Source organism: Phacochoerus africanus, chromosome 1 (genome assembly GCF_016906955.1).
Source record: "Phacochoerus africanus isolate WHEZ1 chromosome 1, ROS_Pafr_v1, whole genome shotgun sequence".
Classification (NCBI taxonomy): domain Eukaryota; kingdom Metazoa; phylum Chordata; class Mammalia; order Artiodactyla; family Suidae; genus Phacochoerus; species Phacochoerus africanus.
The window spans coordinates 285,222,621-285,364,793 of NC_062544.1; the positions used below are offsets into that span (position 1 = coordinate 285,222,621).

Genomic DNA, 142,173 nt, shown 5'->3' on the forward strand with positions numbered 1-142,173 from the left:
GGTATAAGTCTCTGTGTCACAAAGGGGTCTGTGGTATCTTGGGAGCTCTGGGACACAGGTTCGATTCCCCACGGGGCCCGGTGGGTTAAGGATCTAGCGTTGCTGCAGCTGTGGCTTAGGTTGCAGCTGTGGCTGGGATCCCTGGCCTGGGAACTCCATATGCCACAGGGTGGCCCCAAAAGAAAAATATGTAATAATAAAGTCAAAGAGAGGGAATGAACGGAGAGAAATGATTTAAAATGGATATTAGAAAGGGTTCCTCCTCTTGCTTGTGTAAAGCTCTTAAGAACCAACATGAAAAAGATGCAAAGCAGTTTCCACTGTGGGTTAAGAATCCACCTGCAGCAGCTCATTTTCTGGGGAGGCAGAGGTTCAATCCCCAGCCCCGTGCAGTGGGTTCAAGGATCTGGTGTTGCCACACCTGCCGAGTAGGTTGTAACTGTGGCTCCCTTGGCCCTGGAACTTGCATGTGCCGGGGGTGCAGCCAGCCATAAAAGAAAAGACAAATAACGCCGTAGAAAATGAACAGTCGATGGACAGTTCACAGACGAGAACGTGCAATGCCTTTTCAACAGAGAAGACGCTAATCACTGTACTGTAATAAGAGAAAAAGCAGAATTGCCACGAGATCATTTTTATCTACTGTTTATTTCGTCTTTTTAGGGCTGCACCCATGGCACACGGAGGTTCCCAGGCTAGGGGTTGAATTGGAGCTACAGCCGCCAGCCTCCACCACAGCCATGCCGGATGGTTAACCCGCTCAGCGAGGCCAGGGATGGAACCCGCGTCCTCATGGACACTAGTCAGATTCGTTTCTGCTGAGCCACAACGGGAACTCCTAGCAGCAGAGATTTTTTTAAAGTTTAAAAGAAACAAGTGGTTTCCCCTTTGCAGGTGGGAGGATTAATTAGCACTCCTGTATCCTGGCCATTGGTTAATATCCATAGACATTCCAGATGCACGTGACCTCTGGCTCAGCCGTCCCACCGGCAGGAATTTTTCGGGCAGCCAGACTCACATGTATGAATTGGTCTGTGAGCTTGGTCATAAGCACCAAGCACCCATCCACAGGGAAGGGCACAGGCAGTGGGCAGGAGGCTTGCCCAGTGTGTGGTGCTGCAGGTGCGATCCGGTGGGGCTCAGAGGTGGATCACCTTGCTGGCGCCCTCACCCGCGCCCTGCTGTGCCCCACCCCGCGGTGAAAGCCCCACCTTCTGTTCGGGAATGCAGTCTGGGATGGGCACTGCTTCCCTCAGCCTGGGACACATTCTCAGGTCCTCCGCCGGCACCTCCATCGCTTAGGTCACTGCCCTAATGCACGCCAACTCCCAGGAGCCCCAAACTGGCCACGACCATTGCTGGGCTCCCTTACCCGCACACCTGCCCCGCTAGTAGCAGGGGCAGGCAGTTCTCACGCTCAGAGGCAGGTCTCCGGTCTGTGCAGACTAAGCTGGTCATTTACAGAAAAGGGGGACAGGTCAGCGCCAGAGGGGACTGCATTCCCAAAGGTCTCTTCTCAGCCTGTTCAATATACTCATTCCATCTATGAGGGCCGGAAATAATTCCTGTTAAGACAGACCTACATCCAAAATTCTAACATTTAAGAAAAAAGTGGTTTTATTTTGGGTTTTTTTTTTTTTCTTAAAAGTGTCAAATTCTCACTGCCTCCTGAACTCCAGGCAGAAAACACACCCAAAACCCCCACCTACCAAGGATGTCGTGGAAGCAGCTGGGGACTGTGATACCGGATAATAGTGCTGCATCAGTGTTCAGTTTCCTAATTCAAATTGGGATAATGATAATTGGGGTGAAATATGACACAAAGATGCCTGAGTTCTTAGAAAAATGTCTTCTGAAGAATTTAGGGTGAAGCATGATGTCCTCAAACAATAATTGAGCCATCGATCCATCAGACATTAGATAGAGCAGAGGTGGCGAAATGGGCGACGCCAGGTGAAGGGTCTGTGGGACATTCTGTAGATGTGAAAATTTTGAAAATAAATTGGGAGACCTAAATAAACAGAGAATAGCTGCCATCACTGTCGGTGGATTTTCCTTCCTACTCAGAGACTGGCTGTGAGGTCAGGATGTAATCACTAGCCCTGTGGCCCCAGGCTGGGGGTGGTGCTCTCGGCCTTGACACTGGTCTGCCTGACACGTGCACTTCCCAGCACGTGCGGAGCTGACACATTTTCTCGGCTCTGGCTTTCTGTCCACTTAAATATAAAATGCCTTTGCTGGAGCTCCCGTGTGGCTCGGTGAGTTAAGAACCCAACTAGTATCCAAGAGGAGGCGGATTCAATCCCTGGCCTTGCCCCGTGGCTTAAGGACCTGGTGATGCCGTGAGCTGTGGTGTAGGTCGCAGATGCGGTCTGATTTGACCCCTAGCCTGGGAACTTCCATATGCCACGGGTGTGGCTGTAAAGAGATACATAAAGAAATAACTAATGCCTTTGCTAGAGGACACGGTGGGCTGCACGAATCCTAAGCCCCTGCTCTACCCCAGCCTAGCTTTTGCTTTCAGCCTGGCCAGCTGCCCCATCCAGATAAAGCAGAGAAGTCATCAGCAAAGAATTCCTACTGTGCGCCCAGCAGTGCCCCTCACGTTCTGTCCTCACCTGTAACAGGGAGCATGAGAGTTCAGGAAAGACTACACACAAAGCCTCTGTGTCTCCCCACTTGACACGAGGTGGATTCTCCAGCCAGACAGCTCAGGCTCCCATTCTGGTTCTGCCGCTCAGCAGCTGCGTGATCTTGGGCACGTTACGTAACCTCCCTGTGCCTGTGTCCTGGTCCGGAAAGCTGAGATAGAGCCTCACTTGTGGGCTTGCTTCAGGCAGTAGAGGAGTTACTCCGAGTTCAGTACTGCAGGATTCCTGGCACATCATACGTGCGCAGTTAGGACTCGCAAGCATCACTGTGGTCACAGGTCCCTCCCAATATTCCTCTGAAATACCTAGTGGTCCAAGGCAGCTGAGCGAACACCGCATTTGATAAATATTGGTGACATCACGGGAGTTCCCTCTGTGGCACAGCGGAAGTGAGTCCAACTAATAACCGTGAGGCTGTGGGTTTGATCCCTGGCCTTGCTCTATGGGTTAAGGATCCGGCCTTGCCCTGAGCTGTGGTGTAGGTCGCAGATGCAGCTGGGATCCTGAGTTGCTGTGGCTGTGGTTTAAGCTGGCAACTGCAGCTCTGATTTAACCCCTAGCCCAGGAAGTCCCATATGCTGCAGGTGCAGCCTTAAAAGGCAAAAAATAAAAATAAAAGCAAAATATTAATAATGGTAATGAAGTAAGTGAATATTGGTGACAGCACTCTAACCAAGAGTTTGGAATGCCTGGCATGGGCACAGCCCGGCTGGAGCTTGCATCATGGGCCATCCCGGCTCAGGGCTGGGAGAGCGGTGGGCAGCTGTGGAAGTCCATGCATCTGGCTCACCGTGGAAGAGGGTCTGGCCTGACAGCTTTCTTTTGAAGGCAGGCTCTGCGCCAGGTCATCCATCCTGGTGTCCAGCCCTCTGATGAGTGGGCTGTACACCAGCCCCTGAACGTGCAGGGAGTGGCCGAGGTCAAAAGCAGCTGGTTTTGACACATGCATCCGCATCCTCTCCACCTCTGGCGCTGTCCCCTGACCCTGGGCCGCGATGAGTCGGGTAAGGTGGGCATAAGCAGACTTCCCCCGTGAGCTTATTCAAAGCTGTCATCAGATGTCCACATGCTCTGAGCGGGCAGCATCCCAAACCCAGGTGATTCGGGCACCTACGTTCTTGGCGGGGTGCAAGTCTAGGAGAGAGGGAGGTGGGGTCAAGTGACAGGGCCTGAGGGCTGCCCACGGAAGTGCCCTGGGGCATCTTGGGCCACCGAGCACTTCATGGATGAGGCAGGGCTTGTGCGCGGTTCATCGTAGGAATAGGGAGGGGGTGTGTGCTGGGGGCCAGGGGTGTGCGTTCCAGAGTGACCGAGGTGGCTTTGGTGGATACCTGTCTGGTGTGTAGGCGGGATGGCAAGAACACAGCTGCTCCTGCAGGGACCAGCAGGAGATCGGCTTAGGAGAGCTGGCCCACCAGAGTGCCAGCCCAGAGTGGACGCCGGTCTCACAGGAAGCAGTTCGATCCCAGGCCCCGGACCCTTGAATCTCAAATCAGAGAAGGGGCCACCACCTGCCAGGTCCAGAGCAAAGAATCCGGAATCCAAGCCACGCTAACGTGGGGCTTTGCACAGGGTGACGCTGCCTCTGAAATGCAAAGCTGGTGTCAATCTTGGCCCCAGAGTGACCCCACCACACTCGAAAGGACAGGCAGGGTCAGGACAGCGGGGGGCTGGGGTGGGGGAGGGGAGGAGCTGGGCAGGTTCTGGTTTTCTATGTGCCCCAGAGCTTGGGCAGAGCAGGGGGGTGAAATGGAAGGAGACAGGAGGACGTGGTCCTGCAGGGCTGGTGCAGGACCGTCTGTGTGTCTCTGCAGACTCCTGCCCCTCTCCCGCCCAGGGTCCCAGGGCCAGCTCGGATGTCAGCCCTCCCGCGACCCCGCCTAGAATCTGCCCCTCTGACCGCGTGCGGAGGCCCACTGCGCACCCACCCTCGGGCAGTCCGCAATGGGCGGAGGCTTCACCCCCCCAGGTCACAAGGCCGCTGGTGGCCCCGGCCCAGCCGAGCCTGCCTGGGTAGCACCTCCCGTTCACCAGCACCCAAAAGGGACTGGACACGTGGACGTCCCAGTAAATGGTTTTAGTCCCGGGCCCAAAGCAGGTGCCGAGAGACTTAAAACAGCAGAAGGAGATGTAGCGGCGGCTCTTGCCTCCGCCAATGACCACGCGGCCGTGCCCAGTGCCCACCGGGGCACCTGACGAAGGAAGGCCATGGTTCCGAGACCCTCGGCAGGGCCCCGGGTTGTTGGGGACAGCACGGAACCCAGCAAAAACGACTCAGCGCTTAGTGTTGTGTGTGCATGTGTTTATTTCCTTCGGAGGCCTTGGTGGTCCAGCCACATCTTCCCCCGTGACCCCGTGGTGGCCCCAGGGGTGCAGTCACTGTCGTGGAAATTCATCACACTTGGTCATCAAGCCAGACCTCTCCAACCCCTTTTATTTTCTCCTTTAAAAAAAAAAAAACGTAGCTTTGATATGACATGTGGGGGAGAAAACTCTACACGCCCGAATTATAAATGGTTCATCACTGGCCAGTTGGGAGCTGGGTGAACTGGGCAGTTTATTGTATTTCAAGTGTCTCCTCATCCGGAAGGTAGAGATGCTAGAAAAAGGAGCCAGAGGTGTCACCTGAGTCTGCTTCACAGGAATGAGCAGCACGGCTGTCCCCGAGCTGCTAGCTTTGGTCGTCAGGCCCTGGCGGGTTTGGGGCGAGGGGGGCGGGGCCGGGCCTCAGGGTCCAGGCAGGTGCTGAGACCGGCTTTCCATCTGATCAGAGTTAGATGGTCTGATCCACGAACTTCCACCAACTTGGGCTCTTAGGTTTTAAGGCCGAGAGCCGTGAGACCGTTACTCAGAAAACATTCGAATTGAGTGACAGCAGCAAAAATGAATCTCGCCTTTTCCGCCCAAGAAGAAAATCTGCAACTTTCTTCTATAGATGTGGCCAGTAAAACCAGCCAAAAATCTGGACCGGCGCCCAACTTGTGACTGATTGACAGCGATGGGCCTGCTATGATCTATAGGAATCCAGGGCCCCCTTTTGAACTTGAACTTGAGACCGGGCTGAAATAAAGTGCTCCGTCTAAACCACCTTCTTCACGGCAGGTTTTCGGCGGGAACGATGAGATGCGTACTTCTGTTAATGCTCCGTGAAAACGCACACACACGTGTCAGTCTGTTTCATTCTCCGCAAAGAGCACAGGCTCCTCCTTAAACAAATCAATCGCCAGCTCATTAAAACCCGCGTGAGCAGCTGGCTCCAGACACACAGACACACACCAACATCAGCGTTCACGAAAACTCGCTTTGAAAAACACCACTCTGCAAAAATTTCATCAGGACCACCCACGCAAAAGGCGCGCAAACCACTCCAGCCTGTGGACCAGGTACACGGGAAAGGGAGGGGTTACAGGGTCGTGGGTTTGCATTTGGTGTTTAGCCTCCAGGGCATCTCCTTTAACCTGCGTATCCTACGCCAGGGAAAACCAAACCTGGAAAAGACACGTTCCCAGCATTGACAGAGCCCACGTCCTCAGGGTTTACCCTGCCCCTGCCCCTGCCCCTGTTCCATCCTATCCGCTGCCGCATTAGCGTCCTCTACCTTCAGAAAAAGCCGTTTGATGGAGACTGTGTGTGTGTCTAGAGGGTGAGGCCTCCATCCGCCAGATGCCAGGAACGGGGTCTCCCAGCAAACGCTCCCCTCCTGTGAATCCCCGTGCGACGCACACACGGCCCACCTGGCGCTTCCGGGGACCCTGAACAGCTTCCAAGGCACGAGGAGGCCGAGAAAGCTGAGCCTGGGAAGAAGGGACTGAACAGTGACCAGAACGCTCAGGGGGCCCATCAGGAATGGGAGTGGCTGAGACTTTTTGTAGGTCGAGAAAGTTGAATCCAAAACTGACACCTGGAGTTCCCACTGTGGCTCAGGGGTAAAGAGCCCAACTAGTACCCAGGAGGATGCAGGTTCGATCCCTGGCCTCGATCCGTGGGTTAAGGATCTGGCGTTGCCGTGAGCTGTGGTGTAGGTCACAGATGAGGCTTGGATCCTGTGTGGCTGTGGCTGTGGCTGCGGTGTAGGCCAGCAGCTGTAGCTCTGATTCCATCCCTAGCCTGGGAACCTCCATCTGCCACAGGTGTGGCTCTAAAAAGCAAAAAATAAAAAATAAAACTGACACCTTCACACTTGAATAAATCGAGTGCATGTGGATGTTCAAAATCAAGCAAAAAATTGCACCAACAGCTTCTGATCAGTGCCTGACATTCTGACACACCGTACCCTCTGAGAATTACTCCTGGAATGCCATAGGTTCTGCCAACCACGTGAGAGAGAACAGAACTCCTTTGAGTCAGACAGACCGTTAACAGGTCCACGGGTTCCACAAAGACGAGTGGTGATTACTAGCCTGTGGGGCCTACCCTGGTATGAACATGTTATATTTTGTCACACCAGATGCTGGCTTACAGAGAGTGCAATTGGAATACATGCTTTAAAAGCAAGTGTGGTGGAAAAGTCATTTTGCCGTCACTCGATAAATTGTGGGACACCTAAGAATTTTTCTTTCTTTTTCTTTTTTGCCTGCTCCCGCGGCATATGAAGGTCCCCGGGGCCAGGGACTGAATCCAAGCCAGAACTGACCTGTGCCACAGCCACAGCCACACCAGATCCTTAACCCACTGTGCCCACAGTGGGAACACCAAGAATTTTTAAGTGTGCATTTTAAAGTTTTTAATGTAGTTTTCTAATCTCTCAAAAAAAAAGGAAATGAAAAATCTCCATGATTTTGATTTTTAGGAAAGGTTTTTGCCCCACCTTGGCTCTGTTTCCCCTGAAATACATTTGTAAGGATTAACAAAAGCACCTACACAAAGGAACCCATCCAATTTCACATCCGTGACAGAAGCCAAATTTTCCTAACGGCCCTTCAGTCTTACTGGAGGAAAATGCCTCTAAAGCACGACCTCTCACCCCAATGACAAGGGCTCTTTAACAGGCATGTGTCTTAAAGCGGCTCCTGCAGAAGGAGGGGATGATGCAAAAAGCCCCGGCGGGCACACTGACAAGGAAAGGGGTTTGGAAGCTCCTGGGAACGCATGCCAGGCCCGCTGGTCTTCCTGCAGGACCTCAAGGGGCGGTGGGGGGGGGGGGGGTGCCGCCTACGAGGGGCTAGCCAGAGGACAGCAGAACTCAGGAGAGCCTGTAAAACGAACCTCTGATGCAGGTTTGGCTCATTTGTTACTAAACTGCCACCCGAAGACTCACACCTGAGACACACACAATGTCCTCTTGTGCCCTCTGCAGAGCACTTGGTCTGAGCCACCTACCGGCAACATTTGGCAAACCAAGCTTACACCAAAGACGAACCATGCATGTGTGGTTACAGGTCGGCACTAGCTGTGACTTATTGCTCCTAATGTCATCTGAGCGGCCTGGGCCACTCTGGTCAGCGAGGGTGCCCGACGGGGAGGAAGGCTTCCCACATGGTGACGGCCTGGTGGCCTTCTTAGCGCTTCAGACACCATAGAGACACATGTGAAAGCCACATAAGAATTGATATATCTCCCACTTGCAAAGAGGCTCAAAGGAAACCTGGAAAGGTGTCGGGCAGAGGATGTGCATAGGATATATTCAGCAGTTGCATAATTTTTCAAGTTATATGGCTACGATCAAAGGCCAATGTCTTCCTACATTGGTCGCAGTGTTTTCATTCCTATCTTGTCATTTCTCTGTTTACCAAATACCCTGCCTCTGTCCCGCCTCTCAGTCCTCAGGGCTGGCTGCACTTTCTATTCTGAGCGGCCAGTGAGGAGAGCTGACCCGTCCATTCCGTCCACAGTGACAGCACAGAGGGACCCTCCTCTTTGCGACGCGGTCCAGGCATGGACGCAAAGTGACACCTGTTGGAGCGTGCAGGACCTGCCGGTCCCCAGCCCCGATGTGAGCCTCTGGAGTTCACACTGTAAATATCCTTCACCTGTTTGACCTGGACCCTTAGATGTGAGCACAGCCCACGCCATGGAGCCCTCAGCTCTCGTGGCTCCTGGTGGCACACTGGGCTCTGTCGGTCTCCCTGGGGACAACCTCCCAGCTGGAGGCTCAGATTTTTTTTTTTTTTTCCCTTTAAAAGAGGGAAAATTGTTGGAAACTATCCAGCTAGACAGGGCGGCTGTCCGTCCGTCCGTCCGTCAGTCCGACAGCTGGCTGGCCCTCTGGCGGCATCCTGGCAGGTGCTCCTGGTGGGTCCTGTCTGCAGCATCGCAGGGAAGGGGGCGCTGCCGCCTACGGGCCGGGGTCCTCAGGCGCGCCGTTCACGGTGCTCTGGCCCCGGTGCCTGGAGAGCAGCTTCCTGTTCAGGATCCGGGCGAGCGTCGCCCCCTTCCTCCGCCCCCCCTCAGGCTGCTGCAGGAACACGAGGTCGTTGTGAGACTGGCTCAGGCCGGGGTCTTTCTGCTGATGCCGCCGGCGGAAGAAGAGCTTCGCGCCTTTCCTTAAAATCCCTCCTGCAAGAGCAAGGCACAGGGTCAGGGGCTGCAGAGGAAACGGCGAGTCCAGGGGGTGTGTGTGGCGGGGGAAGGCAGCTCCGAGGCCTGTCATACAAGGAAGAGGCTGAGTGCTGCAGCTGCAGTGCCCTGGCTGGTGGCTCGAGAAGGGCAGCAGGGTCTGTGCCCGGCCCTCGCGCTTCCAAGGTGCAGTGAGAAGCTTGGGGAAGCTGGGGCAGTGCGCTGGACTGAGGCTTGGAAGCCCTTCCCAGGGCAGGCATTGAGATGCCTGACTTTCGGGGTCCCCAGCCCCACCTACTCCCCGTCGTGAGGAGGGGTGCCAGCGCCCCACTCCCTGTCGTTAGGAGGGCTGAGAGCACCCCACTCCCCATCGTTAGGCGGGGTGAGAGTGCCCCACTCCCCATCCTTAGAAGGGTGTGAACAGCAGAGCCTTGCCGTGTTCCCTCAGAAGGATGTTCATACTACTACAACCAAAGTAAGGGCTCTGAGAGCCGTGGTGTTCACTTTCTTGGGAAAGTTAAGTAACATTCCTTCTGGGGGAGAAAGATTTTTTTTTTTTGGAGGAAGATTTTTTTTTGCCTGCTGCCCGGCCTATGGAGTTCCTGGGCCAGGGATCAGATCGGCTGCAGCAGCACTAGATTCTCAACTCCCTGTGCGGGGCCGGGGATTGAACCTGCATCCCAGGGCTCTAGAGACACCGCTGCCGATCGCACTGTGCCACAGCGGGAACTCCAGGAGGAAGAAGCACTTTTATAACTCCAGATCCCACACATGCACACGAGGCTAACCCACAGGCAAGGTCCGTTACTTGGTCATTTTTGACCTAAAACCTCAATTTTGTTTGCTTTGACCTACTTATGACGTCAGGTGGTGGAACATGAACTAGAAAAAAACGAGCAGCAGCAATCATTTCAGCAGCAATGGTCCCTTCGGGGTCAAATGCAAGCTAATGCGGCGATGGGCGAAAAGCCCACGAACCTACTTCCCCTTCCACAGACAGGGTAACGCAGGCCAGTGGGGTGCGGGGCCCTTCCTGCCGGGGGGGGAGAAACCCACGCTCGTTTGCATGTAGGTGTGGACGACGGAGAGAGGACAGGGATGACTGTCCCAAGAAGCAGCTCATCTGGCAATTCATTCTTTTCATGGCTAACCCCCCCCTCCCCGGGTTTACTCACACGGGAACCTGGAAGGCATCACGTCATTCTCTCAGCTGAAATGCACGCGCACCTGTGGAATCTGGTCCAGCCACCCGTGGACCTTCGCTAAATCACCACCTCCCGGGGGGAAAGCAGCATGCCCGTGACCTTGAGAGGCCACGCACAAGACCTGGTGTTCGGGACGCCTGTCCATGTCTTATTTAAGCAGCAGAACACGGGAGCTCAAGGAATGGGTCAGGTTGAATTCGGTTAAAACTGCCAAAAAACTTCCTTTTCACGTTCTCTTTGGACACAACCAATTACTGATTACCTAAGACTCATTACGACATTCTTTTTTTTTTTTTTTTTTTTCGTCTTTTAGGGCCGCACCTGCGGCATATGGAGGTTCCCAGGCTAGGGGTCCAACTGGAGCTACAGCTGCCAGCCGACACCACAGCCACAGCCATGCCAGATCCGAGCCACACCTTCGACCTACACCACAGCTCACAGCAACGCCGGATCCTTAACCTGCTGAGCGAGGCCAGGGATCAAACCCTTGTAGATGCTAGTCTGGTTCCTTAACCGCTGAGCCACGATGGGAACTCCGACCTAGGATGTTCTTTAAAATCAGCTAAAACTGGGGGGCCGCGTGCAGGGCGGTGAGGATGGCAGGGGCGGAACAAGGCAGAGGGCGACTGCAACAGTGCCAGTGGCCTTACTCTTTTCACTGGGCCCGACAGGCTGTGCCCTGGGCCATGACGTCTGTTCCCAGAGCCGAGTCAACCCCTGGGGTCCAGCCAGTGGGGCGGGTACACCGAGGCCCTGGGTTAATTACTCAGCAGATAGAGCGCCCTGGGGCTTCCCAGCCTGGCCAGTTACCTCAGGTTGGGGGCACCTAGGAGGAATTTCTGATCTAGAGGAAACTGCTTTCGTTTATGCTTGGAGCCCCCACATAGCATAGAAGTGTGGGGCTGTCACACTGTCACATCGGAATGGAGAGGCAGGAAAGTCCGCTGGGGACCTTGGCTCTGATGCCACGCCCCCCCATCCCCTGGTGAAGGGTGGGGAGGGGAGCAGACCAGTCCATCCCCCAGGCCAGCTGGAGACTAGAGCCGGGAAGCCCAGCTGTGAGAGCGGCTCTCCCGGGGGGAATCCACCTGCAAAGCCCCTTTCATCTGTGTTCCTGCGCTGAAACTCAGTCTGCAGGCTGGAGCTGGAGTCTGAGGTCTGAGCAGGGGCGGTGTCACGGGTTGGATCGTGTCCCTCCAAAATTGCTGTGTTGGGCTCCTGCCCTCATACGGGTCCTCATGCAGAGACATGGTCAGTACTGAGGGATTTACGTTACAGCGGAATCATGACCCGGCAGGACCGGCGCCCCTATACCAACGGGGAACCTGGACACTGACACGCAGGGAGGCCCCGTGGAGATGAGGGCGGAGCGTGGGCTGATGCTTCCACAAGCTGAGGGGTGACAAGGTTGTTAACGAACCCCCGGAGCTGGGGACAGCCTGGGACTAACCCCCCACCCCCCAGCCTCAGGAGGAACCAGCCCCGCCCGCGCCTTGACCTCAGACTCCCAGCCTCCAGCCCTGAGACAGGAGAGACCCTGCTGTTTCAACCACCCTGGCCCCGGTGCTTTGTCACGGCGGCCCCAGGAACCTGACACAGCCCGGCAGAGAGCTGGGGGGGATCTGACTGAAGACGAGGGTCCTGAAGCACCGGCCCCGTCCTCCTATTTGTCCTTGGACCCTGGGCGCCCCACAGACGATCGGGGCAGAGGGCGGACAGTGGAGCAGCGTGCTCAGCCCCAGGACACACTGGAGTCAGGCGGCACCTTTAAAACTACAGATGCCCAGGCCCAGCCCCGGGAATCGGATGTGATGGGCTCAGAGGAGATACCCCGATATCAGCACCTTTTAATTTGCTATTTCTTTTCTTCTTAGGGCCGCACCTGTGGCATACAGAAGTTCCCGGGCTAGGGGTCGAATCAGAGCCTACGCCACAGCAACACAGGACCTGAGCCACATCTGTGACCTGCACCGCAGCTCATGGCAACCCTGGATCCTTAACCCACTAGGTGTGGTCAGGGATCAAACCCACATCCTTATGGATACTAGTCGGGTTCGTTACCACTGAGCCACAACGGGAACTCCCTCAGCATGTTTTTAAAAAACCCCAGGTCTTTCTAATGCACAGCTGGGGCTAGAAACCGCCCACCAAGGTCAGGCCAAACCGCCACCAGCACCTGGAGTGCGGAGATCGCTTCGCTAAGGACAGGGGCTTCAGCACCGGGGACCAGACCAGAGGCTGGAAGGTGACAGCTTCCTGAGGCCCTGATGTCTCAGGGCTGTGGGGAACGGGGGACAAGGCAGCCTGCCCCACAGGGCACAGCACCAGGCTGCTGAGAGGTCGGGCTCTGCCCTGGATTAAGAGAGAAGCCAGAACCCGGGAATAGGTGAGGGGCGGCTGTGCTCAAGCACTCCAGGAAGGGAACCCGCACACTCACGAGCAATTACGTTAGCTCGTTTAAGTGCCATTGCACGTCCATCACCCTAGATTCTAGCCACATTAAGATGAAGCATCGACCTGCATCCCCTGAACAGCTGGTAGAGGGGCGATGCATTTGCCATCACCGTTTAAACGCCACGCACTGCTGGCTGCGATGTTTAAGCAGCATCTTGGCTCTGGCCAGCCCCGCACCAGCGTGCGTGTGCTGACCCAGCAGGCTTGCAAAGGGCTGTTTATTTCCTGTCCTCACCCACACCCTGTGGGACGGGTGTGCTGGTTGTGAACTTTGCCTGCCCAACGTCAATGCCACAACCAGATGCTGTCACGGGAACCCTGCTGCAAATCGTCCTAGAGACATTTGCTCTGCTCACCAAGCCTGCGTTTCCTCCACCTGGACCCAGCTTGTCACGACGTCTATGGGGACATCGGCTTCTTGGACAGAGGACAGGCCTCTGCGTGAGGGAAGGCCTGCAGGCTGGAGCCCTGGTTATGCCTCTGCACCCCTCTGACACTGACCTCATCCCTTGCTTACAAATGAGGAAGCAGACATGCGGAGAGGTGATGCACTGTCCTTCGAGCGAGGCCCAGGGCGCAAAGCCGTGTTCTCACGGCTGGCTCGTCTATGCTGCTAAGGGTAGCGTCTGGGCCAGGAGGGGCCAGCAGATGTCTGGAGGGCTCACCCATGGGCAGCCAAGGGGGAGGCCTCTGGAGGGCGGGCTGGATGTGGCTCCCAGAGGGGCTGCAGAGCAGAGCCCTGCTCTCTGGACAGGCTTTCCAGAATGATGTAAAGCTCCCGAGAGCCATGCTGGCCATGTGGGGAGGACAGGACATTCCAGCCACGCAAGCCCATCTCTGGGGCCCACAGTTCAACTCACCAAACCAGAAGAATCACCAGCATGAAAGAGGTTATGCCAACTTCGTTGCTAAATAAAACCCTGCAGTGACCTTTGGGATAAATGATGCCATGACAACACAGGCACACAGGTGTGCTCAGCAGATGCTGGGGCAGCCTGGCCACAGGGGCTGAGGGGTCACTGGCTCAGAAGGGCAGCATACCCCTCGTCTGCCAGGAGGCAGGACCACTCAGAGCCACCAGGACTAAGGGACACTGGGGCTCAGTTTCCTGTGTCAGTGTGTCTGGAGCACCTGGTGACAGCATCCAACACGAAATGAGGTGCTGGGAAGACGCCTGGCGGATGTGGTTAAGGTTGCCCATCAGCGCCTGAGCTAAAGGAGGCAGGCCTGGCAGTGTGGGTAGGCTTCATCCCATCAACTGGATGCCTGAGAACAAAAAGGAAGGTCCCCAGAGAAGAGGTGCTGCCTCAGGCCCGGGGCACCTGCTCCTGCTGCATCTCCTGCCTGCCGGCCCACCTGCAGGTCTCAGGCACACAGCCCCACAATCACATAAGCCAGTTCCCTGAACATGTAGAAGCTGCTGGTTGTGTTTCCCTGGCCGAGACGGTAACTACGGTTTGGTATGTCACATCTGACCCTGTCATCTTTGCTGATGGAGAAACTCCCGCCAGCAGACAAGGGAGCCCGAGCCGCCTGGGTTACACAAGCCAGCCTCCTTGACACCAGGCCGTCTCATCCACCCACCAGGCGAGAAGCAGGACTCACCCACAACCTTGAAGGTGCCTGGAGGTAAAATCTGGAAACAGGGTGTGTGAAATCTGAGGCACATAACCAGTCTTAGATGGGACAGGGAAGAGGAAAAAAAAAATCTTTCCCTGGTTCCAGCGAAGTTAACAAAAAAAAAAAAAAAAACAACCCTAAGGCTGAAGTATAAACAAATATATGTGGGATTTAAAAATAACTATTACACATTTTTTTTTTTTGTCTTTTTAGGGCTGCATCCAAGGCATATGGAAGTTCCCAGGCTAGGGGCTGAATCCAAGTCATACCCGCCGGCCTACACCACAGCCACAGCAACGCCAGATCCGAGCCACATCTGCGAGCTATGCCGCAGCTTGTGGCAACACCAGATCCTTAGCCCAGAGCGAGGCCAGGGATAGAACCTGCATCCCCACAGACACTATGTTCTTAACCCACTGAGCCACAACGGGAGCTCCTAAATGATAGCTTTAATGTTGCAACTATTCCCACATTTATTCCTGCTTGTCTCCACAGAGTCTAACAAACACAGGTTGAATAATGCATCTTTTTTTTTTTTTTTTGTCTTTTTGCCTTTGGCCACTCCCACGGCATGTGGAGGTTCCCAGGCTAGGGGGTCTAATCCGAGCTGTAGCTGCCGCCCTATGCCAGAGCCACAGCAACGTGGGATCCGAGCCGCGTCTGTGACCTACACCATGGCTCACGGCAACGCCGGATCCTTAACCCACTAAGCAAGGCCGGGGATCGAACCCACAGCTTCATGGTTCCCAGTCAGATTCGTTAACCACTGCACCGCGACGGGAACTCCTTGAAGAATGCATCTTAAAATCTGATAGGGAGAAAAACAGTGACCAGAAGCCCCCTTAAAACCTGGGGTTGACCACCCGAAGAACAATGCCTCTGATTTCACGAGGAACCGAGACGGCCCCTTTAGGGAAGGGATGACTTCTTAGACCCGAGAACAGCCAGGGGAGTTGGTCGGTCTGTGTTTCATGGTGAGGGTGTCACATGAGCTCACGCAGGGGTCCCACCCCCCACCCCCAACGGCCCAGCCGGCTGATGTACTGGTCCTCTAATACCTGAACCAGGGCACCAGGAAGGAGGAAGATGGGAGACCCAGCGTCCTGAGAAGCTCCAAGGAGACGGGAAAAGGAAGGGAGGGGGCTGGGCTTCGGCTCGGTCAGGGTAGGTGCTTTGCTCAGAGGGGGGCCGTGCGCAATGAAAAAGATAAATGAAACAAAAATAACTTACTGCGTAGGCAATTAATGCTGGTTGGCATAGCGATCCTCTTAAGGCAAAGGGGGTGAGCAGGAGATGGAGAGAAGGGAGAGATGAAAAGAAAATTGGCAAGAGCACAGTCCGCACGCGGCGGCCAGCAGCCGCGGCATCACACCACACGCGGCCTCGCAGTGCGGGACGCCGGGCGAGGCGGGCTGTGGTTCCCCCTTTTAACCGTTTTCCAAGTCTCCCCCAAGACTTCCGTGCTCCCTCGCGGGGAAGGGCACAGTAATGGACCATGTCGGCCACGTCGAGCATAGAATTCAGTCGTGTGCGGTGCGTTCCTGTTGCCAAGCAACCACTCCCATCATCTGTTAGGCTAAAAATAACCCCAAATTTGGGGACCGCATCTCCTGTATCGGCGGTATCATCACCATACATACATTTCCCACCGGCAGCATTTGGGGTGGGCTCTGAGGCGGCAAGGCGGCCTCAGAAACCAGTGCCAGCTCTTTGCTAGGACAAAAGAGACAGGTAGTTCTTAAACCGAAAAATAGGCTTTAGTTTAAAAATAAGAGAAATTGTCACAGAGCTGCCACCTGTAGCCCCAGTTTTGAAAATCTGCGGTGGAAAATGAACGTTATCTGCACCCCTAACACGTCCCCATGCAAGGGTCTGACCGTATCTCAGGGAGGTGCTGAGGACAGATCTCTCAGAAAACACTGGAATGAAAAGCAACGTTTAAAATGCTGCCAAATACGTCCCTTTGAGAAATCCCAGGTCTGGAGTTCCCGTTGTGGCGCAGAGGAAATGAATCTGACTGCTATTCATGAGGATGTGGGTTTGATCCCTGGCCTCGCTCAATGGGTTAAGGATCTGGCGTTGCTGTGAGCTGTGGTGTAGGTTGCAGACGCAGCTCGGATCCCGCATTGCCATGGCTGTGGTGTAGGCCAGCAGCTATAGCTCCAGTTCGACCCCTAGCCCAGAAGGTTCCATATGCTGCAGGTGCAAAGAAAGGAGAGAAAAAAAAAAAAAAAAAAAAGCAAAAACAAAACAAAACAAAAAAACCTCCCAAAACCAAAGCCAAAGCAATCCTGGGTCAGGGCAGCACAGAGAGAGGTGTGCAGAGGGCTCAGGGTCCCCCCAACCCCACACACCAGGCCTCAGGGTGTCACCCACCTGGCTGGTGACAGAAGAGGAGCAGGTAACCAGAACACAGCAAGGGCGGAAACCCAAGGGCAAGAACTCCCCGGAAGGAACCACATGGGGGCGGGGGGTGAAGGACAGTGGTCTCAGAGGGACCCGGGTGGCAAGGCCCAGGCTCTCAGAATGATGGGAGTGGGGCGGGAGGGAGGGCGGGCTCGGCAAGGAGAGGAGCCAGGTTGCTGGTCCACCAGGGTATCAGAGGGAGAGGCAGCGAGGCCCCTGCCCCACACCCCGCCTCCTGTGTTTCCACCTGCCCAGGCCCACCTGCCTCCCCCAGGTGCAGCTGAGGCCCCTTGGGCTGCTCTGGCCAGGCTGGGAGTACAGACCAGCAGCCAGGCCATCTCTTCCACAACAAAAGCAAGGGAGCTGCCTCTGGGGCCGGGGGTCACAGGTCACAGCTTCCCCTGCCCTGCCAGGGTCCTCAGGATAAGCCCCAAGCCCGGTGGGCAGCGGGCAGATAGACCAGTGCGCCGACCCCCATCACAGGGTCCGGAAGTCACACCCACGAATCCTTCCTCGCCTCCTCCTCTTCTAACCTCCGCCTCCCCCCTCATCCGGGCCCTCTGCTTTGGGCAGGAGTGGGCCATGATGGGGGTGGGGGTGGGGCTGGATGCAGCCCCTCCCCAGTGGGCTCTCCAGCCTGGCCCCGGGTCGCCTGGGCCACGTGACGCCGTGATGGGCCATCGTGCGCACGGCGGGGTATTGAGCGGCACCCTGGGCTCTACCAGCCCGAAGCCAGCAGCACCCCCACGCCCAGCTGTGAAACTGCCTCCAGACACTGCCAATGTCCCCGGAGAGGGGCCCCAATCGCCCCCAGGAGGAACCACTGGTCCCCCACACCAAGAACAAAGGAGCAAGACTGCTCCCCGCAGTCCCCAGCCCGATGCCCGCGATCCCCGACAGAGGAAGGGCGTGAACACAAACTGCCCCCCAGTGCCGAGGGGTGACCCGGCCACTCACACTGGGAAGGCTTCTGCCCCCTGCCCCCCACCCCTGCACACCGGCCTGAAATGGCTCAAATGCTCCGTGCAGGTGTTTCTGTGGATGTGGGGGCGCTGGGGGAAGCGCCTTCGGAGAAGAGAAGGGGAAGGAAGCCAAACGCGAGAACTGAGTTTTCGTTTGGAAACCAGCAGGAGAGCAAAGCCACGGGTGGGAGGGGACACTGGGGGGGCTCGGGGAGGAGGGAGGTGCTGGTACCTTTATGCTTCTTGGCAGCGCTCGGCTCCAGCTCCGACACGCTCAGGGAGCTCTCCGAGAGCTCGTCCCCATCAAGGTCCGGGGGGCCCTGGCCACCCCACGCCCCGGCCTGGGGCTCCTTCTCCAAGTCCCAGCAGTCCAGCTCGCTCTCCTGGGGCTCCAGGGCCGGGGGGGCCCCGGCCGAGGCCGCCGCCACTGCCGCCCCCTCCTCCTCCTCCGCGGGCGGGTCCGAGGCCGCAGCCGCCGCACCCGGCTGGTCCAGGGTGTCCTCCTGGCGGGCACTGTCCATGGAGGCCGCGTAGTCCAGCATCAGGGCGGCGTCATTGTCCTGAGATAGTGAGGTCTGCCCGGGGCGAGAGAGAAAGTCGCGGTGAGGGAAGAGGACAAGGATGTTTGGGCGGAGCAGCAGGGGAGGGAAAAAGCCGGAATAGCGCTGTCCAGACACCCCGACGGGTGACGTCAGCATCAGAAGGCACCCCGGTCCTCCAAGGAGGCAGCCAGGCAAACGCGGCTGAACAGCAGCGGATGCAGAGCCCCCAGGGCAGAGGGCCGAGGGCACAGGCTGCTGGGGGGCACTTCCGCCCTCCCCGCACAACCCGCCCAGCCGGAGGGGTCTGTGGGAAGAGCATCCCTTCTGAGTACTGGGGAGAACACACACGGGTCCCTTCCGAGTATTGGGGGGACACCTACACTGTGACACAGGAAGTGAGCTCTGGAGGTCCAGATTCTATCTCTTTTTCCTTTTCTTTCTATGGCCACATCTGCGGCACACGAAGTTCCGGGGCTAGGGGTCAAGTCAGAGCTGCAGCCGAGGCCTACCCCACAGCCACAGCAACACGGGATCCACGCTGCATCTGCGACCTATGCCCCAACTAGTAGCAATGCTGGGTCCTTAACCCGCTGAGTGAGACCAGGGATTGAACCCACATCCTCACAGAGACAACGTCTGGTTCTTAACCCTCTGAGCCACAATGGGAACTCCTCTGTTTGTCTTTTAACCCATTTCTATCGCATTTTTGTGTTTCCTGCAAGTAGAAATTAATCACTGTGCACTTAGTACCCTAAGAGTTACATTTACGTGTAAGGCGTATGTAGGTGCTAAACTAACCTATGGGCTTGCTGGTCGGAAAGTGGTTTGCTGGAGGGGAGGAAAGTGACGGCAGGGACACGGCGGGCTCCTGGGGGGCTGGGCTGGTGGTCCCGATCTATGTGGCACTTGCACGAGAGAGTCTACTTAGTGACAACTGACAACTGCCCTTTTCTGGCTCAAGGCAGAAGTGCCCACTGACCCAACTTGGGACAAATTGAGCATCAGTAAAAATGATCACTGCAGCCAGTTGGATAATTAAATGTTAAGATCCTAGTGATTCTTAAACAAACAAACAAACCTTAGGGAAAGCACAGAGGGGTTGGTCAGAGTCTACTTATTTGTCCTAAAGAAAACCCACCCATTGGGCCCGGCACTTCCTGAGATGCCATCGCCTCCTGCTGGCTGCTACTGGAAGTACAAGCAGGAAACCCAGAGGCTCCCCTGGCCCCTGGGAGAGGATGGTTGGTTGGTCAAGGCCACCCACGGCCCAGGGAAGATGGCAACATTGGTGACTCAGCTCTGACACCTCCCAGGACCTGCCCTGGCCCCTCTCCCGGCAGCCGAGGGGTGACTGTCCCACTCTCTTATGCTTTCAATGTACCAACCTGCCATCCCCGTCCAAATACCCGTCTTCCTCCTCATCCCCTCCCAACGCCAAGGCTCCTAACTGCCCCCACTGCTCACGTCCTCCCTGCTGGGTCCGAAAAGTCAGAGAAGAGGAAGGGGCTGCAATGTGGCCCTTTGCCCCAGGGGCTGCCCTGTCCAGCAGCCTGGCCCGCCCTGTATCTCCCAGGGACGGCCTCGCACCTGCCATGGGCTCTGGACGTCTGCTCTGGTCACAGAACAGAAAGAAGGAAGGGGGATTGGGACGGGGGGTGGGGTGGGGTTTGGTTGCTGTTTGTTTCTGTAACAGACTGTAAGCCGTATATTCATATTTTTTCCCTTTCCTTCCCACACTGCCCACTGAAGTTCCAATTTCATTAACTTTTTTCTTTTCTTTTTCTTTTTACGGCTACACCTGCAGCATATGGCATTTCCCAGGCTAGGAGTCGAATCAGAGCTGCAGCTGCCTGTCTACACCACAGCCACAGCCACACCAGATCCAAGCCTCATCTGCGACCTACACCACAGCTTGTGGCAACCGCTGGATCCTTAACCCACTGAACGAGGCCAGGGATCGAACCTGCATTCTGAAGGATATTAGTCAGGTTCTTAACCTGCCGAGGCACAATGGGAACCTCTGGAGCAGGATATGTTTTAAAACGAGCTTTACAAAAGGCATTAACTAACGTTCACTGCATAAGACGGAAATGGTTTGGAAATGGGTCACGAAGGGAAAGTTCCCACGATGGGGCAGCCACAGGGGGGCGGTTCTGTCCCAAAGGGTCGCGGACATCACACTGGTGTTTTTCTTTCAATACGTTTCCTCCGAGTGATTCACCAACCTCTCAGCCACCAAACCTCCCGGGTCAGACGTTCAAGTCTCCTTCCGGACCAGGATGAGCTGCGTAAACGAAATACCAGGAAGCGCCCCTCACGGGCGCGCGATGCCCTAGCGTCTGGGCGCGGAACCTTCCAGAGCGGGCGGAGCGCGGGCGGCTGCTGCGGGAGGGGCGGCGGGCTCACCTTGGAGACGCCGGATATGATGATCGTGCTCTTCTTCCGCGGGGACTTGCGCTTCAGCTTCGAGGACTCGCTGAGCTGGCGGATGGCGACTTCGGCCACCAGATCGGTGCCGTTCAGCACCAGCAGTTCTGCGGGAGAAGAGGGGCAGGGGGCGGGCAGTGAGGGCACGTTAGCAAATCTGAGTCCTTGATGGGACCATCCGGGGTGACACGTTTGGTCTGAAACACGGGTTGGCAAGTATTTTCCGTAAAGGGCGGGAGAATGAGTGGCTCAGGCTTTGGGGGGCGGCCAGCCGGTCACAAGGCCCCCCCCCCCCCCCCCCCGCTGCCTGGGAAGCGGGAAAGCAGAGACCGTGGGAGACAGTAGGGCCGGCTGGCGTCTGGGGAAACTTTCTGAGCAGGACAGGTGACAGCTGGGACCACAGTCAGCCCTAGGCTGGTGGTCGCTGCCGGGGGTCTGGGGTGGCTGCCCCTGTGGTCACTGAGGGACACACTCCAGGTCACGCCCTTGACTGTCCGAGGTTGTGCCCCCATTGAGGTGACAAGGGACTCGGGCAGGTAACCTGAGCTTCGGGGAGATGGTGAACTTTGAAGGGCCACACAGCTACCCCCTCCCATCCCGGGAGCAGGTGGACACCCAGGCTGGTGTTCAGACCAAGGAAGGACTGGCTCACAGAAGCAGCTCCTCCCCATGGTCGACCCCACAGCCGGGCAACACCCGGGAAAAGCTGAACGCCGACCCGCACCCAGCAAAGAGCTCCTCGGGATACAGTGGGGACTCCTGGAGAGAGAGCTGTGCACAAGGTACCAGGCCTCGGCACAGGGACGGGGGTGCCTGCTCCATACGCAGAGCCTGGGCACTTCTGTCTGGCTTCAGGGAGCCTGCCCCGGTGCCAGCTGTGCCCGAGGAAGTTTCTAGGGTCCTGGCTGCACAATAGGGACAGGTGTCACAGCCCACAGACCAGGTGGGAACCACAGCAGGACGCCAGCCCGGGGTGATGGTGCCCCTGCGATACGTGGCAGGAGCAGAGCTGAAGAAGCACCTCCAGGAGCAGCTGACAAGGGGCCTGGCCTCCCATGAGGAAGTTGCATTTGGGGGGAGGCCTGCAGCACCCCCCCCCAAAACAAGGGAAGTGCCCCCAGGGCAAGAGGCAGTTTTCAACTTGTGCCAGGCTCAGAGAACACAGGACCATCGAGATAGCACCTGTCAAATGAGAACTGCCTGCCTGCTGCGGGCTCCTCTGCATCCCAGCCTTGACCGTGGCAAGATCAGAAACAGGACTCGGTGAACGGGGGACAGGGGTGGGGTGGGTCGGGGGATGAGCCCGAGGGAGGGTGTCTGCCCACCCCTTCGCAGACCCCAGGTCACACCTGAGCCGAGGGAGAAAAGGCCTCCCCCAAACTTAGATCGTGCTTAGATTTCAAGGGACAGGTGTTGACACAAGGGACAATAAAAGGGGAAACTGCCACCCAGTGTTCTGGGGCAAACGTCCTATCACGCAGGTTTCAGGGGACAGCGGGAGACAAAAACTTAAGTCACTCTTATGCCTGTGTCACCCGGGTCCTGCTTGTCTTCCGACACCCACGGAACTGGCCCCTGAACGAGGGGAAGATCGGGTTGGGACACTGTATAAACTGAGGCGTAAGCTGGGTTTGGGGTGCCTTTGGAGGGTCCCTAAGGCTCAGAGCAGGGACATCCACGCGGCTCCTGGTCTTCCAGCCTCTGCCATTTCCCTGGGCTCCTCGCTCCTCACTTATTATGAAAAATAACTCCTCCCAAATTCCTGAAAGGTACCGCGCGCAGCCCAGTGGCCGAGAGGCCGCGGGGACGCGCATCTGCGTTACCTGTATCTGAGGAAGAGAAGGTCTTGCTGACGGGGGCGCCGTGGCAGGCGATGGCCTGGACAGAGATGTCCTTCTCAACGACCTTCACCTTGACGGGCGTCCTCAGGGGAGACTCTGCCCAGGAGAAATCCCGATTACAATGGCCCTCCGAGGAGTTCGTGGCTCAGCGGAAATGAGTCCGACTAGGAACCATGAGGTTGCAGGTTCGATCCCTGGCCTCGCGCCGAGGGGTAAGGATCCGGCGTTGCCGTGAGCCGTGGTGTAGGTCACAGACGCAGCTCGGATCTGGCGTTGCTGTGGCTCCGATGAGACCCCTGGCCTGGGAACCTCCATATGCTGCAGATGTGGCCGTAAAAAGACAAAAAAAAAAAAAAGCGGGGGAGGCCCTCTGAAAGCTGACTTGATGGCTGGCGGAAAGGCAAAATCACCCCTCCCTCCAACCCTACTTCATGCCGTTGGAAAAGGTAAGCACCAAGCCTTATGGTTTTCTTTTTTAATTTTTTTATTTTTCATGGCCACCTGCGGCATATGGGAGTTTCTGGGTCAGGGACTGAATCCAAGCTGCGGCTGCTGACCTACACTGCAGCTATGGCAACACTGGATCCTGTAACCTACTGTGCCAGCTGGGGAGCCAACCCACACCTCTGCAACAGGGTTCTTAACCCCCTGCACCACAGTGGGAACTCCCTATTTTTAACCGCCTTATTTTTTTTGGGGGGGGGGTGCCCAAAAGAAGAGCTGGAAGTTCAGGTTTAAATAAAATTTCGGAAACCTTTTAATTAAGCCAGAAGTTCACTCTCTGTTTTGCATTCAACAACTGTGCCAAGTGATCTGTTCTGGGAAGACAATACTTTTTGTATAGGCAGGAACACAGTATAAATTTAAAAAAATAATAGTAGGGAGTTCCCTGGTGGTCTAGTGGTTAGGATTTGTTGCTTTCACTGTGGAGGCCCAGGTTCAGTCCCTGGTCTGGGAACTGAGAACACACATCAAACCATTGCATGCCCTGGCCAAAAAAAAAAAAAAAAAAAATCACACACTTATACAGAAGTCGTCCCAAGACAGCGGCTGTGGGGACAGGTACAGAATTCTGCTGGATCTAAAATCAAGCCTTCGAATGATTTTGAACATGAGAAACTACACGGACCACTCACGTCTCATGTTTTGAGGACGGTATGCTGTCCCCATGGAAACACCACGGAGCACCGAATTTAACTATAGCTATTTCATCTAATGTCTAGTTTTTTGCCTCAAAATCTACTCCAGGGCTGAGCCTTGCCTTGGCTGCTCACATGTCTGACAAAACAGAAGGACAGCCGTCTACAACAGGAAAAGCTCTGCCGACGACCACTGCCAACCACCATGCCTCCTGTCCCCTGAGGTTTTCGTCCTGATAACACCGGGCAGCCGCAGGCTCTGCAGCGTAGAGGCAAGACATGCACAGGGGACGCGGGACTTCAGTTTCGACGGGGAAGCAACTCACCAGAGCTGGGCGGGGTCGCTCTCCCCGCATCAAAGCGAGGCTTGGTTTTCACAGCAGTGACAGTGGTGACCACGGTCCCGCACGGCATCACCGTGCGGTCTTTCTCTATCTTTGCAGCAGGAACAGGAGGGGGGATTTGCCAGGACTTGGCCTCGCTGGGTTCTACGTAAGAGAACTGCAGAGAAGCCTGGTCACGTGCTCTGCGGCCGATGGACCCCCCTGCCACAGGCCCTGCCCTCCTTTGCAAGGGCCCTGATTTCTTCAGCTGTCACCTAGTACCGTAATTAACTTAGAATTAACAGGATTCCGCCCCACCCCCCAGAACTGGGGTAAGGCGATGAGACAGGCTCAAATCTGAAAACGGAGCAGGACCTTTCTGGGTCCCCCAGTTCTTGTTTTTAGGGAATAAGCTTCAGCCACCTTGACCTTCCCCAAGTCCCAGAGGGCAGGTTCAAACAGTTGCTCATCAGGGAAGGGAGGGACGCAGACAAGGAACAGTCAAGAAGGAATAGTGGGGAGTTCCCATTGTGGCTTAGCAGAAACGAATGCGACGAGTATTATCCATGAGGACGCAGGTTCGAACCCTGGCCTCGCTCGGTGGGTGGGGGATGTGGCGTTGCCGTGTGCTGTGGTGTAGGTTGCAGACATGGCTTGGATCCCGAGTTGCTGTAGCTGCAGTGTAGGCCGGCAGCTGTAGCTTCGATTAGACCCCTAGCCTGGGAACCTCCATGTGCCCCAAGTGAGGCATTAAAAAAAAGAAAAAAACAGCAACAACAACAACAACAACAAATAGTGCAGCCTTGGGATCAGAGTCCTGGCTTCACTTCATGGAATATACTTAACAATATCTTTGAGCTGCTTCTGCAGAACGAAAACCCTCAACAAATGAAAACTAGAGGGGGGGGGCCCAGAACCCGTGCCAGGGCCACTAAACACCAGCTTAGAAGAAGAACGCAAGCTTGCCTTACCCTGGTCCTTCTCTGCGGCCCTATTTTCCACTCCCAAACTCTAAAACCACCTCTTAACCTCGCCCCAGGAGGGCGCAGTCTTTAGGGCACCTGCCTGCTGGGAGCCCCCCTTTGCCCGGCAAAGCATTAAAGATGTTTTTTTCTCCTTTGCCCAAAACTCTGTCTCTGTGGTATTTCTATTCAGCACCAGTGGATAGAGGCTGGGTTTCAGCCACAAACCCAGCCCCTCAACACATCATGATGGGAATAAAAGCTGGAAAACCAGGAGTTCCCGTCGTGGCGCAGTGGTTAACGAATCCGACGAGGAACCATGAGGTTGCGGGTTCGGTCCCTGCCCTTGCTCAGTGGGTTAATGATCCGGCGTTGCCGTGAGCTGCGGTGTAGGTTGCAGACTCGGCTTGGATCCCGTGTTGCTGTGGCTCTGGTGTAGGCCGGCAGCTACAGCTCCGATTGGACCCCTAGCCTGGGAACCTCCATATGCTGCGGGAGCAGCCCAAAGAAATAGCAAAAAGACAAAAAAAAAAAAAAAAAAAAGCTGGAAAACCAAACCAAATACATCTGCCCTTCCTGGCCTGGGAAAGGCCATCGTGGACTCACACCAGGCAGACACTGCAATGTGATCACAGGCAGGAAGCATCCCGCTGATGCCTAGAAATACCCGCTAAGCAACACCAGCGCTTCTTGGACGAGTGTTTCATTTCACGTGGAAGCAAGAACAGGACTCTCCTCGTCAATGACTCTGACCCTAACGGCCCCTTGTCCCCAAGTCCCAGGGAGCATTCGGTGGAATGGTCCCGGCTGATTGTCTGTTATTGAAGCTTGGTGGAACAGAGAGGATACATGAAGAAAGGGAAGAGTTTTCCAAGTGAGGAAAAAACAGATGTGGTTCTTTATGAGAAACAGCGGTAAATCCACAAGAGCTGTGGTCCATTTGGAAATGGTTCTCTTTCAACTACATCAGAGGTTGAATAATATGCTAAGAAATCACTAGGTACTACTCTGAGGGGTTTGGAAATAAATAAATGGAGATTCCTGGGAGGACGGGATTAAGATAGTGGGAGAGAAGGACTGGAGCTCAACTTCTCTCCTAAAAACTACAAAATGCACAACTAAAGACTGAGCACTCTTCACCCAAATGGACCGGAAACCTTAACAAAGCTATCCTACTCTAGAAGAAAAAGAGGAGGCCACATCAAGAGGTAGGAGGGGCGATTTCGTGATACAAACAACCCCATACCTCCTGGGTGGGAAGCTCCACAGACTGGAAACTAACTGGTTCACAGAGACTCACCTACAGGAGTGAGAGTTCTGAGCCACACATCAAACTCTCACGTGTGGGGATCACAGGGAGAAAGAGCCCCTCAGCATCTGGCACTGAAGGCCAGTGGGGCTTGTGCACAAGAGCTCCACGGGACTGGGGGAAACAGAGACCCCATTCTTAAAAGGCGCACATGGACTTTCATGTGCACTGGGTCCCAGGGCAAAGCAAAGTCTCCATGGGAATCTGGGTCAAACCTGACCGCAGTTCTTGAAGGACATCCTGGGAAAATAAGGGTGAACGTGGCTTGGTGTGAGGGAAGGACATTGAAAGCAAAGCTCTCGGGAATATTCAGCAGCTGGGCCTTTCTCTGGAGGTGGCCATTTTGGGAAAACCTGGCCCCACCCATCAGTCAGCTGAGCAGCCCCAGGGGAAACCACAACCCAGGTGGGATCACAGCCCCGCCCCTCAGTAAACAGGCTACCTAAAAGCCCCTCAGGCACACAGCCACCTCTAATCCCATCCAGAGACTAAGCCCCACCCACCAGAGGGATTAGAATCAGCTCCGCCTACCAGTGGGCAGGCATCAGCCCCTCCCATCAGGAAGCCTACAGCAAGCCCCCCCATACCAACTTCAGCCACAGGAGGGCAGATATCAGAAGTAAGAGAGGCTGCAACTCTATTATCTGTAAAAAGGTCACCACACCAAAAACCTATAAAAATGAAAAGACAGAGGACTATAACTCAGATGAGGGAGAAAGGAAAAACCCCAGAAAAACAGCTAAGTGATGAGGAGATTCTCAGCCTCCAGGAGAAAGAGTTTAGACTGTTGATGCTGAAGATGATGCAAGACATTGGAAATAAACTGGAGGCAAAGATGGATAACTTACAGGAAACACTGACCAAAGAGATACAAGATATCAAACTTAAACAAGAAGAGATGCAAAATACACAACTGAAATAAAAAATTCGCTAGAAGCAGCCAGCAGCAGAATACAGGAGGCAGAAGAACAAATAAGCGAGGTGGAGGACAGATTAGTGGAAACTATGGATGCAGAACAGAAAAGAGAAAAAAGATTGAGAACAAATGAAGAGAGTCTCAGAGAACTCTGGGACAACGTGAAACACACCAACATCTGTATTATAGGGGTGCCAGAAAGAGAAGAGAGAGAGAAGGGGACAGAAAAAATATTCCAAGAGATAATAGCCGAAAACTTCCCTAGCATGGGAAAGGAACCACTCACTCAAATCCAGGAAGCACAACGAGTACCATACAAAATAAACCCAAGGAGGAACACCCTGAGACACATATTTTTTTTTTTTTTGTCTTTTTGCTATTTCTTGGGCCGCTTCCGCAGCATATGGAGGTTCCCAGGCTAGGGGTCCAATCGGAGCTGTAGTCACCGGCCTACGCCAGAGCCACAGCAACGCGGGATCCGAGCCGCGTCTGCAAGCTACACCACAGCTCACGGCAACGCCGGATCCTTAACCCACTGAGCAAGGGCAGGGACCGAACCCGCAACCTCATGGTTCCTAGTCGGATTCGTTAACCACTGCGCCACGACGGGAACTCCCTGAGACACATATTAATCAAACTGACCAAAATGAAAGACAAAGAGAAAATCTTGAAAGCAGCTAGGGAAAAGAAACAAATAACATACAAGGGAACCCCAATAAGGTTATTGGCAGATTTCTCAACAGAAACTCTGCAGGCCAGAAGGGAATGGCATGATATACTTCACGTGATGAAAGGAAAAAACCTCCAACCAAGATTACTCTACCCAGCAAGGCTCTCATTCAGATTTGAAGGAGGAATCAAAACCTTCTCAGATAAGCAAAAGCTGAGAATTCAGCAACACTAAACCAGCCTTACAGCAAATACTAAAGGAACTTCTATAGGCAGAAAAGAACAAAAGAAGAAGGAAAGAAAAAAGAGCAGCAAAAACAAATCCAAAGTAATTAATAAAATGGCAATAAGAGCATACATATCAATAATTACCTTAAATGTGAATGGACTAAATGCCCCAACCAAAAGACATAGACTGGCTGAATGGATACAAAAACAAGACCCGTATATATGCTGTCTTCAAGAGACCCACTTCACTTCTAGGGACACATACAAGTTGAAAGTGAGAGGATGGAAGAAAATATTTCATGCAAATGGGGATCAAAAGAAAGCTGGAGTAGCAATACTCATATCAGACAAAATAGACTTTAAAATGAAGACTATTTTAAGGGACAAGGAAGGACATTACATAATGATCAAAGGATCAATCCAAGAAGAAGATACAACAATTTTAAATATCTACGCACCCAACACAGGTTCACCACAATATGTAAGGCATATTAAAGGAGAAATCGACAATAACACAATCATAGTGGGGGACTTTAACACCCCACTTACAGCAATGGAGAGATCAATCAGACAGAAAATCAATAAGGAAACACAGGCCCTGAATGAAGCATTAAACCAGATGGACTTAATAGATATTTATAGGGCATTTCATCCAAAAGCAACAGAATACACATTCTTCTCAAGTGCACATGGAACATTCTCTAAGATTGATCACATCCTGGACTACAAATCCAACCTTGGTAACTTTAAGAAAATTGAAATCATATCAAGCATCTTTTCCGACCACAACACTATATGACTGGAAATCAACAACAAGAAAAAAACTGCAATAAACACAAACACGTGGAGACTTAACAACATTCTACTAAACAACCAATGGATCACTGAAGAAATCAAAGAGGAAATTAAAAAATACCTGGTAGCAAATGACAACGAAGATACGACACTCCAAAACCTATGGGGTGCAGCAAAAGCTGTTCTAAGAGGAAAGTTTATAGCAATACAAGCCCACCTCAGGAAACAAGAAAAAGCTCAAGTAAGCAAGCTAACTTTACATCTAAAGCAGCTCAAGAGAGAACAACAGACAAGACCTAAAGTTAGTAGAAGGAAAGAAATCATAAAGATCAGAGCAGAAATCAATGAAATAGAAACAAAGAAAACCATAGAAAATATCAATGAAGCAAAAAGCTGGTTCTTTGAAAAGATCAACAAAATTGATAAACCCCTAGCCAGCATTCTCAAGCAAAAAAGAGAGAGGACTCAAATCCATAAAATTAGAAATGAAAATGAAGTAACAACGGACACCACAGAAATACAAAGGATCATAAGAGACTACTATAGGCAACTATATGCCAATAAAACGGAAAACCTAGAAGAAATGGACAAATTCTTAGAAAAGTACAATCTTCCAAGACTAAACCAAGATGAAAGAGAAAGGATGAATGGACCCATCACAAGAACTGAAACTGAAACTGTGATTAAAAAACTTCCGACGAACAAAAGTCCAGGACCAGATGGCTTCACAGGCAAATTCTATTAGAGAAGAGCTAACACCTCTCCTTCTGAAACTATTTCAAAAAATTGCAGAGGAAGGGATACTCCCAAACTCATTCTATGAGGCCACCATCACCCTGGTACCAAAACCAGACAAAGATACCACAAAAAAACACAACTACAGGCCAATTTCACTGATGAACATAGATGCAAAAATCCTCAACAAAATACTAGCAAACCACATTAAACAATACATTAAAAGGATTGTACATCATGATCAAGGGGGATTTATCCCAGGGATGCAAGGGTTCTTCAATATCCGCAAATCCATCAGTGTGATACACCACATTCACAAACTGAAGACCATATGATCCTCTCAATAGATGTGGAAAAAGCCTTTGACAAAATCCAACACCGATTTCTGATAAAAACCCTTCAGAAAGTGGGCATGCATAGAGGGAACCTACCTCAACATGATAAAGGCCATATATGACAAACCCACAGCAAACATCATTCTCAGTGGTGAAAAGCTGAAAGAATTCCCGGTGAGATCAGGAATAAGACAAGGATATCTGCTCTCACCACTACTCTTCAACATAGTTCTGGAAGTCCTAGCCACAGCAATCAGAGAAGTAAAAGAAATAAAAGGAATTCAAATTGGAAAGGAAGAAGTAAAACTATCCCTATTTGCAGATGACATGATACTATACCTAGAGAATCCTAAAGACTCTACCAGAAAACTGTTAGAGCTCATCCACGACTTTGGCAAAGTCACAGGATACAAAATCAATACACAGAAATCGAAGGCATTTCTATACACTAACAATGAAAGAGCAGAAAAACAAATTAGGGAAGCAATCCCGTTTACCATTACATCCAAAAGAATAAAATACCTAGGAGTAAACCTACCTAAAGAGATAAAAGACCTGTACTCTGAAAACTATAAGACACTGATGAAAGAAATCCAAGATAACACAAATAGATGGAAAGATATACCATGTTCGTGGACTGGAAGAGTTAATATTATCAAAATGACTATACTACCTAAGACAATCTACAGATTCAATGCAATCCCTATCAAACTACCAAGGACATTTTTCACAGAACTCGAACAAAATATTTTAAAATTTGTTTGGAAGCACAAAAGACCCAGAATAGCCAAAGACATCCTGAAAAAGAAAACCGGAGCTGGAGGAATCAGGCTCCTGGACTTCAGACTATACTACAAAGAAACAATCATCAAAACCTCATGGTACTGGCACAAAGACGGAAATATAGATCAGTGGAACAGGATAGAAAGCCCAGAATTAAACCCACGCACCTACAGCCAACTCATCTATGACAAAGGAGGCAAGACTATACAATGGAGAAAGGACAGCTTGTTCAATAAGTGGTGCTGGGAAAACTGGAAAGCCACATGGAAAAGAATGAAAGGAGAACACTCCCTAACACCATACACAAAAATAAACTCCAAATGGATCAAAGACCTAGATATAAGACCAGACACTATAAAACTCTTAGAGGAAAACGTAGGCCAAACACTCTCCAACATAAATGACAGCAACATCTTCTCAGATCCACCTCTCAGAGTATTGACAACAAAACCAAAAATAAACAAATGGGACCTACTCAAACTTCAAAGTGTCTGCACAGCAAAGGAAACCCTAAACAACACGAAAAGACAACCCACAGAATGGGAGAAAATCTTTGCCAGTGAATCCACTGACAAGGGATTAAGCTCCCAAATTTATAAACAACTTCTGCAGCTCCATACCAAAAAAACAAATAAGCCTATCAAAAAATGGGCAGAAGACCTAAACAGACAGTTCTCCAAAGAAGACATACAGATGGCCGAGAAACACATGAAAGGATGTTCAACACCACTCATTATTAGAGAAACGCAAATCAAAACCACCATAAGGTACCACCTTACACCAGCCAGTATGGCCATCATCCAAAAGTCTACAAACAAGAAGTGCCGGAGAGGGTGTGGAGAAAAAGGAGCCATATTACACCACTGGTGGGAGTGTACATTGGTGCAACCACTGTGGAAGGCAGTATGGCGATTCCTCAGAAAACTAAACATAGAGCTACCATTGGATGCAGCAATCCCACTCCTGGGCATCTACCCAGAGAAAACCATGACTCACAAAGACACATGTACTCCGATGGTCACTGCAGCACTATTTGCAATAGCCAAGACATGGAAACAACCTAAATGTCCACCGACAGAGGCGTGGATCAAGAAGATGTGGTACAGATACACAAGGGAATATTACTCGGCCATTACAAAGAAGGAAATATCTGCATTTTTAGCAACATGGATGGACCTAGAAACTATCATGCTAAGTGAAGTCAGCCATACAATGAGACACCAACATCAAATGCTTTCACTGACATGTGGAATCTGAAAAAAAGGACAGACGGAACTTCTTTGCAGAACAGATGCTGACTCACAGACACTGGAAAACTTATGGTCTCCGGAGGAGACAGTTTGGGGGGTGGGGGGATGTGCTTGGGCTGTGGGATGGAAATCCGGTGACATCAGATTGTTATGATCATTATACAACTACAGATGTGATCAATTCATTTGAGTAATGAAAAAAAAAAAAACCTAAAAAAAAAAAACAAAAAACCAAAAGAACAGGACTCTGACAAACCTAAGTGAAGACACTCTTTTGTCCCGAGCAGGTCGAGCTGAAGGTGGCCCCAGAGCGAATGACCTCTTACCTCTGCCGTGACCGAACCCAGGGCCGAGCTGCCCCAGGAGGACCCACTGGTCAGCGTAAAGCTTTGTGGCCCAGAAGGCTGCTTCTTAAATAAATCCAAGGGCACAGTCGTCATCGCCAACAGACCTAGAGAGACAGGGGACAGGCAGGGACACATTGGGTGTCTCCAAGGGGACCACAAGGTGGGACGGCCAGTGATCTGGTGCAACCGGAACCAGCTCCTGACTCGCATTGCTCTTGCTGGGAACATTTTAGAAACCAGGAGGTCAAAAGAGACACAGGGAGGCTGTGGAATGTTCCAGATCAACAGAGGCTACAGAGAGAGGATGATGAGAGGCAAGGTCTGACGTACACTGGCTAGAAACTACTGCTTTGAAGGACATCAGGGGTCAGGCGATGGAAACTGGAATCTAGAAGGGAGATTAAAAAGGCAGATCGGCTAAGCTGCAAACTGGCTGTGGGCAAGAAAGACAAGGTCCCTATTCTTAGGATCTGGGCACTCAAACATTCGGGGTGGTGCCCCCAGAACGGATGAGACAAAGTGCGGTCCCGCCCTGCATGCAGATCACACGCCTCTTGGAAGGTCAGCTCTCATCCCAGGAGCATCCACGTTACAGACCCAAGGAGGCCACCCCAGAATTCCTGCTCATAGCGGGGACTCTGAGTTGCTTCTTCCTGTGTCTTTGTAACTTCGGGAGATACCCTGACAGCTTGGTTTCACAGCTGAATAAGCCAGGCAAGGGTCACCACTCCCAACTTTGGTATGTACTCAGAGATTCTAAAAAAACGAATAAAGATCGAAATTATTAATTTACACCCACGCACACCCAGGCCCATGAGCTGTCTTTTACATCTAATCGTTGCTTTCTTGTATCTACAGTGTGGCTCCATGTTAAGCTGCTGTGGCTTTAGTTTATAATGAAAAGTCAGGTGTGATTCATGGAGACAGAAAGCAGAAGTTGGGGGGGGCAGGGGGGGGTGTTTAATGGGGCCAGAGTTTCAGTTCTGTGAGATGAGAAGGATCCTGGAGATGTCACAGACGCAGCCTAGACCCCACGTTGCTGCGGCTCTGGCGTAGGCTGGCGGCAATAGCTCCGATTCGACCCCTAACCTGGGAATCTCCATATGCCGCGGGTGTGGCCCTAGAAAAGACAAAAAGCCAAAAAAAAAAAAAAAATCTAAGAAACAAACAAAAAATCCACAACAAGGTCTAGAAGGCTAAGAGAGATGAGAACTGCTTCTCAAAGCCAAGAACTGTTGAATAAAAGATTTGGATTTTTTTTTTTAAGAAAAAAGGAACCAGTTGAATACATGCATGACCTTGCAAAACGTATGGCCTTGCTATGACCAGAGAGGACATTCAACCAAACATTCCCTTGGGAAGACCGGGGTGGCTTCAGGGGAGGGGCTGACCCCTCAACTGGGTCTCCTGCCCTCCCTGCCCTGAGGCCCTGGTCAGGGCCGCTGGGTGACCCTCGCAGAGGGCAGGGCCTACCTGTTGAACACCTGCCTTCTGAGGACGGCCCATCCTCTGAAATCTGCAGGTGCAATTCCCTCGACTTGGCGTTCAATTCACTGTGGGAAGAAAGAAAGGCTATGAAGCCTTAAAAACACTTGACTATTTTTTTTTTTTTGAAATAGTGTTGGTTTTCTGATTATTGAAAGGAATGCAAATCACTGCCAATATTTAAGAAGTGGCAGCGACACATATAACCAAAATACAAAGTCATCTGCAACTTGACTACCCAGAAATAGTAACTGTGATTATTTGGTGATTAGTCTCCAAGGATTATGTGATGGAACTTCCTGGATGACAACGGAAAGGCTCTGGAGAGCTGCTACCAAATTCGGGGGCCACTGGCCACATAGAGCCGTTGACAATTTGAAATGTGGCCAGTACGAACTGAGGAACGGAGTTTAATTTTAATTTCACTTCATTGAAATTTTAAGAGCTCCATGTGGCTGACAGTTACTGTGTTGAAAGATATTGCCATATAAGGTATAATTATATATTTGAAAACAAATTTAGAACATAATATACCTCCTGCCTCCTTCATAACCTAGTTTTTTCACTTACGATATCATGGACATCTTTCCATGTCAATAACCACAGAGCAACATCCTTTTCAACAGGTGTCTAGTATTCCACTCCCCGGCCTGATGAGATTTTATTCAGGCGATTCCTTCATAACCAACCCTCTATAATGGTTTTTTTCCAATATTTCATATTTATAAACAAGCTGAGATAAACATCCTCATATGTACACATTATGTGATTGTTTCTTTAGGAAAAAAAGCAGTTGCCAGTCAAAAAGCATATGCATGTTAGAGGTTTGCTTTTCTTCATATATATTGATGACTTTTGGAATGATCATTCCAACATGTACTTCCACTGATCAGTCTCACTTTAACAAGCTATAAGGTGAAAAACAAGCTCTTTTGTTTACGTTTGCATTACTTTATTTCTGAGATGGAACCTCCCTTAAGACATTTCTAGCTATCTATAGCTCCTACTTTTGTAATTCTAGTTCAGCGATTTTGCCCAGTTTTCTAAGAGACTGCTCATGTTTTCATTAATAATTTATAAAAGCTCTTCATATTACACATGGAATTCTGTTGCTTTTCTAATTACTTTTTTTTTTTTTTTTGGTCTTTTGTCCTTTTAGGGCCACACTCGCAGCATATGGAGGTTCCCAGGCTAGGGGGCCAGTCAGAACCGTTGCCACCAGCCTATACCACAGCCACAGCAACGTGGGATCCGAGCCACATCTGCGACCTACATCATAGCTCACAGCAATGCCGGATCCTTAACCCACTGAGCAAGGCCAGGGATCGAACCCGCAACCTCATGGTTCCTAGTCAGATTCATTTCCATTGCACCACGACAGGAACTCCCTCTAATTACTTAAGTACCAGAAACTGATTGATTTCTACATTTTTGTAGCCACCTACTTTACTGAAATATTATTTATATTAGTTTTTAGATATTATTTCTATTCTATATCCATTATTTCTAATAGTTTTAATTGATTGTCTTAAGCAGTCTAGATATGCAATAATATCATCTCTAAGTAACGATTAGTTTTGCCTCTTCCTTTCCAGTACTTACGTATTATTTCTCTTTCTTATCTAATTGCATTAACCAGTACTTCTGGAACAAAACAGTGGGTATCCTTCTCTTGACTTTAATGGGAATGATTCTAGTATTTATCATTTTCAGTGATTTTTTAAAACAAATCTTATTAAAGAAATGACCATAAATCTTGTTCTAATTAAGTTTTTAAAATTAGAAATGGGGAGTTCCTGTCATGGCTCAGCAGGTTAAGAACCCAACTAGTAGCCATGAAGATGCAGGTTTGATCCCTGGCCTTGCTCAATGGGTTAAGAATCTGGCGTCACAGTGAGCTGTGGTGTAGGTCACAGATGTAGCTCAGATCTGGCGTTGCTGTGGCTGTGGTGTAGGCCAGTGGCTACAGCTCCGATTTGACCCCTAGCTTGGGAACATCCATATGTCACAAGTGCAGCCCTAAAAAAAAAAAAAAGAAAGAAAAGAAATGGGCATTTATGTCACTGAATATCTTCTGGGCATATATAGAGATAATACATTTGTTTTCTCCTTTAATCTAGTGACACGGATTTCTTTAATAGATCTCCTCATATTAAACCATCCTTGCATTCTTGGCATGAACTCAGTCAGTCTCGGTGTATTGTTTTTTAATGTGCCACTGGATTCTATGTGATAATACCTCAGTCAGAATTCCTACATCATAATTTATAAGTGGTCTCTACCCTTCCCTTTTCCCATTCTCTTGATCAGATTTTAGTATCAATCAGACATCGTCAGAATTGGAGTTCCTGTTAGGGCTCAGCAGTAACCAACCCGACTAGTATCCATGAGGACTTGGGTTTGATTCCTGGCCTTGCTTTGTGGGTTAAGGATCCAGCGTCGCCATGAGCTATGGTGTAGGTTGCAGATGCAGCTTGAATCCTGCATTGTTGTGGTGTGGCGTAGGCCGGCAGCTGCAGCTCCAATGCAACCCTTAGCCTGAGCCCTTCCATACAATGTGGGTGCAGCCCTAAAAAGACAAAAAAGAAAAAGAAAGAAAGAAAGAAAGAAATTTCCTTCTGTTCTGCTCCAGATGGTGTTTCTAGAGCAAGCAGGAGGCCCAACAACAGCTCTCTCTTGCCAGAGCAGGGCATGGGGACTTAGGGGAGGAGGGATCGAAGTTAAGGGGTGCCTTCGAAAAGAAACCCGCGTATGTAAGTTACTGCAGATGCTTAGCACACTTCTCTTCCTTCCTTCTTTCTTTCTCTCCTTCCCTCCCTCCCTTCTTTCACTGTGAACAACACTGCAAAATAGTTTTAGAACGTGGCAGCCCGGGGGGTGCGGCCGTGGAACCCCGAGCTCCCGGAAACCAACGGTACGCACAAGGCGAATTCTTCATCCCAGGTGAGGGTCGTGGTGGTTCTGCAGAGGGCGCTGGAGAACTTCTGAGCGGGGTCGTTCAGCTGAACTATGCACACCGGGCGAATGCTGCCTGTAATCACACAGAGTCGCACCATTTGGGCTTTAGTCTTGTTTTCTCGGTGCATCGAGACATTTTGCACAGAAAAGAAAGGCTGATTAACTGCCTGTGGTCTTGGCTCCCCCACTTCTGAGGGTCCAGTGGGCCTTTTTTTTTTTTTTTTTTGTCTTTTTGCCTTTTCTAGGACCACACCTTTGGCATATGGAGGTTCCCAGGCTAGGGGTCGAATTGGAGCTATAGCCGCCGGCCACAGCCACAGCCACAGCCACAGCCACAGCCACGTGGGATCCGAGCCGCATCTGCAACCTACACCACAGCTCACGGCAACGCTGGATCCTTAATCCCCTGAGCAAGGCCAGGGATTGAACCCACAACCTCACGGTTCCTAGTCAGATTTGTTAACCACTGCGCCACGACGGGAACTCCCAGTGTGCCTTGCATTTGCCATTTACAAACCCTCAAAGCACTTCACCTGGGGCTAGAGAATCTACTCACTGGATATCCACAGCCTGGGCTGACCCCAAGTGCCCCTGCTCCCTCCCCCACCCCGTGAGGGACCTTCCCTGGGGGTGACGCTCCAGCAGAGATGTGGGCCCCACTTCTGACAAGGCTTGCAAAAGGTGGAGGCCACCGCTAAATCTGGGGGTACCTCAGAGAACCCGTTTCCTTGCTTACAATGTGTGTTTTTATGTCTGACTGGCTCAGTCAAAACTCTTTGAGGTATTTGATCCAGATAACGGGACATTTCAATGAACGGGTGGGTTGTGTCTGCCTCGAGGCGATGCTTGCCCCACAGCATAAAGCCATGAACGAATATACTGTGTAGTCAACCATCAATGCAGGGGAGTTCCCGCTGGGGCTCAGCCTTAACAAACTTGATCCATAAGGACAGGAGTTCAATCCCTGGCCTCGCTGAGTGGGTTAAGGATCTGGCATTGCTGTGAGCTGTGGTGTACGTTGCAGATGCAGCTCCGAGTCACCCCCTAGCCTGGGAACTCCCACATGCTGAGGGTGCGGCCCTAAAAAGTTTGAAAAAAAAAAAAAGATGAGTGGTGCACTGGCCCTTTCCTGTGTACCAGGGGGTTGGTGTTTGCTGTTGTACACACATCATCTGACACACTTTCACAGTCACTCTCAAGGGGAGACTTGGACACAGAGGGGGAGCTGCAGACAGAGGCAAAGAAGGGGCACCCTGATCCTGGCCACATGGGTCCGGGAGTCCCTCCCGGCTGCTAAGCGGCGCGGCCACTTGGTGACGTCCAAGTGTCTGTACCGAACCGTCACCCACACCCAGCCTCATGGAGGGTGGCTGTTAAGTGCGGCCTGCCTGCGCTTCTGGAACTAGAAGAAACTCCCTGCAAATAAGAATAAGCGACCCTGAAGTTCTCAGACAGTAAAAAAGGACTCACTGCTCTTCTTTGCACAGCTGAACCCCAGTGGAAAGAGGTGTCCGGTCCTAAGCTACCAGGGATGGGGGGTCTCGGCTGTCATTTTATTTATTTATTTATTTATTTATTTATTTAGTCCTTTTGCCATTTCTTGGGCCGCGGCATATGGAGGTTCCCGGGCTAGGGGTCAAATCGGAACTGTAGCCACCGGCCTACGCCAGAGCCACAGCAACTCGGGATCCGAGCCGCGTCTGCAACCTACACCACAGCTCACGGCAACGCCGGATCCTTAACCCACTGAGCAAGGGCAGGGACCGAACCCACAACCTCATGGTTCCTAGTCGGATTCGTTAACCACTGCGCCACGACGGGAACGCCTTGGCTGTCATTTAAAATCACTGAAAAAGTCATCTGTTCTGCAGCGTTTCTGCTTCCCCTCGTGGCACCCCAGGGTCCCCACATGTGGCACCTCCCCTTCCAGGGCAGCAGAGGGTGCGTGTCAGTCAGAGGTGCTCGGCGTGCATTTACAAGGTCACCGGTGGAAAAAAAAAAATCACAAGAAAAGCGGCTTCTAGACTAAAGAAAAGGGCCAGCAACAGATGTCTTTCTTCTTCCTTCAGGCTTCCCGCGTGCAAAACTGGCGCGTGGCTTCACGGGCTCGCATCCCTACCACGGAGATGCTCTTGGCTGAGAGGCACCGATCACGCCACAGACCCGACCACGGGAAGCCACAAAAGAAGGCGGGGGGGGGCAGGCAGGACCCCCCCACAAGGCACCCCTCCCCTCTGCTCCCGCTGCGACGCCACGCCCACAGCTAGTTGGGCCCCCTGCCCTCCCCTGGGAGCCCCTGCGGCAGCATCACCCACCTGAAGCACCAGGACGGCTCAGCAGGGAGGCTCGGATGTTCCTGACCAAGAGTTTGAGCTCGTGAGCCCTTGGAGGTTTGGGAGGGCAGGATTCCTGAGTAGACGGGGTGCGCTGTGGATGCTGCAGAAAGTCACACAAAGGGCAGTGACCTGGGGGGAAGGGGCAGCGGCCGCCAGGCACCTGCCACACGGGAGGAACCCTCACGAAAACCTGCAGAGGGAGCCTGGCCCCACCCCCGCCCCCGGCCTGCTCTGTTAACCACTGTCTCCTCCAAGGGGGCAGAGGGTACCGCTTGCCCACCGCCGCTTCCCACAGGAAGCAGGTGAAGCAACAGAGCGTTCAGCCGGAGAAGGCTCCCGAGAATCTGGCTGTGGGTGGCGATGGGTCCACGCCTGACCCAGCAGGTGCTGAAGACAGAGCAGGACGCCCTCTCCAGGCTGCAGGCATGCACCACCCCCTAGCACCGAGCGGGACACCAGCCAGGATGCAGAGGGCGACTTCCCACCTCCAGGCAGCTCCTCCATTCAGGTGGGGAGGAAGCAGAGGCAGGTGCTGGGCCAGCCTCCTCACCACGTCCTCAAATCAGCATCAACACATCTCCACCAGAGAGCGCCCCAAGCGCAGAGGACCCCACCTCCAGAACAGCCTCTCCAAGCTAGCTCCCCCCTCCCACCCACGGCCCTGAGTGCTCTTTTAACGGGACTCCCGAGGTACAAACGTTTGAGATCCTGGAAAGGCTTTTCGGAGGCGTCACGGATCTCTGCACAGTGACAGCCTCCCACGGGGGGCTCCTAAGCACCCATTTGACCTCAGCTTTTGGGGGAGGGCTCGCTAATGTCTCAAACAACCGTCGTATTGTTTAGGTCACCATCTAGAAAAGGCTCTTCTGAGCCAGGGGGTTGCCAGCTGCGAGCTGCAGGTCTTGGGAGGCCAAGACATAATCACAGAAGCCCTTAAAAACCAGGTCTGAGGGCACTGGGCACAGAGCAACCCCCCTGTCTGGGATGGAGAGGCCATGCTTTATCAGTTGTATATGTGTGGTGGTTAATTTTATGTGTCAACTTGACTGGACCATGGCGCACCCAGGTATGTGGGCAAACAGAATTCTGGGTTTGCTTGAGAGGATGTTTCTAATGAGATTAACGTTTAGCTCAACAGACAGACTGAAGCAAATTGTGTCCCGAATGTGGTGGGCCTTGTCTAATCAGTTGAAGTCCTGAGTAGACCAGAGAGCTGATTCTCCCCCAGAGGGAATTCTTCAAGCCTAACTGCCTTAGAGCTGGGAGATCTGTTTTCTCCTGCTTTTGGACTTGAATGGAAGCATCAGCTCTCCCAGTCCTCTAGCCTCTGCATCCTCCTGTACTTGTCAGCATCTATAACCACATGAGCCAATTCCTTACAAGAAATATCCAAATGTGTGTATGAAAAAAATTGTATATATATATAACTAGCTTATGCAATTATGGAGGCTATTATTATAGAAGATATACACACACACACACACACACACACACACACACACACACCCTATAAGTTCTGTTTCTCTCAAAAACCCTGACCAATATAATATATAGGCTATTTTGATATATAAATTGCACAAATTTATTTAAAAGTATTATTGAATTTGCGGTAGGTCTTGGAGCCTTTATTGTCAGAATCAATGAATTCTAAAAATACAGTACTATTTTGTGAAGTGTCTTACATTTTGACGTTAAAAATTTAGTCATATTCAAAACAGCCGGGTACCTCTGATCTGAACTAAACCTCCAGGACAGAATCACTGAAGGAGAGCAGCCTAGACTCTGCTCTCGCCTCTGGGAAGCCAGGCCTGACCCCCAGTCTCTCGGCGGAGCCCCACCTACCGTCCGCCCCGGGGAATCCTGCACAAACACCCACACACACCGCACTCCGCTTGTCTGCTTACTCAGCTGTTCCTGCCGCTGCAAAGGGAGAAGGAGGCCTGTTTCTTACGTTCTGACAACCCCCAATGCCCAGAGCACATCACAAAACACCCTGATCCACTGATATTAGTCCAGTGAATTAAAGGCACGTTGTCTCCAGACTCTGCACACTCACAGCTGGGGATGCCTAACAAGAACCAGAGACCAGAGCCTGCGTCAAAAAAAAATCATACTAGGGAGTTCCCTGGTGGCCTGGTGGTTAAGGATCCAATGTCACTGCTATGGTGTGGGTTGCTGCGGTGGTGCAGGTTTGGCCCGGGAATTCCTGCATGCCCCTGGCACAGCCAAAAAGACATCATATTAAAAGTTCCATTTCTTTAGGAGTTCCCGCTGTGGTGCAATGGGATTGGCAGCATCTTGGGAGTGCTGGGACGCAGGTTCCATCCCCGGCCCAGCACAGTGCATTAAGGATCCAGCGTTGCTACAGCTGCAGCTTAGGTCACAACTGTGGCTCAGATCTGATCCCTGGCTTGGGAACTCCATAGGCCACGGGGCAGCCAAAAAAAAAAGGAATCTGACTACAGCTGCTCTAGTCACTGCAGGGCACAGGTTTGATCCCCGACCCAGCACAGTGGGTTAAAGAGTGCAGGCCACAGCTGCAGCCCTGATTCAATCCCTGACCCAGGACCCTCCACACGCTGTGGGTAGGGCCGTAAAATGAAAAAAAAAAAAAGTTCTATCTTCAAATTGATTTCATGATGAACTATATAACAACAATGGATAGTCCACCATGCCACATAAAAATACGGGAAATACGCATGAAAAATAACTTTCAGGAAGATAAAAGTATTTGTTGTCATAAAAAGATGGGCTCACCCTGCTGTATACCACAGGGAACCATTTATCTAATCACTTGTGATGGGACAGGATGGAGGATAATGTGAGAGAAAGAATGGATATATGTGAATGACTGGGTCGCTTTGCTGTACAACGGAAACTGACCAAACACTGTAAATCAATTGTAATAAAAAATTTTAAAAAATAAAAATAGGAGTTCCCATCATGGCACAGCAGAAATGAATCTTAGTATCCATGAGGATGCAGGTTCGATCCCTGGCCTCACTCAGTGGGTTAAGGATCCGGTGTGGCCGTGAGCTGTGGTGTAGGTCACAGACACGGCTTGAATCTGGCATTGCTGTGGCTGTGGTGTAGGCCGGCAGCTACAGCTCTGATTGGACCCCTAGCCTGGGAACTTCCATATGCTGCGGGTGCGGCCCTAAAAAGACAAAAAATTAAAAATAAAATAAAAAATAAAATAAAATCTTGATAGATATGACACACACACACACACACAAAGGATCGGCTCGTAACTGGGAGAATGAATTCACCTCAAGCAAAAGCTTTTAGAAGTTTCGCCCATAACGATGTGAGACCAAGCCCAGGGAGGCTGCCCTGGACAAATGTCCTGAACATGAACTTGGTCAGAGGAGCAGCAGCTAATCAGGTGGTGGCGGGGGCGGGGGGGGGAAGGAGAGGGGCAGGCAGCATGGGACTGGTCCATGCAGAAGAGACAGCTTCATGTGGCCGCACTGCCCAAGGGAGACAGCCCTCCAAGAGATGGTGCTACTGGAGGCAAGGCCTGGTCACCAGGCGTCCCCCAGCCTGGGTAAAAGTCTGTGCGTCCAGGGAGCTCGCTGTATATGCCTTGGGGCAAGTTCCACTGGACCTCAATCCCGGAAGGATAAGGGCTCAGGCAGCAGGCTCTGGGTGGACAGTGAAAGTCAAGTGTGGGTTCCTGAAGAGGAGAGGCTCTGGGCGAATCAGGGTTGGACGGGCTGAGGGGTCCAGACTCCTCTTCCTTCCTTCCCGTGGGGCTTTGGAACCCTGTGCCCAGAACTCAAAGCTTCGCCCCAGGCCAGGTCATTACCCCCCAGCAAGTGATCATGCAGTCTGGCTCGACGAGGTGGGCGGAGGGCGGGGAAGGCACAGACTGTCCAAGGGAGGCAGACTGTGGTCCCTTCTGGGTCACCAAGCACCCGCAGCCCGCGAAGCAGTTTACCTGAATTTCCCTCACATCCGCAGGCTTGGTGCTCAGAACCACCGACGGGGAGGCGGAACTAACCAGGTGCTTCAAAGCATCCTTGAGACTTTCTGATACTGCATCTGTCCCAACCGCCTGGTCCTGTTGAGAGAGAAGGACATCGCCAAGTCGTCTCATAGCCAGGCAGGAGGGCAGGAAGGCGGGCACATGCACGGCTCCCCTCTGTGCCTGAGATGAAACCAACTTGCTGTCGCCGGGGCTCTGGGAGGTCAGACCAAGACAGGGGAGACACTCACCGGGTCTTATCTGGACAGAGGACCCTCTGTCCTGATTGCGGAAGTAATTCATGGTCCTTATTTTAAAAAATGACTAAAAATAAGATGCGAAAAAAGACACACACACACACAAAGACATGTACAACATAGAAACATGCTGATATTTCTGGGTACATCCTTTCAGCTATTTCCCCCAAACATACAGACATGTGTAGACATGTGGGGTTTTTTTCCTTTCTTGCATGACATTTGTTTTTTTTTTTTTAATTAAGAAGGAGTCAAGAAAATGGAAAAGCCTGGAAAGAAAGAAACCTGTGGAAGAACAAGTCAGGATGACGTATGCCACATGACAAGCTCTATAGAGCTACTGAAATTAATATCCAACAGAAAGGCATTCTCAAGTTCTAGAATGTTCACTGCACCACTATGCATGATGGTGCCATGCTGGAAACAGCCTAAGTATCTATCAGGACCTGGGGAGATATATAAATTGCGGGGCAGCCACGCCGTGGGATTCTACCGGCCATGAGCCCACACAGGGACACAGATGAATCTCATGACGTCACATTACATGAAAGACACCAACCAGAGAAAAACACACACACCACACTGCACAATTCCTTTACCTAAAGTGCCCAAGCAGGCAGAGCTGAGTGATGCTGCTCGTGGGCAGAGTTCTAAGAAGACCCTCAAAGAGCCATGTCCTGCCTAAGCCCCTCACCCGGAGGGCAGGGGGCACCTGTGACTTGCTTCCAGCCAATGGAATACGGCAAAGGTGATACAACATCAACGGTTATGTTTATACGACTCCCTCGGAGCAGACTGGAGCAAGGGACTCTCCCACTGCCCGTGAAGAAGGGGCTTCCACACGGGAGGGAGCCACAGGGCTCTGAGGAGCCGAGAGCAGCCCAGCCCACAGCCAGCAAGGAACGTCAGTCCTACAGCCGCAAGGAGCTGAGTTTTGCCCACAACCACAGGAGCCGGGAAGTGGGTCCTGAGCTCTACAGTGGACACAGCTCAGTCCAGATCATGAGGACAACCTGGGAGCCCCTGAGCGGGGGACCCAGAGAACCTGGACTGACCAACAGAAACTGAGATTAATGGGTGTTGTGTGACGCCGCGGGGTTGTGGTCATCAGTTGCCAGCATGGATACCCTTGGTGGGGGCTGCAGGGGGTCAGTGGAAGGGGCAGGGGGGCTTTTCTGGGGAGCTGACCCTGCTCGCTTGTTGACCTGGATGCGGGGCACTCAGGAAGGGTCAGTGTGTGACAGCTTCAATCAATGGATGCTCCACCATCTGTGCGCCTTTCCGCACATCTCATCTCAACTACATTTTTTGAGTGGGAGGATCTATTTTTTAAGATCACAAGTAAAAGCCTTATTTAAATATGACTTTTTTTTTTTTTTTTGAACTCAAAAACTGGATCTGGGAGTTTCCTGGTGGCCTAGTAATTAAGGATTCGGTGTCGTCACTGCTGTGGCTCGGATATGATCCCTGGCTTTGGGGGCTCTGCCAAGACCAAAAACAAAACCAAGAACAAAACAAAACACACACACACACACCGGATCTGGGCGGATGCTTGTGAACCGAACACGTCAGACCCTGCCGGCCGTGCCGGCGTCCACACCGTCATCGTGCGGTTTCGGGCAGTACGTCCCGATGCTTGGTGGCCCTGATGACATTCCTGGCTCTGTCCTCGGTGTCCCTCGTCACCTCTGGTGTAAGTGTCCCTGTTGTGTGGTTCCAGCCCATCTCCCCGCCCACCGCTCAGGGGGACGGACGCCAGAGGGACTCGGTTTTCACCAGGGCCGTGGAAAATCTATTGAAAATCTTCCAACTTGGGGGCTGGACCTGATTTCAGAACTTGGTCTGCGGTGTCCCAAGGACAACCGGTGGCCAGGCCGTGTGACAGCAAACATACGCCAAATTTTACTGAAAATCTATCCTCTGCCAGGAATCTGCGACTAATAATAACCAAGACGGCTAATATCACTTTGGGGACGGGCCAGGCTCGAGTCTATGCATTTCCACGTATTAGCTGCTCCATCCTCGCAAGCACCTTGGATGGGGCCACCCCGGTTTTACAGACGGGGGGCCGGGGCCCCCCCGGAGGAAGTAATTAGCCACGATTAACAGGAGTGGGGCCGCGCTGATAAGGGGCAGAGCCGAGCCACACCCAGGCGCTAAGGCTCCGGAGTCTGCACTTCCATCCTCTCTGCTGTCACCTTTCTCTGGGGGCAATGGGTGCGTGACATAATTACCTCCTTTTTAAACTGAGGTGAAGCCGCATATGTTTAATCACCTTCAGGCATGCATTTCAGCGGCATTTAGTACATATACGGTATTGTGCAGCCTCACCTCTAATTCCAAAATATTTCCATCACCTCCAAAAGAAGCCCCTCGCTCATTAGCAGTCACTCCCCACCCCGCCCCCCACAGCCCCTGACAACCACTAGTCTGCCTCCGGCTTCATGGATTTGCATATTCTGGATATTTCGTAGATATGGGATCATATGATATATAGTCTTTTATGTCTAGCTTCTTTCACTGACATGATATTTTCAAGGTTCAGTCTTGTTCCAGCAGGTATTAGTACTCCATTCTTCTATTATGAGGGGAGTTTTGGGAGAGTTTTGGGGGGTGTGGTCTTTTTAGGGTCTCACTAGCAGCATATGGAGGTTCCCAGGCTAGGGGTCGAATTGGAGCTGCAGCTGCCAACCTACACCACAGCCACAGCCACGCCAGGTCCAAGCTGTGTCTGCAACCTACACCTCAGCTCACAGGAGCACTGGATCCTTAACCCACTGAGCAAGGCCAGGGATCAAACCTGCGTCCTCATGGATACTAGTCAGGTTCATTACCACTGAGCCACGATGGGAACTCCCTCCATTCTTTCTCCAGCTGAATAATATTCCACTGTAAGAATGTACTTCGCCTGGCTTATCTATTTTTATCTTTTTTAACCCCCACAATTTCTCCTCACTGTACAGAGGAGGGGACCCAGGGGAAAGCTGAGCTTTGGGGTCCTCAGAGGCCAGAGTCCCTCCCATCCCAGGTCTGCAGAGCAGCTGACCTGGGGACCTTCCTTTATAGCTACGCCCCTGCCCCCACGCCTTCTTCCCATCTGCGGTCAAGAGAGTGCGTTACCCCACGGGGCCGGCTTGCTTTTATCGAATTGCTCCACTGGGAAAATCGTGCTTGTCCCTGTATGAGGGGTACCTGATGCTCAGAGACACGCCCAGGGCGCTGTGGGAAGCAAGGCGTGACGAGAATGCTCCCTATTAGATAAGAACGGGGAAGAAGAGCCACTTTACCAAAAGAAGCCCAGGATGGATAAGCAGTAACTAGAGAAACACATGAGCAGAGAGCAGGGGGCGGATAGGGCGGGAGGCAGAGGATGGAGACGAGGCTTCTGAGCACAATATTTCATGGAATTTTGAGGTGTCAGCTATGTTAATAATTTTGCACATTCAAAAAATATGGAACTCCATAAAGACGGCAGACAAGGAGTTCCCGTCATGGCGCAGTGGTTAACGAATCCGACTAGGAACCATGAGGTTGCGGGTTCGATCCCTGCCCTTGCTCAGTGGGTTAACGATCTGGCGTTGCCGTGAGCTGTGGTGTGGGTTGCAGACGCGGCTCGGATCCCGCGTTGCTGTGGCTCTGGCGTAGGCCAGTGGCCACAGCTCCGATTGGACCCCTAGCCTGGGAACCTCCATATGCCACGGGAGCAGCCCAAGAAATGGCAAAAAGACAAAAAAAAAAAAAAAAAGACGGCAGGCAAGGCCTAGAATGCCACTAACAGAAGCGAATGCTTAGATCTGCTTGCATGAACGTACATCAAGTTGGTGGCACATCCACCCAGAGGGAAACACTTAATTGGAGTAGTTTTGGAAGACAGACTCAGGGCCCCCTCGGTGGGATACCCTCTGCTATGAAGACGGGGGAAGCGACCTTGCACTTTGGTGGGTTTGATGTCGGGGTGGGGGAGCAGTTTACAAAACATTGTGTGTCTACTGTAGGCCTGAAATAGCAATGCCATGTGGGGGAAGGCGCTACAAACACGGGAGAGCAGGAGAAGATAAACCAGCGGCCAGGGAAACACTTAATGCAATTACTTCACAGAACCAGCTGGTCAGGCAAAGCGTATTCCAATTCGGAAACACTTTCCACGTATTCACGTGAAGAGAATTATAGACTTCTTAGTCTGTTTTAAAAACCTGCCTACGTCTCTCTCAAGGCATGCACAGTTGAAGTCTTTATGACAAGTTGTCACATTCACACACTTCCACTGCGGTGATGGCGCTGCAGCTGAACAAGAGCCCGAAGTGGGGTAACATTTCAAGGAACGATCAGAAAAGCCACTGCAAAGGAGTAACCGTAATCTCTGCCTTTGGTGCAGCTGCTTCTCACCATTCTTCTAGCAACGGAAAGTGACGGCTGCCAGGTGACTTCGCACACCTCCTCCTGTTCCCAGATTCACTTCTTCAAACACCCAAAGCCACCTTCAGATCCGAAACAGCTTTGCAAAAGGAGGCGGTGCCTTTGCACCTGTGGCCCCTGGGCGCCAGCCTTTGGACTCAGCTGGAGCCACAGGTGAGGCGCCCTCAGGGTGAAGGGGAGGGTCTGATGGTCATGGGTGATTGACCGTCCAAGAAAACCTAGGTTCCATCACACGATGGTTCTCAGCCTCAGCTGCCCACAAGCGCTTTAAAAAAGGCCAATTAGGAGTTCCCGTTGTGGCGCAGTGGAAATGAATCCGACTAGGAACCATGAGGTTGCGGGTTTGATCCCTGGGCTCGCTCAGTGGATTAAGGATCTGGCGTTGCCCTGAGCTGTGGTGTAGATTGCAGATGCGGCTCGGATCCGGCGTTGCTGTGGCTGTGGTGTAGGCCAGCGGCTGTAGCTCCGATTGGACCCCTAGCCTGGGAACTTCCATATGCTGCGGGTGTGGCCCTTAAAAAAAAAAAAAAAGTCCAATTAAACCCATACAGGGCGGGGAGCAGGCAGGGTTCAGGACGTTTAAAAGCTGCTCCACAATTGCAGGTGCAGCCCAAGGGAGAGCCTGGGATTAAATCCGTGGAAGCCCCGCCCCCATTCTGCCCCGCCCATTTCCTAGGCTCCCTCATCAGAGATGCACCAATCAGAGGCTCTGTTACCAGAGCAGGGGTTCCCGACGTGCCCACGTTTGCACACCACAGGGAGGAGGAACCTGAGAAGCCCAGGGACTGACCTCCCCCGGGGCTTTGGGCTGGATGCTGACGGCCATCTCTGGGGCGCTGATGAAGGACCACTTGATCTGAATGTCCTCTCGCTTCTCCTTCATGTGGAGCTCCAGCTGTTTAAAAAAAAAAAAAAAATCATTGGAGGGCTGCTCTCTCCATCAGGTGCACCTACGTGTTCATTTCTTTTCCTAGACCGTTACTGATCCCCGCTTGGCAGACCGTGTGCTTCCCAGACCGAGAGGAGAGCCGCGATCGGCCTCCCCCTCACTGTCCCGCACCTGCCTGGCTGGCGGCCTCCTCTGCCTCGGCCTCCCACCTGGAGAGGACCCCTCAGGGTGGAGGCGGAAGGCCGGATGCCACAGAACCCTGTGGCCTCTGGAACGTCGACGCCTCTGCTTTGCAGCTCTTTTCTGAGCGGACCACCCAGGCATAAAGGACGTGGAGGGACAAAGAGAAGGGAGCCGGGCGCCCCCTCCAGCCCCACCTGCTCACAGTCCCCTGGGTGGTGTGCCGACCAGGTCGGCATCTTATCCTCTCTGGCCTGGGCCGCTGCATGACCTCCACCTGGCCCCTGACCTCTCCCAGTGCCCCATCCAACCCTACCCATCCCTCGTGGCAGCATAACGCTGTCCCCCCAACAGACGTCCACGCTCCAACCTTCGTGGGACGACATTACCTCCCGCAGCAAATGGGACTCGGCAGGTGTAACTAGGGTAAGGGCTTGAGGCCGAGAGACAATCCTGGGTTGTCCCAGGAGCCGCGGGGAGCCCGTGAAAAGGAGGGGAGGCAGAAGGGCATGCCATCTCCATGTGAAGAGGGAGGAGGATGCCAGGAGCCCGGAATAAGCCGCCTCCAGAAGCTGGGACCCGCCCACAGCCAGCGGGATCGGACCCTCAGTCCCACGGCCCTCAGGAGCTGAGTTCAACAATGGGTGAGCAAGGAAACGGAGGCTCCCCCAGAGCATCCAGGCTTTTCACCTGGGTGGGACATCGGCCCTCCAGAAAGAGAACCTGCGAAGTATGTGCTGTTTGGGGCTAAGTGTGCGGCCGTTTGTTTCAGCAGCCACAGCGAACGCAGCCAGCAGCCCGACTTCGTCAGCGGGAAGCTCCTTCCAAAGCCCAAATCTGGACCCCTCCCGTCTCCATGCCGCCCCGCAGTCCCAGGGAAGGGATGGACATAACAGCTTCAGGTTCCTTTTCTGAATAGGCAGGATGCTCACTCATGCTGGCAACCCCATCTGAGAAAAGGTACGTCCCTTGCCCTGTAGCTTTGGGTGACTCGTGTGAAAGTGCCCTTTAATTTCACTGCCACGGTCCCCGAGTGGCACCCACCAGGTGGAGGTGAGGGGGGCAGCTGCTGGCCTCTCTGCGCCTTTTATCTGAGAAAAAGCAGAGGAAGACAATGCCTCCTGCCTTGAGCATGAATAATTGACCGACCTCTAGCAGCTGCCTCTGCTCTGAGAGGTAGGTACCCACAGGCTGCTTTTAGACTGGGTTAAGAGATCAAAGACACAACTCTGCTACTTGTGTCTGAGCCGCGTCAAATGCACACAAGCCGCATGTCAGAAACTACATTTTCTTGGTGGATGTTTGTCGTCTTTGCTGGAGTCACCCCATCCCGAAACCTGGGTCATGTTGGGTATGCACGTCCCAGACTTTAAAATTATCTTCTCGAGTTCCCATTGTGGCGCAGCGGAATCAAGTCTGACTAGGAAGCATTGAGGTTGCAGGTTCGATCCCTGGCCTTGCTCAGTGGGTTAAGGATCTGGCATTGCCATGAGGTGTGGTGCAGGTCGCAGATGTGGCTCGGATCTGGTGTTGCTGTGGCTGTGGTGTAAGCTGGCAGCTGTAGCTCCAATTCGACCCCTAGCCTAGGAACCTCCATATGCCATGGGTGCGGCCCTAAAAAGCAAAAAAAGAAAAATAAATAAAATTATCTTCCAATCATGTTCTCCAAAAAATTGAAAAGCACAGGAGGGCTTTAACATCTAATGAGCTCATGAGGTCCACTGACACTCCCCGATTCCCTCCTCTCGGAAAGGGTTTTGAGAAAAAGCCATTTAGGCAGCCAGAAATTTCTGTTTATTTAAAACCATGGCTTTTTAAGAAAAGCATACAGAATATCATCTTCCCTTGCAACTGAGAATACTTATGACTTGGGTTCATCCCCAAATTAGCAGCCAAGCAGAAGGACAGAGGAGAGAAAACACAGCGTTGAAGGGGCAGCAACCCCGACGACAGCCCCAGAAATTCAGAGTCTTTACACACCAACGAAACAAGAGTTCAGTGAACTTTTTTTTTCCTTTTTATGGCCACACCTGCAGCATATGGAAGTTCCCAGGCTAGGGGTCGAATTGGAGTTGCAGCTGCCAGCCTACCCCACAGGCACTGCAACACCCGATCCGAGCCGCATCTGCAACCTATGCTGCAGCTTGTGGCAACACCAGATCCTCAACCCACTGAGCGAGGCCAGGTGTGGAAGTCTCATCCTCATGGGCACTATGTGGGGTTCTTAACCCAGTGAGCCACAACAGCCACTCTAGTGAACTGCTGCTTTATGTGCAAGATGCAGAGTTACCTGACGATTTAGGCATCTAGAAATTTCACTCATAAGCCTGTAATTATTACATATGCCTCTCTTTATAATTGTTTTCTATATAATTATTAATATTATATATAAAGTACATAAATATACCAATTATAAAAGTTAGCTATTATGTCTGTCCATTATAACTATTCTAATAGTGTCTATTATCCAAAAATAATGGTAACACTCATCTTTTAATTTATACGAATAACAAAGAATCTCTCTCTCTTTATTTTTATTTTTTGGCCATGCTCATGGCATGCAAAAGTTCCTGGGCCAGGGATCAAACCAATGCCACAGCAGCAACAAAGCCAAAGAACGGACCCTTAACCCACGGAGCCACCAGGGAACTCCAACAAAGGGTCTTTTAAAGTTGACTTTTTCGAAAGCTGAAAAAAAGGCCAGCTCCAGCCCCTAAGTGTTTTCCAGGCTGCAGGAGACTTCTGAGGTCTAGTATCGGATCCTGAAACAGAACCACTCTCCTCATCTCAGGTGCCACCTATCCGAAATCTAACAGCGGACGACACCCTTGAAAAACACTGAATCTCCTGTATTTGATAGATGGAAACTCTGAATTCACATGTACACAGATACACGAATGTATGGACATAGAGGTGTGTGTATACACGCACGCCTGTATATACATACCCCTGTAACACGCATGCTTTCTTATTTCCGACAGAGACAATGTGACATGGAAGGTGACAGTGAAACTTACAAAGTGAGCAGTAATACAGGAGAACGGGGTCCCCTCGGTGATGGCTCCGCACTCCCACTACAGGCTCATGAGAGCTGCTTCCCTAGGACCCGCACCATCTCCCCAGCGGTACCTGCAGATGAAGCGGGGAGAGCCACACGCCGTACACTGGGCGCCCCGCGTCCCCAGCCGAGGCTGGCCCCGCACTGACCAGGAACTGGATGGAATCGCCCACCACGTGACAAAACACCACCTGCAGGAGGGACCAGATAACAACAGCACTTTATTTTTTTTCTTTTTAGGGCCCCCACCCGCAGCACATGGAGGTTCGATTCAGAGCTACAGCTGCCAGCCTACACCACAGCTCACCGCAACGCCACATCCGTAACCCACGGAGCGAGGCCAGGGATCGAACCCGCATTCCTCATGGATACTACTCAGGTTTTTAACCCTCTGAGCCACAGTGAGAACTCCAGATGACAAGAGAACTTTCGAGGAGAGCTCACGTCTTATCCCTCTTCAGTTCACTGCACAAAGTAATCCAGGCTCTACACATCAGCAAGAACAAGAATTCAGGGTTTCAAACGAGGGTAAATATTCAGATTCACATCTCTTCTATTTGGCAGTAGTTCGAAAACTAGAAAGAATATTTCAAGTCTCTTCATCCTGATGGGTTTCTCAGGAGCTAAACTCTGTCTTGTCCAAATCCAGCCATGATCTTTTCACACATAAGGATTCTTTTCTTTAAACACTGCCCGGTTCTATTTCTCCACACAGCTGACTTCACATTCCCCAGATGTTTCCACATTCACACGAGTGAAAACCACCAGCCATCCTCTCTCACTGAAAATAGGGCTCAACAAGAACATTAGCTATGGGTGTTAACATGTAACAAATAAAAGACTCACCCAGAACACAATAAACTGTTTCTATCTAAATAACTGTTAGCCCAGTGTGGTTTCCAAAGATGTGGGGATAATTCAAAGACCACATGAAATAGTAAAACAGTCACAACATGATACAGGCTGAACAAAAACAGGATTATAAAAGGAGCTCATTTAAAGACCTACGATTCAAATTGCATCAGGAATATACCAGACTATACTCCTGACATAAATCACAAAGCCTTTTCCAGGGACAACGATGACAGCTCTTACTGCACAGAGAAGCAGCGAGTCTCTGCCACCGAATCCCTCTGCAGGGGCAGACCTTCGAGAATGAGGGGTCGGCCACCCTCCTGGCAGAACGCCAAGCAAGCCCAGTGTGAAATGACCACAGCGCCAGGTGCCAGGTGTACCGGGCTGGGAGGAGGGGGACAGGGAGGGCGGAGGGGGTCCGGCAGGTGGCGGGGAGTCACCAGGAGGCTGGGAGTGAGGCAGAGTGAGCCCCCCAGGGGATGGTGTTACTTGGGAAAGGAAGGAAGAATTCTTTAATTCTCTGGTGGATTGAGAATCTAAAATACCAAGTCGAAGATTTTCCAAATAGTTCCTTTGTCGGGGTAACTGCTATTTCACAAAGTTCAGGCTGAAAACATCCTCCTTCCCACTTCTGATCGCTGGCTAACCCCCCTCCCTCCTCCACCGCCGCCGGTACTTTTCCATTCCAGACACATCTGCCCCTCAACAAAAACCGGACCTGTACTGCATTAGGGCAACACGGGGCCTGTCTGTAGCATCTGCCATAAAACACCTTGATGGGACAGGGTTAGAAAAAGAAACTCGGAGTTCCCATTGTGGTGCAGCAGAAACGAATCCGACTAGGAACCATCAGGTTGTGGGTTCGATCCCTGGCCTCGCTCAGTGGGTTGAGGATCAGACATTGCTGTGAGCTGTGGTGTGGGTCGCAGACCTGGCTCGGGTCTGGCGTTGCTGTGGCTGTGGTGTAGGCCAGCAGCTACAGCTCCAATTAGACCCGTAACCTTGGAACCTCCATATGCCACGGGTGCAGCCCTAAAAAGACAAACAAAAAAAAAAAAAAGAAAAGAAAGAAAGAAAGAAAAAGAAACTCTTAGGGAGTTCCCTGGTGGTCTAGTGGTTAGGATTTGGCATGTGCATCACTGTGGCCCAGGTTTGATTCTTGGTCTGAGAACTGAGATTCCCACATCAAGCCACTGTACACTGCCACCCCCTCCTCCCCCCCCAAAAAGAAGAAAACACTGCCTCTTCCAAATATGCAGAAAAACTGCACAACCCTTACTTTCATCCGTTCTTGCAAGGTTGCTGTCGGAGGACGGATTTATGTGGATTCGTTACATATCTTCATGTTTTTGCATCTCCAGGGTCCATCAAAGGTTGGAACAAAAAAATGTTTGTACAAGAAATGTCGTCTCTTCATTTTAAAAATAAATGCTCTATAAACAATCCTTTCTGGAGGAACGCGTTTTGATGCCAGACAAGTGACATGGAGAAAGTTCAATCCTTTGTCTCAATAGCTCAGGCCATTTTATGGTGTAAACTGAAAAACCAGACAGTGACGGGCTGACTTCTGTTATTTCTTTGGCACCGTCTATACGTAGCTAATTAGAATGTGACAAAGAACACTGAGTGTCATTAGTGTCTTGACTCAAGAAAGAGTTGGTGGAGTTCCCTGGCAGCCTAGCAGTTAAAGGACCTGGTGTTGCCACAGGTGTGGCTCGGGTTCAGTCCCTGGCCTGGGAACTTCCGCACATGCCGTGGGTACAGCGAAGAAAGAAGAAAAGAAGAAGAGGAGGAGGAGGAAGAGGAGGAGGAAGAAGAGTTTGGTTTCCGTCTTGCATCCAGTTCTACAAAAGGCTACCCCACGGCTCTATTCCTTGGCACAGAGATAGCCCAAAAACCTGGTTAAAAGCAAAGAAACAGTCAAAGGTTTTTAAAGACTTTAAAACTCCTAGAACGCAAGCCTCCAAAGGTCACAATTACCATCACATCAAGTCAGGAAAGCAAATGCAATCACTAAAAATGGGACATTAAAAGGGCTGGAAGTCTTTTTTTTTTTTTTTTTTTGTCTTTTTAGGGCCGCACCTGCAGCATATGGAGGTCCCCAGGCTACGGGTGTAATTGGAGCTATAGCTTCTGGCCTACACCACAGCCACAGCAACGCAGGATCCGAGCCGAGTCTGCAACCTATGCTGTAGCTCACGGTTACGCGGGATCTTTAACCCATTGAGCCAAGCCAGGGATCGAACCCGCATCCTCACGGATACTAGTCAGGCTCTGAACCTGCTGAGCCACAATTGGAACTCCTTTACATCCTTTCATAGAGACCTCCCTGCAGGGTCTCCCCCAGTCCTACTGCTTCCTGACCCTCTAAACACCACCTGTCATATAGTCCAACCACACCTTGGCCTCTCTTCAGTATCCAGCTGGAAAAACTCTTCCAGCAACAATCTGGTCCTGCCTTGGTGTTCCAGTTTGACCAAACAAAATGCCACCACCATCCCCTCGTGTCCAGCTGCAGGGACAGACCAGGGCCAGAGCCTCCTCCAGGGCCAGCCTCTGGCCCCCCGAGAGTACGAGGGGCCCATTTGCCAAATGGACGAGGCCAAAATGCAAAGGAGGTTTTAAAAGTAATTAATCTGCTTTGAGTGCATTAAGGTGTTATCTGCCATTGGGATTAAATTCTCTCAACCCAGGCAAGTTGTGGCAGGGCTGTCAGTGTCCCCAAGGGTCCCCTTTCAGAACAGGGTCACCTGACGCAAGGTTAGGGAGACCCTTCCGGCTAGTGCCAGGGTGGCCTTCTTCCTAAACGTGGATGAACAGGTGGAACCCTGATCTTGACCTTCCAGTCTCCCAGCTCAAATGCAAGCTTGTTTACAAGCCTCCCTCCTGAAGACGCCAAGTTGATGCCATCCTCAGGGCACCCCAACCCCACAGAGCTGTTTCAACAGGGCAGTGAAATCCTTACCGCCTGGGCCTCCCTCCGAGGCGGTCTGGCATCGATACTGGAGGTTCTAAGGTAAATGGCAACTAGATCTGGTTTCGGTGGGGGGACCGAGGCCTCTTCTCCCAGAAGGGAAGCTGTGTGGGCCCCTCTACAAAGTCAAGGTCTGGGAGCAGGGAAGGGAGCTGCCTTGAAAACAGCCAGCCACGAACCTGCCTGTGTTACTCCGGAGACCTTTTCCCCTAAAGCAAGTCTAGAAGTCCTGGGTGACACACCCCACCCCAAACATCAAGAAACAAGACTCTATTCAGAGTCTTCCTGTCTGCAAAGGAGGCCTTTTCCTGGGGAAGGGGCTCCACACGGGGAGGGGCCCAGAGGCGCAGGAGCACCTGGCTGGCAGGTGAAGGTCTCCCCCAAGGATCGGGGGCGGGGGGGCGGGGGGGGGAGGCAGCTGAGGGGAGCATCACTAGGGGGTGCAGATGCGCACATTTTTGCTGTGACCTGAGCAGAAGGAAGAGAGTGGGCAGCCGCCTGGGTTTCTGTTCTCTCCCAGCTTCCTGGACTTACACACAGTTGCACACCTATGCGAATGGGTCTTATCTTCCAACTGTGTTCCTTTGTTTAGACAGAGTGGGGCAGGGAAGAATTCCAGGCCCAAGTACTCTCCCAAAGTCCTGCTCTCCCTTTGCCGATAAGACAGTCCTCTGACTTCTTCAAATCTCACTGCACTTTCCACCTTCCTTTTTTTTTTTTCCCCCTTCTTTTTTTTTTAATTGCCACACTCATGGTATATGGAAGTTTCTGGGTCAGGGACTGAACGGGAGCTGCAGCTGCAACCTACAGCTGGAGCAATGCTGGATCCTTTAACCCACTGTGCCAGGCCGGGGATGGAAATTGAACCCACACCTCTGCAGAAACCCGAGCTGCCACAGTCTGATTCTTTTTCTTTCACTCATTCTTTCTTTTCTGGCCACCGCACAGCATACAGAGTTCCTGGCCAGGGATCAGATCCGACCTCAGCTGTGACCTAAGCTGCAGCTGCAGAAACACCAGATCCTTAATGCACTGTGCCGGACCCAGAATTAAACCTGCATCCCAGGGCCCCCAAAATGCCACCGGAAACCCTGCAGTTGGATTCTTACTCCCTGAACCGTGGCAGGAACTCCTCCACTTTCCTTTTCAATTAAGCTTCGCTTCCGACTACCTCAGCTCCTCCTCTGAGAACCCTCTAGAGAGCTGGAAATAATTTAATCCCTTCTGTGGCCAAAAGAACTGGGGACATGGCTGACAAAGTGGACCTAAGAGTTTGATGTCGATGAATATTTTTCACTTTTTTTTTTTTTTTGCTTTTTAGGGATGCACCTGTGGCACATGGAGGTTCCCAGGCTACGGGTCTACTCAGAGCCACAGTTGCAACCTCTGCTGCAGCCTTGGCAATGCTGCATCCATAACCCACTGTGTCAGGCCAGATAGCAAAGCTGCATCCCAGTGCTCCCAAGATGCTGCCAGCCCTGTGTGCCTCAGTGGGATCTCTGGCACAGGATTTTTAAGCTAAGGAATGCCACATTAAACCATGTTATATAGGAGTTCCCACTGTGGTGCAGTGGAAACAAATCCAAAGAGTATTCATGGGGTTGCAGGTTCAATCCCTGGCCTCGATTATTGGGTTAAGGATCCAGTGTTGCTGTGGCTGTGATGTAGGTCACAGATTCGGCTCAGATCTGATCCCTGGCCTGGGAACTCCATATGCCTCGGGATGGCCAAACACAAAAAAAAAGAAGAAAGAAAAAAATCCTGTGCGATACAGTACATCTCTCTTTTTTTTTTTAAAGTGTTCACTTGAAATTTATTAGCACTGTTACTGTTGAGAAGTGGTTAGCCAGGGTTGAGGGAAGGTGTGTTCTGGAAGAAGCAGCTGCAGTGTGTGGGGACAGTAGGTCTCTTTTACCTAAACAACCATACGGAAAAGAATCTTCAAAGGAACGGATATATGTCTATGTATAAATGATTTACTACGCCGTACCTTCTAAAACCAATACAACTTTCTAAGTCAACTCTACTGCAATAAAATTTATTAAAAAAAAAAATCCATGGGTGTTCTCATCATGGCGCAGTGGAAACGGATCCAACTAAGAACCATGAGGTTGCGGGTTCGATCCCTGGCCTCGCTCAGTGGGTTAAGGATCCGGCGTCACAGACATGGGTCAGATCCCGAGTTGCTGTGGCTGTGCTGTAGGCCGGCAGCTGTAGCTCAGATTCGACCCCTAGCCTGGGAACCTCCATATGCTGTGGGTGTGGCCCTAAAAAGAAAAAAACAAAAAATAAAAAAACAAAAAACATGTGCTGTTCTCTCCCTTGAACGCCAGGCATTAAAAGGCCTACACAAGACACTTCTTTTAAGATGACAGGTAGGAGGGAACTGAGTCTTTTCCAGGCCTCTGTTAGTGCCCGGGTCTGGGCCAGGTCACTCAGTCACAACTACACCTACTGCCACTGCCCTGGGTCCCAGCACACAAACAAAGCCCCAGGGAGCCCAGGGCCTTCTCAAGGCTGAGTGCCTGAGAGCTGACTCAGCCCCAAATTCCGTTTGCTGTCGTTTAAAGGGTGGCCTGCCCCCATCCCCACCCCCTCCTCCAGGAGGTGGTGCTTAAAGGGCGGAGCCTCCAGGGAGGAATCTCACACCTGCCCTTGGAAAGACACCCCCACCCCCAACCCAACCCCCTTCAAACAATTTCGCAATCTACAGTGTTTTAGCATAAATACCAGGCTAATGCTGCAGTACCTGGAATTAAAATAAGGTCAACCAGGAGTTCCCGTCATGGCTCAGTGGTTATTGAATCCGACTGGGAACCACGAGGGTGCAGGTTCGATCCCTGGCCTTGCTCAGTGGGTTAAGGATCAGGTGTTTGCCATGAGCTGTGGTGTAGGTCACAGACGCAGCATTGCTGTGGCTGTGGTATATAGGCAGGCAGCTATAGCTCTGATTCGACCCCTAGCCTGGAAACCTCCATATGCCAAAGGTGTGGCCCTGGAAAAAGACAAAAAAAAAAAAAAAGTCAACCAAACTCCTATTTGCAACCACAGGAAGAAATCGAGACGACATTGCATCTCACTGCCCGTTCAAACCAAAGAGCGAGGAGACCCACCTCAGATCTCAGAGTGTATTTTTGTATATAAATATGTTACAGATACACTTAGATAGGAAAAAACAAACAAACAAACAAACAAACAAACAAACAAAAACCCGTGTGGGGCGTGCCCACTGTGGCTCAGCAGTTATGCACCTGACTAGCATCCAAGAGGATGCGGGTTTGATCCCCGGCCTCACGCAGTGGGTTAAGGATCCAGCATTGCCAAGAGCGGTGGCTCGGATCCCAAGTTGCTGTGGCTGTGGTGTAGGCCTGCAGCTGCAGCTCTGATTCAGTCCCTAGCCTGAGAACTTCCCCTGTGCTGCACGTGAGGTCCCAAAAAGAAAAAAAAAAAAAGAAAAAAAAAGAAAAAAAAAAAAAAAACCCATGTGCTCACAATACACAATTCATAGCCAGTGAGGCTGTGGGGTTCCCCACACACCACTCGGAATAAGCTTCTGGGGGAAATTCCGATCCTGTGCCCAGGTCTGTTGGTTGCCATGGTTTCACACAAACAAAGGTGGGTTGGTGCCTCTCAGTTCCCTCTGCCCAGCCGCACGGTCTCTGTAGTGGGGGGGCCGGGGGGAGCTTAAGTAAAAGGATAAACACAGGAAGAAAGAGAGGAACAGCCCTGTTTGTGGTCAGAGCTCAGTGCTCGGATGCAAGGCTGACCCGGGTTCGCTTCCGGCCTCTGCTTGTAGTAGTTCTCGAACCGTTTGCCCTCGGTGTCCTCCTCTGTACAGTGGGCACGATGCTCCCTTGGGCCGAGGAGGGCTGGGGGCACGAGTGAGAACAGACATGGCCCTTATAGGCCGAGGGCACCAGGATCTGTGGCAGGGGCCCTGCAGGTGGGCAGGCTGGGCTCTCACTCCCCCGCTAGCCCTGCTGGGGAGGGATTCAGCCTTCGCAGGTACAAAGCCCGGGTTCAGAGAGAGAAAGTCATTCCCAAGGTAAGCTCAGACCCAACCTGGCTTCAAAGCCTTTCTCAAGTCTGGGTGGATTATTATGTTTATTTATCTATCTATCTATGTATTTATTTTTCCTTTTTTTTTTTTTAGAGCCACACCTATGGCATATGGAAGTTCCCAGGCTAGAGGTTGAATCGGAGCTGCAGCTACTGGCTACACCACAGCCACCGCAACTTGGGATCCTACGTATCTGTGACCTATGCCTCAGCTCATGGCAACACTGGATCATTAACCCACCGAGTGAGGCAGGGATAGAACCCCCATCCTCATGGATACATGTCAGATTCTTAACTTGCTGAGCCACAACAGGAACTTCTATTATGGTTAAAACTTGAGCCTAAAGTCAGTCATTGTACCATTCGAGGTTTCTATTTATTTACAAATGACACTGAAAATAAGGATAATTAAAACTTTTCACGGAGGGGACCACACACCAAGAAGGCCAACATCACTGCCGTCCCCCAGCACCAGGCATGACCTTGATCTCCCTGGAAAGCTTCCCACATAGGCATCCTGTCCATGGGGACCCACCACAAAATGTGTGGTCTCTCGGTGGAGTGCCTCTCGCAGCACAACCCTCCAAACCCTGATTCACACTGGGAGAACATCCACGCTGCCCTTGGGCCCCTCATACCTCCACAGAACTTCTGAGCCCACAGACATGCCAGGGAAGGGCTATTGCTGCACCCTGAGGTGGAAGCACTGCTCTCAGGCCTCTCTCAGAATTTAGAAACAAAGTTTCCATCTTCTGGGTCCAACATTCTGGAGCAAACTGCTCCCAGGATGTGAGGAAAGAGGATGTAGGCAGACACCAGTTGCCCTTGCATAAGAGCGTAATTACAGTCTGGGAGGAAGAAATGCACTGGGGCATGTTGAGACTGGAGGGAGGGCGGAGACGGCCCCCGGAGCAGGCCTAAGGGTGACATCCTCCCCGCAAGAATGCCTCGCTATATGACCAAGCCATCAAGCCATCGCTGGGTCCTGCCACCCAGCCAAGCTGAGCGTGTGTCTGCAGAAGAACCTGGAGTGCTTCAGCTGCCACCTGAAAAGCTGCGAGATGCCTAGGCTCCCTGCAGGGAGGAGCTCCCTTAGGAAAAGGCTGTGGCCCCTGCTTGGCCTGTGTCTTTGTCCTCTGTTCCTGAACACAGCTCCTAAAACCCTGGAATCTCTGGAGTGATTAGAATGTCCTTTGTGTGCACGTGTCAGAACTGCATTCCTTTATGAAGCCAAATAACACTCCACAATGTGGACATGCCACATCCGACTTATCCATTCATCAGTTGATGGACCAGATTCTTTTTTTTTTTTTTTTTTTTTTCAGCCTCACCTGCAGCACATGGAAGTTCCTAGGCCAAGGACTGAATCTGAGCTGTAGCTGTGGCAAGACCGGATTTAACCCACTGTGCCAGACCAGGGATTGAACCCGAGCCTCCTCAGAGACCTGAGCTGCTGTAGTTGAATTCATAACCCATGGTGCCACAGTGGGAACACCTAGCTCTTTTTTTTTCTTTGATATAAGGTGTCTGCCTTTTCAATAGTTCTAAGACAGACGAGATTCTCCCAACCCCAGGTTTAAATTGGTTTCCACACCCAGCTCACCTTCTCCTGGGCCGACCTGGCCACGCTGGAGACTTCCTGCACCGCCAGCTCCAGGGGCTGCTGCAGCGGGTCTGCCTGGAAGCTGAGGTTCAGTGGCCCCTGGAACAAACAGGAAAGGACAGTGAGGGGATGGGTGCACAGGGGCAGGGGGCTACTTTCTAAAGGAAACAACACCCTTTGCTACCATGCGCTGCAGGTGCACAAATACAGAACACAACTTCTGTCGGTTCAACCTGTGCTTCTACAGAGCAGCGATGGGCAAATGGGCATAAGAAATGCATGAAGGAAACCAGAGATGCTGTAGTGAAGGTGGCAAAGGATGTTTTGAGGGAAGAAGCCCAGCTCCAGGGGTGGGGACAGGGGCTCTGTGCTGTGCATGGGTCTGCAGGTCCAGCACAGTATCTGGCCAAGCCCAGCAGGTTCAAGGGCTGCGCCCTCCCCTTCTGGGAAAGCTCTCTCTGGTTTCAGGGTCCCCTCTCCCTGCTCCACGTGGGAGCTCCCCTCCCCCTGTCCCACTGCAGCTGGGGGGAGGGACCCCCCCCCCCATCCAGGGCCAGCTGCTTCCCCCTGGAACTGGGACTCCTTGGCTGGAGATGAGCCAGCCAATGGCTTTCCCCAGGATCAGATTCCAGAGCCACTGTTTCTCGGATCTTCGAACCTGCCCCTCAGGGTCTCCTGGCTCAACTCTGCCTTCAGCTCCAGGCATCCTCTCCTACCATTCCAGAAAAGGGTGGTTGGTGACCCTATGTCCATTTTGGTTCTTGCAATTGAACTCTCCAAGTGAAAGGTGTGACCACAAGGCAACAAGATTGATGACTCACAAGAGAAGAAATCTGGGGAGTTTCCATTGTGACTCAGCGGGTTATGAACCCGACTTGTATCCCTGAGGATGTGGGTTTGATGCCTGGCCTCCCTGAGTGAGTGAAGGATCCAGTGCTGCCATGAGCTGTGGTGTAGGTCGCAGATGCGGCTCGGATCTGGCATTACTGTGGCTGTGGCGTAGGCCGGGGGCTCCACCGCCAATTTGACCCCTAGCCTAGGAATTTCCATATGCCTTGGGCACAGATCTCAAAAAAAAAAAAAATAAAAAATAAAAAAAGAACACATCAGGACTTGGGGAGCCAACCAAGTCTTGGCCTTTAAAAGTAAGTTCTCTGAGAGGCTGAGCACTTGCGCCAATAACACGAGTCCAAAACAAAACTCTTCTTCATCTCTTCTCTTTTTTCTATTCTTTTTGGTCTTTTTTCTTTCTAGGGCTGCACCCGCAGCATGTGGAGATTCTCAGGCTAGGGATCAATTGGGTGCAGCTGCCAGCCTGCACCACAGCCACAGCAACTCGGGATCGGCGCCGTGTCTGGGACCTAGACCACAGCTCATGGCAACGCCAGATCCTTAACCCCCTGAGCGAAGCCAGAGATCGAACCCGCATCCTTACAGATATGAGTTGGGTTTGTTAACCTCTGAGCCATGATGGGAGCACCTTCCTGATCTTTTCCTGACATGCTCCAGGAAGTCCAGCACAGTCCAGTGAGTTCTGATCAAGGGGTTAAAAAAGAAATTCGGCCCCACAACTTCCCACCGTATCTCATCTACTTCCAAGACTCAGCTGCGACGAGCCAGCTCCACCTACAAAGGCATGATCGGGGTGGGGATAAAAATGCTGCAAAACGGCACCAAAGCCCTTCTGGCAAGTGCAGTGCAGATGGGTCAGAGTGAAGTCATCGCGGGGCTGTTTCTTAGGAATTGCTGGGGATCAAGAATCAATGCACAAAGCCCATTGGCAGTGACAGGCTTCTAACCCCACCCTGTCTTAGCAACATCTATCTCACCCCCTAAACATCAGAGGAGAATTAAATCTCCCTCTCAAGGGTGATGAAGCCATGGTTTGGGCGGCTCTGCTGGCCTTCTCTGTAGCCAGAATAGGTTGATTTTTTATTTTTTTATTTTTTTAGGTTTTCTTGAAGTACAGCTGATTGGCAAGGTTGTGGTCATTTCTGCTGTACAGCAAAGTGACTCAGTTACACATGGACACACATCCATTCTCTTTCAGATTCTTTTCCCACATAGATGGTCACAGACTATTGGGGAGAGGTCTCTGTGCTGGACAGCAGGTCCCCACTGACCATCGTTCCACAGACAATAATGTGCCCCTGCCCAGCCCAAACCTGGGCTGGAGCTTGTTTGGTGGGGACCTGCTAGCCAGTGGCTTGGGGATGACATCACTGAGCCACGGGGGCTGAAAGAAATGCCCCCAGCACAGAGCCCAGTGCCACGCAGGGAACCGCCCATCCCAGGAGTCATTGCAGTTGCTGGGACTGCGTGTGAAAGCAGCCACATTCGGCATCAGCCTGGAGACAGGACGTCACCTCCAGCAGCCCAGAGGCTGCCACCTGCCCCGCCCATCTGAAGATGCAGGCGGTGCCCTCTTATCTATGATGCCTTCTGCGTGAAAACTCTGAAAATATTCTGCTAGTAAAGTGAATGTCAAGGGGCAGCCTCACAAAGGGAACCCAGGAGTAAGTGAAAATAAGGACCCCAAGGTTCCCTTCCTTCTTTTTTTTTTTTTTTATGTTTTGCTTTTTTCATTTTTTAAAAGTTTTATTGAAGCAGAGTTGATGTACACGGCTGTGAAAACTCCTGCTGTAGCACAAAGTGACTCTGTGAGCCATGTCCACACATCCGTTCTCTTTCAGATTCTTTTCCACGCGGATGATTCCAGAACACTGGGTAGAGCTCCCTGTGCTTGGCAGCAGGTCCCCATTGGCCAGTCATTCCTTATAGCTCCATGTGCTTAGGCTCCCTTCCTCTTTCTGGCTGCCGAATCCTTGAGTTGCAGGCAGCTGAGCATGTGTACAGCATAACTGCAAACTCGGACCCTGTCCAAGGGCAGGCCTCTGCCCCGCTGGACTAAAGCAAGACCTCACATCCTCAGGGGAAAGCAAGTGGCAGGAACTGGCAGGAATATACACCGAGAGAGTAAAACAGCAGTGGAAGCAGTGCGTGACCAAGGTGGCACCCCGAATTACTGGCTAAAGATGGATTAAAAAAAAAAAAGGTTGGATGTGGGATGAACCCCAGATAGAACACAAACCTATATGCACCACAAAACACAGAACCAACCAAAGGCCAGGAAACAGATCTATCCCAGACACTGTGGAAAACAGGATCCTGGCTGCTCGAAAATGCTAACAGTGAATCAGCAAATGTGTTTCCCACATGGGTGCCACTTAGCAATTCAGAAAGTACTTTATGTGGGGAGTTCCTGTGTGGCAAAGTGGAAATGAATCCAACTAGTATCCATGAGGATGCAGGTACGATCCCTGGCCTTGTTCAGTGGGTTGGGGATCCTGCATGGCTGTGGCTGTGGTGTAGGCGGGCAGCTGTAGCTCCAATTCGACCCCTAGCCTGGGAACTTCCATATGCCACAGGTACAGCCCTAAAAAGAAGAAGAAGAAGGAGAAGAAGAAGGAGGAGGAGGAGGAGGAGGAGGAGAAGGAGAAGAAGGAGAAGAAGAAGGAGGAGAAGAAGGAGGGGAAGAGGAAGAAGAGGAAGAAGAGGAAGAAGAGGAAGAAGAGGAAGAAGGAGAAGGAGAAGGAGAAGGAGAAGGAGAAGGAGAAGGAGAAGGAGAAGGAGAAGGAGAAGGAGAAGGAGAAGGAGAAGGAGAAGGAGAAGGAGAAGGAGAAGGAGAAGAAGAAGAAGAAGAAGAAGAAGAAGAAGAAGAAGAAGAAGAAGAAGAAGAAGAAGAAGAAGAAAAGGCACTTTATGCTTTATGTGTGTACTAGAATTGACCAGATAAATATGTTACAGGTAATCAGTCCCAGATGCTTCACTCGTGGAAGAGGAAGTTAAAGATAAGGAAAGGGGAAGATGAAAATGACAATGAACTCTGTGCCACTGACCTGGAACCCAGGGTGTCAGCACAGTCGTGGGTTTGAATATATAGACAGACAGACGCGTGTAGACAGATGGTCTGCATCCACCCGTGTCCATCCTAGGTCTGCCCACTAAGAGATCTGGAAGCAATGAGGTCCCAGCAGTGCTGAGCACTCCTGATGCCCAGATCTTGGCTTCTAAACACATCTCCAGTAAAAGGAATCAGGGCTGCCTGAAGAAGTGGCTGAATCCAGGGCCAGGGGAGAGGAAGATAAAAGACATGTCTAGAGCAAACATCTTGTGGAAACAGAAAGTAAGGAAGTGCTTTAAAAAAAAGGAAAAAAAAAACTATATATAAACACATATGTGTGTATATATACTACATGTAAATATACACGGAATAACACCAGGGGCTACTTCTACTGAAAGAGCTTCTAATGGCCAAAACAAGAAAGGTTTAAGCAACAAAATAAATAGCCAGAGGACTGGATTATAACCCATAAAATAAAATAAATATCCATGAGTCCACATGGACATAAACAATCAAGTAAATATACAGATGGAGGAGAAGGGGTGGCTCTTTCTTGCAGTAGAATTCCAATGAATAAATGTAGAAGGAGAGAGGGAAACAGAATCATTATTAGGCAAACTCCACCGAAGTCAACGGTTGCGGACTAGATACAGATGTTCGATGCCAAAACCAGTGAGCAAAAGCATGAGGAGTAACCGGACTTGGACAATCTCAATGTATCTCCCCAAGTTACTTGTTAGCTACGGGGAAGAGTATGAGAGGAGACTTAAGATGAAAAGAGAGAAACTGGCAGAAATGACCTCAACCAAGGGATCCAGGCCACTGTCCCCAGCGGTAAGCCACACTGACATCACAAACCCTGAGATGCAGGACACTGAAAGGGGCATATCGCTTCTGTGGTTTGCATAACTGCAGTGCAATTGTGTGAAAACACCCAACTGAGGGATATTGGGCAAAACAACAATCAATACTCTTGAGAGCTGTCAAGGTCATGAAAAACAAGAAAGACTGGGAAACTGTTACAGACTGTAGGAGACAACTGCGAGGGGACAAGTCAACCTGCATAGGACCTCAACGGGATCCTGGGATGATAAAAGGATTAAAACGATACTGGTGCGGAGTTCCCTTTGCAGCTCAGCAGTAATGAACCCAAATAGTATCCATGAGGATGTGGGTTCGATACCTGGCCTCCCTCAGTGGGTTAAGGATCCAGTGTTGCCGTGAGCTGTGATGTAGGTCACTGATGCGGGTTGGATCTGGCATTGCTATGGCTATGGCCAGCAGGTGCAGCTCCAAATTGACCCCTAGTCTGGGAACTTCCATATACCACAGGCAGGGCCCTAAAAAGCAAAAAAAAAAAAAAAAAAATTCTGGTGGTAAGCTGGTGAAATTCAAGTAGAGGCATTCAAGTAGGGGCTCCAGTTTTAGTTAAAAATTTCCTTAATGTCTTGTACTGTTACAATGTTAATATCATTGTACTATGAAATATAGTAACATTGTGTCAGTGTTAATATCCTATCCTATACTATTACAATGTTAATATCACTGTGCTATAATTACAGTAACATTGTACCAATGTTAATATCCTATACAGTTCAATGTTAATATCATTGTACTGTGAATTATAGTAACATTGTGTCAGTGTTAATATCCTGTTCTGTTCTATGTTAATGTCATCATACTATGAATTATAGTAACACTGTATCAATGTTAATACCCTGTCCTATACTGTTACAATGTTAATATTGCTACTATAATTATATTAACATTGTATCAATGTTAATATCCTATCCTGTTCAATGTTAAAATCATTGTACTATGAATTACAGTAACATTGCACCAGTGTTAATTTTTGGTTCTGATCATTGTGCTATCCTTAGGAAAGCCTGGGTGAGGAGAAAACGGACACAGAATTGTTTTTTTTTTTTTTTGCAACTCTTCTTTAAATCTAAAAGCAGTAAAAAAAATAATTTTTTTTTTAAAGGAAGGCATTATAAGAAAGCAGCCCACCTTTACTGACTCTGTTGGTGAAAGGTCTCATATAGATCTCATCTCATCCTCATCTCATCCAGAGTGGATACTGTTTTCCACATTGAACCCAAAGCTTTCACAGATGAAGCATAGAGAGGTCAGGGCTTGCCCAAGGTCACACAGAGCCCCAGAGCTGTCTTCCAGCCTAAGCAGTGAACACACAGCCCTTCCAAGCGGCTCAAGACGTCGCCTCCCTCCTCAGCAACCCACGAGGGGCCGACGGGCGTGGAAGGGAGCTTTGGCTGCATTTTAGTTGATATTAACATTACACCCACTCTTCCTTCCCCTCAATTCCGGGCTCGCTGAGAGAATGGCTGCGTGCAAAGAACAACCTGAACTGGCATCTACGCCTGGTTTCTATTGACAATTTGCAAAGTCATCAGTGAGCCTCCTTTAACGTTGATTCTTTAGAAGTGAAAAACAAAGCACATTAAACAGCTTGTCTGGCCCAGGCTTGGCCCGATCCCAAGCAGGGAAAGCCTGTGTCCACACAGGGTGAGGCACACCACCAGTTTCCCTCCTCCAGTGACAAGTTTCTAACAGAGCCTGTTATTGAGGCTCCGACCACTGCCTGGCCTGAGCCAGCTGTCCTCTGGGCACCAGGTGGGCTGTGCCTGAGCAGACAGGGCTCTGGCCTCCCTGACAATCCCAGGGGCTGATGAGGGCACCAGTGACCACATGGTACTTCTGGGCTGGGGCTGGGGCAGCATCTTCTGCAGAAGGGGAAGTTCAAGAACCTTGGAACTGAGCCCTGAGATACTGACAGAGGTTAAATAAGGAAGAGGCTTAAATAAGTGTTGGAATGCCCAGTGGGAAGGCCCCACGCAGGAAAGAACACTGAATGTCTGAGCAACGGAGAGAAGCCCGTTTGGGGGTCAGGGTGGAGGGCGCAGGGAGGGGCAGGTCCATGGCCTTGACCCAAGGGTGCCGCCCCATGCCTGCCTGCTGATTTCTTACACTGTGACCGCCATCAGTGGTCTAGGAGCTTGAATTTTTGTAAGTACCACATGCCGGAAGCTCATGACAGAGTAAGAAAACTTCCAGGTCTTGTCACTTTATTTACTTTTCAAATTGGCGAATGCATATACAAGTAAGAGCTATTAATAACATGTTCTAAGTTCACACGGCATCTTTTTTTTTTTTTTTCTTTTCCCCCCACGAAGACCACAAACTGTCCTATAGTCTTGGTTACTTGCATTTGGAACATTCCTCCAAAAAAATCCTGGGACAAAGGACCAAAGAAACAAACAGCTTCAGTGACCCTCCCCCTCCCACCCAGGGCCTGGGCCTGCTGGAGAGGCCCATTCCCAGACAAGCCCAGACAGAATATGGCCCTTGCTTCTGGACCACACATGGCCTGGCCATGGCATCCTTGGGAGGGAGGTGCTGTCCAGCCCACAGGCAGGGGTCATGAGGCCACGAGAGCTGATAATGACCTGCAGTGGAAATAGCAGCCCTGGAGCTGCCAGCTGGGTGACAAGGGCATGGACCACTGCTGAGGTGGCTGTCACCCCAAAACCACTTTGTAAAGGTTGATTACATGCAGGAGAACCAAAGGGAAAACCTCAGCTATTGCCTTTGGATGATAAGGTATCAGTTCCCAGCGTGGTGACTGATACTCATTCCTAGTCAAGAGATTGAGCCAGTTCTGGGATCTTCCTGTTCTCCGGAACCAAACTGGAATCAGATCAGCTGGAACAGGGTGTTTGCAAGGCCAGAGTGGAGAGGCAGTGGGGGAGGGGATGCTGATGGTTGACTGGTGGTTGGATAACAGACACTGTGTGTGTCCAGCAGCTTCTCAGTAGTGAGGAGCTGGCTTGGGGAACTCGTGAGCCATACAGCAAGCTCCCTGCATCCCCACCAACCTATTAAGGCTGAAGTGGGAGGTGGGGCAGGCCTGTGTATTTTCTCAAGGCTCACCAGGCAATCTGCCAGTGTTCCCCAAACACCTGGCACCTGCCCGACCAGCTGGAAGACCAGCCATGGTTTCCTCCCCTGGCTCCCCAGCTCACCATACTGTCTAATCATTCAGTGTGAGGGTCAGGTCGAAATCCTATGAGCCCCTGGGACACAGGGAACCTGCACGGCGGCCACAGTCACTGGTCATCCAGGGTCAAAGGAGATCCACGAGTTACTGACCTATCCTCAGACCCCGGGAGCCAGGGGCCCCATTGTTAGGGATGATCCTTGAAGCAATCCTACCCTTTTAGCCTTTCCTGCTGGACCTCACCCAAAAGGAACATTTGGGTCTCAAAGTCAAAAGGTGATCCAATTTGGACCCCACAGGGGACCGTGACGTCAGATGCGGATGGCCCATGAAGACCCCTGGCCAGGGTCTGGGTTGGCTCAGCAGGTTTCTTGGTCTGCCCTTCTGGAGAAGGGAGAGGCTCTGCCAGGAAGGTCTAGGGTTCCTTTCAGCCTGAAAATACAAGCTGGGGTAAAACAGAACAGGAGGAGAGACGCTCACTGAAGATGCTGGGGATGGCTGAGTTACTGCTTTGTGTCCCCAGCTGCCCCAGTGATAGCCAGAGGAGGGGTCTCCTTTCTCCAGGCAGAGAGATAGGCCAGGTGGGGGCAGGAGGGGGCCACTAAGCTGGGGCTCTCTGGGCCAAGTTCGGGCTTGGAGTGTCAACCCTAATCGGGGATTAGCAGGGATCCAGCTGGAGGGAGGGCAGAGGGAGGCTCCCACGGGGCGGGCTCCCGGGTCAGGACACCCACTAATGCAACACTAGAGCCTGCGCACCCACGCTGCCATCCATGCCGCAATGGTGACAGCCCAGGGCGGGGAGAGGAGGGAGGGGGGTGCCAAGGCAGTAGGAGGAGTTACCCAGAGCCTAGCAGCCTGCAGAACCCTCATGTGAATTCAAATCAAGCCCCACTTCCAGGCACCAGGGAGGGCAGAGCAACACATGCCACCCTACCCTCAACACACACACACACACACACACACACACACACACCCCTGCCACCACAACCACACCCAATCTACTGTCAGAGAGGACTCAGGGCTGCTTTGAGCTTAAATCCGGTCCATCATTACCCCTTCCAGGCAGGGGTTCTGGAAAAGCTGGTGTCTGAGCCTCTGCAGGATACAGAGGAGAGCAGAGGGCACGGAAGATCCAAACAAGCCCGACCTCGCTCCCCGCCCTCCCTCCTCCCACACACAGATTCAAGTGTGTGGGGCAAAAGGTTTCCTCTGAAACCTTCAGGTGTTTTCCCGTGTTCTCAGCGTTACCCAACTGGCTGCAGACAGATTCTGGAGCAGGGATCTCCTCTGTTCTCGCCGGCGTGCCAGGCACACGGGCAATGTGCGAGCAATCACAGGTTCTAAGCCAGTCAGGAAATGTCAGGGAACAAAGCATGACTGTCCCAAACTCCCAGGAAGGCGGGCCATGCCTCTGGCGGACTCGGGGGTCCCAGGGCGAGACCACCAGGACCCTCCAGATCACTCACCAACAGGCCTGTGTGTTACAGCCCCCGGAAGGGTGAGAAGCAGCCTCAGTGGCCCACACCACGTCCCCTGCCTCATCCAGCTGGGACAGGCTCTTCGTCAGCTCCTAACTCCACCCTGCAGTGTACCCGGCCCCAGGACTGCGGCCGGGGACGCTGGGTCAGCCAGGGGTCAATGCCAGCAGCTTCGTGGGGAAACAAATCTGTGTTTGCTCACGTAGCTGAAGCCACACTGCTCTCATGCCTACGAGATGATGGGTGGCTCCTGTGAAGAGCTAGCTGTCCAGTGCTGGTGGCTGGGGCACCAATCCCAGGCACCATGGCAGCCAGCAGACAAATGACCTTGAAGGATTTTTTTTTTTTGTCTTTTTGTCTTTTCTAGGGCCGCACTCAGGGCACAGGGAGGTTAGGGGCTAATCGGAGCTGCAGCTGCCGGCCTACACCACAACCACAGCAACTCAGGATCCGAGCCTCATCCGCGACCTACACCACAGCTCACGGCAATGCCAGATCCTTAACCCACTGAGCGAAACCAGGGGTAGAACCTGCAACCTCATGGTTCCTAGTTGGATTCATTTCCTCTGCACCACAATGGGAACTCCGAAGGCTCTTGTTCATCTAAAAGGTACGGTTATTTTTCCCAGAGTCCAGAACACAGTCTTCAGTTGGGCTGAGGCTCATTCACGCTCAAAACACTTTTGCTTCTTAAATCCACGGCTATGTGGGCCATGGCCGTGGCACCAAGGCTGAGCGCCCAGCGTGGGACATTGCGAAGGCAGATGGCCCAGACACAGAGCACTCGCTATGTCCAAAGCAAAAGGCCACAGGCTTCTCCATGGAGCTCTCAAGCAGGGGCAGACCATATGCACCTGGGGGCAGGGAGGACCAGCAAAGGCTGGGAGGTACTGCCCCAAACCCATCAGGTCCAAAGTCCTCCTATGCAAAGCTTGGAAATAGCAGGTGCCAGGAGCTTGCCGTTAAAGCAAGATGTCTTGAAAGTAAAAATAAGGCACCAAGTGATTAACCAGACAAGGAACAACCACAGGAGCCTGAGGCGGCAGAGTCCTGTCATCAGCGCCTGAGGTTCGAGGTAGGAGGTAGCTGGGCTCACATCCTCGCTCTCCCACCCACAGGCTGGGTGACCTTGGGCAGGTTACCTAACTTTTCCAGGCCTCAGTTGCCCCCACGGCAAAATGTTTGACATTGCCTTTGTCCCAGGAGTTGGGACGATTCAGAGACGATATGCGTACCTAAAGGCCCCAGTGCGTGTGTGGCAAGTGGCTGGCCCGCGAGTCACTAATTTTAAACTCGTAGGAATGCAGACCTTTTGGAAATACATTCTGGGTGAAATTCAGCTCCATAGACGGAAGTGGATTAGGTTCACAGTTATTCGCATATCTGATGCAAAAGCAGTTAAGTGCCCAACTGAATACTGGACTCCACCTGGGGCTTCAGGAAGGGCAGGTATGAGCTACGAGGGGACGAAGTCCGCCTGACGAGTCTCTCCAACAGCCAGTCTATCCCTCGGGCGAATTTTAGGGCTCCCCACACCTCCTATTTGGGGGATAAAATCGGATCCTGTTGTCTTGATTCCTCGTCACGCGGCTTCAACTCTGCAAGGTCTTTCTCCTAACTTTCAAGGATGCCCTGCTGCTTGAATCAATCAAGAGCTTGTGGTGAGGCTTCAGGGAAGACGAGCTTGCCCTGAGCCGGCACCCCGAGATCACCGCACCCTACCCCACCGCACGACGGGCCCTCACAGAAACTCACCCCTTTCCGTTTGGCCTCATCGTTCAGGGCGGTCACCCAGGCGGCCTGCCACTGGCTCCTCCAGCTGTTCAGCGTCAGGATCCAGGCGAGCAGCGCATCCGACTCGGGGCGCTGGCCCTCGCCAGGCTCCGCCGCCCGCCTCGGAGAGCGGGGTCGCGCGCTGGCCAGCGCCCATTGCGCCAGGTACAGGCCCACCGTGCCCAGCGCCACGACGAAGAGCCCCACCAAGACCAGCCACTGGACCTCTCCGAGCCACGAGCCCAGGCTGGACATGGTGATGGCGCATACCCGGCGCGCCTCGCCCCAACTTCCCGGGCAGCCCCCGGCCGGGCGCAGAGCCCGCGGGCGGCGAGCTCAGGACATCAGCTCACGGCCGGCCGGGGAGGGGGCGCGGCGAGCCGGAGCCGGGCGGCTGGCGGAGCGGCCCCGGGCGCCGGGAAGCCGGGCGGGGTGAGCGGGAGGAAAAGCCCGGCCGGCGCACGGCAGCCGCGGCCCGGGACTGCGTCTCCAACCCCGCACACCTGGCAAATGGGGACGCGGCGGCTCGCGTTCCCGACTCGGGCGTCTGGGCAGTTCCCGGGGCCGCGGCCAGGCGCGCTTCCTCCTGCGCGCGCCGCCCCGGGCGTCCCGCCGGCGGCCCCACAGCGGCCAGAGGAGGCTCCGGCCGCGGGGCGGGGGAGGGGGCGTGGCCTGCGGGGCGGGGGCGGGGCCCGGGCCGCGGTGGGAGCCGGGGCGGGGCCTTGGGCGGGGCCTGGGCCTCCCCGGCGCCCGGGTCGGCCCCGCGCTTCCCCGACCGCGGCCCGCCCCGCCCGTCCCCTTAAAGGCCCAGCGGCCCGCTCCCCTGGCGGCCCCGCCCCCGTCGCGGCCTCGGCCCGGGCCTGCCACGTGCGCGCGTCTGCTGGGTGTGGCGGCGCGGCGGCGGGGGCGGGCGCCGCGCTCTGCATCCTCCTGAGCTGGCAGGTTCCCGGCTTGGCGACGCGGAAGCGCGGGACTTTCCTATTCGCCAGCCCGACCCCGGGGTTACAGCGGGGCAGGCTGGCTGGGCTTCCGTGAGCGCGTGTGCACGCGTATGTGTGCATGTGTGTGTGCGCGTGTACGTGTGGAAGGGTGACTTCTGGGATCGCCGTGTGCTCATCAGCAAGACAGTGTCTGGTTTCTGCTCCTAACATACTTGGAAAGTCCCTAGAAACCCACCCCTCGCACTTGAAAAAAGAGCTGCTAAGATCACCCCATGGAGGGGCTCCGCAAAATACGCATTAAGAAGTTTGTGTGTGTGCACGTGTGTGGCACGTTCCCTGTGCCCCTCTCCTTGAAGAGTCAGCCCCATCATTAGGAAATGCCTGGAACATTAGCCCGAGATTTCTAAGGCCTAATGAAAAGCCTAAATCATAAGCTAGTGGTTTGCTTGTACTTCTGCAGCTGTGTGAAGGGGACTTGACCTTGAGTTGCGCTGGCTAAGCTGGGCACTTGGCCTTCCCTTACCTAGCCAGAGTCTGCCCATCAGTGGGGATTCTGGCCCTGCCCTTGCAGCAGAGGGTCCTCAGTCATTCCTCCCCAGCTCCTCCTTGGCCCCTGCCCAGCACTAGGTAAAGAGAAGCTTTTGAACCGGCTCAGAGGAGAGATTGCTGAGAAGACAGACCAGTTTGGCAGATGGAGGTTAGGATCTAGATCTGGCTCAAGCCTACTGGCATTTATTGACACCTATTATGCAAAAAACTCTGGGAGCAGTAGAGCAGAGAACCACAGATGCTGTGATGATCTGCCCTGGATACCAAGGATTAAAGCTGAGGGAGAGGTGCCACGCTGGAAAGGGGGGAGATCGGGGTAATGGCATATTGAAGAAGTCTGTGCATGTGCAAAGGCCCTGGGGCCTGCGTGTGGGTCAGTATCCTGAGGCTTAGCGTGGCAGGGGGTGGTGTGGGGTTGGGGATGGCCAGGAGGTGGGGGGTGGAGTCTGCACCTGGGGCACCTAAATTATGGACAGTAGACTGTGCCACAGAAAAGGAGAGGCAACAATCCATCATGAGCACAGAACGAAAAGACGGCATTTTCCAAAGCCCGCTCCCAGCAGCAAGTGGAGGCTGGATTGGAGGGAAGTGGGATCGGGCAGTGACCAGCTAGAAGGTGGTCCTAAGAGTCCACGAGAAGGGTTTAAAGTAGGTCTAGGGCTTGGCTGGGGGAGAAAATCGTTCCTTGCAGGAGAGGATGTTTCTGGCTTAGAGGCTAGAGGCCAGGAGAGGAGGGTGGACCAGTTTGATGCTGGGGGTGGGGGGGGGGGGCAGTGGGAGTTTACTCCCAAGGGCTGATTTTCTTTGAGAAGGAGGAAAGAATTGGGAGGTGGGTGGACCCAGAGCCCTCATGGGGAACAGCACGGGAATCTGGCAGGGAGGTCAATCCATTGGTTTGCCCAGCTGGGCTGGGGCCGGGGAGACTCAGCCCTTACTAGGCAGGGAAAGAGAGTGACCCCGCCACCTTCCTGAGAGTTACCTGTCCCTCCAGCCTACAGGCTGTGAAGGGTTGGGAGGAATTCCCCCTTCACTCAGAAACCTCAGCTTGTTTGGGGGAAAGATCTAATTCTCCTCTGGTCTGTAGCCGGATCTATGCAGTAAATAACCCAAGTCAGCTTGGCCCCCTTGGCAGCCGAGCCAGGATACCTGGACCTCTGGGGCTCCCCTGGTCCAGCGTGAGGGCCTGTGTGCACATGCGCACTGGCTGGGCAGCAGGAAGGAGGCAGCCACCCCCCGCCCGGGGACAGGTGGAACCAGTTTCATTCCTCTTCAGCCTTGTCCCCAAGGCCTGCTCACCCCACCGGCTCATTTAGAGGCTTTAGATAAACTAACAACCACCCCTGCTGTGGAATTCATCATACTGCTGTTAAGTTTTTTCAAAGGGAAGGTAAACATATAAATATCGAATTACTTCTGTGTAGAAGCGAGTTGAGGGAATATGAGGAATGCCTTGGGCTTACAGGAAAATGCAGGTGGCCAAGACATGCAGGGTCAACGAAAAACACCTTGTAAACCTCTGGGAAGGAGCAGGCTCCCCTACTTCTGCTCCCTGCTCCACGTCACCCGCCCCAGGTTCCTTCCATCCAGGGTATGAAGGATACTGCACGGTCTGTCTCCAGGAATGGCAGCCTTTCCCCAGCACATGGCACGTTCTCTGTTCCCTGCGTGCTGTCTTCTCCATCCTGTGTCCCTTCAACTTGAGGTAGAAGATGGATGGGCCCCTGGGCTGACAACAGCTGGGGCTTGGGGGTTCCCATTGTGGCACAGCAGAAACAACCCAACTAGTGACCATGAAGACTTGGGTTCGATCCCCGGTCTTGCTCAGTGGGTTGCAGATCTGGCGTCGCTGTGGCTGTGGTGGAGGCCGGCAGCTGCAGCTCCGATTCGACCCCTAGCCTGGGAACCTCCATATGCCGCAGGTGCAGCCCTAAAAAGCAGGAGGGGGGAGAAGAAACCAGCTGGGACTTGTTAGGCGGAGTAAATTGGGCCTTGTTTCTCCTTGACACGTCGAGGAGAAAGTTAATGATGGGAGCTGAGCTCTGTTGGAATAAAAAGATAAGATGACCCTTCAATCACCCCTGCGTCCAGGAGCCCTCCCCAACTCCACGTGCACAGAAAGACCCCCTCAGGGTCAAAGAGGGAGGGGGCGTCAGGCCATAAGAAGTCCTGACACCGTCCCAGAACCCTTTGCTCTGGAATCCATCTTGGCCAAAAGATGCACACGCAGACTGGGGAGGGGCCTGGGTCCAGTAGGTGTGAGAAATAAAACAGGATCCTTGGCCGAAGGAAAACAAAGACCCGGAAGAACTGTCCCATCTAAGTGATTTAAGTCCAGCTCTCTGGCTCGCTTCAGGGGGACGCCCGCACCCTCACTCCTCCTTTGGGTGTGCATTTCTGCTTTGCTTCTGCTTTAGATAAATAAACGACTCCTCTGCGTGCTCTCCCACATGTTGTAGTGTTTATAGCAATAAACTTTATACCTGTTTTCACAGTCTTTGTCTCTCCAAGGAGACATTCTTGCTTTCAACAGGGAACACGAATCAGGCCATTCTGCTTTGGGCCTCTAGCCAGTCTCATGGCCAGGATTCCTGGTTTTCACCCAGGCTGCCCAGGTTCAATTCCTAAGCAGAGAATTAAGATCTCGATTCAGGAGTTCCCTGTTGTGGCGCAGCGGAAGTGAATCCGACTAGGAACCACGAGGTTGCAGGTTCGATCCCTGGCCTTGCCCAGTGGGTTGGGGATCCGGCATTGCCATGAGCTGTGGTGTAGGGTGCAGATGCAGCTTGGATCCCCCGTTGCTGTGGCTGTGGGGTGGGCCGGTGGCTACAGCTCCGATTTGACCCCTAGCCTGGGAACCTCCATGTGCTGCAGGTGCAGCCCTAAAAATACAAGACAAAAAAAAAAAAAATCTCGATTCAAGCCATCACTCACTGCTGTCTCCCTGGGATCAAACCCAAGGAGCCAGACTACATCTCTGCCCAAGGACTCTTATTGTCGCCTACCAAACCTTTGGATGGGCTGGCGTCCATCACACTCTATAGCAGCAGTTTGCTTCCTGTAACAGCTCCTAACAGGAAACTACTGTGTTTTGAATCCTCTAAGCCCTTACGTTAGGCTCCTGTGAGCAGGTGGGGTGGGGGTCTAGGGGCCTGGGTGCAGGGGAAGGGCCCAAGCGTGCTGGCAATGTTCCCAAGGCCACCGTCTTCACACCCACCTACAGGACCCAGAGGCAGCCACCTGCCTGGAATCCTCTGGAAGGCGTGACCCTGAACCTTGGACCAGGTGGGTCCCCTGGCCACAGGGAGGATAGAGCAGAAACCATGTTTCCAAATACCTCTTCAGAACATTCTGCAGTAACTGGTTGTGAGCCTGCGCATAGGGTGCTCCATTCAGTGCCTCTGTGGAAGCGTTTGAATGTCTCCCTCCACCAAGCCCCAAAGTTTCTGTGATGACGTTACATTTTTTTAATTAATAAATGTCTGGGGAGTTCCCGTTGTGGCTCAGCAGGTAAAGAACCCAACTAGTATCCATGAGGATGCAGGTTCAATCCCTGGCCTCCCTCGGTGGGTTAAGGATCCGGTGTTACCATGGCTGTGGCGCAGGCGAGCAGCTCCGATTCGACGTCTAGCCTGGAATGTCCATATGCTGCAGGTGCAGCCATCGAAAGAAAAAAGCCATGTCTAGTGTCATACACATTTTATATCCTTAAGCAAAGGTATGCTGACGAATCCTAGATAGTCTTGTTATCAAGATCTTCTCCTGGTTTTGTAAAATAACAAAAAATTGGGATATATACTTAAAGACTTTAAAAAGTTTCATGAAGTTTCCAATTAATGACCTTACATTTCTAGAAGAGGAAAGAGGGAGCTGCAGGGAGTTTCTGTTGGTGGGGACGCGTCTCCCTCTCTCCAGAGCAATTTGCCTCCACATGATGATGGGGTGGCTTGAACTATCAACAGGTGTCCCCCTCCCCCTTGGACCGGGGTCTGGGCCCCCGCGGGGCTGTGCTGGGCGACCTGGGAGTCCAAACGTGCAGCTTCCTCGCGGGGCACTTGCCGGAAGTCATTCCGAGAATTCCTTCTCAGTAGAATGCTTTTAAGATTTGGCTCCGCCGTGGGGTCCGCGGGGACATTTGACCTGATGGCCTTGGCTGCTGGGACAGGGCTTAGTCATTTCCACCGTCGGAGGCTGGGGGCTGGGGACGGTTTCCTGCAGGGCCTTCGGGGGTGTGGGGGAAGGTGGGGGTGGGGGAACCAGGGCCACTGTTTCGGGCCTGGGTCCTCCTGCTGGGAAGTTTCCCAGCTCGGTGGCACCTTCCGTGGGCACTGTTCATAGTGCAGCATCACAAGGGCTGTGAGACGGTTTCTGAGCCTGAAGATCAGACCGCACGCATGCCGCCCTGGCTGCGGGACTGTGATACAGATGGAGTTACTGTCTGTCCTGCGAGCCGTCGCTGTGTGTCCCCGGGGCGGGTTTCCCACACATGCACCAGCTGCGTGGCTGGGTGGCTGCGGGCGCTCAGCGCAGGCACAGAAGTGCGCCAGCGACCCCGAGGAGCTGCTCTGCTCCAGGGGCTCACTTAATTTTCATGGCAGCCCATGAAGGGTGGTGCCCCCCGCCTCCGTTAAAGGTGAAGAAACCGAGTTCAGAGATGCTGAGTGGGAGCTCCTGGCCCAGCGCAACAGAAACGAATCTGACTAGTATCCATGAGGATGCAGGTTCCATCCCTGGCCTTGATCAGTGGGTCCAAGATCCAGGGTTACTGTGAGTTGTGGTGTAGGTCGCAGATGAGGCTCGGATCCCACTTTGCTGTGGCTGTGGTGGAAGCCAGCAGCTGCAGCTCTGATTCACCCTTAGCCTGGGAACTTCCATGTGCCACTGATGCCATCCTAAAAAGCAAAAGCAAAGCAAAACAAAACAAAACAAAAAACAAACAACTCAGAGAGGCTGAGTCACTTGCCCAAGGCCACGCAGCAGGAAAATGGCAGAGCCAGTGTTGGCCCCCAGGTGGTGACGGCCCCAAAGCCCATGTTCTTACCATGGGCTTTTATAAAGCAAACACCTTCTGCTAAAAATAGGAAAATGTTAAAACCTGGAAATGAAGGGGTCCCATGCCACCTGCACTGCATCTGTGGTTACACCACTGCACCGGGCCAGGAATTGAACCTGGACCTCTTGCAGTGACCTGAGCTGCTGCTGCGGTCGGATACTTTACCCACCAGGCCACAGCAGAAACTCCAGGGGTCCCATTTCTCATGTGCTCAGGCAAAGGTCTGCCTAAGGAAGATGAATTGCCATTTGTGTTCTGAAGTCCAGGAGACATAGATTCAAACCCAGAGGGGAAGGAAGTTCATTCAGGGTTCACTCACACAAGAGGGACTTGGGTGGAGCTTCTGCTGGGTCCCAAGCCCTTTCTGGGGACAACACAGACAAGTCTTGACCCAGCGCCTGCCGTGGAGATGGCTGGGCAGTGAGCCAGCAGTCCTGTCCTGCAGGTGCCCACCGAGGTGGGTCCGATCCCCCCACCCCCACCCCTGCGGGGCCTTCCAGGCTGCCCACCTCTCACCCAAAGAGTGAACAGTCAACAGGATGCGCCTGCATCCCCCTGGCGACGGCCACTGCTGAGCCTGAGTCACGCGGTGATGCTTGGAGGCAGCCGCCGGGGTCAGAGGCAGGGCCTGGCAGCCTGCTGTGGGCCAGCCTGCCAAGAGCCTACCTTGGGCCACCCTGATGACACAGTCCCTGTGACTCTGCACCCACACTGGGTGGATGGAGGAATGTGACCGGATGACAGCTCTGGCCCAGCCAGGTGGCCCAGCTGAGCCCGTGGGACTGCCCAAGAGCAAGGCGACTTGGCAAGCTTGCTTGGACCCGAGGCCAGGACCTACTTCATGAACGGAAATGTGTGACCCTCTATTTCTGTATGTGCTGAAGGCGCCTTTCTGAGCAGGCGGCGGCCTATGCTCTGTTTCCCGCAATTCAAAAAGTGCCGACTCGCGCCTGTCCACTGACACCTGAAGTCACACCGTGGGGAGGGATAGATGTGTCTGCCGTAGGGAGGTCAAGTTCATAGGGTGGGGGCGGGCAGCCTTGGGAGGGGGGATATTGAGGAAGAGAGAGTGGAAGGCACGAAGACAGACTCCCCCCCCCCCACCCCTCGTTGGGGCTTTGCTGTGTGGCCTGTTTCAAAGGCTCCTACTGGGGGTGGCCTCTGTGGGGCCTTCTTGCTGGGGACAGACTCCTGGGCACAAAGCGGCCCCGCTCCCAGCTTCTTGGGATCTGCCCTTGGCGTCCCAGTGGTCCAGCCATTCCCAGTGTGGACTTCAGAACAACTTGGACTTGATGCATGGGGTGGCGTGGCCGCGGAAGGGCGCGTTCATGGCTCATGGCTGGTCCCGAGCCCTGGAGGCTGGAGAGACGGCCACGGCTCAGCCGGCCCACGAGGGACCCTGGAAAACTTCTCCCATCCCCGTCAAGTCACATTCCCTATAATTGATATTTTGCCTTCTTTCTGGCCCCAAATTTTCCTTTGGGGCCATTGTAGTTTTTTATTTTATTTATTTTTGGAAGAGACTTGGGGCACAAAGATAGAATCAACTAAATATCTGAAGGAACATTTAACCTCTTTGAGCGTTATAGGAAACTACTATTAATGGGCTTTCAAAACAACCCAAGGGCAGCTATTGACCTCAAAGCATTGACGCGCTGATCACAAGAGGTAATCGTGTTCCCGTGTGTCACTAACACTCCGAGGAGACAAAGGGAACACGTTTCTGGTCTGGAGACAATTGCTGTAGGGATTAAGAGAGGACAAGGTGAACGCCCGGGGGCCGCCTAGACGCTGCCACGATTACAGTAACTCAGGGGGACAAGGTGGCTTGAGGGCGGCGGAGCTGGCCTTGGAGTCCAGGAGCCCCTTGCGTGACCCCCCCATGACGCCCGTGGAACATCCCTGGGGAACTAAAGCTTCTGCGCACAAATTTATTGCACTGTCTCTTGTCACCAGTTCTGATGGAGTCGTGCTCCCCCGACGCCACTCGGTGAGAGGCGTGGCTGCACCTGTGAACACCTGAGGTCATCACATGCGTCTCCAGGTGTGTCATTTCCGGCAGAGTCACCTTCTGGAAGCGGGGACCGCTCCTCTCAGGGAGCCCCGCTGAGCCCGGGAACACCCCCGTGCGACCCCTCCTCCCCTCCACATCCAGTCCGATTGGCCTGACCCTCCCTGAGCTAAGGGGGGCCACAAAAATGAAGCAGGGACACTAGGGAGGGAGCAACTTTGCCTTCCAGGCTCTTCCCCAGGCGACAGGAAGAGGGAGCTGAAGGGTCCCAGTGGGAGAGAAAGGTCCCCCTTCAGCCCCACCCTTTCTGTGCAAACACACTAACCCTGCCTTGAGTGTGTTCTAGGGGCTTCAGGGACTTTTGTTGGTTTGTTTTTTTAGGGCCACACCTGCAGCACATGGAGGTTCCCAGGCTCGGGGTCGAATTGGAGCTGCAGCCTCTGACCTACACCACAGCCACAGCAATGCAGGATCTGAGCTGCATCTACAACCTACACCACAGCTCGAGGCAACCAGCCTTAACCCACGGAGCAAGGCCAGGGATTGAACCCGTGTCCTCATGGCTGCTAGTCAGATTCGTTTCCACTGAGCCACAACAGGAACTCCTGCAGTTCTTGATTATTTATATATATATTGATATTTTTCAATATTTCTTTTTTAAAATTGAAGTATAGTTGATTTACAAGGTTGTGTTAGTTTGAGGGGTACAGCACAGTGATTCAGTTCTAGATAGACAGACAGATAGACAGACAGAGATATTCTTTTTCAGATTCTTTTTCATTACAGGTTTTTACAAGCTATTGAATAGAATTTCCTATGCTATGCAGTAGGTCCTTGTTGTATATTTTACATATACTGGTATTTATCTATTAATTTCAAATTCCTAATGTATTCCTCCCTCCCCTTTGGTAACCAAAAGTTTCTTTTCTATGTCTGTGAGTATATTTCTGTTTTACAAATAAGTTCATTTGTGTTATTTTTTAAATTCCACATATAAGTGATATCATATGATATTTGTCTTCGTTTCTCTGACTTACTTAGTATTAGAGGTCTAGGTCATCTATGTTGCGGCAAATGGCACTATTGCATATATATATTTTTTTTTTTGGTCTTTTGTCTTTTTAGGGCCACACCCATGGCATATGGAGGTTCCCAGGCTAGGGGTCTAATCAGAGCTGTAGCCGCCAGCCTACACCACAGCCGCATCAACGGGCGATCTAGCTGCATCTGTGACCCACACCGCAGCTTGCAGCAACGCTTGATCCTTAACCCACGGAGCGAGGCCAGGGATCAAACCCACGTCCTCATGGTTCCTAGTCGGATTCGTTTCCGCTGTGCCGCGACAGGAACGCCTGCATTCTTTTTTATGACTGAGTAATATTCCATTGCGGGGGTACGCCACATCTTTCTTATCCGTTCCTCTGCCGATAGATGCGTTCTGGTGGCTTCCATGTCTTGACTATTGTAAACAGCGTTGTTATGAACACTGGGGTGCATGTGTCTTTTTGAGTTAGACTTTTTGTCTTTTCCGGATAGATGCCCAGGAGTGGGATCCTGCTATCATGTGTTAGATCTATTTTTAGTTTTATAAGAAACACCCATACTGTTCTCCATAGTGGCTGCACCAACTTACATGCCCACCAACAGTGCAGGAGGGTTCCCTTTTCTCCACACCCTCTGCAGCATTTGCTATCTGTTGGCTTATTAATGATGGCCATTCTGACTGCTGTGGGGTGGTACCTCGCTGGAGTTTTGATTCTCATTTCTCTAATAATGAACGATGTTGAGCCCCTTTTCATACATATATTGTTTTAACTCCATGCTTCTGTGTCCAGCAAGACGGGGGCAAGAGACCAGGATGGGACCGTCCTGGCCCCACATGTGGAAGAACACCCAGGGAGGGACACCAGCGGCCTTTCAAATGCACAGCTGAGCTTGCCTGGAAAACAGCCCCAGTCCACGGCTTCCACGAAGGAGCAGGAAGTAGGCCAGGGTGATTTCCGGGGCAGGCGCCCAGCTGCTCTGGGCCAGGCCAGGGCAGGGTAGGCTAGGCGGTCTTTGTCACCAGGGACCTGGGGATTTAAGGACACAGGGAGCAGATAAATAGGAGCATCTGGGAATGACCCCTGTGCACACATGCTGAACAGATCCCTTCTAAGGAAAACCAGAGAAAGAATGTTCCAGGAGTCAAACATGATGTCGAGAAAGATGGTTTGCATTTGCGTTAACTTGGGGATCTCAGAAATCCGTGCCACATTTCATGAAGGGAGGCGTCTCCTGGGATCGCCCAGGGCACCTGCAGAAGCCCCTCTGCAGGGCCACATGGCTCCTCATGACCCGCAAGGCCCTCGGCTAAACTGTTTCAAGGAACACAGAGTCCAAGGCACAGAATCTTTGAGGAAAGTCTGCAGCTGCAACCACCCAGAATCTTGGCCAGTACAAATACGTGGAGACTAACCAAGAGGGAAAACGACCGAAGACCTTCAAGGGAACTGAAAGCCAGAACAGAGCACAGGACGCGTTTAGATTTCAGCCCCCCCGGGCGGCGCTGTGCAGTGATTATCCCCGTTGGGGGAGGCGCTTGAGTCCGGAGGGCTGGAGGGGTCCCTGGGTGCTGTGCTCACTGAGAACAGCCTCAGGGAAGGGAACCTACCTAGCAGGGAACCTCACTTCCGACACATCAGTCCCCTTGGACGTGACCTTGGGTCTTTAGCCCAAGCTGTTGTCAAGGGCTGGTTGTCATTATTTGCTTCAAGAATAACCCCTCCCGTGTTCGTTCCAAACATAGCATCAAAGCTGCCCTCCACTGACAAATAAAAAGTGTGCCCACCTCACTGGGCGGCTCCCCCTGGTGGAACCGTTTGCGCAGCACTGTTCAAATGCAGTAACCCGGAGTTCCCATCGTGGCACAGCAGAAACAAATCTATCTAGCATCCATGAGGACACGGTTCGATCCCTGGCCTCGCTCACTGGGTTAAGGATCCGGCGTTGCCGTGAGCTGTGGTGTAGGTGGCAGACGGGGCTTGGATCCCACATTGCTGTGGCTGTGATGTAGGCTGGCGGCTGCAGCTCTGATTGGACCCCTAGCCTGGGAACCTCCACATGCCGCAGGTGTGGCCCTAAAAAGACAAAAGACAAAAAAAAAAAAAAAAAAAAGGTTGACCTACGAAGTTAGGTGAAGTTGAAGGAACAGGGAAAAGACGTGTCTCCATGAAGTTCTGTCTCCGAAGAGGTGTTTCGTGTGGAAGTAGGCCCCTGGGAGGGACAGACGGATGGGGGGCCATCTGCTCTGTGACCCGCCCTGAGGTCCAGAAGGTTTGGGCCAGGGAGGCCCGCATACCATCTCCTCGCCCAGGTTTCTCCCCCTCCCTGAACGCGGCAGGGAATAAACGGGAGATGCTTCCTTGACGGATGATAGCATGAGAGAAAGAGTATGTATATACATATATGTGTGACTGGGTCACTTGGCTGTACAGCAGAAGTTGACAGAACACTATAAATCAACTGCAATGGAAAAAAATTTAAAAAAATAAGGTTGCACCTGATAAAACAGGAGATGCTTTCGATGGGGGTTGGGGGGTGGTGTGGGGTAGGAAGCGGAGAGCTGGTGACAAAGGAACATCCCTTATTGGAGGGGAGAGCTAGGCTGACCAGTCCTGGATGTGGCGGGAGACCTTCCAAGGAGACCATTAAAGCAATTGTCCCGGTGCAGGTGCCAAGTGGCAGAACTGGTCCATCCACTGTATTTAATGAGCCCTGTCTTGAGAAGACCACGGGAAGAGGGAGCCAGGCAGGAGCAAGGATGCCAGATGAGCCTGGGAGGCCACTTGCCCCCATCCTGTTGCTCTGGGACCAGCCACAAGAAGGCAAGGACCGAGTCTGCTGAAACGAAAAGGGAGATTCAAGTGTTTCTCAAGAGATGGAGGCATAAGCACAACGTGCTCCACACATCGAGTGGAATAGTATTCAGCCATGAAAAGGAATGAAGTAGTGACACAGGCTACAGCGTGGAAGAACCCTGCCTCATTACCCTGAGTAAAAGAAGCCAGGCACCCAAGGCCACCTATAGTGTGGTTGCCTTCCTATGAAGTGCCCAGGACAGGCAAATGCACAGAAGCAGATTTCAGTGGGTGCCAGAGGCTGGGGGTTGAGGAAGAGAGACTGACCCCCTAATGGTGACGAGTTTCCCTTTGGAACCATCAATATATTCTGAAATTAGGAGTTTTATTGTGTCCAGTGTTGTCACTGCACGCAGCTTGGGTTGCTGTTGTGGCCAGGGTTCAAGCCCTAGCTGGAGAACTTCCACATGCCACGAGCATGGCCAAAAAAAAAAGCAAAAGTTCTGAAATTAGTTGGACTGATGGTTGCATAACTTTGCGAATGCGCCCAAGGCCGCCACATTGTCCATTGTAAAGTGGTGACTTTCATGTTACGTGAAATTTTCCTTTGTTAAAGAAAAACCCTGATGAATGGCATCGGAGGGGGACATCGGAACCGAGCACGGCCCGCGAGGCTTCTCTTACACACAGTTGAAGGAGGCTCAGAGAGGAGAGTCGCCCCTTCGCTCCTTCACTCCCGGAGCTCGTGCTTTCTGAGCACTTTGTTGGCAAGGCAACCAGCAAACACAGCGTTCAATGCATCCAACGACCCAAGTATCCCTGCCTTGTCTCTTTGTGCCCTAGAGGCACCACCTTCTCTCGAAAACACACCGGAAGCATCTCGCTCGCCTCATTTTTCCAGCCCTGACCGGACGCTGTCCGAAGGCTCAGGACCCACGTCCCATCCTTTTCAGTCTAAACGCAGCGTCCTGCTTCTGTCCTCCCGCCCCACCCGAGGGCTCTCCAGCTGGTCCTCTGGCGGCTGTGCCACTTTCTCCCCCGTGCCACCCCTCCCACCTCCCAACCACCTCCTGGGGCTGGCCCTACCCCAGCCCCTGCGCTCCTCCCAGGCTGGGTGACCTTGGCGCCTTACCTGGCCTTTCTCTAGCTCGCCTCCCCTTGCAAAACAGGCACGTGGATGCCTAGCGCCTGGGGCACATGTGAGAGGGCTGGGTGTTGTCCATGGCTCCCATCGCCCCAGGATTAGGTCCTGGCATTGAGCCGCCCCCTTCCCCGTTCCCTCCTTGCACACGCTGGGTCCCCCTCCACTGCCCACCCCCCTGACTCGTGCTCCCGTTAGGGCCCTCGGGTGGTGCTCCCCGCCTGGCCTCGACCTCTCTTCTGCCTGCTGCATCCTGCCCTGCCTGCCCTGGACTGAGCCCGTGTGCCCTCCGCTGCCACACCTCCTGGGCTGTGCTGGGCGGTTGCAGGGGTTTTCGGGGTCATTTCTCTGTGTGTGCGTGTCTGTGTGTGTGTGAACGTGTGTGTGCCTGTGTACGGCCCCCGCTAGACTCTGAGTTCTTTCAGGACTGAGACCACATCTTACAGACCTTCGAGGTCTCTCTTGCAAGACGCTGCAGGTTTTCCAGAAACATCCCTTCATTCACATTAGAGGCTGGAAGCTCGAGCCCCAGAGCCAGGTGGGGTTGGGGGCTGCGGTCTGCACCTGAACCCAGGTGCGCCCGGGTCCTTCTCCAGCCGAGCCCTCCAGGGTGGGGCTGGATCTGCTCCCCCAGGCTTGGTCCGACCCTCTGTGGCCGGGTTGTCTTTCTGGGATGACGAAGGGCCGCAGGACTGCATCTGCTCGGCCTGGAAGCCATGCCAAACCGTCCCTTCTGGGGATCCCTCTGGGCCCCTCCCCAGCCACGGCGAGCCTCCCGAGGGGCTCTGCAGACCCCGGATCAGCCCGAAGGTCGGTGTCACCCCCACTGCCCTCTGCCTGCAGCACCTCTCCCCTCTCCACCTGCAAATGCTTCTCCTTCCAGGATCAGATCCAAGTCACCCCCTGAAAAGGAAGTGTCACACAGGGGTTAGGACCGCAGGCTCAGGCCAGACCACCTGGGTTCAAATTTGGGCTCCTGTGATTTTAGGCAAGTTGTTTCATCTCTCTGAGCCTCAGTTCCCCCGTCTGTAAAATGGGGCTACTATGCTCATCTCCCTGGGACTGGACGAGCCATCTTCCCAACTGGACGACAACGTGGGAAAGCAGAGTTCCGTCAGCGGCCCAGACCCGGGGCCCTCGATGGTGGCCTCAGCTCCGCCCAGCCCTCAGCCTCTCCTGTGACGGCAGAAGGGGGTCACCGGTCCTCTGTGCCTCCTTCCCTCACTGGGCTGGGCACCCCATCCTCTGCAGTGTGGCAGGATCCCAGCACGGAACAGGAGACAGGTCAGAGGGTGAGGGTCCAGCAGGTGCTTGTTGGATGATGGAATGAATGAATGGAAGTGACGCAGATCAACAAGCCAGCTTCCAAGTGAAACTGTGGTTGCTGGCCCAAAATGTAAAGCATCCCTGTTGGTGCAAGACAGGGACGACCCCTGTGTCTCCCTCTGGGAGGCCCACTGGGCAGCAGGCACGGCAGGGCGGCGGGAGGAGAGACCCCTCTGTGTCTGGCAGGGCCTTGGGTGAAGAGCAGCTTCCAGAATATTCAAACAGAACCAAAGTCAAGGTCCAGTGAGGCTGACCATGCACAAGGGCCCACAGCACCCAGCTGCTCCCCCCACGTGGACGGTGGCCCGGCCTCTCGTTCCTTCCCGTCACCACAGGCGACTCCGTATCCGCATCCTTGCCTTATGAGGGTTCTTGAAACATCCTGAGCAGGGACTCAAAAGCAAAGCCGCCTTAGTGAGCCTTTTACGGCCCCGAGTTCCTCGACTGCCCCTGAGTTGGGATGCTAGAGCACCTTCCCTGATTCGAAAAGCTTCCACTTAAAGGAAGTGTGATCTTGGGGTCAAGACTGGGGGTTATGCTGCCATCCTAACTGCTCACCACGGGAAGTTTGAGGCTACCCTCTGGATATAGCACAGATAATAAGCACTTTTGAAAAGGGGTGACTGGGGCCACTGTGCATCCATGCCACATTTATTTTATTTTTATTTTTTTGTCTTTTTGCCATTTTCTTGGGCCGCTCTCGTGGCATATGGAGGTTCCCAGGCTAGGGGTCGAATCGTAGCTGTAGCCGCCAGCCTACGCCAGAGCCACAGCAACACTGGATCCGAGTCGCGTCTGCAATCTACACCACAGCTCACGGCAACGCCGGATTCTTAACCCACTGAGCGAGGCCAGGGATCGAACCCGCAACCTCATGGTTCCTAGTCGGGTTCGTTAACCACTGTGCCACGATGGGAACTCCTCATTTTAAATCTCTGAGAGATTAAGCCTGAAAACTGGGTGAAGGAGCCAGTCCAAGCTCCCTCTGCTGCGTCCAGATGGTCCTCTGTTGCTGACTCACCCATTTCTTCTCTGAGTCCCCTGGGGGCTGCAGGGGCTGCCGCACTGGACACCTCTTCATGCCACTTTTCATGGCACAGAGAAGAAGGTGAGACCCCTTGGTGGGTTCTTGTGACTACTCTCCATTCCCGATCCAGTTGCCCAGGCTGCTCACTGCACAAGGACATCGGGCTGAGGGGTGACTGGTGCTGCCGTGCATCTGCCTGGAGGCAGGGCTCCTTTTCTCTAACACCCACATGGAGGGCCCTGGCTGCCCTGTCCTCCCTGGGGTGCAGGGACGCCGACCCAGGAAGTAGGGACCTGCAGCCAAGCCCAAGAAACAAGGCTGTGCAGCCTGTGAGCAGCCTCAGGGCGGGGAGCGTGTTCTTATTTCAAGGAAAGCCGTGCTCTGGTTCCCACTGGGGACGCGGGAGAAAGCTGGCCGGGCTCCAGAGGCGGGGCGGTGAGACAGAGGAGGGTGGGGCCGGGGGCTGCCGGCTTTGCCTGGGGCACCGCGGGGGGCCTCAGCTTCTAGGTTCTCCCCGACTTCAGATGCAGGAGGTGGAAACAGGTGCCTGCGTGGGGGCCTGGAGATGTGGCCCCACATCTCCCACAGCCTTGCCCACGTTGCCCACAGCTCAGCCACAAACACAGGGGACACGGCTCACTTGCAGGCGAGACAGGGGGTCTGTTCGGAAAAGGAGGTGATTTTGGTTTCTCTTCCCGCTCCAGGCGTCGGGCTGAGATGCTCTCTGCACCCTCTGCTCCCAGCAACCTTGAGGTTTCTACGTCGTTCCCCCAGGAGGCCTCCTTCTGGCACCGGCCTGGCTGGGTCCGCTGGGGTTCGGTCCTTGGTTGGCCTCCCTCCGCAGTCCCCTGCCCGTCCCTTCGGAAATCGTCTCCACGCTTGGAATTTGCACGGGTGTCTTTCCCGGTGAAGGGCCCCTGAGCAGCATCTGGGCCTGAGCCGTGACCCGCCCATCGGGGGAGCCCGGGCCCCACTGCGGGCCTATAAAGAACTGTGGACTCTATAGAGACGTGCTTCAAGGTGCCACGGCTGTCCCCTCTCTGGGGACACAGATGGGCTTTGGTCTGCGTGAGAACACAAGTCAGGGCCTTGAACGGCCACAGCAAAGCGTTGGTAGCAAATGCCACACAGATCTTGGTCCCACAGGCCCTGGTGGATGAAGGTCACCAGGAAAATGGAGACAGCCGGGTTCCGGGGCCACCCTGACACCCAGCATCGGAAACGACTCACGGAGAATCGGGCCCTTGCCGACACCTTGGGCAGCCTCTCCTCCGGCTCTGAAGCTCTGTCCTGAGAGACTGCGGGGAAAAAACGACCTCGCTTCCGCCCCCCGTGGGAAGGGTTCCCTGAATTACTATTAATGATATACCTTCAGCATTTAATAAGCTCCAATATAACGACCGTTTGTTTGAAGAACAGATCTGATCTTTTTTTTTTTTAATTTTTTTTTTGCTTTTTAGGGCTGCACCTGTGACATATGCAAGTTCCCAGTCTAGGGGGCAAATCAGAGCCACAGCTGCTGGTCTACACCGCAGCCACAGCAACGCCCGATCCAAGCTGCGTCTGCGACTGACACCACAGCTCACAGCAACGCTGGATCCCTAACCCACTGAGGGAGGCCAGGGATCCAACCTGCATCCTCATGGATACTCGCCGGATTCGTTTCCTCTGCATCACAACAGAAACTGCCAGTTCTGGTCTTTTAAAAACACAAAACACAGAAAACTTGGGTTATTTCCCCAAGGAGCCTGCAGCTAAGTATTGAATTCCGCCTTTACTGCCAGCCTGAGGTCATCCCCCAGTTGACCCCAAGATGTGACGGTAACAGGCGAATCCCCAGCTGCCTCTTGACTGGGAGGGAAATTCAGCAGCGGCCCCGTTTCATGGGTTTGCTTCCCGAGGGCTCCAGATCGGGTCTTGGGTGTTTCACTGTTCTGCTTTGTGTTCAGATTACTTTGCTGAGGTCCCTCATGAGAAGGGAACCGCATCGAGAGGCGCAGAAAGAGAAGCAAACCTGCGAACCAGTGCATTTTGAGTGTTTTGGAAAATGGGCGACCGGGAGCGGGCACTTGCTGACACAGGCAGCGCCAGGACCCCCAGCTTTGATGGGGTCACAGGGGGAGCTCGGCCTTCTCCTGTCCCAGGAGAGACAGGAGTCCCAGGGAGGCCGGCAGGGGTTAGAGGGTGATGCTGTGACAACACGCATGGAGGCGATTCTTATTTTTCATTTCGCGTATTCACACTTCTGGTTAAAGAGGAGTCAGAATTCGCTCTCCTGCCTCGACCGGTGAATGTCTGCGCGCCAGCAGGCCGGCCAAGCCCCTGCTTCCTTCTCGTTCCCTCCCAGCTCTGCTTCTGCAGACTCCTTGATTTTTCCTGCCCCCGTCAAGTCATCTTTTTCTTTCCCTTTAGCTTTGCCCATGATCTATTTGATATTTTTCCAGTTTTTATTTTCTCTGTAAATTTGATCACTGTCAGTCCAACTTCAAAGTCTCTGAAACAGGACTTCCCTGGTGGCCTCGTGGGTTAAGGATCCGGCCTCGTCACTGCTATGGCTCAGGTTCGATCCCTGACCCAGGAACTTCTGTATGCCACGGGTACGGCCAATAAATAAATAAATAGATTTAAAAAGTCTTGGACTGAGAACTGAAGGTCAGCCCTGGCCAAGGCCTGGGGAGGATGGAGCAGGAGGGTTGGCCAGGAAGGGCCTGGTCCTCAGCCTGGGTTCTTGGAGGCTGGTCTCCCGGTGGCTGTGGGTTCGGGCCGTAGGCTCGGGACAGGCTTCACATCCTTCCCGCAAGCTCTTCCGGATGTTGACTAGTTCCTGGCTGTCAGCCTGCCCCCCGGGTCCTTAACGAAAACAAGGCTCTTCTTCAATCCTTTCCTCGTCTTGCGGTCACAGCCCTGCACCCGGGGCGGTGGTCCCTGTTCTGGGCCCTGCCTGAGGGGAGCTGCACCCCCTTCCCCTCCATGTCAGGGACTTGGGCCGCCTCCCACCCTCCTGATCGACCTGTCCCCTTGGCCCTGTCTGGGACTCAGCCTGGCAGCCCTTTGCCTGGTGACACCAGGGATCTCTGCCCAGCTTCCTCTGGCGCCTCCGTGTGGACGGCACAGTCATTCTGCAACACGCATAAATCTTGAAATGACAGGACTTCAGAACGCTGGGGCCAAGCCCTGGCAGGTGGTGACAGGAGATGCAGGGCCAGCGGGACCAGCACTCCCTTCTCGGTATCTTCCTTCTCAGAGGCAACCCCCCCACACTCCGCCTGTCCTCAGACGGGCCCTAGCAGGAGGGGGTCCCTGAGCCAAGACACGGAGAGCTTAATCCCATCCCTTCTGGGGGTGGCCTCCCTCCCAGCCCCCACCTGCTCCCTAGAATCACTTCCAGGAGTGAACCACTAGGGGGCAGGCTCTTGCCCTTGGGGAGACGGGAAAGCCTGCGCAAGAGCTCCTGGTCCAGAGGGAGTGACCACGGTACCCCCAAACCATTAGCTGCGGAACAAGGTGGCACGTGTGGGGGGCGGGGCATGAATGAAGGAGAGCCTGCTTCCGTCCGGGTGCCCGTGAGTCCGGGGACAGTTTGAACCAGGTCTTGAGTGTCAGCAGAAATAGACACGCCTGAACAGGACGTGGGGGCGGGAGGCCAGGCAGAGAGAGGAGAGAAGGTGCAGGGCATTCAAAGGCCAGGAAGTGAGAGCGGCCGCCCGGGGCGGGGCTGGCTCCTGGCGGCTGATGGGAACCGTGTTTGGTTGGACCCGATGGAGGTGAGTTTGGAGATGAAGGCAGGCCTTGCTGAGAGGTGGCCTGGCCAGAGGGGGCCTTGCTGGAAGGGGGCCTTGCTGAGAGGGGACCTTGCTGAGAAGTGGCCTTGCTGAGAGGCGGGTCTTATCCCTAAGGGCTGGGGAACTGGCCCAGGACTGAGGGAGGAAGACTGTATATTCTGCTGCCCAGAGCCTCGCTGTGCAGAGCATGGCCTGGGACCGGCTGGAAACTTGTAGGAAATGCAGATCCTCAGGCCCCGCCCCAGACCGTGGGATCCAAGCCTGCCCTGAAAGAGCCCAGGGGAATTTCAAGGCGCATGGAAAACATGAGACGGCCCAACTAGGGCACTTGGTGGGGCACGTTTCCATGGGGGTGGGTGGGTGAGGCTCTGGGGGAGAGATGAGGAGGGGAGGCCAGAGGGCAAGTGCACCTGCTGGGGGACCTGGGAAGGGGAGCGGGGAAGGGGCAGGTGGCCGGGTCTCCACGGGTAGGGTGAAGCCCTTCCTGAGCAGAAGGCCCGAAGGCAGGTTGGAGGGAGAGGGAGATGGGGGATGGGTCCGCCCGGGGTCGGGGGCTGGTGTGGGGCGGATGCTACATCTTGGGTGACCGGAGCCACAGGTCTAGAACCCGGAAGCCAGAGATGTGCCCCGGGAACGGATTTCCGTGCTGGAGTCTCTGCTGTTTTCTAAATCTTTGCAAACCATCTGCCTAATGATCTGACTGACATGCTGTCAGGGATCCATGCCAACATCACCAGATTGAAATTTCTGGCGCCACCTTGGAAAAAATAGGGACTTTCCACTCCCTTTTCGCTGTGCCTTCTATTAGAATCTCTGCGCCCTGCCCCCCCAAAGCACCCCTCTTCCTCGCCGTGGTGCTGGGGAAGCTGGGACTGAGGTGGTCAGTGAACAAGGAGGCAGGCTGGCATCTTTAGCGCTGGGCAGCCAAGCAGACCACTCTCCGGGGTCTCAGAGCTGAGCCTCCAGATCAGGTAGGTCCAGGGGCCGAGCACAGGCGGGGCTCGCAGCAGACCTGTTTCCTGCAGGCAGCTCGGTCCGCTTCTTGCCCTAAAGGCCAAAGGAGGCCGGGGTCACAGGAAGGAGACCCCCTCCCACCTGCCAACTGGACGGCATCTTGGTGTTGACCCCCCAGGGCCTGAAGACCCAACCCCAATAAAGTCTCCTTCTTCGGCTGCCACGCGCCACCCAGTCCCGCTGCACGTGTTCATTTTGGGAACTGCTGTCATCCGTGAGGTGATCAGAACCGAATCAGAATCGAATGGGGGCCCCTCCAGGGGAGGGGCAGACTCTGGCCTACGCCACAGCCACAGCATCATGGGATCTGAGCCGCGTCTGCCGCCTACACCACAGCTCACAGCAACACCAGATCCTTAACCCACTGAGCGAGGCCAGGGATCAAACCTGTGTCCTCATGGATGCTAGTCGGGTTCACTAACCACTGAGCCACGACGGGAACTCCAAAAAAACCCCTACTTCCATGGGCCTGGTAATTCATCAGAAAGTGACTTATCCATGGGAACAAAAATGTCCATGGACAGAGGAATGGATTAAGAAGATGTGGTATGGAGTTCCCGTCGTGGCGCAGTGGTTAACGAATCCGACGAGGAACCATGAGGTTGTGGGTTCGATCCCTGGCCTCACTCAGTGGGTTAACGATCCGGCGTTGCCATGAGCTGTGGTGTAGGTCACAGATGTGGCTCGGATCCTACCTTGCTGTGGCTCTGGTGTAGGTGGGTGGCTACAGCTCTGATTAGACCCCTAGCCTGGGAACCTCCATATGCTGCAGGAGCGGCCCTAGAAAAGGCAAAAAACAAAAAACAAACAAACAAAAAGAAGATGTGGTATATATACACAATGGAACACTACTCCGCCACAAAAAAGAACAAAATCATGCCATTTGCAGCAGCCTGGATGCAATTAGAGATTTTCATACTAAGTGAAGTAGGTCAGAAAGAGAAAGACAAATGCCATTTATCACTTATGATATGTGATCACTTATATGCGGAATTTAAAATTTCGGCACAAATGAACCTATCTGCAAAACAGGAACAGACGCACAGACATAGAGAATAGGCTTGTGGTTGCCAAGGGGGAGGGGGAGGGAGTGAGATGGACGGGGAGTTTGGGGTTAGCAGGTGCAAACTCTTACCCTTCGAATGGTTCAGCACTGAGGTCCTGCTGTACAGCACCGGCACGAGATCCAGTCTCTTGGGGTGGAGCAGGATGGGCGATAACCTAGGAAAGGGAATACACGTACGCCTGGGCCACTTTGCGGTACCGCAGAAATTGGCCCCGCACTGAAAATCAACTATGCTTTAAAAAAAAAGAAAATGATTGTCTTATCAAGAATCCAGTGTCCCTAAGTAGGAAATCTCGGAGCACCTCATTCATTGTCAGTCAGAAATAAAGCTATTTTATATTTCTTTTTGAAAAGAATTAAAAAGCCCCAAGAAGAATCCCTAATCTCAGGCATCAGACTAGGAAGTCAGCCTAAATGTTGGGAGGTGGTCACGCATCGAGCAACTTCTCTCACAGGAAACCGGGAAACCCAAGTTCCCTCCCTCTGCCTGGGGACCCGGCTCTCTGGTGGCTTGCGTGTCACTGGCCTCATTCCTTCCTTCACTCGGGGTGATTTATCTACCAGACACAGTGTTTAGGGTCCATGGAACTTTTAGAGAACCGCAAAAGAGCTTTTTTTAGGGACCACAAAATATCTTAATTTCTTTGAAAATCAGAAGGAAAGAAAACAGAGCTTTTAGGGCTGAAGAAAATGTCTTAATTCTTAATTCAGCCTGGCTTTTAGTTTTCTTTTTCAATGAAAAAGATTCTTATATTTTAAATGTAAAATATAATTTTAAATATTTCTATGGAAGAAAGTTCCCCTGAACTGTCTAGAGACAATAAAATTATAATGTGGCCCTGCCCTTGATGTATTAAAAAATAATTATTGGGAGGCATAATATATTACTAGCATGGACACTGGAAATACGGCTATTAAAAAAAAAATCCAGGAGGGAGTTCCCGTCGTGGCTCAGCAGGTTACCAACCTGACTAGTATCCATGAGGATGCGAGTTCGATCCCTGGCGTTGCTCAGTGGGTTAAGGATCTGGTGTTGCCATGAGCTACGGTGTAGTTGGCAGATGCAGCTCAAATCTGGCTTTGCTGTGGCTGTGGTGTAGGCCAGCAACTGCAGCTCTGATTTGACCCCAAGCCTGGGAACCTCCATATGCTGCAGATGCGGCCCCCCCAAAAGCAAAAAAACCCACCACAACAGCAACAAATTCCAGGAGGTTCCTGGTGGTTCTGTGGATTAAGGATCTGGTACTGTCACTGCTGTGACTCTGGCTACAGCTGTGACGTCGGTTCAATCTCTGGCCTGGGAACTTTCATACGCTGCAGGTGTGGCCCAAAAAATGTATCCTGATTGTTATACACTATGAGACGGTTCTAGAGCTCTCATCATCCTTTCACCTGTGTTCTTTGGACCAATATAAGTTTCCGGGAAAGAACGTCAGTGCTGAATTGTGTAAAGATTTTTGCCAGGGGTCTGCTACAGTCGTTTCCAACTCTTCAATGCAACCCATTGGGAAAAGTTCCCCGGGTGTTTCTCAAATTGTACGGATGGCTCGAAGCAGTTCTCGACCTTTCTTAGAGGCCCACTAGCAAGGGGTGAGAATTGTCTTCCGTGAAACAGCTAGTACGGCATTTTACACTATTTATGTTCGTTTACTTAAAAAACCACATCAAATTTCATCGTTCAATAATCTGTCTCTGGTCTTCGATTCCGGGAAGAGACATTGCGTGTTGGTGAGCGCTACGACCTCAACTTGCAGAGCCAACGCTAGTGCCTGGGCAACCTCCTTTTCCTCCCTGAGATCGTGAGGACCGAGTCTCAGCGTCCTTACACGCCAGATTTGTCTCGAGTGCTACAGGTCAAGGTGTCATCCCGGTGTCTTTATCGCGTGTGGGAGAAAAACGGATCTGGTGCCCCTGACATTTTGCCTACCCTCATCTCTGCCACCAAACGCACGGAGGCCCAAAAGGGACAGCCCCCCCCCCCACCTCAGCCGGCACGCCCCCGGTCCCCCAGCCTCCTCCTGCAGAGGACACCCCAGCTGCCCTGTCATCTGAAGACTCGGGCGGAGCAAAGGGTCTGACGGCGGGTGGTGACCCATTAGCAGATCCTGAAATTCACAGACCAGGCTGTGACTGAGGTTTTCCACTAGAAGTGAGTAACAGAGAGGCAGATTCACTTTGAAGCTAATGAGGCCACACTCCAGGGCTCCTCACGTCCACACGTGGAGGCCACGGCACAAGCAATCCTCTTAAGGCAAATTTTGTACAAGTGTGGCCAGCCACACACAATGAACACAACAGAGGGGTCTGTCTGCTTCCGCCATGACACCCCCCCATCAGTTCTTTCCCAGTGGTGGGTGATGGGGTGAACACAGGCTTTTTGAAACCTGACCAAAAGTGAGCTGAGCACGGGGCAAGTTTAGTTTGCATTTGGGGAGACGTGTGTGTGACTTTTTGGTCAAGTTGGAGAAAATCCCTGTGGAATACTTTCATTTATGAGCTGCTTGGAATTTGGAAGAATTTTCCACAGACAAGTTTTCAGGGTAGCGTCCACAGACGTGTAGGGCTAGATGCTTTAGGGCATGTTCACTAATATACTGATAATAAAAGAACCAGTCTCAATCAACTATAGTAAAACACTTTTTAAAAAAGAAAAGAAAAAAATCAACTACAATTAAAAATTTCGGGGAGTTCCCATTGTGGCGCAGTGGAAATGAATCTGACTAGGAACCATGAGGTCGTGGGTTCGATCCCTGGCCTCGCTCAGTGGGTTAAGGATCCGGTGTTGCTGTGAGCTGTGGTGTAGCTCATAGATATGGCTGGGATCTGGCGTTGCTGTGGCTGTGGCTACAACTCTGATTGGACCCCTAGCCTGGGAACCTCCATATGCCGTGTGTGCAGCCCTAATAAGACAAAAGACAAAAGACAACAACAACAAAAATTAAAACATTTTTTTTTGAAAAAGAAAAGAAAAATAAATAAATAAAATAATGAGTCTCAGTTCCCCTTCCTACAATTCCAAGACACAGTAACAGGGTCTGCATTTACCATGCTGCTAGAAACAAATGGATTCTCGACAAAATATATGAATGAATGATTTTTCAAAAACATTGAACATTAGGCAACAAAGACCAGTGACCCCTGGAGAGGTGGTAAGGAAATGAGATGAACCACTACCTCCCTGACTGAGGAGCTGGAGCTGGGAGCCCAGGGAAGACATGGTGGCTGGGGTCTCCAGGGGAGAGCACCAGAGAGGAGAAAGCTCCACGGGGCAGTGCTGCCTGACTCCTCAGCCGAGTGCAGATCAGCACATACATGTGGGAAAACCTCTGAAGCCAGAAAAAGAGCCACATGAACAAATGAGAGGGAACCATCTCAGAACCCAGACTGTTTCAAATAACTCTTGGGACATTGGGTAGGAGGAATATGTTTGCCTTAGTAGTGGGAGAAAATTAGCTTTAGATTAAATGCTGCTCTGATTCCACTTAACATAGTTTTAAAAACAAAACCTCAAAGAATAGAGCTGTTTCCAAGTAAGTTAATTATGCCCCCCAAACAAAGCTCTAGAATATTTGTGGGAATGCAAAAACACCCAGAGCAAACAAGGTAAAATTCACAATATCTACCATCTAACAAAAAATTACCAGATATGCCAAGAGGCAAAAAACTGTTACCCAGAATGAGGAGAAAAAAGAAGTAAATTAAAACTAACCCAGAAATGGAACAGGTGATAGAATTAGTATACAAGGACATTAAAAAGTTGTTATAACTGTATTCCATATGTTCAAGAAGCTAGAGGAAATATCAAATATGTTAAGTAGAGACATACAAGATATAAATTAGATCCAAATCAAATTTCTAGAGATGAAGACTATACCAGATGGTTAATGGCAGATTCAATGTTGCAAAAAAAAACAACAACAAAAAACCAGAATTATTAAACTAGATGAATAGTAATAGAAACCATCTAAAATGAAACAGAAAAAAAGGGGGGGAATTTAATAAAGCAAAGTGATCTCTGGTGCAATTTCAAATGGCTTAATAAAAGTATAATTGGAGCCCTTGTAGGAGAGAAAAGAGGGAAGAGAAAAAAATATTTAAAGAAATAACAGTGGAAAAATTTCCAAATCTGAAAAGAACTATAAACGCAAACATCCAAGAAATTAAACTAGCCTAGGTGTTCATGTGCACACACACAAACACACACATAAAATTATTCTGTGGTACCATAAAATTAAAAAGAAAAAAACTTAAAAAGCAAAAATGATACAGTATGTATGGGGGAAAAGAGAAGGACAGCATATTTCTCACTGGAAATAATTCAGGGTAGAAACAGTGAAGCAACATCTTAAAAGTACTGGGAAAAAAACAAAAAAAACCCCCAAAAACCAACAACTCTCCCATTCTAGTATTCTATACCCAGCAAAGCTATCTTTCAAAATTGGCAAAATAAAGACTTTCCTAGCCTTACACAAGCTGAAATAATTCAGCACAACAAGAAATGTTAACGCTACCATCCTCCAGGCAGAAGGACAATGATACCATATGGAAACTTGGATTTGCAGGTGAAATTAGGAGCTTCTGGTGTGGAAACTTATATGGGTAAATATAATACTTTGTTCCTTATTGATTAAACTCCTTTAAAATGTAACTGACTATTTAAAACGCAAATAGTAACACAATTGTGGGGCTTATGCCATACACAGATGTGAAAAGTACGACAACCATAGTACAAAGACTGAGAAGGATATGCTGTCAATTTTTATACCATCCGTAAGGCAGCATGATATTATTGAGGGGAGACTATGATAAGGTAAAGGGGCATATTGCTAACCCTAAAGCAACTACTAAAACAATAAAGTTACAGCTAATATGCCAACAAAGAAGATAACTAAAAGCCTACAAACTCAGTTAATTCCAAAAAAAGAGAGAACACAGGGAACACAGGATGGGTGAAATAAATGGAAAGTGAATAATAAGATGGTAGATTTAGGAGTTCCCACTGTGGCTCAGGGGAAACAATTCTGACTAGTATCCATGAGGAGGCAGGTTCAATCCCCAGTGGGCTAAGGATCTGGTGTTGCCATGAGCTGTGGTGCAGTTCAAAGAGGTGGCTTGGATCCTGCACTGCTGTGGCTGTGGCCGGCAGCAGTAGGTCTGATTCGAACCCTGGCCTGGGAACGTCCATATGCTGTGGGTGCAGTCCTAAAAAAATAGAAAGAAAGAAAGAAAAAAGATATGCAACCATATCTGCCCAGGGAGAGGGTGGAGGAAGAAGGGACGGGGGGTTTGGAATTAGCAGATGCAAACTATTACATCCGGGATGGATAAACACCAAGGTCCTTCTGAATAGCACAGGGAATGCTACCCAATATCCTGTGATAAACCATAATGGAAAAGACTATGAAAAAGAATGTGTATATACGCACATATATATGTGTATATCACGGAATCACTTTGCTGTACAGCCGAAACTAACACAGCATTGTGAATAAGCTGTACATCCATAAAATTTAAAATAAATAAATGTATCCATATCAATAATCATATTAAATGTAAATGATACAAATATGCTGATTAAAAGACAGAGGATGTCAGATTGGATTTAAAAAACTAGTACCTAAGTGCATGCTGTCATACTAAAAAATTAGAGTAGAGCTGACTTACAATGTTGTGCCAATTTCTGCTGTGACTCAGTTATACATCAGTTATACATAATTATAAAAATTATCTCATTATTTTTTTACGTTCTTTTCCACCATGGTCTACCCCAGGAGATTGGATATAGTTCTCTGCACCAAACAGTAGGACTTTTTTTTTTTTAAAAAAACACACTTTATTTTTTTTTAATTTTTAAGTTTTGCTATTTTTTAGGGCCACACCTGTGTCATATGGCAGTTCCCAGGCTAGGGGGCCAATCAGAGCTACAGCTGCTGGCCTACACCACAGTCACAGCAATGTGGGATCGGAGCCACGGCTGCAACCTAAACCACAGCTCATGGCAAAGATGGATCCTTAACCTACTGAGCGAGGCCAGGGATTGAACCCCCAACCTCATGGTTCCTAGTTGGATTCATTTTCTGCTGCACCAGCATGGGAACTCCAAAAACACACTTTAAATATAATGGCACAAATAGGTTACAAGTAGAAGGATGGAAAAAGTATATACCAAGCTAAAATAAGTCAAAAGAAATTTGGAGTAGTTATATTAACACAAATGAAGTAGGTTTCAAAGCAGATGAAGAAGGTCATTTTAAAAATGCTAAAGGGTAGAGCTCCCGTGTGGTTCAGTGGGTTAAGAACCAGAATAGCATCCATGAGGAAGCAGGTTTGATCCCTGCCTCACTCAGTGGGTTAAGGATCCGGCGTGGTGTAGGCCGGCAGCTGTAGCTCTGATTCGACCCCTAGACTGGGAACCTCCATATGCCGCAGTTGCAGCCCTAAAAATGATAAAAAAAGGGGGGGGGAACGGGTGAAGTTCCTGTATGGTAGGCACATTAATGATGCGGCATTGCCACAGCTTGTGGCACAGGCTTCATCCTTCCCGTGGAACTCCCGCAGGCCCTGGTTGTGGCCAAAAGAAAAGAAAAGAAAAAAATGATAAAGGGGTTAATTAATCAACCCGTATATTTAATGCACTTAATATCTGAGTGTTAAACTACATGATAAAAAAGTTGACAGACCTGAAAGAAAAGAGACAAATCTACCAGAACAGCCCTCCTGCCATCCTTCCTTCCCTCCGCCTTCCCTCCCTCCTTCCTCCGTCCTTCTTTGTTAAAAGCCATTCGGTGGAGACACAAACCTGGAAAGAGGCTGCCACAGAACCATGTGGATGCGGAATTGAAGCCATGCTGTGAACTCATCGATTTCGGCATATGTTGGCAGGTCTAGAAGATTCAGAAGTAAATCCAGGAGTTCCTTGGTGGGTTAAGGACGCAGCATTGTCATTGCTGTGGCTCTGGTTCAGTCCTGGGCCCCGGAACTTCCCCAGGCCAAGGGCATGGCCGTGAAAAGGAAAACCCCCGTGTGTGTGTGTGTGTGTGTGTGTGTGTGTGTGTGTGTGTGTGTTTCCCCTTTCGGCCTATCTACAGAAGGGCCTGGGGCATGCACACGTTAGTATGAGTAAGCACACTCAATGCCAGACTCTGGGCTCCAAACACCATTCTCCACGAAAAGGAATCAGATTCCTTAGAGAAATGGCTTATCTCAGGGCTCGGGCAAGGAAGGAACGGGATGTGTCAGCAAGTAAGAAGCACCAGCAGAATAAAGGGGTCAGGCCAGAGATCAGAGAAGCCAGTGCGAAGCCCATGCATGAGCTAAACTAGGATAATCTGTGTATCGAAATGAAAAAAATAAAAATAAAAATGATGGCAACTGATTATACCCATTGTACAGACTAGGACCCATGAATCTGCCTACATACACGAATAAATTAATGGGAGAAAGAGAACAGTTTTTCTTGGAGTAGAAAGCCCACAAATGCAGGTTGAAGAAAAATCTCTGTTTGGCAACAACTATAAAAATAATTTGGGGTGTTCCTGTTGTGGCTCAGTGGAAACGATTCTTACTAGTATCCGTGAGGATGCAGGTTCGATCCCTGGCCTCGCTCAGTGGGTTAAAGAACTGGCGTTGCCCTGAGCTGTGGTGTAGGTCACAGACCCGGCTCCAATTTGGCCCCTGGCCTGGGAACTTCCATATTTGGAGAGTGTGACCCTAAAAAGACAAATAAAATAAAATAAAAATAATTAGTGGGTAAACCTGAGATGAAGAATGGGGGCTTACACAGTCTCAGGATGTCTCCCTGCAAAGCATTCATGAACTACAAAGGGGGGACGCTTAGTGAGGAAACCTGGCAGGAGCGAGCTCGGTCAAATGATCAAAATTAATACATCAGTAGCGGGAGGAACGGGCGTCGTGTGCCCCCCATAGGCCGCAAGGAGGAGCACGCAGCCCCTGGGATGGTCCAGGACAGAAGTGCGAAACGTTCCTGAGAAAACACCAGACAAACTCGGGCTGAAGGAACCCGCAGGATGAGGGGTCCGCAATCTTCAAAATCATCAAGGCTGAGAAAGCCGCAGGCGGACTGAGCAACAGTCCAGGAGGGGGACCCGAGAGCACTGGGCTCCCTGAGAAGGGGTGGGAGCGCAGGGGCAGGAAGGGAAAGTGAAAATAATACGGGAGGAGGGCACGCGTGAAGAGCACCAGCCTGGGCCACGTTGGCAGTACTAGTGGTCGCTACTAACTAGCTGCTGCCACGCCTAGGCGGACTGGTGAACTGAGCCAGGCAGCTCGTCAACACTGGTGTGATGCAACGGGCACCTTGTTTGGTTTGACTTGTTTTTTTCTTTTTTGGCCTCCCCGAGGCATTTGGAGCTCCCGGGCCAGGGATCAGATCCATGTCACAGTTGCGACCTACCCCGGAAGCTGAGGCCACGCTGGATCCTTAACCCACTGTGCTGCATCCTGGCACAGCGCCAATCCTGTTGTGACAGCAGGAGGAAAGTCGGGTTCTTTTCTTTTATTAAAGAAAAATTTTAATGTAAGTAGTTGATTTATAATATCATGTTAGTTTCAGACTGCAGCACAACAATTCAGCTTTTTCTCTCTCTACATATAAATATAAATATAAACACACACATACATATATTCTTTTTCTTTATAGGTTATTACAAGGTACTGAGTATAGTTCCCTGTGCTATGCAGTAATACAGTAGGTCCTTGTCAGCTATCTATTTTATATACAGTAGCGTGTATCTGCTAATTCCAAGCTCCTAATTTATCCCTCCCTCCATGCCTCTGTCCCTTTTTTGTTTGCTTGTTTGTTTTTCTTTTTATAGCCACACCTGCAGCATATGGAACCTCCCAGGCCAGGAGTCAAATCGGAGTTGCAGCTGCAGCCTACACCACAGCCACGGCAACACAGGATCCGTATACCACTGAGTGAGGCCAAGGGTGGAACCTGAGTCCTCACAGAGACAATGTCTGGTTCTTAACCCTCCGAGCCACAGGGGGAACTCCTCCTGTCCCTTTGGCGACATATGGAGGTTCCTGGGCTAGGGGATGAACCGGAGCTACAGCAGCTGCCGGCTGATCTGAGGTGTGTCTGTGACCTACACGCAGGATCTGAGGTGTGTCTGTGACCTACCCCACAGCTGACCCCAACGCCAGAGCCTTAACGAACCCTTGTCCTCACAGAGGCTAATCAGGTTGGTTGCCGCTGAGCCGCAAGGGGAACTCTCCTAAGTTTGTTTTCTCTGTGAGTCTCTCTCTGTTTTGGAAATAAGTTCGTTTGTATCCAGCAGGCGCTGTGGCTGTGCCGGGACACTCACAAGCAGCTGCACATCCACACCTGCGAGAACGCAGAGGTGGTGCCTGCGGACTGTTCGGGGGGGGGCTCGGCAACTTAAGACGTGCGACGTGGCCATTTCACGCCTGTTACCGAGCTTATGAGAACCACACAAACAATGAAACACTCTCTGGGTCTCTGCTGAGTAGCTGAATCAAACTCTGGGGAAGATACGCAGAGACATTCAGGATGTGTCCCCCTAATAACAGCCGAAAATCAGAGGTCTGATGGCCTCTTGTTTCTTACAAGTCTTTTTACTGTGTTTATTCGTCAAATGCGTACCAGACCCCGGAAACCCAGAGATGGATGACAACAGCCCTGCCGTCGGGCCTCCCCCAGTCTCGTGACACAGACACAGACCCTCCATGGGTAAGACAGGTGGTGGTGGGGAAAGGCGGGATTATGTCAGGCTTTTATGTCACACTGAGGCGGGCAACTGCTGGCAGGGGCAGTTGTGAGGAGTGGGTGGACGGGGAGGGAAGCAGCTCCTGGAAGAAATGGTGCCAACCACAGGAAGTGGGATCCAAGACGCTCAGCGGGGGGAAAAGCAGGCCTGCACTCCGGCGAGGTCAACAGGCTGCCGAGGATGGGGCCTTCCGTGGACCCGATGCAGAGGGACCTGACTGCGGGGGGACCCGACTGAGGCCATACCCAAGGTCACGTTCCAGCAGGGCTGCCCCAGGCTTTATCTTGAAGGTGCTTCTGTGATCACATGGCGATGATTTTCTCCGGACAAACACCTTGTATGAGGAACACCTGACCCTCAGGTCTCATTGTTCACAGAGCCGAGATTTGGCCTCTGGCTGGGGAAGAAGTACAGGTTGGAGAGGTGTGTATGCCTGCGACCAAGCCGGATGCGGCGGGAGTGCCACAGTGCCAGTCGCAAACCTTGACAAGCCCGTTATTACTAAGAACAAAGGGCAAACCCAAGGGTTTTTTGGGGGTTGGTGTTTGTTTTGGCCCTGCGCGTGGCCTGAGGAAGTTCTCAAGCCAGGGCTCAAACATGCGCCACAGCAGTGACAACACCAGCACCTTAACCCACTGAGCCACCAGGGAGCTCCAAACCTAAGTTTCTTAAACGACTAACTATTGGGTGACAAATTGAATACTGGGGTTCAAGCAGATTGAAATTTTTTTTTTTTTTTTTGGTCTTTTTGCCATTTCTTGGGCCTCTCTCACGGCATGTGGAGGTTCCCAGGCTAGGGGTCGAATCGGAGCTGTAGCCGCCGGCCTACGCCAGAGCCACAGCAACTTGGGATCCGAGCTGCGTCTGCAACCTACACCTCAGCTCACGGCATTGCCGGATCCTTAACCTACTGAGCAAGGCCAGGGATGGAACCCGCAACCTCATGGTTCCTAGTCGGATTCATTAACCCCTGCGCCACGACGGGAAGATTAGATCATTTGTTCCTGGTGCAGCGTGTTCAAGAACTTTTTTAGCCAGAGGCTCCAGGAACGGCTAGCAGTGGCTCTCAGGGAAGGAAACAAAAGCCGCGAGAAGAGGCGAGGACAAGCCCGGGCGGAGGGAGTGGGCACTGACCACCCCAGCATCTCCACCCCAGCATCTCCAGTCCCCCTACGGGCAGCCAGCCTGCCGAGGCTACCTGACGTCGCCAGCTCGGCTCCGCACTTGACACGGGAAGCCAGCGGGATAAAGAGTTAGCTTCGGGTGCTGAGAACCTCATTAGAATGAAAAGGCCCTCTGCCCTGCAGAATTCCTTAAAATGGGAAACAAAACGATTTCACCAGGGATGTTCATGCTAATCTGAACGGTAAAGAAAAGGTGACCAGGCAAAAGCATCGCCTCGGGTGGGGTTTTTATTGCCATGTATTTGTGGAGCCCGAGGGACTTAAGCTTTAGGGCAAATTCCTTCCACCAGCACCCTAGAGAGGTGGGGGGATGAAATCTGACAACTTCTCAGCGGCTATTCCCGCTACCCAGAAAGAAGGGCTTTACCTCCACTTTCTGTCTGTTCAGGGCCGCGTTCGCGGCATATGGAGGTTCCCAGGCCAGGGGTCCAATCGGAGCTGCAGCTGCCGGCCTACACCACAGCTCACGGCCACGCCGGATCCTTAACCCGCTGAGCGAGGCCAGGGATCGACTCCCTGTCGTCAGGGTCCCTAGTCGGGTTTCTGCTGCCACGACGGGGACGCCCTACCTCCACTTTCTGGACCCTGGGACATTGTTCATCGGATTGTTCCGGCCCAGGACACACCAGTGAGACCAGGACTCAAAACAAAATACAGTACAAATTTATTGACTCCGATCAATCTTAGTCAGGATTTAAGCAAAGTAAACAGACAACTGGATACAAATAAGCAATGGATTAACATTAGGTAGAAGTCCTATTTACTAAGAATTTTCAGTCCAAAAGAGCTTATTTCCTAAGTGAAACTGAACAACCATTTCTCTGCTAAGGCATATGACAACAAAATATGCACACTTATAAAACCACATTTTTTTAAAGCAGTAAGTACGTATTCAATGAAAATTCTGAAACAGTCTTGGATGAACGTCAATAAGAAATAATCACCTTTTGAAAATTAGTATTAACCAAGTATACCTTTGTGGAAAATTTGGACAGCACTAATAAATGACTACAGCGCACTGAATTCAATTATTTTAACGGAGTGCAGTAAAATACTTTGGTTCCCAAACGGCTGTCTCTAAATGGAATTTTTTTAAAAACCTGACATTGACTCATTTTTTTCTCCTCCGGAATCTAAAGACGACGACCACTGAGGTTCCTCCCGGGTCGTGTGGCCCACATACCGGGAAACGCTGCTGGACACACCGAAAGCAATGCAAACGCCAAACTTCTTAAAGTGCTAAAGCCACAAGAGAAAAACCTATTTGTACAACTTAAAAAAAAGCCAGTGTTAAGGAACTTATTAAAGAATATGTGTTAGTAACATTTAAATCAAGAATGCTTTTCACAAGGATTGCAAAAAACATCGAGACATCAGAAATTGATGGACTCGTAATGTTCCAATATTAATTAGTGCAATTTAGAAAGAAACCTGTTAGGAATGACATCTAGTTATTTTTGCAGTAAGAAAATGGTCTTATTTCCTAAAGTTCCAAATTATGGTTGTGTGTACACACACACACACACACACACACACACACACACACACAGAGTTTGAGGGGACAAAGGCCGATTGGATCAGTCCATTCCTGACCCTCCCTCACCCCCGTCAGGTTGGCGTGAAGTTACCTCTTTTCTCCCCAAAGGGCACATTTGATTTTGGTCTCAGTTTCTGCTCACTCTCAGCACCAGTGGGTGCTGTGTGTGGCTTGATTATCACCGATTAAGTGCTGGGGCATATTTTTGAAGAGAAGGCTACAGTCTGTTCCCAAACAGCAAACTAAGAACCATATCCATCCGCCCACAAATGCAAACACCACCGTCGAATTGTGAAGCTGTATGTTCTGAAATGCGCAAACCGTAAATGCACACTATCCACGATTTTTCAAAGGTGTGTATTCTATGACTCTGTAAATATTTTTCCTAAAAAATGCACGTGATTTGTTACCTCCATTGCCTACTTTGATAAAAAACACTTTTGTCCCTCCCTCTTCCAAACGAAGAAAATGACTCAATAGCAAAGTTTTCAGATTAACAAATATATTAAAACATCTGACATTCTCTCCACAATTGCATAAAAAAGCAGGCATCTTGAATACTTACAAGGAATAAGGAGCTTTCTATATTTTCAAAAATTAATTACAATCAGAAAAAAAAATTTCAAGAATATCTTTAACCAGCTAACGCGTTTCAACAAGAAAAAGACCAACTTCTCTCATACCAAGTATATGCCTACCGGCTGAGAAAAACATTCTTAAAAAAACCTGTTTACTGAATAAAGCAATTTAGGTGTCTTTCATTATTTTACATCTTACCATTTAAAATAGTTACATGAGTGGAAGCATATTTTTTGACCACCAAAATAAACTCTTTCAGCCTAATGCTTTTAAGGTACAGTATAAAAAGTAATAGAAAAATCAGAACTGCGTTATAAATGTTTTTGGTTCAAAATTTTATTTGAAATCTTATGTTCCTTGCCTAGACAAAAATGTGAACTAACAAGACAAAACACTGGCAATTTTTAAAATCTAACAGGTATGCAGAGCCTATATTTAGATCAAAAATATTTTTTTTTTTTACTAATTAACTGTTATCAAAAAATCTTTAAAAATGTAGCATAAAGGTTCAAGTCCTGGGAAATGGAATTTACCATGCCAAGATCCCGTGTATCACGGAATCATGAGCTGATCCTCTAACAGCCATAAGTAGTGGTAACTCTGAGGGAAACTGCCTTCTTTTGCAGTGAAAGCTACCAGGGCGTTCAGAGGAAGAAATACCACCGGATCCGGGGAATGACTTCCATGTACAATGGCCCATCCTGTCGTTTCACTTAAGATCCCATGCTTTAGTTTTGTCTTTAAAATGCATAGATTTCTTCAAGAAGCTAGAGAGATGGCAACGATCAATAACTGCAACTTAATTTTATTTTACTTCCTCCATCAAATATAAGAACAACAATAGCAAGCAACCAGGTCCGGGGACTTTGGATAGTTTCCAAATGAGAGAATAAAAGGCAACATTTCCTATGCACTTTCTACAATGTCCGAAGTCAACTTGAATTTTATAAAAGTGCTTGTGTTTCAGTAAAAAAGTAAGACTATCTTTCTGACCGTTGGTAGGCAATGTGGGTAACAAGATGGATGAGTAGAGTTCTTTCTTGCTAGAGCACCAGTTTAGGCACTCGGCAGATTATTTCTTAGTCACAGTAGTTGATTTTACTTGAAATAGCTTGCAAAAAAAAAAAAAAAAAAATTAAGGATCAGGCGTTGCCACTGCTGTGGCACGGGTTCCATCCCTGGCCTGGGAACTTTCGCTTACCACAGGCATGGCCAAAAAATTAAGAAAGTTGGACACTTACCCCATTGCTACTTGAAAAGGATGTGGGGGTTTCAGCAGTAGTTCTACTTTCCTGTAGCTAACCCCCTCCACCAGTGAAATAACTTGTATCCCTTTTGAATCACCCCACTGAACTCTCATGATGCCTACTGAAAGGCTTTGAATTATAACTTAGAGCAAAGAGAAAAAAAAAAAAAAAAGAAGCAGCAGCCCCAACCCTCTGGGTCAAAATAAGTAGCAAAAACTAATATGGGACCCTTGATAGTGCTTTAAGACATATTTACGAAATTTTAAGCAGGGACTTCAAGCAGGATGGTTTCAAGACGGACATTTACCAGGATAAACTCTAAAAACGTCGAAGAGAAATCCCAAGACCAAGAGGCAGGAGAACTGACCCCTGTGTACATTGTTCTTGAAAAGCGCACGGAGAGTGCTCTGCGGCCCCTCCCCGGCTTCAAGTCTCTGGAAGTAAACAGCAATTCGGGATTTAGAGCAGCTGGACTCACTGGGGGGGGGGGGGCGCTCGGGATCCATGAAAATATGCGTCCTGACCTTATTTGTTATGCTCTTGGTGTTAAATGCAAAACGAGTGCCCTATGCTACACTTGTCCCCAACACGGCCAGCGATTCCATCTGTGACAGCACAAGCCAGGGGAAGGCAGAGGCGCACAGCCCCGCCTTGTGGGTCTGACTCCAGAGCTGGGACGGGGCACTTGGGGTTCCCGGGCCTGCGGCTGCAAAGCTTTGGCGACTGGCCTAGCGGGCTTCCAAAAATCCTACTGTTCTCATTTCCCAAGTCTTCCCTCACTAATTATATGAAGTATCCCAAGAGCAAGTCTTTTTGTTATTCTATAAAAATCGCAGTATTACTATTGCTGATTTAAATTTCTCACAATTTTCATACAAAAAAAGTTCTACATGATCACAAAATACCAAATATTTATCAAGTGTCAGGATAACTTATTAAAGTTGAGGTTAATTCTTTTTTTTTTTTATTGCTGAAGTATTCTAGGATCTTAATACTGCAAACTACTCACTCCCCTTTGTTCTGATACGTTTTGGACTTAAGAGCTAAGATTTATCTAGAACTTGGGTGTCTTGATCAAAAGAAGAAATACTTGAATAGTGTTTCACGAATTGCAAATCAGGAAAAAAAAAAAAAAAGCCAAACCACCTCCAGGAAAAGATTGATTAGACTGACACCCGGGAATGAGGAGCCATGCAGACAACCGAGAACAAATGTCAACAGCAACGGACTCGAGTCATCCTGTGACTGGAAGGTCCCGAAGCAGAACGTTTTCCGAGTTTTTCTAGGTTGAGGAAGGACAGCGCGACGCAGGATCCGTTAACCTCAACCGTACATTCAAGCATAACAATTTCCAACCTTTATTATTCTTTTTTAAAAAACATCTGGTGTCTAGGACGCAGTTCCCACTCCGGGCTGGGGGGGGCCGGCGGCCCTTCAGTTGTGGGTCTGTTCGTGACTCCAGAGGCTGAAGGCCGTCTTGAATGTCCGGTGGCAGAGTTTACACATGAACTGTCTCTTGAAGGTGATGGCCGAGAGGGGGGGCGCGTGGTAGAAGAGCGTGTCCGACTCCTGGGGGGCGAAGAGCTTGTCGGCCGCGGCGGGGGCGGCGGCCGGGGCGGGGGCGGCGGCGGGGCTCCCGGCCGGGCGCGTGGGGCTGTCCGGCTCCAGCGGCTGGATCTTGGGCAGCGGCGGCGGCGGCGGCAGCGGCGGCGGCGGCGAGGGCGAGGGCGCGGGGCCGGGGCCGGGCTCGGGCTCCCGGGGCGCCGGGTCCTCGGCCGCCTGGGCCATGTGCGACTGGAAGTGGCTCCAGAGGCGGAAGTTGGTGCGGAAGGCCTTGTTGCACACGTGGCAGATGAAGGGCTTCACGGAGCACAGGAGCTCCTGGTGCCGCTCCAGCTGCTTGTGCGCCGGGAAGCTCTTGCCGCACTTCTCGCAAGGCCACAGGCCGGCGTCCGGGCCCGAGGCCGGCTCCTTGGGGGCGGCGGCGGCGGCGGCAGCAGTGGCCGCCTCGGGCGCCTCGTCCTCGGCCTCCTCGGCCGGCTCCTCCTTGACCTGGATCTTGAGCTGCTTGGAGAGGCTGAGGTCCTCGGGCAGGCAGGACGAGTCCTCCGAGTCGAAGCCGGCGGGCTCGGGGCCGTCGCCGAGGCCCGGCTCCTCCCGGGCGGCGGCCACGTGGTTGGCCCGGGCCGGCGCGGGCTCGGGCGCGGGCGCGGCGGGCCGGGCGGCGGCAGCGGCGGGGGGCAGCTCGCCGTTGCGGTCGCGCTCGGGCCGCGGCGGGGAGGCGCCGGGCGCCGGGGCCATGGTGTTCTGGTTGTGCACCTCCACCTGGTGCCGCCAGATGCTGAAGGCGGACTTGAAGGTGCGCATGCACTCGAGGCACGTCAGCCGCCGGAACTCGCACTTGCCCTCGTGCTCGAGCTTGAGCGCGGGCGACAGGAAGCGGAGGCTGCAGTAGGGGCACACGGTGGCGTTGCGGCACAGGCGCTCGTGGTTGCCCTGCTCGAGCAGGGACGAGAGCTTGGCGCTGCAGAGGCGGCACTGGAAGGCCTCGGGGCCGCCCCCCGGGCTCCCGGGCGCGGCGCGCTCGCGCGGCCGGCCGGCCCGGGCGGCGCCCAGGGGCCTCTCGGCCGGGTGCATCTTCAGGTGCTGCTTGAACTGCGACAGGAAGCGGTAGGCCTTTCCGCAGTGCGTGCACACGTAGGCCCCCTTGGCCCGGGAGCGCAGGCTGCGCTTGATGGCCTGCGCCGGGGAGCCGCCGGGCCCCTGGAAGCCGGGCTTGGCGCGCCGCAGCTTCAGCAGCAGCGCCTTCTTAATCTCGCGCTCGCGCACGATGTCGATCAGCTTCCTCTGGAACTTCTCGTCGAGGACGGCGTGGGAGCTGGAGGCGGGAGACGGGTTCTTCACGATGCCGTGCTGGGTCTGGCAGTGGGTCCACACTTTGAAGTTGGTGTGGAAGCGCTTGTGGCAGATGTCGCAGGCGTAGGGCTTCTCGGGGTTGTGGTACATGTTGGCGTGCCGGTGAAGGCCGGCCGTGGACCTAAAGATCTTAAGACAGTGCTTGCATTTGAACTTTTTGGCGGGTCTCGGGCCCTCCAACTCCCCGAAGTCGTCTTTATGCGCGTCGGCATCTGCAAAGTCCGCCTCCAGCAGGGCTGGGCTCGAGCCGCCCTCGAAGGGCCCTTCGGAGCCGGGGGAGTCCTGCTCGGCGGCCTTTGGCTGCTTGGCGGGCAGCCTCCTGTCCGCCTGGAACCTCCTTTTGGCCGGGAGTCTGCTCACGTCTTTCTGGTCGTCCTCCGTCTTCAGAGCCAGGTCCCTGGGGGCCGCGGCGTCCCCCACGGTGACGCGGATGATGTCGGAGGGCTCGGGGGGGCTGCGGGGCTCCGTCTTGACGCGCACCTCGGGCCCGGGGGCAGCGGCCGGCTGCGAGGCGCTGAAGGACCTGAGGCGGTGGGGCTGCGGGCCCGCGGGCGCGGCGTCGGGGACCGCCTTCTCGCTACAGTCCTTTAGGGCCGACTTCTGGGACAGAGCGCAGAGCAGGCCTCCTGCCGCGTCGCCGGGCCCCGAGGCCGAGCCCTGGGGAGACTTGAGGTCCACGGCGGGCGTGTAGACGGGCACCTGGCTGTCCATGGACAGGGACCGTCGCAGGAGGCTCTTGACCAGCGGGCCGCTCCTGTCGACGCCCTGGCTCCCGGGACCGGAGGCGCTGGACGGGATCACGAGCCCCAGCTTGGAGTAATAGAGCAGGTTCCGGTCCTCGGCCGGGCCGCCGCCCTGGCCCGTCTCCTTCAGCAGGTAGGGCGCCTCCGAGGAGCCGCGCAGGGACAGGACGGGCGGCCGCGGCCTCCTGAGGGCCAGCTCTATGGCCAGGCCTTTGGGAAGCTTCTCGTCCGCGGCCTCCCTGTCCTGCGGAGGCTTCGAAGGCAGCGCCGCATTCCGCTTGGCCAGGCCGCCTCGGCTCGGCTCCTCCGCAGATGCAGGGAGCTCCAGCGGCCTGGCGGGGCCCACCGACGCCTCCTTCGGCCACGTCTTCTCAGCCGGCGCCAGACTGTGCGGCGGCTCCCCCGGTTTCGGGCCGTGGGGCTTGCTGGCGTGGGGCTTGCCCGCGGCGCCGGCTGAGGGCCGGGAGGGGTGGCTCAGGTCGGCTTGGTTCTGACTCAGGGCTTTCCCCGGGCCGTCGCTTCGGCCCTGGCAGACGATGACGCTTCTCTTCTGAGAAGCGCCCTCATCGTCCTCCGAGAAGGCCCTCTTCCTGCCGGGACACGTCGGAAAGGGGGCCTGGGGCGTTTTCGAAGCGATGTTCGTCAGAAAGGAAATGCCGAGGCTGTAGCCCAGTTCCTGCACGGCGGCCAGGCTGCTCTTCTCCACGAACAAGGACGAGGAGTAGATGTAGTTGAGCACGTTGTCGAAGGCGTCCGGCTCGCAGAAGTCCAGCTGAAAGACCGCCTGCGCCTCGTTCTCCTTGTTGGTGAATAAGCTCTGGAAGTACTCGCTGCTGGCGGCCAGCACGTTTTTGTGGGCGCGGAACTTCTGGTCGCCGACGATCAGGAGCACGTCGCACAGCTGCCCTTTGAGGCGCTCCTCGTTGAGGGCGCTGAGGAGGGAGATGGCGTGCGCGGGGTTGATGTAGTGCAGCAGCCCCTCCATGCCTGGGCGAGTCTGAAAGACAAACGGAAGCACAGACGTGAGCGCGGGCCGCGGCTGCAGCGGGCCAGCGAGCACTCAAAGTGAAGAAGGTTGGGGGCGAAGGCGGAAACCGGCCTTTTCAGTACCATCCAGAGGGCAGCTGGAACTTGGCAGGTGTGTGGAGGCGCAACGTTGGAAAGCAAGGTTTGTCATTAGGGCCCTTAGCCACTTGCTGTTTCGTTCTGTTCCTTGTTAGCTCAGAGAGCCAGGAGGAGGTACTGAACCCTCTCGAGCCGTAATTCTGAAAGGAAGTCAGTTTTGTTGTTGGCTGGGATTAAACAACAGGGTTTAATGAATTAACAACAGGGTGTAAAGTTAGCTGTGGGCTCTCTGGCAGACCTTCTGAGTAGGTAAGAAGTTGCAAAGGGAAATTCATTTGCTAAGTACCAAAGCATCACAGGGTTTAACAGAGGTCGGAATGTTAAAGAAAAAAGGAGTTTGTTTTCTTTCCTACACTGAACACCTTGCAAGCCGAATACTATCTTCTTGCCCAGTTAATACTTTCAACAACAGCACAATGGAAACTGTGGCCTGGATCTAACTCAATTATACCAACTCTAACCTGAGGCGTTTGCCTTGAGATTTCACTGAGATTCCCTTCACATCTAAAGGCTCTGCTGAGAGGCTGCGGTGGAAATGCCGGCTCCCCCCTCGTGGTCCACGAGCATCGCAGATGAGCCCTCACGTGAAGCGGGTAACAATGGTGCCCTCCTTTAGGGCTCCTGCAAAAATGAGGTGAAGCTCTACCTCGAACCTAGGAAGGACCTGACAAATGGTGTGCGATTAATTTGAAGAAACTGTAGGACTAATATGCATTTAATTCAGAATAAAAGAAAAAGGGTCCAGATGAATCCCAGCCGCACACCCAACAGAGATGAAGCCATTTCACACAGAGACAATGCTTGACTCTCCAAACTGGACTCTTCCCTTAGGCCCCCTCATCTCTGCGTTGGTTTTACAATGCCGTCTGTTCTTTCGTTGGTTGGTTGGTTGGTTTTAGGGCGGCACCTGTGGCATATGGAGGTTCCCAGGCTAGGGGTCTAATTGGAGCTAGAGCTGCCGGTCTACACCACAGCCACAACAACCTAGGATCCAAGTCACATCTATGACCTACACCACAGCTCATGGCAATGCTGGATCCTTAACCCACTGAGCGAGGCCAGGGATCGAACCCGAAACCTCATGGTTCCTAGTCGGATTCGTTTCTGTTGCGCCATGATGGGAACCACGAATAACGCCATCTGTTCTTAAAATAGTTACGACGTTGATTTGTGATAAGAAAAGGATTCAGCGTAAAGACCATTTGGACCGTTTCATCACAGTCTGCAGAGGGCAAGTTGCAGAGACACCAAATCTGGCACCTTGCACGTTTGCAGGTTCTCCTGCGGCTTCAAAGGGTCAGCCTTTGCTGGCCAACCAGCCTCTGTGCTCTTGAGAAGAACCTGCAAAGAAGTTTCCCAGTCCGCCACCTGGAATGCCCAGGCACGGTCCACAGCCTTGTCACCGCCGCTGTGGCTCCCTGCTGCGGGGCTGCCTCCACCTGGCTGACCGGGAGGCGTGACTCTGCCTCCCTGGGCACGGCCTGGAGCCTGTCCACAGACGCTGCCTTAGTCGGCCTGCGCTGAGTTCCTCTTCATTCCTGCCTGGCATCGTCTCACGGCCATGGCGAGTGCCTGCGAGAGAGACTGCCGTCCCTTCTCCGTCGGTTAGTCACTGAAATTTCCCCCTCAATCCTACCATACTGTCTTTGCAATCATGTCTATTTACGTGCAAAGAAACCCTGTCATCATTGAGAGGTCAGCAGAGAAAAAATTTAAGCTTACAACGCCACACTCATAACTCAGCTGCGTCCTGAACACTATTTTTAGTGCAAATAACTTTTGAGACAGCCAGTTCAGATGTTCCCACAGGGAAAAGCGACAGATACAGAGTCAAAAGCTTGGACAAGAACGTTTCAAAAGAAAGAAAAAAAAAAAAAGCCTACAGCAGAGTAGGAAATGTCCCAAGCGTAGTAAGGCTGACCATGACCTTGGGGGACACTGGCTGCCGTCACATGCATCCATTTCCATGTGTGTGAGTGGACACTGGGCTGAGCTGTCCCTCGGTATCCCGGGGGACTGGCCAGGATTCCCGAGGATACCGAACTCCACAGATGCTCGCCCTTACAAAAAATGGAGTGGTTCCTGCATATCCTCCTGCGTACTTTAAATCATCTCTATATCACTTAGAGCACCTCATACAATGTAAATGATCTGTACACAACTGCAGGTGAGCGGCAAACTCAAATTTTGCTTTCTGGAACTTTCTGGATTTTTTTCCTTGCTATATATTTTTCATCTGCGGTTGACTGAATCCATGGATGTGGGACCCGTGGCTACGAGGACCGACCTTCCTGTGGGTCAGAGTCAAGCCAGCGTGAAAGTCAGTGCTCGAGACTAGTCAAGCTGTCTGAGCCTCAGTTTTCCCCACTAGAAATCGGGCTAATAATGTTACTGTAAGAACTAAGGAAGAAAACAATAATTGCTACCATTCATTCAGCACCCACGTCATACCCCAGCTTGTACCAGGAACTCACGCGTAGTTCACACCACAGAATGGCCTTTGAGAAGGGCTAAAGGCGGCAAGGGTGAGCCTGGAGGATCGCGGCGGGAAAAGGCCACAAGCAGAGGGAAGAGACACGGGGACAGCAGGGCCGGAACAGAGACCGAGGGAGCCCGAGGAGACACTGGGCGGGGCTGGGCGGACCACTGGAAGAACTGCACTCTTTACCAGGAGTGAACTGGGCAGCCACTGAAGATTCTGGGCGGGCGAATGACAACCATCTGCATCACGTTTTTAAAAGGTCCCTCTGGCTACGGTGCAGAGAAGGGACTATGGAAAAGGGTAGGCTGGGAAGTCAGTTGGGAGTCTGTCGCAGTGATGCGGGCGAGTCAGGATGGTGCCTGGGCCAGGCTGGCGGCAGTGGGGGGAAAGACAGTACTGGGATCGCCAATGGATGAGTGTAGAGCATGAAAGTGATGAGTTGAGGATGTCTCCAAGGCTTCTGCCAGAACTGGAAGGATGTCCTTACTTGAGATGAAGGGTTTCTTTGTTTTTGTTTTTTTGCTTTTTAGGGCCGTACCTGCGGCATATGGAAGGTCCCAGGCTAGGGGTCTAACCAGAGCTACAGCTGCAGGCCTACCCCACAGCCACAGCCACGCCAGATTTGAGCTGCATCTGTGACCCACACCAGAGCTCACAGCAATGCTGGATCCTTGACCCACTGAGCAAGGCCAGGGACTGAACCCGCAACCTCAGGGTTCCTAGTCGGATTCGTTTTTGTTGCATCACAATGGGAACTCCTAAATGAAGTTTGACAGAAAAACTGGTTCGGCATAGTTTCAGGAACTCAGGTTAGACATTCTCGGTGTCAGCAGGAACCTGGCCGTTCAGGTGCCCTTTGTGGGCATCCGTGCCGGCATCACTTCCTTCCAGCCTCTCTTGTGCTTCCTTCCTGGGATCGCTTCCCAAATAAGTATTTATAGCTGAACCCCCGTGTCAGGGTCTGCTTTTGGGGGAACCCGAACTGAGAAACCAAGGGGCTGTGTGAGGACGGAACCCATCGAGCTTTTCTAGGTCCTCGGCCGTGAAGCTGCACTAATCCACCTCCCAGCTCCTCCCCGTTCCCGAGGCCCAAAACCACTGCCTCACTTGCCACTGCTCAGAAAGTGTCCTCCTTTTTCTTCCATCAAATTATCATGACCTCTATTTTGTTCTAAGTTACTGACTATAATGCCTAAACCACAGGCTTCTACATTCTCTGAACGAAAACAGGGAATTAAGGACAAATAAATCACTGAGAGTTCAACTGTAAGAGGAATCGTCACTGCCCCGGAAAATTATGTGGAATTTAGAACTATTCATTTGACTCTGGCTGCCTTTAGAGCCATCGATGAAAGTACCTGCGTGAAAGTGGCCGAGCATGTCCAAACCCTGACGGCCAGGGCAGGACAGCTCCAGGTTATGTCCTTTCCATTCCAGCCCCTAAACCCTAATGAGACATTCCTAATACCTAACACTGCTCACTCTGCTGCAAACGACTGTAGACACTTTTCATGCATTAACTCGATATTCACACCAACCCTCGGAGGCAGCCTATCACCCCCATTTACAGTTGAGCAAACTATCTCGCTCAAGGTCACACAGTCAGTAAGGAGCAGAGCAGGATGCCCACCAGGTGACGTGGTGCCAGAGGCCACGCTCCCACCCTTACGGCATACCTTCCTCCTTTCATTCTCACCCGAACACCTGAGCGCGGCACTGCATCATCCGTGTCCCACAAATTAGGAAACTGGGGCATCGAGGGTCAAGCAGTGCGTCTCCAGTCACCCAGTCAGTCAACAGGGGGCTGGGAGTCTGGCCCCAGAGCCTGGACTCTCGGTCATCACCTTACACACTTACGGCTGGGCACGTCTAGAGTCTGCCAGAACTGACCCGACACAGAGGGCGTCTGTCTGCAACGCTGGTCCTGCCTCATGGCACTTAGTCCCGTGTAGGAAGAGGACAGAATCCGTCACCGCACTCCAGGATGCTAAGCGCCAGGTGCCAGCGTGCAGAGGTCCAGAGGGCGTAAAGAAGTTTCCTGGGAGTTCCCTGGTGGCACAGTGGGGTAAGGATCTGGCGTTGCCACTGGTGTGGCGTAGGTTCGATCCCTGAACCCTGGCCCAGGAACTTCCACATGCTGTGAGCACAGCCAAAAAAAAAAGTTTCCGAACAAGCAGGAGTCAGAAAATGTGAGAGGAGTGAGGACAGGTGAAGGACATTTCAAGGACAGGAGCAGGGCATCCAGAACTCAGAGGCGAGACAAGGCCTGGCTGGAGCAAAGGACACATGGAAGGGAGGGCAGGAGATGAGGCTGGGGAGATGATGGAGACACGAGGGCCCCTCAAGGGTCATCGGAGGAGAGGGAGCTCCTCCACCCTCTGGGGCTCTAGCATTGGGGGCGTTAGGAGCACACGCACAGGGGGTGCCCCACCTTCCTGCACAGGCTCTGGCTTTCCCCTTTTAATTCAGCCACCAAAGCTTTCCTGGTTTAGCTGCAAACGATGAACACTGGTTTTTAACGACACAGTAGGTACATTTACCGAGTTTAATAACTTCATTAAAAATATAAAATGCTGAGAATGCAGGCAAAACGGGGGCAAATCACCACTGCTGAATGTCAGGAAAGGATCCAGAAAGCGCTTTGTGGCTGGAGGATGTGCAGGTGGAACTTGCTCTCAAACCCGCCTGCCTTTTGTGCTCTCAGCTCAGAGACGGCCAGGCACTTTCTCCTCCATAAATCTGCAGGCTCCTCAAACTCCAATTCCACCAGCAGCTCAGGACTCTGCCTTGGGGAAGACAGCACAGCCTGGAGGGGAGCCGAGTCAACGTGCTGTCTGCTCCCGGGCCCCCATCTTCCCACTGCCCATCTCTACCCGCACCCAGGGCAGGAGCTCCTGCCACCACCTGCCACGCTGGAGAACCTGGGTGCTCTGACAAGGACAGTGGGTGAAAGGGGGAAGAAAGCCCCTTCCCCACAGAAAAGGCCAGAGGAAATGCCCCTGGAAAACCAGATTCTGGAACGGGGCTGGCTTGCTTACCACATGGATCCCGGCACACAAAGAGCTCCCTAAACGCTGCCTGAATTGTTTCTATTCCATGCTGTTCCCTGATGTTTCAAAATGAGACAATCTTTACGGCTGACAATTCATGGCAGTCACTACAGCGCCATGGAAAAGACGTTCAAATGAGTCAACCCGTCTCGGATCCTGGCTTTGCCACCTAGTGGGTATGTGACCTGGTGAAGCCCACTTGGCTGAGCGCCCCTCACCCTGCTGAACGGGGCCAACACCCCGACCGCACGGGGTGAAGAACAGAAGAGGCAGCGTGTCTGCGAGCTCCCCGCATGCAAGCCGGTGCTTCCCTTCCTCCTCCTCTTCCTTTCCTGAATGTCCCCGGGGGCCACCACGTGCCATGGAGCACCAGGGGGTAACTGGAGGGGGTGAGCTGGCTGGCGGTGGCCTCTCCAGGAACACACATTCCGGGGTGGGACAGACATGTGAGACTGAGTGTAACCGGGGGACAGAAGCGCCGCTAGAATAAGGACCTTGGGAAGCCGTTCATTTGGCCGGGGGTGGGGGCGGGGGGCTGATGAATGAACTGAGGGCGCACCAGGGTCTCATGGCTTTTACTGGGTGCTGACAACAATACTCAAGCTTCCACCGGCCACCATCCACTGCAGACGCTCTCCGGGAACACGCATCTGATGGTGCCAGGGCTTGACAAGCCCGGAGGCCTGCCCGGGCCTGAAGTTTCAATTCCCTGGAACGGCTACAAAGCCCTTCCCAACTGGATCCCAGAAAGTCATTTCATATCATCACCTCAAAGTCCTCCGCTACCAAGTGCTAAGAGGGGCAGGGAATTTGTATCTTAATATGAGTTAACCCAATGCAGATAATTCCCTCTCCATACCAATGGCAGGAAGTAAAGGTTTTTAAGCAGATGGAAGAAAAGCAAGCAACTCTGGAATACAGAACATCCTGGGAACATACACGGAAGAAAGCAAAGCAGAGCTAAGCTGCTGGGGAAAAAACAGGAGGAGGGGAGTGAGGGGCCCAGCAAGGGAGGTGGGAAGGGATCAAAAGAGCCCCGCCAGCTTTCCAGTTGCGGACGCTCCAGGCTGGCAGCAGGACTAAGGTCCATTGTAAATCAAACCGCTCCGAGGAGGAGCCCACAAACCCCTCACGGCTCTTCCACAGCAAAGTGGCTCTTTACACCCAGAACATCAATGCCAAATTGAATTCTGGGCACACAGTCCTTTGGAATGTTGGCAACTGCTTATATAGTCCTAACTGTGGCACCGGGAGAAAAGGAATGCACAGAACACACAGCAAACACTCGGCAAAACAAAGCATCGGCATTTGACTTTGGAATATGACCGCTCACCCCAACCCTCACCTCTGGACCTGGTCTGGCTCTCTCTAGCTGCTGTTACCATCGGACGGGGACAGGAAGTTGGCTGAGTTTAGGTCTTATCATCACTCCCACGGAGACAGTGCAGATATCCAGACAACATCTAAGCTCCTCGGATTTCAAAGCTGGTGGCGCTGACCTGACCCTTCAAGAGCGGTGATGTCACTCCCTTGATTCCCCCTCGCCACACGTGCGGCCCCCCTGGAACGAGAAAGTCGGGTCTGGTCCAAGGGCGTGCGATGTGCCCGGCCAGCGGAACGGACGTCGGCTGACAGGGCGGCTGTGCCTGCCCCGCTGAGGGCCTGCCCTGAGACATCCGACACACGGGGCTCCCCTCGCTCAGGACTTCAGGGCTGGCCACACGACCAGCGCCGAGCCCATCAGAAACTTTCTCCCCTGGCAGCAGGGCTGAGAAGAACAACAGCGGCCAGTGAGCAGAGCCGATCCAGCTCAGGTGTGGCCTGAAAAGGCAGCCCATGGGGCCCGCTAGCGACCGGTTCCCGGGGCTTTTGTCCTTCCTGGCTCCACGCTTTAGCTTTTCCTTCAACTGCAAGAGCAACTATACCTTTAAAATAAATTTACTTTCCTATTCAAGCTGGCCTGTCAGTTTTGGCTCTTGTTATTAAAGGACCCTAGCTATTATGTTTCATTCTTCCTACCAAGGCCCCCAAATCCCTCCTTTATAAAAGGGCTGCTAGACTGAGCTTCCTGAAACAATGCTTTGATTGCTCGACAGAGGCACACATTAAGCATTACTACTATGGGAGTTCCCATCGTGGCTCAGTGGTTAATGAACCCGACTAGTACCCGTGACGATAAGGGTTCGATCCCTGACCTTGCTCAGCAGGTGAAGGACGGGCATTGCCGTGAGCTGTGGTGTAGGTCGCAGATGCGGCTCGGATCCCACGCGGCTGTGGCTGTGGCGTAGGTGGGCAGCTGTAGCTCTGATTCAGCCTCTAGCTGGAAACCTCCATATGCCACGGGTGTGGCCCTAAAAGAAAGACAAAAAGCAAAAAAAAGTATTACTACTATTTGAATTATTTACTGAGTTTCTATTATGTGCAAGGCATAGACATACCTGCAATACAGGGCTGCAGAGACTTTCTAGGACGGTAAATCAGATGAACAAGGAAACCAACATAAGAAAAGGTAACTTCTCATTGTGCTACGAGCTATGATGGATATAAACAGGGTGCTACGACTGGAGGGAGTAACTAAGGTTTTCAGATGGTCAAGAAATGCCTCAATGTGACATTTTTGCTGAGAACTAAGACCCGAGTCAAAAATGAAATGATAAAAACACTAGGTCTCCATTAGGTAAAAATGCAAAATTTTAAAAACATGGACCTCAAGGCTCTGTAAATCTGGTTTCAAACTACTTTTAAAATCTCCTTTCCCTAATTACCTCCCTGTGACAACTTCCTGTTTCAGATACTCCGTCTCGGAGACAGAGGTCTGGCCTCTCCCACCACCCTATCTGGAATGTCCCAGACCTCCGCCAGCCCCTCCCCGACACCACTCAGCTGAACCTTACTCATCCTTCGGAGCTCAGCTCAGGGCCCATTTCCTCCTTCAGCCCTCCAGTCAAGGGCTGGATCGTGTCCCTGATTCATATGTCCAAGCCCTAACCCCCCAGTGCCTCGGAATGTAAGCATATCTGGAGACAAGGTCTTTGAAGCAATTATTAAGTTAGAACGAGGTCTTAAGGTGGGCGGGCCCTGAGCCCACAGGACTGGGGCTCCCATGAGGGGTGGAGATGAGGGCACAGACACACGGGGAGAAGACAACCACCCATGAGCCAAGCAAGCAGAGGCTTCGGGCCAAATCAGCGCTACCAAAACCTGCATCTCGGACTTCCAGGCTCCAGAACTGTGAGAAACACACACGCAACTGCCGTTGGTCGAGACCCCCAGTCTGCAGTGCTGTGGTCTGGTGGCCCAAGCTAACACACAGACCTGCCTTCATCACCGCAGTTGATAATGAGCAAAACACCGCTCAGCTCCTGGATGAGCGTGACACCATCTACACAGTGTTTATTCGGTGTCGCCTGTTGTTAGTGCTGTCTCCCCAGCAGGACTGTTAGCTACCGAAGGACTAGGAACCTATTTGACACCCTTCACGGTGCTCACCGGGGTATCTGACACAACAATAAATATTTGCTGATTGTTCTGTGCTCTGACACTCTCAGAAGTGGACACTGCCTTTTGTTTGTTTTCCTCCCATTAGCGCCCTTTAGCATACTGTATCGATTTTTTTATTCCTGCCTAGATAAGGCCCAACTCTACCGAATGGCGCACAAGATCTTCATATCCTGGAGTTCCCATGGTGGCTCAGCGGGTTACCAGCCCGACGCGAGGATGCAGGTTCCATCCCTGGCCTCACTCAGTGGGTTAAGGATCCAGCGTTGCTGTGGCTGTGGTGTAGGTCGGCAATTGCATCTCCAATTCGACCCCTAGCCTGGGAACTTCCATATGCTGCACTGCGGCCCCAAAATGCAAAAAACAAAACAAAACAAAAACAAACAAACAAAACAAAAAAACAAGAAACCCCCCCAAACTCTTGGTATTCTGATCAGAACTCATCTCTCCACCCTTACAGGACCCTCCTGCCCATCCACCCCACAAACCAGCATACCCAACTTCCCCGAACCCTATTTCCTTCACTGTGCTGACGTCTACAGAGAGATCCAGCGCAGACATCACCGTCTCTGCCAAGCTGGTGATGTGCTCCTTGCCAGCAGCTCAGCCATCCAAGCTACGGCACCACTTCACTCCTCTGCAGTGACACAGCTCTTCTGAGTGATGTGCCTTTATAGCTACCCTCTCATGAGAGTCCTTGAAGGAAGAACCCTTGCTTCCATCCACGCATCCCTAATGCTCAGCGCAGGCCCAGCAGGTGTCTACTGGGCAGCCATCACTAGGGCTCGAGACCTGGGCTGGCTCACCTTTGCTGCTCCAGCATATCCAGCACAGAGCCCAGCACACGGCAGCCTCCTTTGCTTTTTGATGAGGGCTTGTGGCCTTCATTCCTGCTGGATAGTGACACCCAAATCTGCATCCCTGCTTCGCCTTCTCAATGCTCCAAATGTCTTTCTCAGGACACTGCTGTCATGAGATACCCCACTTGTCCAAGACAGTACGTATGACCCTCCCCCCGGCCCCTACCCCCATGACTGCTTGTCCTCACACATTCCCTATGAGTGTGGTGTGCTGCCAGCCAGCAGGCCTCCCCAACTAGAACCCGCTTCCTTTCTGGCCGGTGACTACAACCTGTCAAGCCTTGCTCATAAACAGCTCTAGAATCTGCTCTCCTCCGCCCTACTGGCTTTGGGGCCAATTATAACAGTTCCTCCAGTTCACCTCCCCCTCACCCAGAGACTCTCTCCATAACCTGGCCCCTCTTTTGTCCCACACTTAACATGCCCTGCCTGCCGTAAACACTGTGAGGTCCTCAAGGACAGGGATCATATCCTTTCCAACTTTTATTTCCACAGAATGAAGCACAGAGTACACTGAATAGTGTTAAAAGGAAGAATGAATTAACATAGTTATTTTTAAGTAAGCCAATGCCCCCAATTTCTTTTTAACACTGATATTTAATGTTACTTAAAATTTAAATGTAATGACTATTAATCATTAAGGTGCATGACGGATTTACTCCAAGCATCAGAGGGTAACACTTTAAAAAAAAAAAAAGTCAATGAGAAATCTTTCTAAAATGGATTAACCCACTTTCTTCCCAACAAGGAAGCAGAACACAATGCAGGCTCCTTATCGATGGTTCAGGGTCATCGTTAGGCAGTCACTGGACTCTGCTGAATAGGCTGGTGCCTTCGGGATGCTAGAAGTGAGTGCGGCTCTTGCACCGAGACCCCTCCAGGCTGCTGCGGGCTCTTGTTAACGTTCCCGCCACCCCCCAACACCCCCTCGCCAGGCAATTCGGTAGGAGAACCGACCTCTAAAATCCCCCTGCCCCCACAGGTGCTGCTGAAGTAGATCCTCCAGAACCACGCAGCGCTGCGGGGGAGGGCACAGCGACCCGGCGAAGGGCCAGACCGAGGGGCGCTCCTGCGCTCAAGGGCATGCGCTTTTGTACTGGACTAGTGAACCTGTTCCAGGCGAGCGGTCTGGGTGATAAAAGATCTCGGGACTGGAGCCAGCAGAGGTCTCGGGGCTGAAGTCCCCAGCGCGGCTGGTCGGGACCCACCCCTTCCCCACAGCAGGTTCGGGCGGGGGCTCTCTCGGGTGGAGTCCTCCGCATCCCAGCAGAGACGCTGGCCGGCAGCTGGGGGCTGTGCTCTGCGGCCGGCGGTGGAGAGTCGGGGAAACGGGTCCTCCAGGGGGGTCTGCGGCGTCCGGCGGAGGGCCGGCCAGGAGGCAGGGAGAGCATCCTTTCGGGACCACGTTGGGTGTGCCGGCGGCCGCCAGGCGGGGCCCGAGGAGCGGTGGGGCGGGGGCGCGGGCCGCGGCAGGTGCGGGGGGCCACCTGGCCCCTAGCTTCCGCGCACGCCCGCGCGCCCTGGCGGACACGGGCCGGCCTCCACGCCTGCCAGGGACGGAGCACGCGCCCGCGGCCGGAAGGCGCCCCAACCGCTCGGCGCAGGAGCACCGGCCGGGCGAGGGAAGCCCAGTGAGGGACGGAGCGTGCGCAGTGGCGAGGGCGAGGCCAAGTGCGGGCAAGGAGCATGCGCAGTGTGAAGGCACAATCGGCTACGTGGGAGCCCGGGGCATGCTCGGTGAGAGCCGGGCCCGGCGCACGCGCAGAAGCGCTCGGAGCCCGCAACCCGCTGGCGGAGAGAAAAAGGAGGAGAGAGATCACCTCAGAGTTACGTCAGGAAAGGCCGCGTTTTGCGGGAAGGCTGTAGCCCCCCACGGGGCCCCGCAGTTGTCCTAGGGCGAGGGGCGTGACAGTTACTCACCCGTCTTCAGCCCCGAGGCAGACGCCGGGCCCCTTTCCGCTCACACTCGGCTCGCGCGCGCCGCAGCCGCCGCTGCCGCTGTGATTCCATCCATCTTGAATTTGACGTCATCCCACACCAGGGATGAGGTCATCGCAGGCAGCGCTCGTCACGTGCGCGGCGCTGTGATTGGCCGCCAGGCGCCGGGGGGCGGGGCGAGGGAGGTGCGCGGCCCTGGGGGCCGGGCGAGGGCGGGCCTGACGGGAGTCCGGGCGCCGACGCCGCGGTTGCCGCGTCCTCCCGCGCGCGCCTTCCGCCTGATGTTCCTGCTGCGCCGCCGCCCGGCGCCCTCCCCCGGCCCTTGGCGGGCGGCGTATCCCTGAGGGGAGGCGGCGGCGGGGGGAGGGGCGCGCACGGGTGGGCTTGGCGCCGCGGGGACCCGCGCCGGTGGGGCTCGCCGGGTGATGCCCCCTTCCCGGGCCAGCGCGCTGCGGGCCCCTCCGCCGGCCCCTTGGCCGGTCCCTCGGGGGACGGTTCTCCGACCGCCGCGCGGTTGTCCTCGGCCTCAGGTGCCGCCCGCAGCGTGGACGCGCCTCGGCAGGCGTGGAGGTGCGCTGGGTGCGGGTCTGCAGAGTCCGGACCTGAGCGCAGACGTTTCCACCCACCTGCGCGGCCTGGGACCGCTCGCCGGTGACTCGGGGACCGGCCGCCAGGTTCATTTTGCCTGAGCAGGTGGGGGGGGGGGAGAGGGGCTGCTCCGATCTTCAGCCTCGGAGGCATCACTTGTGGGCTGCGTGGTCACAGACAAAACGCTTCACTTTTCGGAGGCATCACTTAAACCATCTCTGAGTAGCTAACTTATTTTCTGTATTCTCAGTTCTCATTTGCTCTCCGGCAGACTCGTTTTCCTGCATGAATATTACAAGCTCATCAATTTGAAAGCTCACTTCACTCTCATTCCAAACCAGGAAATTAGTATTATAGAAATAACGGAACACTGAAGAAGGGTTCTGGTAGGCAAGCTAATCGGAACATCTGGATGTGTTTCCAAAGGCAGAGCAGACCAGCCTGGAGGCAGAGGAGACTGCGTTTAGGACAGATGTTTAAGTCTTAGATTTCCAGTCCACGTTGTTTAGTATTTTTTCAGCTATCTTTAATTTTCAGATTGATTTTTGAAAGTTGAATATATGCACATGACCATAGGTAAGATAACTTTAGAAATGTTCGAAGAATTTGTGTAAGGAATAATCTTGATTAGGTTGATAAAGATTAAAACCTATGTTCCAGGAGTTCCCCTTGTGTTTTTGTTGTTGTTTTTTGTTTGTTTGTTTTGTTTTATCTTTTTAGGGCCGCACCCGCGGCATATGGAAGTTCCCAGGCTAGGGGTCTAATCGGAGCTATAGCCGCCGGCCTACACCACAGCTACAGCAACACCAGAACCGAACTCCATCTGCGAGCTACACCACAGCTCACGGCAACGCCGGATCCTTAACCCGCTGAGCAAGGCCAGGGATCGAACCTGCAACCTCATGGTTCCTAGTCAGATTTGTTAACCACTGCGCCACGACAGGAACTCCCTGGGAGTTCCCCTTGCGGCTCAGTGGGTCAAGGACCCAGCCTTGCCACAAGCTGTGGTGTAGGTCGCAGATGCAGCTTGGATCCAGTGTGGCTGTGGCTATGAGACTCCCCAGCTGTGGCTCCGATTTGACCCCTAGCCTAGGAACTTCCATATCTGCAGATGTGCCTGTAAAAAGAAAAAAGAAAATTGTTCCAAAATTTAAAGCTCTACTGTCCATTAAGTTTTCCTTCCACTAATTTTAAGAGGACTCAGTTTCAAAGGAAGAACCTGGCACCTAAAAGTTTTCTTCTTTAACTGTTTAAAACCTTGAAAAATGTCTTTGTATTTTGAACTGAACGGCGGAGGAGCAAAAAAGTGCCTTTGTACATAAAGGAACCGTGATTGTGAGTTTTTCAAAGGGCCTTGAGTTTTGGGGTCCCCGTGGTTAGGCTGGGCGAGCACGCATTGTTGTCCCCGCGTTACAGGGGAGAAAACCCTGAGCTGTGTAGCCGCTGCCAGGAGCTGGGTTTTCGAGTTTTCGCTGCATTCTACCACGTGCCAGAGCAGTTACCCGCCACCTCCATCCCTTCCAGCAGCCTCAGGAAGAGACCAGTGGTTGTCACCCCTTTAAAGCGTGTGATCGGGCTGTTTCACAAAAGGGGCCTGACTGCTGAATCCAGTCGAACCTTTCAGTCTGCTCAGTTGGCCTCTGGTTTGTAACGATACCGATTCCTTCGTCAAAGCTGCTTGTTTCAGTGATGCCTCATGCCCTGGATTTTTCCACCTGTTCCCTACCCCCTGGTTCTTGGTCTCTGGTGCTGGCTTGTCTGCCCCAGCTGGCCTCACACTTCAAGTCCCCCGGACCTTGGCCCTCGTGTCGCACTCACCACCTCTGGGACTTGAGCCCGGCCACCTGAGCCCGAGCCCCTCCCCCCTTGCTGGTGTTGGGCCCGTCACCAGGTCTGGCCACCTACCTCCTGACTGTTCCTCTGATAATGTCACCACGGTCCAGCCCAGCAACTCCCTAAGTGCGCTCCCACCTCCAGGATTTTCCCTTTTAACCCATCCTCGGATTGCAGTCAACGTGATCTTTCTTAAGAGGGAAAGATGCCAGGGCACTCCTGTGCTTCAGTTTTTGATGGCTCTCTGGCTTCAAGGATAACATTCAGATTTCACAATGTGACACCAGGATGGTGTGAACTAAAATGTCGCTGCCATATCCGCAAACACACAAAGGATGTTGCAGCCGTCAGGCCCCACATTTCAGTGTCCCAGCGGGGAGCCCTGAGGGGACTCCGGATGAGAAAGCACAAGATACTGGCTACTGGGCATTCCTTTGGTGGCTCAGCAGTTAACAGACCCGAGTAGGATCCACGAGGATTTGGGTTCAACCCCTGGCCTTGTTCAGTGGGTTAAGGATCTGGCGTGGCCATGAGCAGTGGTATAGGTCACAGATGAGGCTCGGATCCCGTGTTGCTGTGGCTGTGGCTGTGGCCGGCAGCTGTAGCTTCGAGGGTGCGGCCCAAAAAAGCCAAAAAAAAAAAAAAGATGCTTGTCACTGATAGTTGAGGTGCACAATCAAAGGAATGATTTCAGGGAGCCCTCACTCTTGCATGGCCTCATATGTAAAAAATTGCTAAATTCCTAAAGTTGAAGTGTTTGGGTTTTTTGATTAATAGCAATCTTTTGCTATTCCAACTCCCTGGCTCTTGTTGCAGAAACCCCTCTATATCCCAGTTGCTCCCTGACCTCTTAGGAGCAGCGTCTCAGCGCCATCTGAGATGCTGTGTCCCGGCCTTGAAGTCCTTAGAAAGCCCGCTGAATAAAACGTAGCTCTCGGCTTTCAGGTCGGGCGTGGGTTGACGCGGGTGACAGCCCACCTCTAATGTGTGTCCCCAGCACCCACACACACATCTCCTCTGAGCAAGTCACGCTCGGTCTCGTCGCTGAGCGTCCTCTCCCAGAGCTGCTCCTCCCCCATCCCATGCAGGCTCAGTGTCCCCTTGGTCATTGTGTCTTACTGGCTCGCTTGCCTTCCTCCAGGTCCTCCCTCCCCGCCATCATCACGCAGCCTCGTTCTGGGGTTGGTGGTCCCTCTCTGTGCTCCCATGGCTGCTGATGTGGCTGGTCACAGGCTTGTGCACAGGTTGTTGGATTTTGCCCCCCAACCTCTCCTCTGCTCCGACCCCCGGTGGCTTCCTGTTCCCCTCTGCCTGCCTGGTGCCCACGCCGTGCCTGACCTGTGGTAGGAGTTCAACATGTTTTTATTGAGTGTTATCCGTCCATGGATGCATCCCAGCAGGATTTCCAGCTCCGTATACATGCGTCTGTATTTAGATGCAGTTCCCACCACTTATCTGGCCAGCTTCTTAGGCATCTCCATGGGGATAAACTACAGCCGTGCCCTCAGCAAGCTCATAGCTCAACTTCCCATCTGCTTTCTCTCTTTGAAACCTGTGCTTCCTCCCCCGTCCCCGTCCTACTTGGTGGGACTGCCCTGTCACCCAAGCCAGAAACCTGACGGTAATTGCAGATGCCTCTCTCTCTCTCAGCCTCTGCTTTCATCCATCACTCAGTCCTATCAAATCTACCTCTTTGCACCTGCTGTCTGTCCTCATCTGCCCTCTTGCTGGTCCTGGCCTCCAGGGCCTCTGGCCACTCATGGGAGCCACTGAACTGAGTTCCGAGTCTGCGCCTTGCCTTCCCAGTCCAGTCTGTTTTGAGTGCGGTTTATCTAAGCGCGGATCTGGTGTTGTCGGCAGCCTCGGCGTTGGCACAGCCTGCAGAGCAGCGTGGAGGCAGCTTCTCGGCTTCCCCGGCCGCACCAGCTGCTCTGGCCTGCGTGGCTGGGCCAGGCCTGGCTCAGCCTCCCTTTTCCCATTCAATCTGCTGGTGGATCAGAGCATCCACCCAAGGCCTCCTGCCTCTGCGCTGTGGTTCCTCCACTGTCACGTCTATGCGTCTATTCCTGGCCACTTGCAGGCCAGCTGCTCCACTTGCTTGCGGGCCCTTTTGGGGAGAGACTCTGCCATTAGCCTGTGTGTCCCCGGAGCTTTGGACCTGTCGCCTGCTCTGTGTTGCAGGCCATCTGCCCTGATGGCCAGCTTTCCTTCAGAAACTCTGTCCCAGTGACGTCCATCCGAGTGGGGGGTGTTAGTAATGCTATAATTGGACTCGTTTGCATTTCTTGTACCAAATAAATAGCCCTCTCATCAAGTGGGATTTAAAAACACAAGCCTCTGCATATGTGGATGTGGGAAGTTTTAACCAGCTGTGATTCTCCATTTCATTTTGAACTTGCATCTAAGTGTCCAAATTTGCCCAACCTGTAGTTTGGGGGTGGGGTTGTCCTTTTGAACAGTCAGGTTAGGGTGGAAGGTAGTCGATTCATTTTCCGTGGGTTTTATAACAAATTACCACCGTCTTGGTGACTTAAAACAGCAGAAATGTATTCTTTCATCGTCCTGGTAGTCAGAAGTCCAAGATCAGTAACACTGGGCTAAAATCAAGATTTTAGCACCCCGTTGTGGCTCAGTGGGTTAAGAATGCGACGTTGTCTCCATGAGGATACGGGTTTGAGCCCTGGCCTCGCTCAGTGGGTTAAGGATCTGGCATTCCCGTGAGCTGTGGTGTGGGTGAAGATGTGGCTCCGATCTGGCGTGGCTGTGGCTGTGGTGTAGGCTGGCAGCTGCAGCTCTGATTTGACCCCTAGCCGGGGATCTCGCATATGCCCCAGGTGTAGCCCTGAAAAGAAAAAAAAAAAAAAAATTTCTGCAGGACCATGCTCCCTCTGGAGGATACGATAGGGACCCCTTGGCGGCCTCTCAGCTTCTGGTGGCTGCTGACATAACTTGGCTCGTGGCCTCTCTCTTATAAAGACCCTTGGGATGGCGTTTGGGCCCCTTCCAATCAGGGTCATCTCCCCATCTCGGGACTTTTAACTTAATCACACCGGCAAAGACCCCTTTTCCATATGAGGTCACACGGCAGGTCCCAGGGATTAGGACCCGGCATCACTGAGGCTCTGCTATTGAACCTCCTACATGGGAGAACAGGATTCCTGTTTGCATACGGGCAGTGGAGGGAGGTCTTTGAAAAGCACATGAGGCGGAAGAAAAAGGGAATGGGAAGTGGTGAAATGTTTGATTCTGTGCAGGTGGGTTGTGACAGCTGCCCTCACCGGGGCCGCCGTGTCGTGTTCCGTGCATCTCGGGAGTGGCTGGGCCGGCTCTCTTCTGGATGGCGGAAATTGTTCCGTGTTGAGGGTCAGTCCCACTGGGTTCTCACCCATTGAGAAGCCTGTCCTTACACATCCTGGTAAGAAAAGAGTCCTACGCCACAGCCACCGCAACACTGGATTCAAGCCGCCTCTTTCACCTACACCCCAGCTTATGGCAACACCAGATTCTCTCTCTCTCTCTCTCTCTTTTTTTTTTTTTTTGTCTTTTTGCCTTTTTAGGGCCACACCTGTGGCATATGGAAGTTCCCAGCCAAAGCAGCCGGCCTACACCACAGCCATAGCGATGCCAGATCTGAGTCTCATCTGTGACCTACACCACAGCTCACGGCAATGCTGGATCCTTAATCCGTTGAGTGAGGCCAGGGATCGAACCTGCATCCTCATGGTTCCTAGTTGGATTGGTTCCTGCTGCGCCACGATGGGAACGCCCAACACCAGATCCTTAACCCACTGAGCAAGGCCAGGGATCAAACCCGCATTCTCATGGACGCTATATTGGGTTCTTAACCTGCTGAGCCACCATGGGAACACCTGCTCTGAAAATAACTGAGGTGTGTAGGGGGAATGTGTTAACAGGTCAGCCCCGTTACCTTCTTTTCCTCCTCACGGGAAGGGGTAATTGGAGCCCAGAGCCTGGCTTAGATGGTTCCAGAAGGGTGTGCAGATGGATAAACTAGAAGCAAGCAGGAGGCAGAGGGGTTCACAGTTGTGGCCAGTGCTGGATGCCTGAGTTGGTCAGTGAGCTATTTATGCTGTAGAGTGAGGTGGGTGGGGCCAAGGACTGTCCCTCTCTTGGCCAGCTCTTCTTTGCCCCCTCCCTGCCTCCCACGTTGTGATTTATGTGCCTGCCATGACCCAGGCTTCGGGACCAGAACATGAACCCTGCAGGGTCCCCGTCCTCAAGGACCTGGCATCCTTTCTGGGGAAGGGACGTGAGCAGTCCATCCAGGTGGCGAAGGCTGTGAGACTCAGGACTGTGGGGCCCCAGGTAGGCAGTTCCCACTGCCCGGGGACCCGGCTCAGGGTGGGCCTGAGGCTGGGGTGGCCCTGCCAGCTTCTGTCCTCTCAGCGCCATGAAGAGAGAGCCCTGGAATCCATCAGTCACTGCTTCCCGCAGAGGCCACCAAGCCAGGCAATCCCGCTTCATCCGTGACAGAGGTTGCGCTGGGTCCAGGACAGACCAGAGGGAGCTGACCGTCCTTCTGGATTTCTAGACCAAGACACCAGACTGTGGGAGAAAAACGAACTGGCCAAGCAGCGGTTTATTCTGCGCCTCTCCAAGCGGAAAGGTGGGGTTTCTACCAGACATTCCGCACGGCCAAGCGTGGCCGTCTGAGCTGGACCCTAAGCACATAGGGAACAGAGGGTTAAAAACGCCGACTGAATTGATCTGAGCCTGAAGCCGTTTCTGAAAAGATCAGACATGGCAGTTTCTTGTTTCTGTTTCTTTTTAAAAGAAGACGTGGAGATGTGAGAGCTCCCCTGACCCCCCCTTTTTTTTAGTAAGAGTCAGCCGGTTGACCCCGGTCCAGAAGGTGAGTCACCCCATCGAAGAAAGAACTGTGAACGTGCATTTACATTTGATTTTAAAAGTACTTATTGTACTGAAGCACCGCCAAGATTCATTTTGACCTTTAGCATGTGTGAGGCTATAAATTTGACATATTTAAACATCTGTCCTCCTTCCCCCTGTCCCAAACTGATGTTAAGATTGCAACTATAGAACTAGACTCAATAAAACATTATAGAACTTGAAGTTTGCTTACAAGGCACGCACAAAAACTGGGTCAAAGGATTTCATCTGTTTTCTGAATTAGAGACCCCCCTCCCCCTCCCCGCCCAGCCCCCCGCCCCGCCTTGAACATGGGACTCGAATTGATTTGGTACGCCGTCTGGTCCCTGGTATCTGTGAAATTACACCTCCTAAAAATAAATGCCGACTTCTTTTTATGCTTGCTTGCTTGCTTGGTTTCTGAGGTCAGCAAGCCATTGCTAATGTTCAGCGCTTTGAAAGTTGCTGGGTGACGCTGACCAATGACCGAGAACCACACTGACGTCATCTGAGGTTTTACCAAGTCTGTGTATTTAATTCACTTGACGTATTGCTGGCTGTGATAAGTCTAGGATTTCCAAAGGATGCTTGGAAACATTCCCAAGAAGTTTGGGCTTCTAAAAACCAACTAAACTGAACAAATATTTGGGAGTACGTGATAGGGCGTTAAGGGGGAAAAAGCATTTGACCATCCCTCTGAAATCTGGTTACCTTTTCAGGTGTAGTTCTCTCCTTGCAATCAGTGCTGACTTCATTGTGATGATATCCTTATCCACATACAATTACCACTATATCATAAGCAGTATGATAATTATTCTAAAATTAAGTGCTGAGCTCCTTCTCCTGGGCTTGAAGTTGGCTCGTCAGAATTTTGAATTAAAATTAAAATCTTCTGGAGTTCCTGTCATGGCTCAGTGGGTAACGAACCTGTCTAGCATCCATGAGGATTCTGGTTTGATCCCTGACCTCGCTCAGTGGATTAAGGATCCTGCATTGTCGTGAGCTGTGGTGTAGGTCTCAGGCGTGGCTCAGATCTGGCATTGCTGTGGCTCTGTGGCGTAGGCCAGGGGCTACAGTTCCAATTCGACCTCTAGCCTGGAAACATCCATCTGTCATAGGTATGGCCCTAAAAAGACAAAAAAAAAGAAAAAAAAAGAAAGTCTCCTCCCAGGGGAGCTCCCACTGCGGCTTAGCAGATTAAAAACTCAACCAACATAGTGTCTGTGCAGATGCATGCTCAATCCCTGGCCTTGCTCAGTGGGTTAAGGATCACCACAAGCTGCAGTGTAGGTTGCAGATGCGGCTTGGATCCCGAGTTGCCATGGCCGTGGTATAGGCCAGCAGCTGCAGCTCCAATTCGACCCCTAGCTGGGAACTTCCATCTGCTGCAGATGTGGCTATAAAAAGAAAAAGAAAAATCCCCTCCCAAGGTTGCAAGAAAGGGAGCCTCCTTGTTTGCATTGTCTTTCGCTGCCCAGTAGAGCAAGTGGCCTATCTTGGGCTCAGATACCAAAAAAGTCTAAGTGGCCCCAAGATAACTGTGCTGCAGTAGAAGCCATCAGCTGTTCTGGAAGGTATGAACTAACTTTCAGGAGAGCATTGCTCAGATAATTTTTTTTTTTTCCCCTAGGGCTACACCTGCGGCATATGGAAGTTCCTGGGCTAGGGGTCGAATTGGAGCCGTGGCGGCCGGCCTACACCACAGCCACAGCAATGTGGGATCCGCGCCGCATCTTCAGTCTGCACCCCACTGAGCAAAGCCAGGGATCAAACCCGCATTTCGATGGACATTTTGTCAGGTTCCTAACCTGCTGAGCCACAGCAGGAACTCCCCCACAATGTTTGAAGTGGGGCCAAAGACGCACCATTAGGTAAGGAGACAGTGAGCAAAAATGAGCCCAGTGGCGCATCACGAGACATGTTATAAAAGCAAAATGCCACCAAGCAGAGTCCAGCCGCCATGTAGACTGTGACTGAAACTGACGGGCCTGCAAGTCTGAGACTTAATGTCGATTGCACCATAAGTGAAGATGCTTCCGTGGCCCGAGGAACCAGGGTACACATCTGAAACGGGGAACGAAGAACCAGCGGTCACTGGCTGCAGTGGATGAATGCTTGAGCTTCGGTGGTTTTGCTGGGCACGGCTGGTCTGGCTCAGACACAGCCACGCAGTGCCTGGGGTGCTGGTTTTTTTCTCGGGGTGGGTCTGATCAGCAGCCCTGAGATGCGCAGCTCCTCTGTTGCTTTACTGAGCTACCCCCGATTCTCACTCACCTAACCAGTTCAAAGTTATTTGGGTAGTGGAACTCATTACTGAATTATAGGAATTGTAACGGTGACCACAGAGTTGCAATGACAGGGGCCGTCGAGACTCCGTGATAACCAGGAAATTCTAAATTGACTTTCCGGGTTCTGCAGCACACCAACCACCCAAAAGGTTTTGTGCCGAATAACTGGAACCCTGGGAAGGATGTGACAGTGCCTGTGCCAGACCTTCCGTCACCCCTGGTTTGGGTCACATGCTGTGTATGCATGTCTTGTCTCACCCCAGAGCAGGTGAGCTGGAAAACTCTGTTTCCTCTTTCAAAGGACACTGCTTGTTGCATTTCTGATGGACACCTGGGGGGCTCGGATACTCCTGGGCTAAAGAAATGTGGGCTTGCATGCCTGGCACCACTCCGAGGTTGTGAAAATGACAGGTCCTGCCCGGTGCCATTAGGGAGAACCATGCGGCTGGTTACAGGTGGGTTATGAGCAAAAGTGACATGTGTCACCTCCTGATTGTTCACCAGCTTTATTTAGGTATTCGGTGAGTGTGTACCGAGTGTGGGCCCAGCGTCCTGCTGGTGGGGGCGCCAGTGCGGCTGGTGGGGTGCAGAGGGGCGCCGGGCTCAGGCCCCGCCCACAGGGGCTCAGCTGGCCAATGGCATCCACGCCGTCATCAACGCCGAATACGGGGCGGTAAGGCCCCTTGCAAGGTGCCCGTGTGCTCCGTGTGGCTGCCCCTTACTTCATCCCGGCTGTCCGGAGACTTCACCGCTGGCCGAAGTCCCTGGTGTGCGCTGTGTGACCAAACCAGCAGTCACTTATGTGTCCTCACCATTCATTCATTCACCATCCTTCGGCGCCTACTACATGCTGGGCGCTGTTCCAGCTCTCAGGATGTGTACGCAGGCGAAGCAAGGCTCACCGAGTCCACACATGGGCCCAGCTGGAGCCCGTGGGTGTGAGGGCCGAGCCTGGAAGGTGGGAGCTCTGTGAGCCCGCGCCCAGGCCGGGCCTCCCCTCGGGGGACGAGGACGCAGCGTGCGGTTTTACCACTGGGAGAGACGTGTCCCGCTTGTGAGCCTGGATGTTTCGCAGGGGCTTGGAGGAGGGGCAAGAGGCCAGGAGCCAGGGACCCTTTGCAGTGTCTTCCATGAGAAATAGAAAGGGCCCGAAATAAGGCAACAGCCACCATCATTGAAGCAGATCCCCAGGAGGGGGTTCCAGGGCGTGGGTGGTGACTCCCTGGCTTTGGGGGTTGTAGAGGAAGGGAGGAGCCTGGCCGGTTTCAGGCTTGGGCCAGGGCTACCCTCAGGGCCAGCCCGCAACCGCTGCTCCCCTCCGCTACCTTCCTCCTCCCCGCCTGGGGCATGCTCTCAGCTCCACTCAGGACACCACCCCACAGCCCACCCTGCCTGCCTTTTGACTCTTTGCTCTGCTGCACTAATCGGTCCCGGAATTAACATGGCACAGTATGCCCAGTAAGTAGCTTTTGTCTCACATGGGAAAGGATTCAGCCGTATTACACTTATGCTTAGAAGGGGTTAGGCATCTGTTGATGATGCTTTTTAAGCCCAATCTTAAGGCACAGGTCCTGCGTGGTCTGGGTGGGCAGCTTCCAGAGCATCCAGAAGACCAGGAGATGCACTTTGTTGTTGGTTTTTTCCAATTAATTTTTTGGGAGGAATTTTTGGGGCTGCACCTGTGGCATATGGAGGTTCCCAGGCGAGGGGTCGAATCAGAGCTGTAACTGCTGGCCTACACCACAGCCACAGCAACGCCAGATCCGAGCCACGCCTAAGACCTACATCACAGCTCACAGCAACACCAGATCCTTAACCCACTGAGTGAGGCCGGGGATCAAACCTGTGTCCTCATGGATGCTAGTCGGATTCATTTCCGCTGAGCCACAATGGGAATTCCTCCAATTAAGTTTTTTGAAGTATAGCTGATTTATAATATTGTGTTAGCTTCCGGTATACAGCAAAGTGACTCAGTTTTATATATATACATTTTCTTTTTCATTTTTTTTTGTCTTTTTGCCTTTTCTAGGGCTGCTCCCACGGCATATGGAGGTTCCCAGGCTAGGGGTTTAATCGGAGCTGTTGCTACCAGCCTATGCCACAGCCACAGCAACTCGGGGTCCGAGCCGCATCTGCTACCTACACCACAGCTCACAGCAATGCTGGATCCTTAACCCACTGAGCAAGGCCAGGGATCGAACCTGCAACCTCATGGTTCCTAGTTGGATTCGTTTCCACTGCGCTGTGAGGGGAACTCCCATATTCTTTTCCATTATAATTTACTACAAAATACTGAATATCGTGCCCTGTGCTATACAGTAGGACCTTGTTGTGTATCCATTCTATATGCACTAATTTGCATTGTTAATCCCAAACTCCCAATCCATCCTTCCCCCACTCCCTCCCCCTTGGCAACTGCAAGTCTGTTCTCTATGTCTGTGGGTTTTTTCTCTATCATAGATAAGTTCCTTTTTGTTGTATTTTAGATTCCACATATAAGTGATATGACATGGGATTTGTCTTTGTCTGACTTACTTCACTTAGTATGATCACCTCGAGTTGTATCCATGTTGCTGCAAATGGCATTATTTAATTCTTGTTTATGGCTGAGTAGTATTCCATTGTATACATGTACCACATCTTCTTTATCCATTCCTCTGTCAATGGACATTTAGGTTGTTTCCATGTCTTGGTTATTGTGAATAGTGCTGCTATATACATAGGGGTACATGTATCATTTTGATAGTTCTGTTCAGATAGATGCCCAGGAGTGGGATTACTGGATCATATGGCAATTCTATTTTTAAGTTTTTTTGAGGAAACACTATACCATTCTCCATAGTGGCTGCACCAACTTATATTCCCACCCACAGTGCGGGAGGGTTCCCTTTTCTCCACATCTTCTGGGAGATGCACTTTAAATGCAGAAACCAGCAATTCATGGCCAATGTGACTTTTTAAAATGGAAAGCAATGTTATGAAGTTGTGAGCATGCTGGGAAATCAGACATGGTGTGAACACAGGCCTTCATCGGACAGTGTCAGCGGAAGTACCTGGGACTGGGGAAGGCCTTGGGTTTGAGTAACGACACAATCGGAGAACAAGAGAACCAGGCCAGACCCTGCAAAGGGGGTGCAGTGGGGCGGGCTGGCAAAACAGGGATTGAGGACCTTGGGGAGAAGCAGGCAGGAGTCAAGTTCTGGAACCCTGGCACTGGGTGGAGAAGGTCCTCCAGGGTCGCCAGCCACTGGGGAAAGGAGCCCCAGTGGCAGTGTTCATGCCAGCACTTTATGTAAGGTGGGTCACAAGGACAAAGTGAGGTCACCTTGCAGGTAGTCATAGGAAAGCTAGGTCACAATGGGTACCACCTGGCCTGGCTGGTCTGGGGAAAGGGTGGAGTGTCGTTGCCAGGCAACAGGTCCCTGTATCCTCCGCCTACCCATCCCCAAGCTGGGTCCCATGCATTGACACATGCCTGAGCTGCGGGGCCCAGCGCTGCTTGGGACTGCCACAGGGGACCTATGATCACAGTCCAACTGGCAGGGACCCCACAAGGACTTCAGGAGGCTGATCCCAGCAGAAGAGCCCTGGGCTGCTGGCCCTCTGGGTGCAGGAGAGGTGGGGAAGCATCTGGGAAGAGAGAACCAGGAACAAGCAGCCTAGGAGTAGAACCTAAAGGGGGTGGGGCCTCAGCAGTGGGCATCAGGAACACCCTCCTGTATATGTCTCTGGACCTTAGCAGGGCACACAAGGCTGACGCAGCTCACGCTTGTCTGTCCCGCCTCTGGTTGCAGCCGGGGTAACTTCAGCTCCGATGGCTCACTCAGCGTCTCTCCCTCATTCTCCCTGTAATGTCCTTCTCCCACTTAATGCTTACTAGCTCCTCCTCATCCTTCCAGACGCATCCTGATGCTGCTTCCTCTGGGGAGCCCTCCGTGACCTCTGCACCGAGCTAAGTAGCTTTTCCTCGCTGTTCCTTGGGGATTCAGTGCCTTCTTGGCACAGCCCTTATCACTTGGGTGCAATCGCAGGTATTTTCTCACCTGTCCCCCTTTTGTCCTGCTTGCAGCCCCAGAGTTTAGCATCGTGCCAGGCGCGTAGAGGAGCTTCACGTTCTTGGAGACCAGAGGAGAGATAAGAGCGGAGAGAAGTAGTGGGAGATGAAGGTGGGGCTGGGGTTGGCGGGGACACACTTGGATTGGGGTGGGGCGGGAGGAGAAGGGAACTGGGGATACGGTGGCGGGCAGGGCCAGGCGGGGCTGGTTCACGGGATCAGAGATGTGGAGGGGTGGTCTGGTCACATGTACAGAGCAAAGCGGCTGAGAGCAGGGGGGCGTCTGGGGCAGGGGCGGAGTAGAGAAGGAGACTGTCAGAGGTTGAAGGTGGGAGAGGCGGGGCCGGGAGGGAGGCGGGGCCGGGAGGGAAGGGCTCAGTATGTGCAATCAGGTCCAACTAGAGATTTTTTTGTTTTGTTTTGGTTTTGCCTTTTTTAGGGCTGCTCCCGCGGTATATGGAGGTTTCCAGTCTAGGGGTCTAATCGGAGCTGTAGCCACTGGCCTACACCAGAGCCACAGACAGCAACGCAGGATCCGAGCCGCGTCTGCAACCTACACCACAGCTCAAGGCAACGCCAGATCCTTAACCCACTGAGCAAGGCCAGGGATCGAACCTGCAACCTCATGGTTCCTAGTTGGATTCGTTAACCACTGAGCCACAGCTGGATCTCCAATCCAACTAGGGTCTTTGATGCTTCTGCGTGGTGACTGGGCATAGTAGCTGCTCGCTGTGTAGCCGTCCAGTAAATGCATTCGCGTGTCCCCGACACGGCTGACTAACGTTCATGTCGTGGCGTTGTGCTGGCCACAAAGTGTGCCATCGGGAATAACCCTGGAGCCTCCCCCGGAAACCGCGGTGTGGTGGCGCAGATGTGTCCAGATCCAGAGGCTCAGCAGGGCGGCACAGAGGCAAGTGTCCTGTTTCCTGGGACCTGCAATGGCAGAGACTTCTGTTCCCACTACAGGTGTGTTCAGGCCGTTTTCCTCAGGGCCCTGGAGGGTGGCAGGGGCTTGGCCCTGGGGGATTCCTGGGTGCTGCCCTGCTTCCTGCCTCTTCCAGGCTGGCTGTGGCACCCCTGGGGACACTCCATTTCCAGGTGCAGGTCTGAGCAGGGAGTGGGTGGAAGCGTGTCTCCAAATATGTCGGCTTCCTAAGCCCCAGACTTGTGAATGTGACCTTCTTTGGAAAGGAGGTCTTTGCAGATGTTATCAGGTTTAGATGAGGTCGTCCTGGAGCAGAGGGGCATCCATGGGTATCCTTCTGAGGAGAAAGCCATTTGGGGACACGCAGAGGTGCAGGGAGAAGGCCCAGTGATGACACAGGCAGAGATCAGTGAGGTGGCTGCAAGCCAAGGACAGCCAGGGATTGCTGGCAGCCCCTGGAAGCTGGGAGCAGGGGCTCCCCTAGTGTCTCAGAGAGGGCACAGTCCTGCACACACCTTGATAGTGGACTTCCCGCCACTTGAACTGTGAGAGAATGAATTCCTATTGTTTTCTTTCTCTTTCTTTTTTCTTTTCTTTTTTTTCTTTTTTTTTCCTTTTTTTGTCTTTTTAGGGCGGCATATGGAGGTTCCCAGGCTAGGGGTTGGATCAGGAGCTGTAGCCACCGGCCTACGCTCAGCCACAGCAACTCGGGGTCTGAGCCTCGCTTTCAACCTATACCATAGCTCAGGGCAGCACTGATCCTTTAACCCATGGATCGAGGCCAGGGATCGAACCTGCGTCCTCATGGATGTTAGATTTGTTTCCACTGAGCCACAACAGGAACTCCTTCTTGGCTTTTTTTGGCCACACCCGAAGCATTCGAAAATTCCCCTGGCCAGGGATCCAACCTGTGCCAGAGCAGTGACAATGCTGGATCCTTAACCACCAGGCCACCAGAGAACTCCTAAATTAAAGGTTGTTCTAAGCCACTGAGCTTGTGGTACTCTGTTATGGCAACCTCAGGACACATATACAGGCAGAACCACTTGGGGCTGAAGTAAGAGACTCTGGGTCCAAACTGAGTGGCTTCATCCTGCTAGGAATGAGCTGTGTGCCCTCGAGTGAGTAACTTAACCTCTCTGTGCCCTGGTCTCCCCGGGTTGTTGAAGGGTTGTGTGAAGGAGTCTCATGTATTATGCAGAGGACAGACGCCCAGCATGATGTCAGCCTCTAAGAGTATTAGTCACATGTCTGAGAATTCAGGTTTCCTGTGCAGCTCACGGCTGGTGTTGGCTCTCAGGGCATAGTCTTGCTCTGGTGTCATGTACCTGTGCTCGTGCCATAGCACCACGGAGTGGGCTGCTGAACAGAACCGGATACTCTCACGGTTCTGGGGGCCCGAAGGCCAAAATCAAGGCATCAGCAGGGCTGTGCCTGCTCTGAGAATTCCAGGGGCAGGTCTTTCCCAGCCTTCCCAGCTTCTACGGGGGTCGCAGCCTCGGTCCTTCTTGCGTTGTAGACACATCACGGCCGTCTCTGCCCCCACTGTCGTCACACAGCTTCTCCCTGTGTTGTCCCCGTGTCCTCATCTCTCTCCTTTGGACCCCAGTCATGAAATGAGAGCCTAGCTCTCTCCTGGGTGACCTCGTTTTAACTTGACAACATCTGCAAAGACCCTTTTTCCAACGGTCACATTCACGGGTGTTGGGGTCAGGGCTTTAACATGTATTTGGGGGGGGACGCAGTTCAACCCGCCACACTGCCTTGTGTGAGAACTTCTATGGCGTGTGGGGAGGCATTTGCACTTCAGGCACTTGAAATAACAGATTTTAAAATGTATTTTTAAAAGATATTTCAAGGGGTTCCCGCTGTGGCACAGTGGGTTAAGGATCCGGTGTTGTTACTGAAGTGTCTCGGCATGGGTTCAGCTGCTGCTGTGGCACAGGTTCAATCCCTGGCCCGGGAACTTCCACAAGCTGTGGATGCAACCAAAAAACAAAACAAAACAAAACAAAAACACCTTGGGGAACGTGCAGGAATCAAACCATTTGTATGTGCACAGAAACGTCCTATCTTTGGACTTCATGGGATTTACTCAGTCGTTTGTTCATTCGGTGAGCATTTATTGCCTTCCTTTGCATTCTGGGATCTATGGAGGATAAAACAGGATGTTCGGACCTGGTTCTTGTCGCCACGGTCTCCTGGGAGCTGCTGGTCAGCTGGAGCCCTTTCCCCTGTGTGTCCCTAACACCTGTTTCCTCCGGTCCAGCTTTTTCTGGCTTGAGCTTGTCTTGAGCTTCTTTTTCCTCCAAACCTCCTGTTTCCCCTCCAACTCCA

At 52.5% G+C, this 142,173-nt stretch overlaps 2 protein-coding genes across 4 annotated transcripts; both read right to left on the reverse strand.

Moving 5' to 3' along the window:
* Positions 1-8,179: 8,179 nt before the first annotated feature.
* On the reverse strand, positions 8,180-73,222 carry C2CD2 (C2 calcium dependent domain containing 2). Of its 2 annotated transcripts, XM_047797077.1 has the most exons (15): positions 72,587-73,222; positions 61,432-61,530; positions 52,012-52,131; positions 48,604-48,708; positions 43,114-43,236; positions 39,153-39,273; positions 36,802-36,910; positions 33,868-33,947; positions 32,374-32,498; positions 24,069-24,243; positions 22,586-22,699; positions 20,742-20,869; positions 18,026-18,368; positions 15,656-15,692; positions 9,127-9,146 (listed from the first exon to the last, which is right to left on the reverse strand). In XM_047797077.1, the coding sequence occupies exons 1-14, from the start codon at positions 72,857-72,859 to the stop codon at positions 15,667-15,669; spliced, it is 1,941 nt and encodes a 646-aa protein (XP_047653033.1). In that variant the 5' UTR covers positions 72,860-73,222; the 3' UTR covers positions 9,127-9,146; positions 15,656-15,666. The 2 variants fall into 2 exon arrangements, with proteins under 2 accessions (XP_047653024.1, XP_047653033.1); XM_047797068.1 differs by lacking the exon at positions 15,656-15,692 and having other exon boundaries at positions 8,180-9,146.
* Positions 73,223-109,980: 36,758 nt separating this feature from the next.
* Positions 109,981-125,370, reverse strand: ZBTB21 (zinc finger and BTB domain containing 21). Of its 2 annotated transcripts, none has more exons than XM_047797088.1 (2): positions 125,241-125,370; positions 109,981-113,302 (listed from the first exon to the last, which is right to left on the reverse strand). In XM_047797088.1, the coding sequence occupies exon 2, from the start codon at positions 113,288-113,290 to the stop codon at positions 110,081-110,083; it is 3,210 nt and encodes a 1,069-aa protein (XP_047653044.1). In that variant the 5' UTR covers positions 113,291-113,302; positions 125,241-125,370; the 3' UTR covers positions 109,981-110,080. The 2 variants fall into 2 exon arrangements, with proteins under 2 accessions (XP_047653044.1, XP_047653054.1); XM_047797098.1 differs by lacking the exon at positions 125,241-125,370 and adding an exon at positions 120,308-121,129.
* Between the last annotated feature and the right edge of the window lie 16,803 nt (positions 125,371-142,173).

What these genes read in the sequence shown, in the direction of transcription:
- C2CD2 (XM_047797068.1), bottom strand. Translation starts at nt 72,859, where the DNA reads ATGTCCAGCCTGGGCTCGTGGCTCGGAGAGGTCCAGTGGCTGGTCTTG. An exon ending in TCTCCCCGCTTCATCTGCAG is followed by an intron (nt 48,709 to 52,011) that starts GTACCGCTGGGG and finishes TTTTTTAAACAG; the next exon opens with CTGGAGCTCCACATGAAGGA. An exon ending in TGGGATGAAGAATTCGCCTT is followed by an intron (nt 33,948 to 36,801) that starts GTGCGTACCGTT and finishes TTCTTCCCACAG; the next exon opens with TGAATTGAACGCCAAGTCGA.
- ZBTB21 (XM_047797088.1), bottom strand. Translation starts at nt 113,290, where the DNA reads ATGGAGGGGCTGCTGCACTACATCAACCCCGCGCACGCCATCTCCCTC.